The sequence below is a fragment of the Manacus candei genome, unplaced genomic scaffold (genome assembly GCF_025592945.1).
Source record: "Manacus candei isolate 608988 ecotype Guabito, Panama unplaced genomic scaffold, ASM2559294v1 h1tg000048l, whole genome shotgun sequence".
NCBI classification, from domain to species: domain Eukaryota; kingdom Metazoa; phylum Chordata; class Aves; order Passeriformes; family Pipridae; genus Manacus; species Manacus candei.
The window spans coordinates 8,614,835-8,759,013 of record NW_026138096.1 but is presented as its reverse complement, the minus strand read 5'-3'; the positions used below and the strand labels follow the sequence as shown (position 1 = coordinate 8,759,013).

Genomic DNA, 144,179 nt, shown 5'->3' with positions numbered 1-144,179 from the left:
GACAGGATTTAAACTAAGTTTATCAGGCTTGGGCTGCGGTAATTCAACAGCAGAAGAGGAGCAGTTGTACTTGCTTTTGTGAAATCACAACCTGCTGAAATGGATACTCATCTATCTCCAGACACTTCCATGGCCAGAGCTATGTACAGAATGAGCAGCGTTTCAGGTGTTGCTTCATCTTAACATGCTGAGATGTAGCTTAGGCAAGATCTTGTTTAATAATTTTTTACCAGAATGTTCCATTAGGTCCCTAAAATCAGTCTCAAATATCTCCCCATTTTTTATTATCTCTGTCTTGGCCGAGTTGCCCATCCATTGTTACCTGCCTTTTTTTTTTTTCATGCCATTGCCTCTTTTACTGGACCAGTGACACCAGTCACACCCACCTGACACTACTCACCTTAAAAGCTGCAGGGTTATCTCCACGCTGCCCTTCACTCATCTTTCCAGGAACCTGTTGCACTCTTGAAATCTTTGGTCACATAGGAAGTCACTCAGTCAAATGCATGTTGATGGGTAAGTGACCTCAGTTACTACCAACCTCAAGTGGACTTCACCAAAAGCCCACCCAAGAGTTCTAGATACAGCCTTAAAATTTAGGGAGAATAACAAATTAAAGTATACACCAGGTACTTCTTTTTCTCAGGCTCTCATCCTGCAAAATGACCTTCAAGACCCTCCAAGAGAGTGACTGCATGAAGATCAGCCTTGCTAAGTTCACTGCTACATTAGGCTACTTTTTTTTTGCCTTGTCTGGAGGAGATTTGAGGCTCACAACTCTTAGACCTTCTCTGGTTCAAGCCACAGCAGCTCAGACAGCTCCCCATTGTAATCCCCATGCCTATGGGAGATGATGCCTCACAGCAAGAGCAGTGAAAGGGCAGAGGATATTCATTTCTAAGGGCAAAGGTGGTGTCTCCCTATGTGTTTATGCAGAATTGAGCACTTCAGGGCTCTGGTCGCAGATGAGATTTCCAAGTTATGTTGTAATACAAACAAACAATAATAATAGAGAATGGGTAAGGGCAAGGGGAGGAGGGGGAAGTTATGATTAATTTTTATCAGACTTCCTTCTCCTTTCCACAGAGCAGTTCAATGTGAAGTCAAAGTTCATTGACACGTTCTCTGTAGTCGGTGGGATGATTGTTTTATATTAGCCATTGACTTGGCCTGCATTGATCCTTGAGAATGTATCGCACAAATCATTTTGCACTAAACTGCTGAATCGATGAAGAAATCTCCTGGAAAATTTATATTAAAAGTCGCTGTTTGCCTAAATGAGTTCCCTGTGCCCCATATTGAATATTTTGCTGATGAATTGAATGAGTTTAAATTTGAACATTGCAGACCCATTAAAGAATGAATTCTTAAATCAACTTCTGCCATTTATGATTGAAATGAGATTTTCCCTGCAATAGACTAGCTGTTATATAAATCAGCTGTGCATTTTATACTGTACCATAAACAAGATATAATTCTTTTAAATACACAACAGGTGCCTTAAATCTTTTGATGCATCTTGTATTTATCTGATCTTGATATTAGTATATTTACACCAGGTAACTAACATGGGTTTATAATAGAATATAGTTTCTGAAGGTTAAAGAAGCCATAATCTTTGTTCTTAAATGCAACTCAGTTTCCACGGGTTATACTCTACATCACTGCTCACAGCTGAGATCTAAATTTAATCTAAAATAAATAATTGTCCCTTGCACTATAAGAAAGCAAACCATCTTGAGTAAGATTATGATTAGGGAAATTTGACTTTTAGTGTGACATAGAGGAACATTTTTGCTGCTATCTAGTTTTTAATATTACAGTGAATAGTTGAATTTCTTTCCTTTCCACTCAGACTCTCTGCACCTTAGGTGACCTCTATTTACTAGCTCAGGTAAATGACTCAAGTTGCTATCAAAATTAGTTCATGCACTGTCCCAGTTTTAGAGTTAACCCAGACACAGAACTTCCACTGGCAGTTTGCTGGAGCAACTGGTGTCAGAGAGGTGGTTCTTCACTTTTCCCACAAATAACAGTTTTTTACATAGATCACGTTCAGCATGAGAGATGGTTGTTTATCCTCAAGCTCCATGAGGAAGCCAAATGAAAAATGCATGTTTTCACCATCTATTTCTTAACTGATGTTGCCTCAAATACACCCTACAAGACAGTTCAGGGCTCTGATACACAGGCAGAGATGGGGTCTCCAGTGAACCATCCTCCAAAGCTCTTTCTCTGCCCACAGCTAAACACACACTGGATTTGCCCCATGGGCTCACCCTGACACAGTGTCCCTGATGACAAGACAAAGTCAGACTTTAAGGTATACTGCAGCCACTTCTCCACAGTTTGCTCTTGACTCTCCCTACAAGAAAGGCCTTTCCTTAGCCAAGCGTGAAGGAGTGATACAAGGTACTGTGACTGTCCTTTGAAAAAGAAAACTTTCCTTTTTTTTTTTTTTGTCCCATTCTTGCCAGTAACAGGGTTTAGAAGCAGCTTCCAAAGTAAAGAGATCTTTAAATCACAGGTGTTGCAGAAGGGCTGGAATCGCTCACTTTAACCAGGTTGTAAAATCTCACTATTAAGGCTGTAGTACCTGCCTCATCGCATGGCTTCTAATGTTTTCATGGCTCTGTGGGACTCTCTCATCCAAGGACAAGCATCAAGGGTTTTATAACTATCAGTTGATCATTTCTGCTAAAGTAGGGGAGGTGGATTCTCAGCAAGATAACAAAGGTGTTATCTCTATCCAGGGAGGATATAAAGGATATTGGGAAGATAACATCTAATTGAAGATTCAATTTTCCAAGTGTCAAATTGTTTTGATGACTAATTGATTTACATAGACTGAATTCATTCACAGAGCAAGTATTCTTTAGATCTTGGTCCCAGTCTTCTTCTGTGGCAACAGATAGGAATTGCTGCTCCTTTTCTTAAAAGTAAAGGAGATTGGGATTGACATGGAAGATGTAACTGAGTTTTAGCTCTTTTGTCTCCTAGGCATAGACACAGTAGGTCACTAATGTCAGTAAAGGTGTGATTCAGGGATCCAAGCACAAAACTAGGAGACAGAAAAGGTCAGGATCTATTTGCTCTGCCTTGGAGCTGAGAGACTAAGAGAAGGAGCAAAACATGATGGCCTCAGGAAAAGCTGTTGCGCAAGATGTCTGGATCAGTTTAAAAGAGGGATCATGGTGTTTACTTGCTGTCCTCTGAAGGATATTGTGAGAATTAATTAGTTAATTCTGGCAAAGTGCTGTGAAGGTCAAAAATACTAGGTAGTGAGAATGTAGGATGAAGTGGTATGGAAGATTAATTGGGATACACCAAGAATAGCTTTAAAAGTGAGGTGTGACAAAGACATCAGTGAATCCTGCTGTAGTGAAGCTTTTTTGCACCTACCTCAAAAAGTTGTTCTGCTTTTAGTGACAGCACTTCTAAAACAGTTTCGGCAAAATCATTTTAACAAGAATTCACTTTCAAATCCCTCTGCTCATAACACCAGCCCGCTTTCCAAAGGCCTGGAAAGAGGCAGAGGCATTTCTTCTCTCTCCATTTCTCTCATCCTTATCTTTTAATTGCTGAGGGCCGATTGATAAAATGTTTTTCCAGAAGGACTTGTGTCTGACAGCATCACTGGCACTACCAGGGGTAAATTTGGATCCAGTGCCCTGCTCATTTTCCACCTTCCAAGAGAGTTCCCAATGTGCTAGAACATAGGTCCAGTTGGGTTGAACAGCGCAACCTGATTTCTTCTTGTTTCTTTCTTCGGCATAGGCTCAGAGGGAAGGATTTGGAGGGACCCTCTCTAAATCTGGTACCTGAAATGTTTCTCTGGGATGACTGAAACAGAGAAACTGAAAGAGAGAAACTGAAAGAGAGAAATATTCTCCATAATTAAATAAATTCTATAATTGTGGTATTGATGAAATTTCATGTTATAAGTCCAAATGTAATTTTAAAATGCTGATTTACTTTTCACTGCATGTGTTGGGACCATATTAATGGTCAGACAGGAAATTAAGTCTTCATGTATGTGCTTTAGCAGGCAGAACCAGAGTGTTTAGTTTTGCACATTTTAATTTTCATCTTCACTGTCTTGTTCTTGCTAAAATATTACCATGTCTGGGTATCACCTCTGTCAAAAGAATATTTCCATTGTCATCACTGTAGAGGAATTAATTAAAACCTCTGTGCTCTTTCACAAATTTCAACATATAATTTCATCCATTGATACCAGATCTTTAGCAATTCTGTCTCTTAGTTTTTTATTAGCATGTGCAAAATATTTAATTTCATAGGCTTAATTTATCTTCAAAAGAACACATTTCTTCAAAATAATGAAACAAGTATTTTTAAATTTTTATTAAAAATGTATAAAACCTTTTTTCCTTGAATTTGTCCAAAAAACATTAAATACAACCGCACACTTTAAAAAACGTTCTCATGAGAATTTTTATGTTAGGAAAAATAAAAATGATGCCTTTACTGGGAGCTAGACTTGATGTAATTGGACATTATGATGTCATATTTATGCTGCAATACCTTTCCCCCTAAACTATAACTTACTGCATACCTGATGTCGGTCAACAAATAATATCAAATTCACAGGCAGATAGTTTGGATGGAGATCAGCTGAGATTGGCTTGAGGCCACCACACTCATTTCATATGAAACCAAAGACCTTCTTCAGCTGCAGTTTTCTTTGGAGAAAGCTGAGCAAATCAAAATGCCTGTCCCACTGATGTTTGTAAATGGTTGCTTACACTTCAGCTCGTGTATTTTAGTCCAGATTATGCATTTTCTTTTTTACTTGCATTTTTCAGTGCTCTTTTATAGTGGATAAAATGCAGGGTAAGTGTAATAGTGTCTCAGTGTGACACTGTCCCCTGCCACATGAAACATAAGTTTGTAAGTATGAAGAAAATTTCCAGTCATATATTCACTTCCTGAGTGCTAAGGAAGAAAGAACAGGTCTTTCGAGAGGTGTGGCTGAGAGATAATTGCTTTCACAGAATAAACCCAGTATCTTTTCCTTTTTGCCGTCTAACATTTAAAATCATTTTACATATACAGAACATTTGAGTCTAATTGGATGAAGGATCTTAATTCCTATTACAAAAAAAAATACTGTTAAATTGATATTACTTCATTGATTTTAATAAAGCCTTTGAAGATCTGAGAACAAAGGGTCCTATTGGTTCTTTAATTAGTAAAGGATTTATTCAATAAGTTATCGGACAAGTTAATTTACAGGACTTAATTTTGCTATTGAAAGGTTTAGCCTCCTTCCCTCCAAAATTGGGACGATGGACCATTCCAATACTGTGAAGGTGATGACCTTGTGATAACCCGTGTGTTCATCAGTCAAATTACTGTCCCCAGTAATGATAATGCCAAAGCTCTGGAACACTGGGGCAGCTAATCTGTATTCAAATTACACTCAATGAAACAGCAAGCACAATTCGAGTAATAACTCACTAGCACTGAGAGGTGAAGGGAGATGTTCAGACCCCTTCATGCAGATTGGACATTATCATACATTTCTTAGGTGTTGGACAGGTCTGCATGAGAGGGTTGTTAATGAAAATATCAATCAAAAACTCTGCTGACTTAATGGTCAATTTAAATTAATTAATTGGAAAGGAAAAAGTTGAGAAGGACAGCATTGATTGTTTAGCTCAGAGCAGTTGGCAGGCTCGGAGAACAAGGTTGCCCAAATAAGACCACGTTTCCTGTGTCAGCTGATGCTGTGTGTAAAATTTAGAGTTTGAAAAGATGGGGAAAAATAGTAGGATGTTGTGATTTGAACAGTCTGAATTGTGGTTCACTGAGTTTGGGATGGGGTTGCTGAACATAAGGATATAATACCAGCCTTGGGAAGGAAATCTGTAGGAGAGGTGGAAATGAGTCCATGTGCACCAGCTGAGGATTCGACCCTCACTATACAGCCACATGTAGGAATCCTTTATTCATGGACTGTTTTTATCCTTACAGCTTGTAATTTCTGCCTCAGAATGTGTTTGTCAGTTGTACCTAAAAGGCTAACTCTCTGGAGGTCAGGGAGGATTCCTATTGATTTAGGGGAGTGAGAATTTCAGTCTGCATCTTCAGCGGGGCTCCTCACAAGTAAAATTGTGCATCAAGGAAACATTTAATGCCTAGAAGCATTTATAAGAATTTTCTCAATAATATGAAAGGTAAAGGATCTGATATTTTGTGAAACTGATGTAATGTCCTTGGGATGAATAAAATACTAAACACATATTTTTATTGTATATTTTGAAAATAAGTACTTTAAATGAAGATACTTGCTGTACCTATGTCTCTATTTATACCTATATGCATAATTAAATATCAACAAAATTTTTGAAGAAAAATATATCCAAGGTATTTTAAAATATATTTTGCCAATCACATAAGCAAATATTAAGTAATTTGCTGTGGGAACAGTCTAGGGCTTGAAATTAAATCGGGTTCTTATATTAGATTCCTGTGTTTTGAACCTAAAACTTAACATTGGTTTTGAGCTCAGTGCTAAGGAAATACAGGAAGATTTCATAAATTCATGATATTTTAGCTGTTTAAAACACAATCCAAACCTCCTACTACCTGTGTTGGGTTGTCATGTGGGTGCATTCTAAGATCTGAGGGTTCAAAATATTTTTGGAGATCCTATATAATTCTTACTCCAAAATATTTTAATCCAAACACTTTTTTTTCCTCCACCCAACTATTTGACTTTGGCTTGAATTTGTTTCAGTTTTAGTTTGTTTCCTAATTCTGCTCTTTCTGAATCACACATTGTCATTTTCATCAGAGCAGAATACAGACATCGACCCTGTGTATAATGCAGGGGGAAATAAATGTGAGATGTAAAATGAAATGCAGATGCAGCAGCTTTACTGTGAAAACATCTGACAGGCAGAAATAGGGATGGTTCTAATGTTGGTTTCATTACAATTCCTTTTATTATTAGAAAAAGGATGGGAACAGAAAATTGGCCTAATGAGACAGAAAGGAACCAAAATAAAATAATTAGTCCCTAACGATATTGTGGTGATTATATATTTAAGTAAAATGGCAAGAAGTGGAGAAGTACATGACACATTATTAGGCAAATGAAGACACTAAACTGACTTTCTGTTCCTTCTTTTCCTTCTCCACATATCCTTTCCCCAAAGCAGTATTAAAATGATAATAAGGAACTCGAATGTATTCTCAACTAAATGTAACTCAGTCCTTAGTAGACTTCAGGGGCAGGTCTCCAACCAGATTTCATACCTAGCTTCTAGAAGGTGCTTAGCAGAATGGATACACAGTAGATCAGGGCTGCACTGTTACTGAATATGCTGCAAAGAAAATTTACCAGGGCTCAAAATGACCAAACAAACCATGTCTGTGGTAGGAGGATCACAGTCCCCCAAAATTTCCCCAATGTCACAATGTAAATCTTGTTATTAACTTTAGAAGCACTGAGTTATATTTCAGTCCTTTCCAGGAGCTAGTGCTCACCTTTTCAGAGCTATCTCAGAGAATATTTCACCCATGTCCTAAGCGAAAGTAGGTGAAAACAGCTGTGACACAGGAAGGGCAAGCAGCACACCAAGCAAAGCCCACGGTGGCACGGCTTTTTTCAGCAGAGCAGCTCAGCACAGCCCAGACCTGATGATTCTGCAGTTCAAAGATGTGCCTGGCTGAACTGACTTCTTTCCTGCTGGACTGTGTTAGTATAATGGCTGTACAGCTCAGATGCAACCTCAATAAATGGTGTTTGCTGTTTGCAAACGCTCTGGCTTTGCTTTCTGATCTAATCTCCCACCAAAGCCATTCAGTGTGGCTTTGGCTGGTCACCATCCTGACAGCAGCTGAACCTCTCTGGGTACGGCTCTTCCACCCCGACGTTCAACCTGTACAACCCTCTCACACAGCTGTGGCTATATCCCCATGGGGTTATCTAGCAGCTCTTTGTCCAGAGGTATATCAAGGGCCTTCATGTGGTTGTAGCTAAGTTTACCCCTACATATACTATTCTGTTACACTGGTGTACTTGGAGGAGCAGTTTTATGTCGGGATGAACCCTATGTTGAGAAACATTAATGAAGAGTAGGGCAGAAAACATGGCTACTGGTGACTTCATCCCAGCCCTGCCCCAGTTTTCTCATTTAGGAGGTGAAGATAATAACCAGACAGCAGAAAGTTTTCATGTATAATCTCAACACTGATTCTTTCCGTAGTTTTGAACAAACTGCTTAGACAGACCATATCATTTGGTCAGCTCCATAAGGGAACTTGCAACATCCAATGTGTCCAATCTTTGTGGATGTCCAGACCTCTCCCCAGCACTAGCTTTCCTGTATGCAGTATCAGGATTGGACATATCTGCCCTCCACTACCTGAGTAGTGTCTTTCTTGGGGGAATGGATTCCCCAGCATGTCCCAGCAGCTTTAGGGTTGAATAAATTCAGACTGTCTGTGGGATCTAGTGATGGGTGCTGGATTTCCCTTTTGGTCCGAGGGTAATGCAAAAATGTGTATGAACTATTTTTAGCTTGGCTATAAAGAGAGAATTAAGCTATCAGAGGATAGAATTAGAACAGAACCACCATCCTAAATTTGGGGATTAGATTTATACCTTATAATTAATCAGGCTGAATGAAGTCATCCTGGAGTATAACTGCATGAACCATTTTATTCTTCTACTGGCTCAGGGTAACAATACTTGTGAAGGGCAAAATGGTGTTGTGGTTTTGGTAAGTCAGGAAATGGCCTTGGCCACTACTGGAGATGCTGAGGGTCCCAGCCCAGCAGGGACTTAGCCTTGTAACTCTAAGGTCAACCGTGACTCAGGCCTGTACCTCAGAGCACTATGATGGGGGTCTAACACAACCTTAGCACTTCTCAGCACAGAAAGCAAAGCAGGTACAAAAGTTGTTAAAAAAAGATGGCCTTTGCTATGTAAGTGTACCAGGACCTGGCCATGAGCAGAAAGTATTACTAATATTTTATTTTCTTATGAATAACAATAAAATATTACCCTGACTGCAAGCCTGATGTGAGAGCTAGTAATATTATTGCTCTTGCAGTATTTAGTTTGCTTGTATATTCACTTGACTCCCGATGGATTTTAATTTTGTGTATGGTAGCTACACAGTATGCACGTAAAAGCTTTAATAAATCTGCTTGTTCAAACTGAAATAGGCATTTTGTATTATGAGATTGTCTTGCTCCAAAACAAATCCACATGATTAGAGTAGTGGATTTAACTAATTGTCCTCCAAGTGGCTCCTATGGGAAAACAAAATGTTGTCTATGTTAACAGTACCTCAAACAAGGATCAGTCAGGATCAGCAAAAGCATGGTATCACATGCTTTAGTATTGTGTTGTTTACCAGATGGCAGGAGGATAATTAACATAAAATCATTATCACTTGCTTTAGTGTAAGTACCATCATAAAAGCTGGTATCTGAACTGAGTCCCAAATCCCAATATGTAACTAGTGTTGAATTTCTAGAGAAACACAGTTTGGCATTTGGATCCCAGAATCAAGATTTGGACTTCACTCTGGGTGAGATCCTGAAGTGTGAGGGATCTGTTTTCCAGCAAAACCCTTTAGTTGCTCATGTGCAGTACTAAATTGATAGATGCTTTTCAGAGACTTCTATTCTATTCTATTCTATTCTATTCTATTCTGTTCTGTTCTGTTCTGTTCTTTTTCTCTGGATGGTAGCAATAGCTAGTATTATTAGCAGTAATATTAATTAGATTATTATGATTTATAATAATACCTACATTGTGTTTATGAAAACGTGAGAACAAATATCAAAGCAGTTCAGATGAGCTGTGCTCTAGAAATGCCTCTCAGACTGCAAAGGGAGCCTGGAATGAGCAGAGGTGCAGATGTCCATATAGTTTCTATTTAAAGGCAGGTGGCATGAGTCCAGCCCTCAGTGCTTCAGTTTTCACTGTAACACTGTGTGAACTTTGACCTGGAAAGACCTGGATAGGAGAAAAGGCTGGGTCACTCCTTCTACCAGCTCAGTGCTTCTTTTTAGCAGGGAGAAGGTAGAAGCATAGCTGGAATGATTGCTCCAGGACTGCTGACTCTGGAAAAGGTTGTTTTATCTAGTTTAGAAATAGGCCAGCTCATAATATTCCTTTTTTGCATGACTGGCCCTTCTCATTGAGTGATGCAAAGAATTGTCAGGGCACTGGAAGGCTTTTTTTCATTTATGACATAATTATAGGCAAGGAGATCAATGGAGGCACTGATAATCAAGAAATTCTGTGACACCAGTGATAATTGCCTGACCAATGTTGCAGCTCTGTGATGAGGACACAGGTTGCACAGACACAGCACAGCTGCAAAATCCTGCAAAGAACCTCCAGACATGTTCTTTGGAGTGGCTGCAGAGATGATCAACACAGATGATTGCAGTTTGATCCTACTGCAGAACAGTGGGGTGTTGTTGCCTAAAACCTGTGGTCTCTACCCATGGGACCTGCTCACACAACTGCATGATCCTGCTCCTATGATGAAAAGGCTAAAGAAAGATATGGATAATATTGCCTGCTATGCTTAGTTTGTACATAATTTCAGGATATGAGTCTCCAGGTCTATTTAACTGACACCTCTCCGTGCATCAGGAAAGGTTTAATAAAGGATCCAATTACTTGAATTTCACTGAGATTTGTGAATGTCATGTTGTGATACTCCTTTGAAACTGCCTGCCTGTATTCACACTAAAACTGCAGGGAGAAGCCAAAGTACAAGCTTTTCATTCTATACTTTTTTACTGTAGACAACTGGCCACTTGTGGGCCACTTTACATATTCTGGAACAGAGCAGTCAAAGCCAGTGTGTAACACACTCTGGTGTTACATGCTCAAAGACCACTGAAGCAGATAGCAATTCTCTAGTAAAATTCTTCCAAATTAGCTTTTTTTTTTTTTTTTTTTTTTTTTTTTTATGTTATCACTGTCAGAAGGGGAAGAGCTGACCTTTTTTATTTTTCCCCTTAGTCAGTCATTACTTACATTTCTTCCCATTACGGCTTGTTCTGCCTTGCCTGTCTTCAATGTTATGTTCCTGTGTCATCATTTCTACAATTATCCATTGCCCTGCACTATCTAGTGGAAGAGCAGTCAGGGTGCTGCTGTGTCTGTACTGTATTTTTTGCTGTCAAACCAGTGGCTTCACTTAATATGTATCTGGTGCCATGAGTAAGTGAAAAGCAATGAATCAAATTCCTGGCAGCAGACATCTAACCAAAAAGTCCATGAAAGGTACTGGAGAGCATCTAAACCAAAGCAAAACCAGACAAACCTTCCTTTGCACCTGGAGTGAGATGGTAATTTTACAGTCTGGATAGCTAGATCTGAACTAGTCACTTTACACTCCATTTGTAGTCAGTGGAGAAAGAGATACAATGACAGCTGGCACTTGCACAGCCTAAGATGGACTTTCCTCTCCATTGACCAAAAACCTGGCAACCCTGGAGTATCCTGGAGAACCAGCAAAGCTATAGAACCCCAACTAGAAGCACCTCAAGTAGAGTAGCTGATTCCCTCCCAAAAGCACCCCAGTGACCTATTTGGGAATGCTCTGTGCATAGAGAAAAAGTTTGCCCCACCAGTTTTCATCACCGACAGTTACTGAGTGGGTCATTAATATGCTCTGTAATTCCAGCCTAACTATTCTAATGTGCATTGATTACATCTTATGTGGGAAAAAAAGGCTCATTGCTTATTATTGGTTGTAATATATCTCCATAGAAAAGGTAAAAGCTTTCTGCTGGCCTCATGCAAATGAAAGGGGAAGGATCACTTCCTTTCACCTACTATCAATATGTTTTCTTTTCCACTATCCAGTTGTGGGTCCAGGTATTGGGGTGTCACCAGTGGCAGAAACTGTCTCACTACTTTGCCATGGCTGGTGAAAAAAATCATCATGCAGCTGGAAAACACCTCTGGGATACAGATCGAGAGTGTCGTGTATGCAAAGACAACAGAAGAACACCACTTTGTTGCCCATGAGTATTTCCTTTCCACCCAATTACAGTGCCACCATTAGCTTTCTTGTGAAAAATTCTTTTTTTAATTTACTTTATATCAGCTGTTACTGTTGAGAAACTATTTCTAAGCCCTTCTCTGTGGAGCTTATTTGTGTATAAACAGACCTTCAGGTTTTTAAACAGATATTTCATATTCTTATTTAACACCTTATGTGGTCTTTGGGAGCTCACTGAATCTTGGCAAGGGTGGAAAAAAGTCAGGACTGAGGGTCCTGTGAACTTTTCAGCCGCATTCAAAGACTATATGTGTGACTGTGAGCAGGTTACCTCCATCCACCACCCCATGCTCTGCCAGGCCAGGTGAGACCAGGCAACCTTCACAGGGATGCTCGTTGGATGGCGAGGTCAGTCCACATGTATGTGTGTGCAGCCTTTGTGGCTCAGCATCCACGTCTTGCTGCACTTCAGAAATGCTTAAAGAGGCTCCATGTCAACAACCTCTTTGAACATCCACAGAAAACCACAGAGAAATACAAAATACCAGTAATGTAGACAGATTATGTACTGTAAAGTAACCAGCACGGCCTTTGCAGGGTTTTTGACCTTGCAGGTCCTTCCATGAGCGTGGCCCACATAATTTCTCACCCCACATACAGTAGCTAGCATGCCTGCAAGGCTCTTCTTAGACTAATTCCTGCTAATGTCATGCATGGCTAGTTAACCTCCATTTGATCTGTCTTTTAGAGATTTATTCATCAATAAAGGCGTTATTACTCCTTTGATGATAGTTAGTATCATTTATATGAATTGTCTATTGATGGACACATTTAACAAAGGGTGTTTATGTGCTGAACAATCACATAGTTTATTTATCCAATAATCATATAATCGATTAGAAAAAAAATTCAAGTTGAAGGACTTCTTTGAGATTTAAAGATTTCACAGTTTCCATCTGTGTCCAAGATGTTTAATTTGTGTTAGTTATGTATTACATTTCACTAGTATTGTTCCTACAAGAAGGTCTTATAGATCAACCTCTGACAGCTCTCAGGTAAAGACTGAACCTGGCTAGCTTGTTTAAGATGATCGCTTAGGTATTTTTAATCACAAATGACAGTATAAAAAATAAGAAATACTGTGCAGTGAATGTCTTGAGGTACTCTCAAAGTTACTATTGATCACACTCACTTTTCAGTCAAAGTACTTTTTCTGCACTAGGACCATCATCCCTACAGTGGTTTCAAATACCTATTGATGACTGAAAGAGAGGGAGCCCATTTCTCTGATAGATTTCTCTGGCCAATGTCATTACATTTCCACAAGGCATAACTTTGCTCTTTTATACTCAGATAAAAACCTAAACTGAATCAGAAAACCTTTCTTGTCTAACAAGTCCTGTAGAGCTTCTACTGCTCTTAGATTGAGGCACTGCCAGCTCTTGTGCAGCAGGAGGACTACAGAGACCATCAGAGATGAAACTGGGCTGCACAGTGCAAGGCCCAGCAGGGACCTTGGCACCCAGGGACAAAAGCTTTGTGGATCAATTACTACACTACACAACTTATTCCTTACGATAAGGAGAAAGACTTTAAGAGTGCAGGAGAAAAATTCCAAGGATAAGGGCTGTGGGGTCATTTATAAAACTGGTTTTTCACCCTTTGTATCACAGCAAGAAGGAACTGAGTTCATGTTGGGACCTTAACAAGAGGCAGGCTCAGCTACTGTGATCAGAGCCCAGCTCCACAGAATCAGTCACAGTTATCACTTCTGGGATGTCTAGCTGTGACACAGATTCCCTGTTAAAATACCCTCATGAGCAGGGAGGTCTGAAGAGGATTGGTTTGCTATTATTAGTTACTGACCAAAAGCTTTTGCACTCTGGTTTGGAGGAATTTTTGATCTTTTGATTTTACAGGAGACTGGAATCGATAAGCCGGGTGATTTCAAGGGCTGCAGTTTCAATCAGACACCCCCTCCCTGCTGCCCACCCAGAAGGCTATGACCACAGGGAAGGACAAGTCCTGGGATTTGAAGGTTTAAGCTGAGGCCACCAAGTCCCATAGCTTGAGCACTACCAGTTTTGTAACAGCCTGAGCTAAGCTCTGGGAGCAGCAGCTTAGCTGGCTGATGTCCCTGTTAGATGCACTTGTAAGTGGCAGAGAATAAAACCCTGATCCTGTGAAATCTGGTGGGTGGAGGCAGAGGGCTTTCAGAGCTGAAGCAGTGTCAGTGGGGTGGTGAACTTGCTGCACCCCAAAAGGGTTAGCATGTCCTTCTTTTCTGAAAATAAATGCTAGAGAAAACTTTCCTTGTGAGAGGTGGTATAGGGGGACTGATAAAGAAAGACAAATTCAGATATTACACTCTGTATGTCCTTCCCTGCCCTCTTTGCATGGCCATTCCTCTGACATCCCTTTCTTGAAGGTGACATAGAGCTGGGTGCTGATCTCAGACCTCTCAATCTGAAGTGCTTTTACCCTGAAGTCACTGTGGTGCAACTGAAATCTGCTGTATTCCATACTTTTAACTAGTTAAGAGTATTTTTTTAATTATTTGTACGTTATTTTTGTTAACTAACTCTCCCTTCTGAGTGAAAAGTAAGACACGTTGACACTTTCTTTAAACTTTGTACTTTAGAAGCAGCACTCTCTTGTCTTTGTTCAGGGACTCTGGTAAAGTCTTCAAATAATCCAAATGTCAGTAGCAGCAGCAGAGATGAAGTTGCTGAGACCCAAACCTGCAGCAGTCACAAACCCATCAGAGCTGAGACCCAGCAGATAGAGCTGCTATTCATGTTCCCTTCCCTGGAAACATGGAAAAACCTCACACCTTCTTAGCATGCAGCCCGGCTGGACATGCAGGGCACTTCTGCCACTACAGACAAAGCCACCATTGCATTTTATCTATATACATATGAATTTGTGTACATGAGTGTACCATGTGTATATACTAGAACGTACATTTCTGTATGTGTGTGTATAAACATGTACACACGTGGGGCTGAATAGCCAGGTACAGATGTGCTTAAGCATGTGCACATGACCAGCACTGTGTGATGTTTCTGCAATACTCATCAATGCCTTCACAAGAAAACACTTTGTACTCAGAACCCTGTAGTAAAAGCCTTACTAAATGTATGTGTCTTTGTAGTAGAAAACAAAAATACGAAACAGCCTGTTGGTGTGATAATGATGTAATAGAGGAAGACAGAGAGCTCCTGGAAATAGCATTAATCCTCACCTTTACACCTGTTTTCTTGGCCCTGGATTTACTTCAGCAGTGGTGCCAACTTGCTTTGTGTGTCCTACTCTGATCACTCAAGCTGTAGGGGAAGAACAAATTCCTTAGGCTTATCACTCTTTAAAATGTATTTGTTCAAGGCTATGATGTGAGGCTCCTACCACAAACCCTGTGCATGGGACAGTGGGTATCTGTACTGCCTAGGGAGAGGGCAAGAAGGAAACACCTCTGAACTTCAGACTTTGTGGTCCCTTCCCTCTTGCTTATGAGAAGAGCTGTAGGTGTGTCACCCTGCCAAACAGGAGCAGCCAAACAGGAGACATGGAATCATCCCTGCCCATGGAAGGGTGCTTGCTGGCATAAGGAGCTGAAGCATAAGTGAGAGAAATGTTGATTAATCTGGCTTTTCAGAAGTCTGGTACCACCACTGGGCCAACACAGTGACCGAGGCACACTTGCAGCTCATCTTTGTACCTGTGCTCCCCACGTAACTAATGTTGTCTGAGCTTTAGACCCCGGATGGCTACATCTGTATCACTTGGTGCTCAGAAGTAGAGTTGCTCCTTTTCTTCCTCTCCCCAAAAGATAAATCATCAGCACAAACCATCTGATAGCATCTCCAGCTCCCTGGTACCCTCCATGGTGGAGAGGTGAGAGTGGTAGATACTGCAGGTCTAATTTGTAATTGAGTTTCAGGACTAAACTGCACCTGTGTTGCATGTCTGCCCAGGTAAGTGATAGCTGAGGAGTGACACCCAGTGCTTCACACAGAGGACCATGGGGAAAACTGGAAGCTTTTTAACAGTTCAGAAATCCCATTGCCTAATTTGGAGAAATGCTTTGTGAATTAATTCAACAATGACTTAGCACAAGCTGAGTCCTAGAAAAAAGCTGACAGAGGCCATTCGTGTTGCTCTGCCGTGGACCTGATGCTGAGATATTTAAATCACTCCCCGGTGTCCTCTGGTGCTGGAAGGATGCTGGAGGTGACTGACCATGGGGGTAGGATTCCATCATTCTGAAGTGATGCTCTTCTTCCCCAAACCCACTTTACAGCCCAAGACTTTTCCACGGGCTTTGGTGCCATCCAGTGGCAGCAGTGCTGAAAGGAGTGTCACATTCCAAAATCCTTGCTCCCTCGGCGGTCCCTGGGCACACATCAGGAGCAAAAAAGATTAAAGTTTTTCCCCCCAAGTTTGAGACTGTGAGACAGTGAAAGTGCAGTGGCCAAAGAGAAACTTTTAGCGGTGTTTGAACCAGGCAGAAGATTCAGCTTTTTAAAATTAAAAATATGTTAAGAAAAAAAGGGCAGAAGCTTGGGTTTGAGAAATGATTGATGAAGCTGGCTTAAAGACTGTGTCTGAAAATCACATCAATATTCTACAGACTTTCAAGTGTTCTGAGATTTGAGACAAACAAAATAGCTGGTTCTTCAGCTTGGGTAAACTACTGAGACACAAAATCATTGGAGCCAGTTTGATTCCACCAGAAATTAGGCTGATATGAAATATGTACGGTCTAGGGTTTAATTTTTTTTTCTTCTTTTTTAATGTATTTCAACATCATATCACTGAATTGATAGCAAAAGGGATTCATGGAGTTCATGTTGTCCACATCAAGTGCCTCAAATTCTCTGTACTGAGAACAGTGTCTGCCTGAATCAAGATTAGCATGGTCTTGGCTAAAACACATCTCACAGCATGTGTACAGCTGAAATTTTAAGGAAATTAAGATTAGCTTATTCCCATGGGCAGTTGTCTGAACTCTTAGAGATGGAAGGCATCTTCCTAATTCAAATTTTCCTGTCTAATCCTCCAGACACTGGATCTTGTTACAGCTTTGACAGTGGACCTCTGGTACATTTGCACTGTAACATCTGTTTGCTTTGTGTTTGTAGATGAGGAAGGCTAAAAATAAGAATATACATCAATCTCAGGAATTCTCTTTTTGAGTCTAGTAAGAGAAGGAAATGCAATGACTTTTTCTTCCTCTCCCTCAATGAATGTAGCTAGTTAAGAAAAAACACCTTGGAATAACATAAATGATTAGCATTTGTGGTTTTTTGTTTAGGTTTATGATTATTATTTTTATTATTGGTTTTGTTTTGTGGGTTTTTTTAAGAGACATTTTGCCTGTATAACTATTTAAGTACAAACTTAAGAACTTGGATTATTTTTTAGCAAAGAGTATAGTAGGACTGTTAGAAACACACATAATTCAAATCCTCAGCACTTGTCATTGAGACCAGGGTAGAAAATACATCAGCTGCTTTCCAAATGTGCTGATTTTAATCTAACTAAACATTGAATGAAAAAGCAAAAATACCCAATAACACTTAGGCTAAGTTCTCTGAAAAATTACCCAGCATGTTAGCATAACCCTGATAACCCAGGCCTGATTTCAAAGCTAATGGCCAAAACTTTGACTTCTGTGATTCACTACTGCATAAAGTAACAGGAATGAAATAATATTATACTGAATGTTTTGCCTTGGATTTATTTAGGGTTAAGCAGTGCAGGTTACAGGAGGAACAGTTCATCCATCCTGCCCTCACACAGCATATGTTTCTGTGTAACTTTAAGTCTCCTGGGATCATGAAGATACATTAGACACCTTTTTTTCAATCCTGTGATTTTTTTAATTGGTCACTTGGCAGTAGAGAATCAGGCCTAACTTAGACAGACTTGTGAGCTAAATAATACAGAAAAATAATCCCCTGGCACTATGGAGAAAGAGACTCACTTATCTGAAACATCCTTCTGCAGCACAGCTGTGACTGCTGCACATATGGATCCCATACTGATGTCCAGCCCTGCTCCTAGGGAAACTCTCAGCTTCTCCCCTTGCTCCCATTCTGGCTGCAGCATCCTCCTCCCAGAATAACAGGCAGTTACTACACCTAATTGGTAGGTATAACTTTGTCCTACCATTGTGGTTATCTGCTCTTTCTCAGCATGTCTTAGCAGCTTATGTTTATCAAAGTTGACAATAACAGCCAAATTTATGTAACCAAAATAACTATATTTTGGCTGTGAGTGAGAGGCAAGACCCCTGGCCTGATTAGAGTTATGTCAACAGTGACTCATGGAATGCATATGCCCAGATATTTTACCACTTTTGAATATTTTCCCCCGAAGTTCAAGGCACCCCTGTCAAGGATTGCGTGTCAGGACAAACACCCCCATGCTGGTGTTGCATTACACCATTTCTATCATGCTGTAGCTCTGTGGAGTTGTTGCCTTCCTGAAATGATGTCATTCCTCACTGCCTTCCCTTCCCTAGAAGTACAGACAGGGCAATAGAATCCCAGGGGCTCTTTGTTCTGGCTCCCCACGTGTGCTAATGCCTGCTCCCTGCTTTCACTGCCGCTGCTGGTGGGTTATGCTGTTGCATTTTACAGTCACACCTGTGTGATCCAGCAGGGAGCATGTTCAGTGACCTCCCAGGGCCAAAAGTGCTGCTTTCTTATTCTCCCCTGTTGCCTCCAGGCTTTCTGGCCTGCGTGCTAGCATGTTGCCTTTCAAATACTGCCTCTCCATACTTTTGCTTGTTAAAAGATTATTTCATCCTTAATATTCTACCACTGAAGTTGGTAAAAGTTAGCAGGGGATTTTTGTCAGAAAACAGCTTTTTGTAAAATTGAGCTGGCAAGTTGACTATCTCAATTATCAACTGCCTACATACCAAAAGCCCTTTAGACCTCCACGATTGTCTCATCAAAGGCAAATCCGTTTAAGATGTCCCTCGGCATTTGCCTCCCCTCTCTACAAGCTGAATATTTGTGTTGCTTTAACTTGATAAATCATCAGAAACACAGCAAAGGCTGAAGCTTTTCCGGAGGTGGCTTTGGGAGCAGCAGGCACACAACAGCCAGGCAGATCACTCTCTGAATCCCTTCATCTCGCATCGCAGCTCCTTCCCAAATGTACTGCACAAAGCAGAAATGCAAACACTAAGGGGCCGTTTACCTGAGCAGCAGTTTCAGTGCCGAGACCCTTTCCAAGAGCACCGCTGACACTTGGTGGTACGAGGGGGAACTGCACAGCCCTGCTCCAGATGTGCGAGACGCCTTTTCCCATTGCTGCCTCTTCGCACACTCAGGCTCGTTTACCTTCTTTTCAAGATGACAAATCAGAGCACTGGAGCCAGCTTGCACTGGAGACCACTGGGACTCTGCCTGCTTCCATTTGTTCCCAGTGTCCTTGGTGTGAAGGGCCCTGCTAAATCATTACATGCAAGTTATTTACCAAAGAATAAAGAACCTTGAACCGACTTTCTAGAAGTTGGCCAGGATGTTCTTCTGCCTCACTGGTCTCTAAGGTTTGAAAAATAAAGAACATTCGTAATTCAGGGAATGCAGTATCTTAATCTCTTTCTACCACTGAAGGGATCTAGGTCAGTTTAAAGGACAATCCACCCCACTGGAGACCCACAGGCTCTTATAGAGGTGTGTATTGATAAAGTCACAGAATGGTTTGGGTTGGAAGGAACCTCAGAGATCATCTAGTTCCAATCCCCTTGTCATGCAGGGTTGTACGTAGCACGCACCAACAGCAAGTAGACATCTAAATTTGGTTCCTTAGTTAGATGCCTTGGGCAAGGTGGGATGACTGCATGCACAGTGGGTTAGACTCCTCTCTGAGTTTGTATATAGATGTGTGTGTAAAAGTAAAAAAATTAGTTTGAATCCTCCACGTGTGCAGAGTAGTAAGAGTTTCTTTAGGTACGCACTCAGAATTGCAAGCAATGGACTGTGGCAACCACAGTGACAAAAACAAAGCCAGAGTGGAGTCCCATAACCACCAACAATTAGGTAAACACTACTGCAAAAGCAATAGCATCTCTGAGATTAAAGGAGGAAGAAGGTTGCCCAGCTGTTGCCACAATGCAGGGGTCACCCTCTGGGTTGCATGGAAAGATCTGCCCAGATGAAGCTGAGCTTCCTCAGCAGGTGTCTGTGTCATGGACCCTGCCATGCTTATTATTTTCTGCTCTTTTCACACTGCCACAGGCTTTCAGCAATTATCATTGGCCAAAGTCTGCAGGGGAAGTAAAGGATTGCTTGTCCCTGCCTGTCCCCAGGCCTGGGGAGCCTCTGGGGAGATGTGTCAGTGTCAAAGTCATTATTGGGCAAGGGGCAGCAGTGTGAAAGTGCACAGGAGGTCAGAGCAGATGCTTGGTTCTCTCTCAAAATCATTGAATCTCTGTGGATTATTTGAGTGGGATCATGTAAATCTTGACTAATGATGAGAAATATTAAAATTTCAGAGGATTTATGGGCTGTCCATAGTTTGTCCACTCCACATAGCTGGTGATTTCCCCATGCAGGCCCAAAACAACTGTATGTTTTTGTAATTATTAAATATTAAATTGTGGGTCCCCAATATCAAATGCAACTAAAATTCCCCCTATGCCTGCCTGATGGAGGGCTCAGAAGAGAGAAGCACAGTCATCACGAGGATAGAAGTGTGCAACAGTCATTGGTTATGGCTTCGAACTACAAGTCAGCAGTGATCTAAATTTTTCTTAACTTGCAGGTTGTATCCTTAACAATACATTAAATCTGTGTTTCCACTACTCAGCTGCAAAATGCAATGCAGGTTTTCTTTCCTTTTTTTTTTTTTCTTGCCTATTTTTCCCATTTGCAGCACATCCTCTGCATAAGCATGCCTTTCTTTCATGAGGTACAAAAGGCCCTTCAGCTGGAGTCTTTCAACATGACAAAAGATAGTGTCTTTTGACTACCCATATAGCATCTGTCCAGTTTGCTGGAGACCTGACTCTCTGCAGGAACAGTTTAACATCTTTCAGAAGATCTGGCCGAACTCATTTCCCTTCTAAAACAAACACAAAACGCCACCTAAGTCTGTTATATTTCTGCTCATGTGACAGTTTCGTGTAGAGTTCACAGTGAGATCTCAAAAAGATCAGTGTTGCCTCTGTGAAAGCCTTGTGCTTTCTGCATTGGTTGTTTGTGCCTTATAAGCAGCAACTTTGCTCTCTAACCTGGATTTGCAGCAGAAAACAGATATGCTAGCTGGTATGATTTGTATCAAAATGTCAGGGAGGGTCCACTGCTCTTGCTACAGTCACAAATTTTTGCTGTCATGGCTAGGGAGTGAGAAGACAAAATTAACGTATTATCATTTTGGGGGAAACTTCAGTGCAAATCCTGAGTATTACCAGTGCATGGGATTCTGGGTGCAAATTCCCAAAAGAAGGTGCTGAAGCCAATACAACCCTTCTCAGTGTCTACAGCTGAGAGAAAGAAAAGTGCTCTCCAGCACTGAAGTGGTGGGATTTTCAGCTGCTCACGCTGCAGTTGGATGCAAAGAGCTCTTCTGGCAGCTGCCAACGAAGTGTGGAGTGAGCTTAGTGGTCACATATCTGTTAAACATAAATTTGAACTTCAAGTTTACGAAGGAGTGATAAATGATTCAACCACTCCAATACCATGAATCCTCCTGAGCAGCACCTTTAACCTTGCTCAGGAAAACACTACTGGTTAACAACATTGCAGAAACAGGCCACGCTCAGAAGTGTTTCAGTCTGTATGAAGAAGAAAAGAAAATTATTTTTCCCTCAGCCTGAAGCTGTCTGGACAATGCTTTTTCCTTTGGAAATACCCACAGAAAATAGCATATGCTATTGTGTCATAGTAAAATAGTGTCTCATGCCTTGTACGTTCATTTGTTTTCTACCTATCTAGCTATCTAAAATGGAAAAAAAAATAAAAAGAAGAAAACCTACCCCAGGTGCATATCAGATATCTAGGATGAGAAATTACTTTTACTATTGAACTGATAAGGATTTTAAAGGTGTACTTAGCCCTATAATTAAGGTCCTGGTTTGAAACTAAGTAGATCTGGGTCCAAATCCTGTCCCTTGCAATAGATTTCTTGCTATGCTTGATCAAATATTTGTAATAGTATTTCTGAAGTGCTCAGCAGTGACCTAACATTATTCACTTTGAAGCCCAGAGGAATTTTTCCATTTACATCAGTGAGAGTAGAATTTAGGAAAAAAAACCAAACCAAAACCAAAATAAAAACAACAACAACAGAAAACCCAACCAAACAAAAAACCAAACCAAACCAAAAAAAACCACCAAAAATTAGATCTTTTGAAAACAGTGTGAGATTATCCATATTTTGATCATTTTTGGAGGGTCTGTCCTTCCTCCACTGTTTATTTGTTTTGTGTTTTTATGGTCATTCCTCAGTGTACTTTCTGTTCTCTTGTATGTTTATACAGTATTGGTTGTGGTGAGCTTTGACACTGGTTCATGCTCAGGAGATCCAAAACCAAAAAAAACCCCAACAATAATAATAAATGTCCATGGTCAGGGATATTGCCTGTGATTTGAGAGTCTTCCTATTATCTTCTATGCACATTGAGAGCTGCTTTTGTATCAAAGTGTCTTCTTACATGAAGAAAAACAAAGCTAGAAGTTAGCCAAGCCCTGCCTGGGAAGCTGCCTGCAGAGTGCCCTGTGGCAGCTAGTCATGGAATGAATGGGATGTCCCAGAACGGAACGATGCCGAGCAGATAGACCTGGTCTGTGGATGACTGGGAAAACAGCAGGAAATTCTCCAGTTGTGCAAGGCAAAGAGCAGCTCCACCTCTTTGTGCTCCAGGCCCAGGGCTATGCCTGACTGCACATGGAAGGAATTTGCATTGCCAACAGGAGCTGATCAATAGGAGCTGTCTGGGAAAGCCGCTTGTTACTTTTAGACGAGCAAGGGGTGGCAATGAGAAGCGGGTGGCACGTGGTCTGGGTTCGGAGGGAACTGTAATGGGCTGCTTTGTTTTGACATAACTGTAATGGTCTTTCATGTGCAGCTGTATGTAGATAAGACAATGCCAGGATAATGCTGGACATTCAGATGCAAATGAATTGTATATGTGACTGTACACTGCGTTATTTTTTTTCTTACAAGGTGTTTTGGAAGATTTTTTTTCCCTGAGAACTACACTACCTCCTGGACATGTAACCTAGTCTGCCACTAAACTTTTCCAAAAGAATGTTCTTATTTTCAGATTCTCTAATTCTGATAACCAAATATAGAGTGTTAGCAATGAGTCTTTATCACTTCCAGCTCTCCTTCCCCTTTGTTAGAAGCAAAGACTCTGGCTCATGGGGAAAGGAGAGTGTTCTGTATGGTGGAGGTGGGTTTTCGTATTCACACAATGCAAATAATTTTTTTGCTTCACTGAGATGTTTGGGAGAAGGTATGGTGGGAAGGACAGGGAGCAAGAGTGCTGGACTGGTGTCTATAAAGATATAGTAAAGTTTCATATTTGGGGCAATAAAGCCATAGGCACTGTAAGAGGATGAATAGAAGAGAACAGGATTAAGATTAGCATAGGAGATGTAATCAAAATTATGCCACAGTAGCAGGAAAAAACACAAAAGCTTTTTAACTTGTTATCTCTGGCTTTGTATATGTCTAATGATGACTTCCATCAGTTAACCTTGCTTGCTGCAACACTTAACATAATAGATGACAGGGCTAATGCATCTTAAAATTACAGTTTTGTAAAGGTGGAAATAAGCGAGAGTCCCTCCTTTCTGTTTTCCCATAAATCCATAGATGCATGTCCTGACAATCTCAGGAATGAATCATAAGATTTAGTTAATAAAAAATGACTGGAAAATACTAAGCAAACTCAGTCCTCACCTGTGGCTGATTAAATGCACAACACTATAAAGGAGTAATTCAGAGATTGGCTGGTGTTGCTCTGAACTATCAGAAGAGTGAGTAATGCCTTAAAATTAGGTCTGTAAGATAAATAAGTGTTGAGGACTGTAGAAACTTCAAGGGTGTGAAGTGAAACACTCAGAAGTCACGGAAGCTTCTTTTGCTCTTTTCCCTTGTGTCCTTGATGCTTGACACAACCCCATAACTTTGCCAAGGCTTCCTTGCCACAGTTGAGACAAGATGCAAAGCCAAAGTATCTCCAGAAACTGTGTTGTCTCTTCTCATTGCTGCAGTCCCATGAGAGCACTACCGGGCTCCACCTGGGAGTGCATTCTTCCTGAAGGAGCGTTGTCAAGGCATTATTTTAAAACCAGGGAATAAAAAGATATTTTTACTAGAGCAAGGCTATCCATGACTTCCTAGGCTGCATTTTACACTTAACTACCTGTGTTGCTGAAGGTATCCAAGACCTTGATTCAAACCCAATGACAACCATTCCTTTTGTTTCAAGGTCAACGCTGATCTGGTCAACATCTCAACTATGTGCAACCCTGAATGACATCTAAATCTGACCTTTTGTTTCAGCTGTTTTATAGAGCTTTAGGCCTTCTCTCCCATATCTCAACAGGGCTTGAAGAAGGTGGTGGGAGGCTCAACATGATTCCTGTTAATTCCTTTACTGTTCCCAATTTTTTACTCTTTTGTTCTGTTTGTTCTGATCTGATTTCACTTCAGACTTTATTTTCCTCTCACGAGTAGTGATTCAAAGCAGGAATAATTGGTCTGACGTCATCTAACAGATTTTTTCTTTCATTTACGCTGGTTTTACTCTAATTGTTTTTGTGAGGCTTGGAGTCTGTCCTTTTAATGTTTAACTCCTAAATACCATGGTGATGTCCTTTATATAAATATTACTAATGAACAATCTGGAGCACATTTTTACATGGAAAATGTAACATGGAAAATTCAAAACAAACTTCTCCTTGGAGTTCCACTTTTTAAATTCCAAGCAATCATGAGTGCAGTTGACAGCAACAGAGTTCTTCAGAAACTGAATCATGATTACAACCCTACTAAGCTCTGAGTCAGCTTTCCTGATGTAGTTGGGCAAAATACAAGATGGAGATACAAAGCCCTACTTTGCACTACGGTTCATATCCTGAGATGGTGCCCAGAAGGTTAAAAGTAGTAAGGGGCTTTCATAACATGGAAACAGATCTTTATTCAGGTAGTGACAGCACCTGAGCCTAAATGGAGAGTGAACAAGCATTGCTTGAGTAGTGTTGTAGGGTCATGGTAGTTTCATCTATATATTCTGCGAGCTGGCAAAAGGAATCTCATGCAAGCTGTAAGAAATAGCATGTTATTCTTCAATGAGACCATCCTAGCACAGAGCTTAGACTTACTTGAAGGTACCTCCTACAGCAAAGGGTCATTTTAGCCACAGAACACATTGAGAGCAAAGAACAGCTTCTTCCTCTTTGGGCAAAATAGCCAGAGCTCACCTTCTTCTTCACAGCACCCGGGGACAGTCAGGTGGAGCTGCCTGTCTCTATAGGAATAAATCACATAACCATAGAACATGCTGAGCTGGAAGGGACCCACAAGGGTTATTTAGTCCAGCTCTTAGTCCTACACAGGGCCATCCACAAGAGTCACACCATATGCCTGAGAGTATCATCCAAACACTTGAACTCTTGGCAGGCTTGGTGCTGTGAAACAGGCTAGAGCCTGCTCTGGCCCTGAAAAGAACTGGCAGCACACAGCTCATATCTGCATGCCTGAGGACATCCAAAATATGATGTCCTCATCTAGAGAACTCATTGGGAACAGGCTGTTTGGGAGCAGTCTCGTTCACATCTCCTAAACTGTACTGAGGCATGTCTGGGAAAGCATCATTTGGGTTAAACAACAATTAAAAAATGTGGGTGATTTTAAGGCACTCCTCAGGCCCATGAATTGATCCTGTATAGTTCAGTGGTATATACTATAGCTGCTGTGACCTAGCTAGTGTTAAAAGTATATAAAACTGATCTCAGAGTTCAACACATTACCTGTGTAATAAAAACCATGCCAATCTCGATTATTTCTCTTGAACAAGAATCAGCACTGACATGGATCCTTCACTGTTCCTCTTTGAAGTAACCTGCCACGTGTCAAAAGTAACCCACAGACAGGCTCTAACTGTGAATAGAGTCCACATCCCCACCAACAGCGTGTTGAGTGGCTGGCTGCCAAAACCAGGCTAATGTAATTAACAGAAAATTGCCTCTCTGTGGGTTTTCACTTCCTTGGTCATAGCAGGTGCCTGTACTGGGTGGTAAAATGCATCTGCAGCTGCTACAGCTGTTGCTCTGGCACCAAAGCAAAAGTCCAGTTAAAACCCAGGAAGGGTATACTATGTTCAGCTTTTAAACCTTAGACAGCAGCCTGCTATCATTTCATTCCAGGGCATTTATTGAAATTAGCATGTGGTGGCTGGAGGATTTGCTGGGGTTTGTGCAAGCTTTTCTTTTTTTTTTTGAAGGGTAGAAGGGGATTGTTTTGAGGTTTCTCTTTTAAGCCCCTCTCTGAGGAAATTATCCAGGCCAAAGATGCTGCCAACCACTTTCCCTATAGAGATGGCTCTCGGTGCAGGGTGAGGTAATGAATGACACATGTGAAGAGCACCCGCTTAGCAAATACTGGGCCCACTGACAACAGCCAGGCATTTGGTGTAATTAGAAACCAGCTTGCTGAGCTAAACGGATCGTCTGAGTCACCTTTAGAGAGCCGAGTGCCAAAGCACTGTCTGCAGTGCAATTTGCTGGTCAATATCTTTTACAAAAGGCTCCCTCTCTGTGCTGCCTCCAGTGCCTTTGTTCGCTGATTATAAACTGCTTGCAAGGTGCAGTAGCCTGGCAGCTTCTTTGGCATCCAGTGATTTGCTTTGAGACACTTCTAAATCCACAGCAAAGCTCCTGGTTTTCTTTCAAGTTGTCATTCACTGGGGTGATGAGGGGCAGAAACAGAGCTCTAAAGAAAGAAGCTTCTAAAGACCTTTAATGTTGTAAGTAACTGAGACTGCATAGAAAGAGGGAGAAGGAGAGAGACCTGGTCTATCGACAGTGCTGGAATAAAGCCAGTTTGAAAACATAATTTCCCTTTGAATAAAGAAGCTTTTGCCCTCTACACCCTGCACTTCCACAGTCATTGAATCAACAATTGCTATTATAAGGCAGCAGGTTTTTTCCTCCATAATCAATGCAGAGATAGAGTTTTATACCTAACATTAGAATAGTGTCTCACCTGTGTCATTCTGATGTGTTAGTTCAGCTTGCCTGTGAGGTACAGCCTGGGAGATGGAAATAAGTGGAATAAAAAGATAGCAGCCAGGTCTTTGGCTATGACAGCTTAGTTTCTGTGCAAAAAAAAACAACCTGGAGTGTAGGAAGAGCAGTGAGGAGAACAGCAACAGTAAATGGGGACTTTGCTGACCTCCATTCTGCTCTTGCACAGAAGAGCTGAAATGTCCTTCCCATCAAAATAACAAAAGAGAGCAATGTTGTGCATGAGTAAAGCCAGGGAATAGAGGAGCCTTCAGCAGTTGCAACAGCTGTGTCCATCAGGAGCTGGCTTCAGTGACAGGTCCTTGTTTGTAATTATATGTGAAAGATAACTGTCTTTGAGTTGGGAAGAAGATAATAAAACTGTTCCACTGGGAATAAGAAGCTCAGATGTTGTTACTGTGGGCAGAACACCAACTTCATTGTAGGGGTGGTCTTCAGTGAAGGAGTAGATTCTTTCCTCTGTAGAGCACTCTCAGAGATTTTTACCCTACCTGTGTTCATCAGAACAGCTCTTTTTATTGTAGGGGCTGACACTGAAATCTCACACCCTTTCTATGGCTGTGTCCTTCTACATGCCTCCTGCAGGGACAAAGTCCCAGATTTTGCTTTGTTCCCTCCAGAGAGTTTCTGGAGAGCCATGTTTGCCACTCCAGTAAGGGATTTAGAGTCGAGCCTTTGCCTTCTTCATACTTTCTCTTGAGACTGAAAAATGAACACAACCCCTCTCCTAATTTTTGAGCCCTTATCAAAACATGACATCGTGAGGAATCCTCCAGCAAGTAACTGTCCCACAGTGTGCAAGAGCCTCATATACACCTGGTGAAAAATAGACATACAAAACTGGATTCCAGTGTCACAATTCAACAGTATCTCAGGGCAAGGAAACCGTGTGAAAATACACTCTGATTATACCCATGCCACAGACACTGTGGGCTCACCCTAGGTGCTGAAACATATATGTCTTGTGCCACCTGAAACCTCCAAGTGCATCCAAGACTGCAGTTTAGGTTTGACCCAGGACTTCTGGTAGAAGCAGGCATGTAGAGCGGCATCTGGAGGTCAGACAGGACCTTCAGGAGATCTTCAATGGTTGTAAGTGCCTCATGTTTATACAACCTTTTACTGACCCCAACATTTTAGCTTAAAACACAGAAGTTAGGGAAAAAAGATTAAAAAAGAAACAAGAGACTAACGTGATATCAATACCTGAGGTCTCAATTGGTGTTGCATGTTTGAATATTGGCTTCTTGGACTGCTATTTCTCTGGACAGTTTGGGCAAAATACTGTACCAATTGAATTTTGAAAATGGTTTCTGAAGAATTATGCTGCTGAATGGCTGTTTTTACTGTTGAGACCCACATTCTCAAAGCTAAATCTCTAGATGTTATGTTGGTTTAAGTCTTCATCTTTGTAAGCATTTACCCTTTCTTGAAAGCCATTAGGGTAGTGCAAGTAGATCTTAGGGACTGCAGAAGGGAGTGTTGTTTGCTTAATTTTGGTTTTTAGTTGTCTCAGAAACTCTGGCTTTGTGAAGAAGAAAATCCTGTAATTTTTGCTGTTGTACTGGCAAAGACTAATTTAGACTTACAGACTGTTTACACACTGCTTGTAGTTTGTGCATGTGCACTGTGTGCTGAGCAAAACCTGCAAAAGGTCTAATCTGACAGCACAAGAGACCAAGTAAAAATCTTCAGGCAAAACAGCCAAACCTAGAAATTGATGCTGAACTTTCTTGACTTACAACACTATCAGGAAAACCTGAAAACAACCAAAAACTTCTCAAACGTTTGTTTTTGACATGTTGCAAATGAAACTTTGATGTTTTTTTAAAACAACTTTTCACATTGACATCTACTTGTATTTATATTTTTAAAGTTAAAAATGCTTTCCAAACAAGATTGAGTGCTTGATTGCAGATCATCTTTTTCCTTATATGCCATTTTTCCAGTGTTTAAGTTCAGCAAGAAAACAAAGAAATTGCCTGTTCGTTCACTTATGTAATTGTTGCCTAGCCTTCAAAACCTTAAATATGAACATTTTCAGGCTTTTCATGGCAAAATGAGAGGTGTTTTCTGGGCCCTTGTGAATTTTTATTTCCATTGCTTGGGACAAATGAGTGATAAATATAAAAGGTGATCTGATTTTTCCCATTTTTTAAAAAAAAAATCAAACCCAAACCTCTATGTGCACATGAAGTAAAGATTCAAAGCTTGCACAGATAAGTTACTTGAAGCATTTTTTCCTAAAAGCTTTGCTGACACACAACCTGCATTATAAAACACTAAATACACTGATCCAGAACTTCAGCTAACACAGATCACCGTAGCACAGGGACATTAATTGAGCTAATTCAGTTTGCCCCCTCTGGAAATTTTCTGGCTCATTCTTAGTTCTTGGTCCAAGTAACTTCGTGAATATATCCCTTAAATATTTCAGAAGTGGTCTATAAAGTTTTGGTTTATGTATTCAGAATCAGCATTGCATAGCTAATTTGCAACTTCTCCAAATAAAACAAAGTTTCTCTTTCAGGTTTTCCCAAACCTACTCAAAGGAAGCATTTTCCTCTTCCTATATGCTAGTAGCAATGGGACTTACCTGGTATCAACTGGATTTTCATCCTTGAGGAGCTAGGTTTTGGGCTTTGGGGTGTAATATAAGGTAATGTTATGTAATATTATGTATGTTTTATGTGATATGATGTTATTTTTGCAGTAAAACACCCCATATTGTTGATTTTTATAATCTTTAAAAATGACATATGGATCTTTGATATGAATATACCACATATTTCATTGGAAAATATAAAAATATTTTTCTTCATCAACCACAAACAAAGATTTCATTTGGTGAGTGAAGGAAAGCTCTCCAAAATATCTCTCTAAAAACCGTCTCAATAAACTGTTTCTAAAACAGTTAATTGAAATTTCCTTTCTTGTAATTTTTTGTTTTGGATTAACCATAGCAGTTGTTTTTCTGATATTTTCCAGCCAATTGTTGTAATCATCATGGTCTTGTTAGGTTATTTCCTTGAGAGAACGGCTGCTCCTTTTTTTCCCTGTAGAATTCTTAGAATGAAAACATCATTTTACTGTCAGCAATGTGATGTGTTTCAGGGGAAGAAACTAATGACAGGTCATGACTCTCTTCAAGCAGGAAAAACAAGCCTTCTCCAAAGTACAAAAAGGCAAGTTGATTGCCTGTTCAGTGTCTGGGGATATTTTCTAAAGTCAAAGGATACATGGTGTGATTGTCATATTCTTGCAGTCATGGAAACGCAGAGTGTCTTAAAAACAGTGACCTTTGGCTCTTCAGCTCCCTCTGAAACATCCTATAAAAGGGAACCAAACTGAAGTAAATCAGTGTAGAATTCTACGTGCCTGATCACTCTCTGCATTACTTTAAAGTTGCTCTACATTTCAACGATCAAATCTTTCAGATACCACGCTGTATTTTCTTGGTCTATTGCTAACCTTGCTTTCCAAGCACAATATTTGCAGTAGCTCCTCTCCTCTATACACACACACACACACACAAAACAAACTAAGATTAGCTGGTGGTAATGTTGCATGTCCAACACATGTTGCATGATTTGCCATCAGAATCCATGTACACTTTCAAAAATTCTGCAGCACCTGTGGGGGAAAATAACCGTACAAGGAAATGACAGGCTTGGGCTGATACATGTCTACATCTGGCAGAAATACTGATCCAAGGCCATTTCCTGGTCAGTGTAAAGTAGACCACTACAGTACAGGACTCTCACCTCGGTGAGGTTTTGAGTCCCCAGGATGAGACACAGACGAATTCTTATCTCATAAATACCTGTACATGAGTAACAGAAGTTGTTGTGGGAGGACATGGTGTGTCTTCTTCATCCCCACCTACTCCCTCACCCATGGCTGGGTGCACACTAAGCAAGCTCATGGTGCTGCCATTCCCAAATCATTTGTGTTGCCATGGTTCCTTCTTAGGGCCTCCAACCTAGCAGGAAGGAACTTGCTGGGTCCTGGTGGAGCAAAAATGGCAATTGTTCTTATAAAAGGTATCCTACAGATTTGGATCCAGGAGGTGATTATGGCTCTTACGAAAAAGTTGCTACATTTTATGAGTCTTTCTGTTGTTCTTGGTCCATTTTCAGAAGGTCAGAACGGCATTTGTGTTTAACTGTTGGGTTTTATAATTTGATGAGAATATTAACTGGTTCCTACTCGCTGAAGTAAATAACTGTGTGTCCTGAACTGTTACCACAAAAAGAGAGGGAAAACACAGAGCACAGATGCCTCTATTCCATTGTCTCACTGGCAGGATAAAGGTAAAATCTGATCGTAACTAAGGGGGGTGGAGGCAGCTCTCTGCCAGCACGAGGTGGTGTTGCCTTTCATCATGTCCAGCTTGGTGCTATCTACGTGGCCAAGAACCCAAGAAGGCTGGAGAAAGCCCTTGCACTCCTCCAGTTCTCACCTGCCTTCCCCAAGGGACCTCCAGCCACCAACACACATTGTGGCAGCCCTGTGCCAGGCTCTGCAGGGGCTGTCGTGGTGAGCAGCCTGCAGCATGCAGGAAACTGCATCCCTTCCTAAAAAAATCTGCAGAACTGGAGCCAGAGCTAAGAGCACCATCCTTGTTGGCATTGTGCTGAGCGTAGCAATTCCTTTCTCACAGAGAAGCGCACAGAGATGGGAACGCTGCCGACAGCTGTTCAAAAACTTGTTCGTGCTGCTCAGTTTTCCCAGTTTTTCCACTGTGTAGTACAAAGACGTGGTGTTTCTTTCTGCCCAAGTGAACTTTTTGTCTTTTTTTTTTTTTCTTATTTCTAGAAGTCCTGATCCCTAGTACCTAATGTCACGTAGTAGGAAATACTTCATGCCATTTATTCATTAACTTCTCTTGTTTAATATGTATTTGGGCTGGGTTCTTCCATTTTCAGCTGTTGCTAATTTTTTTACTGGAGGAGTGATCTATATTTTTTTTCGTGGCAAAAAAGCAGTGTGGCAAAAATAATTAACCCCCTCCTCCATGAATAAAGCTCTGTGAGACCAAGGAAGAATAGTCATGTGTCGCGATATACTGGTAAACTTTAGGTCCTGATCTAATGTCCATTATCTTAATACCCAACAGCAAATAAAGTTCAAAGGAGCAGAATATTCAGCTCAGATGTTTTTCTGAACCTTCCAGACTATGCAATTTTCTTACACTCTGTCTTTCCATTCTATCTGAGCCTCGGACTTCAGTTGATCCTAATCTGTTAATAATGACAGATTATGTGCTGGTTGAGTAATACGTAATAGAAAAGTAAAACATTTCTGCTTGCTACCTTTGATCTGAACTCAGGTTTCTAGAGGGCATGAATTAGACTGGAGCTGGTCACCTGTTCCCTGAGTTATTCTTTTACTAATATATTTACATATAATGCATAATTCTTTATCCAGAGTTTTTTGGCAAGGGTAGTCTTGAGAGAAAGAAAACACTCCATTGTCTAAAAAGCCTTTTTTTTTTTTTTTTTTTACAAACTTTATTTCTTCTGAGTAATTCACTTGAAGTCCCTTCTGGTGAGGAAAATCATGTGCATATGCTTATGACTTTTGCAAGAGTAATTTCTTCAGACTGGTCAGACTGACTGACAAGAAGCCCTGTCCAAAGCTAAGCATTCCCTGTCTCACAGTTGCATAGAACAGGGAGATGTGTTGAACTGCCAGACTTGCTTTGTTGCAGGCACTGCTATGAACATGAAATTCGAACTACTCTTTCTGAATCATGGAATCACAGAATGGTTTGGATTGGAAAAGACCATAAAGATCACCTAGTTCCAATTTCCCATACATGGGCAGGGACACTTTCCACCAGACCAGGTTACTCAAAGAGCCATCTAGCCTGGCCTTTAACACTTGCAGCTATGAGGCATCCACAGGGAACTTGTTCCAGTGCCTCATCATCCTCACAGTACAGAATTTCTTCCTAATTTAAATCTACCTTCTTTTGGTTTAAAGTCACTCCCCCTTGTCCTATCCCTATATGCCCTTGAAGTACTGGCAAAGTAGACAACTTTTTTTTTTTTTTTGAAACTAACCCGTTTTGAGTAACCTAGGGTCAGTGAATTGGGAAATTTGAGGTTATGTGTCATCCTGAGTAACACTGAGCAGTTTCTTCTGAGGCGGAATTGAAGGGTCAAATCCTAATTAATTTAAGTGCAAACTCCTACCCCACATTCAAACAATTCATTATTTAACTCTACCAAACACGAAGCACTCAGACACACACATGGCAAAATGTCACGACACGAGTGTCCCAGATGCCCTTTGGATATGCCCCATGCTCCAGCTGTCTGTCAAGCTGAAGGTTTGCCTGGATGATTTACTCAGGACAGAGATAACAAAAATATTTCAACTCAGTTTATTGCAACGTCACTCAGATTCCGTGCATATCCATAAGCTTGGTGCACTTTGTTTGAACAAATGTTTCCGTCCAGAGAATTTGTAATAAGCTACATAATAAATTTTAATAAGCTATAGCAAGCAGACATGTTTAAACACGTTAGCAGTATGTCTAAGTGAAGTGTTTATATTTCTGTATGTCCTGTACTGCTGTTCCAAATAAAATTCTATAAAGAAAAAATAGGTTAAAAAAATTACCAAATACATGCCTGATATTATTCTTCTATCTAGAGGAATTACTTTGAAAATATGTTTCATGTTTTATGACATCAGGCTTATATTGTGCATTACAGTTTTCTGTGCCTGTCCAACAAATGCTTAACTCTCAAGCACTTCTACAGAAGTTGTGTGGATTTCTTTCTTGGTTTTGACAGGATTTCTGGTAATTTGTCTTTTATACTATATTCAACATAAAGGAAAACATAAGCTTCAAAAATATGGAAATGCTTCCAAATCCATTGAGGATCATGGCTTTTTTCTAATAATTAAGTATTTTCTCAGTCAAAGCTAATTGTGAAATTTTAAGAGAAGAGTAAACGTGCCCCAACATTTGAGTGGTTTTGTTCCTGCTTTCTTTCCCATTCCCTTTATTTTGTATGACTGTCTCTTTAGGGCATACTCTGGTTTTTTTTTCAGCATCTTTTTATATAAATTCTTGGTAGTATGCAAAATAACAATAATTATTGTATTGGTCCTTTTTCACAAATCACCACCAGTCTCCACAGAAAAAAACCCCAGCCCTAAATTACATTTAGAAGTGAATAGTTTAGTTTGGAGAACAACGTGGATCTTCATCTTCCAACATTTATTCCAAACAGAATTTCTCTTTGCTGTTCCTGTAAGAGGGGATCTTATTGATTCATACAAATTTCTTAAAGGTGGGTGCAGTAGCAGCAGCCTAAATGAGTCGTGTAGGTTTACTTCACTGGTGGCCTTACATGGATATCAAAGGAGACATCCCTGTCACCTTGATCTTGTGACGGGTGTTGTAGGAATGATGTCCAGTCCTATAGAGAAAATCAGTCCATGACTGACCTCATCCAGCTACAAAATAGAAGGAGTGTCCAGCTTTGTGTAAAGACTGGTGAATCACCCAAAAACTTTGGCCAAGCTAAAGGAAATCAAAGCTTCTCTCATTGGCAGCTTGACCTGTCCAGCTCAGTGAAAGCTTATATTTAGTGTCAAATAATAGATAACAATCTATTCTGCTGAGGTTTGGATACCACACTGAAAGAAATTCTAGATAGAAAAATCTCATTTAAAGCAGCTTCAAATTGTTGGCAGAAAACTTTGCATTATTGATATTAAACATATTTTTGTTTTCTGATTTACAGCATGTTTTATTCCTCATGAAAGTTAAAAGCCCAACTAAGCAGACACACTGAAAAACAAATGTTGCTAAAATGATTAAGCAGCCCACAGATGGCTTATATGTTCCTGTGTCAAAGAGACAGCTTTGTAAATGAAGCATGTGTGATAACCATTTATGTTTCATTAAAAAAATGCTGAGCATTTTTTAAAGCAAACATGCTTTCAAAGAAAAACATTGACCAACTTGATGAGGAGATTTAACAGTCAAAAAAGCTGTCTGGCCCAGATGCTCGGTAGCAGCTGTAACCTTGTGAAAATTGACCTATAACATAGCCACGGGGTTCTTGATTCCAAGAAGAATCTTCTCTTTAAGAAAATTGATTTGCTTTACAAACCTTGACCTCTCACTATTTTTCATCCTCCATCAACCCCTGGGGCCCACTGACCTCACTGCAAGAAGTCATACGCGCGAGACACCCCCCCTTCAAATGACTGGAAAGATTTCCATGTAGGGTTTGTTGGTCCAAGGTTCATAGCAACAAATCTTTCCTTGTTCTGCTGCAAGATTAAGTCAAGATGACTGACATAATTGGCCAAACAGTTTTCTAACTGGCTTTTTACTTTTGAGATGACCTCTGTTTCTCCCATTCGTCTGCTGATTACAGGTCAATAATACTGTCAAAGAGAGATAAAATAATTTTGTCACTTAGAAATATTGTAATGGGATAAAACCCCTGGCTTGTCATATTACTAAATTTGAAAAGATAATTGAGCTGTCAATTTAAATATCAAGTGAATGCCTCCATGCAAGCAGTGTTAATAACAGCCAAGAGGAAGGTAGATATGAGCTCAGCTGGCAGGTGTGTGGGGGGTGAATTTTGTTGTCTGAGAGCCTAGTGGATGGGATAATTCTCTAAACTTATTATGAATTAATCTGAGCTTCTTTTGTCTACAAGACTACACTGGTTGCATTTGTTTTACTAATATTTTTTTCATGCAATCCTTGAACCAGCCACAAGTGGGAGATGATCTTTATTAGGAATGTCATTTCAGCCTGTCACCTTCTGCAGCTATCAGAAGGTATGGAGACATGAAAAAATCAGTTTATTGCCAACTTCTTTTTACCTCTTTCTAGTGAATATTCCTTTCAAAGGTCACTTGCTTATTTGTATGTCTTCAAGACAGTTGCCAACTTTTATTCCTTGCTGGCATGAAAACATTGATAGAAGTCAAAGTTTGCTCCGATACCTAAGGCAGTAATTACTATTAATGGGCTAAAGTGATTGACTGAACATTAAGGCTTGAGGGAAAATGTTTGCACTGTGTTTCAGTTACTATTTGCTATATGTGCTCTGCTGACTGTACTTGCCAGGTTTTTGCATTTTTTAACTGAGTTCTGTGATGTGCTGGGCCCTTCATTTTGCTTTTGAATCGCCCTCAGTTCTCCCTGGCAGATCCTGAGTGTCCTGAGTGTTACACCTATATAAACAAGAAGCAACAAACTTGACTGAGAACATCAAACTGCATTGAGCTTACACAGGGAATTCTCAGCTCTTTTTGGATTCAAATGTCCAATCTCAACTGGGAAGATGTGCTGTTATCCTCAACCATGACCAATACAATCCAAAACCAGGATCTGTGGAGTGAGAACCAGGTTGGTATATTTAAAGGATTTTGTGGCTGGCTCCAAAAGTTTCATAGAGAATAGGGTTGACCACAGTGGTAGTAAAGTGGACTAGGAAATAGAAGCCAATGTTTTTGCCTATGAACAGCACTGGGAGAAGAGGAACAAATTTGTATCATGGGACAGCCAATATTTATTAAGCCAGCAACCAAACTGTGGCTCCTATGAATGAATTATAGCCCATCTGAAGAACAACATCATTGTGTAGAGGCATGAATGAAAAGGCTTTTTCTTTGTGGAAAGAGAAAAAGTGCATATGGGGGTTTACAACCATGAAAGAGAATATGAAGTCTGCAGCATTTATTTGGGGCTGATGACATAGATATGAGGAAACCCTGTTAATTTCCATGGTACAAGATAACTGCAACTCAGAGGTATACCTGATCAGTCCCTAATCAAAGGCAAGTTCCCAGGAGACTTCACATTTGTGAAAATAATCCAATTGGACCCTTTAACTATAAATGTATCTTCTTCACTTTCATATTCAGCTTTCGCTGTGGGGGCAGATTTTAATCAGTGCTTTTACGGCTCTTTGGGACATAGAGACTTTTGTATCAGCTCATGGGTTTTCTTACACAAAGTTTTCTTTGTACATTGGAAGGCTGGAGAATTGGCTCCATGTGAGCCTGTAGAGTTTATAAAACCTGCAAGCACTAACCTCTGTTGGCTTCTCCTGCGAAAATAAATGTGAGCCTGGAAACCCATGATTCTGACTTGAAACACAACCCACACATATATAAAATGGTCTGAAAGAGGACTGCCTCATCCAGTAGTGGTAAATACCAAGTATTCAGAAGTCTTAAATCGGCCTCCAAAACCTTGAAATCCTTGGTAGAGTCATGTTCTGCTAAATAAGTAAAGAAATCAATTTTGGGTTTATTTGACTACTTTCTGTTTCTGGGCCATTTATGACAACACTTTCAAATTCTTCTCTTCAATGAAGACATCTAGAAACATTCTCTTTTTTTCTTTTTAAGTAATAGCTGTGTATTTTATAATCTGGTGACTCAAAGAACTGAAGTTTTGAAAACCATGACATGCCAACCTTGACGCTCTTTCAGATTCATTTATAAAAGGTACTCAGTGTGCAGGACAGAGAAAAAGCAGATTCTGACCTGCTCAGTGATGTAAATAACTGTCTCTTCCTCTCTGGAAGTAAGAGCTAGTTAAATTGGAGAACAAGAAACCCTGGGGTACTGAACAGCTTTTGGCCCTGAAACGGTTATTGTTGTAACATGTGAAACTGCATCAGCTTCTCAGTACATCAGAAAGGAAACCAGAGTTCAAACATTTCTGAATACAGCCACAGCTGAGGGAAGAAATTTACTAGACTGAAAAGATTTTGCTTTTCTGTTGCTCTTCTGTGTACCTGTATTTTAAGACTGAGGACTGTGTGTAGATGGGCACTTTATTCCTTCTGATTGACTGTAAAGAGGAGAAATGCAGCTCTCCAGCCCTGTTTGTGTGTGTGTGTGCATGGGGAAGGGGGGTGAGTGTGTGCAGTTGCATTGCACCAGATCCCTAAATCTTTGTACAAATCCACATCTGGACCATTGCCTTTGCATTTATACATTCTTCTCTCTGTTTTTAAATACAGATATTTTTGTAAGCAGGTTTATATGCTTTGTCCCTCAAAGAGGAAAGAGAGAAGAGGTGAGAAACCACTCTAGCCAAAGGAGCAATCTGGTAGCTATCTGTGAGCTCACAGTGCCCTGATTCAGTTCTGGGCCCCTCACTTTAAAAAGGACTTTGAGGTGCTGGAGGGCAACAAGGCTTGAGAAAGGACTAGAGAACATGTCTTGTGTGGAATGGCTGAGAGAATGGCTTTGTTTAGTCTCGAGAAGAGGAGGCTCAGGGGGAACTTCCTGGGAGGAGGTTGTGGTGAGTTGGGGGCTGATCTCTTCTAATGTGCCTGCAGTGAGAGGACCAGAGGAAATGGCCTTAAGACGAGAGAGAGAAGACACAGATTAGATGTTAAAAATATTGTTTTTCACTGGTCAAACACTGGAATAGGTTGCCCAGGGAGGTGGTGAAGTCTCAGTGTTTCAGAGGCATCTGGATCTGCCACTGGGTGCTGTAGTTTAGTGTTTTTGGGGTTACAGTGGTTGTGCTGGACTTGATGATCTTAAACATCTTTACCAACCTTCAGGATTCTATGAGTCTATGATCTCTCTTTTTCTTTTAAAACAAGGGGAAATTTGTGGTGAGGGAGGGCAGCCTTTATGGTGGCTGGTGGCAGTGGGGTTGGGCTGTGGCCTGCCACCTTCTCCACAATGGTAAGGACCAAACAAGGCTGTTCCCTACCCCAACCTCCACTGGGCAGGCACAAGGTCTGCTGCAGTCATGGTACTTTCCTGCCCCAAACCCAACCCTTTATGCTGCTCTATGTCAGTGACTTTTCTCCAGCCCCAACTGCCTTTTCAACATTTCTGGCTTACTGGAATTTATTTGAGCGTTTGAAGCTACCAGTTGCAATCCAAATGCCCTGGTGAAAGTGTTTTGGTGGTGGCCATTTTGGACAACATGCTGGTGTCCCTGCCCATGGCAGAGGTGTTGGAACTAGAAGATCTTTAATGTGTCTTCATGTCCCTTCAGACTCAAACCATTCCATGATCCCACAACTCTAAGATTCTGTGAAATATCAGTTTTTGTGGTTTGCGCAACGGCAGCTCCCAGAAACCCCACCGGTAAAAGACTGACTAAAATAATAATGCTTGATTTTTTTATTAAATAAACATATACCTACACCTAGCATCCCCTCTCACTGGGTTGTGTATTTCCAGTCATCTTCAGATGCTCCTGATTTCAAAAAGTTTTATGTGCTGCCAACACAAGTGGAAGTTTGGTCCCAGCATAGATGGTAACCTGGTTTCAAACCCTTGGGTTCCATCTCATTGTTTCTTTAATGTAACAGTTGCCTTACCTTAGAAGAGGAGCCTTTTCCCAAGCAAACCACAGAGAAAATAATTAAATCTCAGTGAAGTCCCACCCTCTTTTTTCCTTTAAGCCCACTCACATCTGAAAGCTGCACAGGGAAGGAATTAAAAGTTATAGGAGTTGTAGCTTCTTAAATTAAGATTTATTGTATCAAATACAGCAGGAATAACCATTAATAAGGTATTAGCTTGCTCTGGAAGAGCCATGGGAACTAGCAACCCCTAAATAATTAGCTTGGTTCTAATACTGATGTACTTTGCAGCTGCAGAAAAATGACTTACCTTTTGTGCCTTAATTTTCTCCTCTGTATTATGAATGTTGCATATTCAGTACTGTGATGATGGAGTTGCATTTTCTTGCCTGCTGGAAGACAACAGGTTTCAGTGTCTTGGAAAAAGTGAAATGATGGTCTGGGAAATAATGAAAAATATTATTCTTCTAGTGCCAGTTGCCTTTTTTGTGTGGGAAGCTCTTCTGTCACCCCTTCTTTTCAGTGTTATTTGTTTTCCATATAAGATCATAAGCTGGTCACACTGAGCCTGGATTCACTTCACTTAACTTTAACTAACTAAAAACGAACTCTCCATCTTACACAGATCTCCCAGGCTCTCTTTAATGAAAGAAAGAGATAGACTGCTTATTTTAAACATGTCTGGGTGAACTATCTTCTGGAGACTTCTGTATCTCTTCGTTGGTTTTAGGGGAGGTAGAACAAACATTTGGGTTCGAGGTGGCCAAAGACAAGTTCCAATTCTGAGAGTCTAATTTGGAGTTTTCTTGAGGTCTCTAAGCACTGAGCAGCATATGATGTTTTCTTAAAGATGCTAGTCTGTGATCAGAGGTCCCTAGATTCTTTTCTGGGAAAAAATAGCATTAACTCTTCCTCCCAAAAGATTGTTCAGAGCTCCCCACTATTTGTGGCAATGCAAAGACTGTGCTTAGGTTTCTGCACAGCAATGAGTTTCTTTCACCATGAAATTCAAGTCGAGAATTGTTCACGTGCCTACATACACATGCACAAACTATACTAAAAATGGACATTGGATATATAACAATGCAACCACATTTACCTTTCCAGTGGTCAAAATAAAGGAGGACTCAGGGAAAGACTGGAGAAGCTGGTAGTGACCCACAACTGCATATCTCCAAGTCAGCACTTAGATCACACAGCAAGGCTGACAGTAAAAAACTCCCACCATCTGACAGCTGCTTGGCAGCTTTTGAGAACTGAGTCATCACACCCTGACCCAATTTCTAGCAGACAGGTGTCCCAGCCACAAAAACCACCATCACAGGTGTCACTATCGTATGCAAGGTCAGCAGAGGGACCACTAACTGATTTGTTAGCAATCGAAAAGGTCAAGGGGCTTATCTTTTCTACCAGGCACTTCTCTTGGCTGAGTTTGCTATGGCTGAGTCTGACGATTTACATATTTTTACTGGCATTAAACCTGTCTAGCTACATCTTCATTTGATAAAAGGTTTTCACTAAATCTTCGTTGTGAATATCCTACAAGTAAAATTTAGACCAAGAGAGAGAGCCCTTAAGTCTCAGAATATAGTCCTCTCTATGGAAAGACAGAGTTACATACAGCTCCAGGATTTGATGTCAGGCAGTGTTGTGATACAAACTGAAATGAACAGTTTCCCATTATAAGATTAATATATTTGCCTGGATATTGAGAATTAAATGACATTTACTCCTAATGCATCTGAAAATTTTGGTTAATGAAAAAGAGTTTATCATCACATATTTCTCTTCCTTTAGATGATCCAGTTTCAGTTGCTGTGCAAGTCAGCACAGTCCCATTGAAGTCAGTATCCCTAGCGTGGCCACAAGTGTGACCCCAGAGTTTTAATACATGGTAGGAATCCAACCCGGCTGCCTGAACTGCCTGGGACTTCACACGCAATCTGCACATAAACCACCTTTTCAAAGACAGGCTTTCTAATAAAACAGCCACTGTTGACACAAATAATCCCACATTTCTGTTTTGCATAACCTCTAGAAAGCTGGATAGCAGAGGAAATAAGCAATAATAGCAGTGTAAATGGCTGTAAGTGAAAGCATATCAGTTATCATGTGCCAGTTCAGTCTATGAAGCTCAGTTTACACTGGTGGCAAAAATAAGAGGAGACATTATGTCTTCATGAAAGCTTGACCTCGAGTGCTTCAGAAGACAGAAGAGACTACATTCAAGGCAAAACAGACTTTCTGTGCACAGTTATTCTTTAAGGGGCTTTGCTAGGGTTCACGTACACACACCCTTTGCCTGTGAAATGGGAGAGGAAAGGAGCACCAAACAAGTGAATGTGTGTAGCTCAGCAGCCCCAGCTGGCCCAGTTCCCACTATATTTTCCTCGATAAACAGCTAATCCCCGAGTATAGTGTGGCTTACATTCCTCCAAACTTATCATTAATCATGGAAAACCCCAAATTTGTCCTTGCACTGTGTGAGTGCCTATGAACAGCTCCTTTGATAAGAGTGTTTTTACATGCCTGGAGGGATTTAGGGTTTTGGACCTCTGTCCTATAGGTAGTAGGCAGACCTTCCTTTGCATGTGAGTCTGCTTTCATTGCTGGTTTCAAGTCACAGAGAATTAGCAGGGATGTTTGAAATGAGAAGTTGTACCATGCTTGTGTTCCTCCACTGTATTTGTGCTGTTTCACAGCACTTGTGGTATGGCATAGACTTATAATTATGCATTGTCAGCAGCCAGAAAGAAGACGAGGGAGAGAAGAAGGAAATTTCTAAGTGGAAGAAGGGCAAAATGCTATCTTTTAGGTGGCAAAATATTTAGTCACACAATTTTGTTTCTTTTTAATATGGAAGATGAATAAAGTAATAAATTATTTACTACCTTATCTTATACCTGACCAAGAAATGGGAAGAACAGGCAACTGTAGGTCTTTTCCCCAAGTAAGGAACAGATAAATTGCCTTTACAAAAGGCAGCTGTTGGACATAGACATAAATTATATTGTGAGTTTTTTCCTAATGAGAGTAGTTAACAGCAAACTTGTCCATTGTTCATAGTCTGAACTATGAGCCAGACTGGCTTATTTCAGCCACCTGGTCTGTCCTTGTACATGGGAAAAACAAAACCCTGCCTATATGATGGAAGACTAGTAACTTCCAGCTGACAAAATGTCTCATGTCTTTTACAAAAACCAGTCAGGCCTCATTTGAAATGGGCAAATCTTCACACCCTCAACTATGATTTTTATTAAGAAAAAAAAGACATGAAACGCATTCCTGTTTTGGATTGTTCTAACCTCAGTTTTTGGTCTGTGATGCCTATCCACCACTGAGATAAACCAGCTTTTTACCAAAACATATTTTTACTTTCTGCAAGTATCTACACTCTTTAACTCCCTTAATGTTAAACACTGCTGTTCAGAGGATAACTTAAACCGTACGACTTCAATAGGCATTTGTAGACCTGAAGAAAGGATTCTAAGAAGATAGTCAAGTTTAAAAGGGTTTAAAGTTTAAAAGTTTAATATGAGCAGACTTCATTTTAAAGCTACACTGTCGGCGTGAGAAATAGTCATGCTGATCACTGAACCTTCTTCTGCATTGATGAACCTTCAATCAAGGAAATTTAGGAAGGTGGCATCTCAGAAAAAAAGAGCTCATGGCACGTTCCCTGTGAACAGCCACCCCTCTCCCTGCCCTTGCACACACACAGACATGTGCCCTTGCATGGGCTGCTCAGTTTATGAGCCACAGAGAGAAGAGAAAGCAACTGCACATCCCCAGCTCCCTTCCCACAGAAAGCAAGGAACAGGAGTAGAGCCCTATAAAGTGAACATCCGGTGTGACTTTCCCTTCTTGGAGACCATGTGAAGCAAATATGATACAGGAATTCTCCGAAGTTCCAAGACCTGGAGCAGTTTCTGAGCATTATGAATACAAGGTGGCCTCTTCACGTAGTCATTCTTCAATTGCACCAGAGATTTGGCTGCAAAGAGACTGTTTAAATAAGAAATCAGGTCCGCTGATTTTCATCTTTTATAATAAAAGCAGATGTAAAATGAAAGCGAGGGAATAGACAGTAAGCAGGGAAAATTTACAGAGTAAAGGCAGCATTTTTTATTTCTCCGTTGTTCATTTTCATATCTATATATATATAAATATTTCAGGATATGTTTCTTAGTGAATTTTTGCAAGGAAATGAACACTGACTTGATGTTTCCTACATTCACAGATACCATCTGCTTAGATTTGCTTCCTTTTAAACTATTTTTAATATATTTTAATTTGAGAGAAGGATGTGTAGGGTATTTGGTAAGGTGGTATGTGAAGAGGCCTGAAAAATACCGTTTTAGTGAAGCCAGAATTAAAACTATCTTTTTGAGATGGAACACTAAAAGCAAAACAGATTTTCAGTGCATAATTTTGTGTACCGATGTAATGGTTTTAGTCATTACAAGTGCAAAAAACCCAGTTACTGGGAGGCAAAAGGTCTCCCAAGGCTCCTGTGGCAGATCCAGATCTCTGAAAGCAAGAGTAGGGTGGTGAGGCACTGGAACAGGTTTCTCAGAGAAGTTGTGGTTGCCCCATCCCTGGAAGTGTTCAAGGCCAGGTTGGACAGGGCTTGGAGCAATCTGACCAAGTGTAAGATGTCCCTGCCCATGGCAGGGAGGTTGGAACTAGATGGTCTTTAAGGTCCCTTCCAACCCAAACAATTCCATGGTTCTGTGATAAGGGAATGCAGAACTACACACTCCTTTGTTGCACCACACAGTAGCTTAATTACCCCTTATAATAGCAATTTAACTCATAGAGCCACACCTTTTGCCACAAGAGCCATATGACTGGCATAAGAGAAATAATTTGGAAAAAAATTCTCAACTGGGATAAAAGGACACTTTGTGCAGAAAAACAAGTATATGCGGGCTTATCCCTGCTCTAAGTTTTTTTCATTTTTGGGCAGCATTTTCCAGCCTTTTGGAATGGAGCTGACCAGAATATATATTAATGTCTGGATATCTTGGAAGAAAATAAAGGCGATCTCAGTTGCATCCATTTCCTCTGGATTAACTCCTGGAGCGTGGTAGATTCCTGTCAGCCAGTTCCAGGCTGGAATAGTCATTTAACTTTCTTTTTAAATTTAGAGAGTTCTAGAATTTGGGAGTTGGAGAAAACCAAATCTTTAATTTGATGTCCAACAGGACAACCACGCAAGTAGATGAACTTTTTTGGCACTAGATACTTCACAGCCCAATGAAGATGGATCTTGTTTTGTTTATGCTACTGATATGTCTAGGAAATGAAAGCAAATCCCCACTGCTCACAATCCCCAAACTCTTGTGACAGACCAAGAATGACAAATAAGAGCATGGAACAGGAACTGGCAAATACACCTCCAGTGTCAGCCTCAAATTTGCTGCCAGTGAGCAACTGTCAAAAAGTCATTATAAAATACCATAACTCTTTACCTCAGGGCTCCTCAGGAGAGAGAAAATATAGCATTTCCAGAAGCAGAGAGATGTCCTTGGGGAGTATAAAGGTCTCAAGTCATTAGAGTCTATTGACATAAGATATCTTTCCAAAGATATCCAAAAAAGTTTGGATGTGGATTAATTGGCATGAGTAAAAATGCTTTTCTCAGGGTTTTATCAAAGTGAGTTTTTTCAGTGTATTACCACAGGGACATGTTAAATTATACATATTTATTTCATATGTGTGTACACACGTGTTTGCATGTACACATACAGTGCATTAGTTTATATACACTGCACCCGTGTGCATGAACATGTTTTCAGTATGGCTTTTTTCTTAAATAAAACCCATTACAAAGATGGTAACAGAGATAGGCCATAGCTAAACAAAATTAAATTAATGTAAGTGATCTAATTAGAAGAATAAAAGCAAGCATGACAAATTCTGACCAGAGTGTAAATCCAGATTCTAGTTATATTTGTGTGAGCACTAAATTAGTCCTCATATTTCTGAACAGAAGCATAAGGAAAACTAATCAAAGGGAACAGCTAAGAAATTACTCCTTTAAAATTAATTTAATTTCAGAATCATATAAAAAAAAATTTAAATTAGCAGAATATATAGAAGTTTTCCAGAATTTCACATGAAAAGGACATAGATAATAATTATATTAGAATCAGTCCCATAGTGGATCACCTAATGGATATCCATATTCCAGACACTCTGGTAAATTCAGAATCTTACTATCTGTCCTCAATATTCAGACTACCTTCTGTGCAACAGTACATATGGAACTGTGGGGCTCATTGCCACAGGGTGCAGCAGGAATCAAATAGTCTCCAAAAAAGGATTAAACAACCATATAAACTCAATGGACTGGATAGTCCTCAGTTGAGGTGTCCTAAACTGTCACTGACAGAAAATTGCCATCCTAAGGGGATATTTGTGGACATTCAGAGTTAAGGTGCTTTTAGATACATAGTCCTTTTTGAGTGTACTCCAGATAGCTTTTGCATTTGCACCTTTTTTCTTTCACTACTAAATCAAATGGTTCTTTGTAGCATATTTTAGCCTTGGCCCCTTATAGCTGTTGGATACTGTAATGTCCCATGTTTACATCTTGTGCCCTACATGTGTCTAAACTCATGATACGTTTTTCATAAATGAATAGTTGAGATTGGAAGAAGAAGAAAAAAAAAAGGTGTCTAAATTTAGGCTTCTAAACCTGAATGTTGGCACCCAAATAACTGGCCAGCTTTCCAAAAGCCAAGCCCCTGGAAATTTCCAGTAAGCACAGTTGCCATACCAACGGCTGTCAGCACTCTTGCAAAAGCAGGTCATGTATTTAGGTGCCAAAATGTAGCAAGAGGGGTCTAATTTCAGGCTTTTTTTTTTTTTTTTTTTTTTTTAGATCTGGCCAAGAGCACTGATGATAATTGAGAACAGTTTCACCTCTGCTGCCACACTCCAGCTTCTCCAACCGGAGTCACAAGACTGCTGTGGTCTTGCAAAAGGGAAGATATCCGGAGAGGTGAAGCATGAGGTGTTAGCAGTCGCTGCCCGGTTCCACCCTGGGGTGCAGGCTTTGAGCTAACACAGAGATACCCCACAAACTGATTTTGGGGCAAACAGCCAAAGAAGTGCGGGGCTGGGTGGAGGCTAATTTGTCTGGGCTAGAAGCAGGGTATGGCTCAAACCCACAGGCAGAGGGGATGTTTGGTTTGTTGTATTGCAGCACTAAGCTTTGTGGGCCTTCCATGCAAGCAGGCATGTGGCCAGGTGCTCACTCACCCCAAACTTCATCCAGTGATGGCCACTTCCCCCTTGGAATCCTGCACTGCCCTGCTGCCAACTCACAGTCCCTCTTCCTGGGCATCAGCCAAGGCATTTTTGAAGGTGAGGACAACTGCATCCCACTTGGTCCCCCCAGCCCCTTGGGGGCTTTGGGCACAGCCTCTGTCCTGCCTCCGCCTCCAAATACCTGCCTGACTTGAGGCAAGTCACTTAACCTCTCTGTCTTGAGGCAAAACAAAGATAACACCACTTCCTTCTCTCTGCATTTTATGTGTCTTCTTCAACTCAGGTGTAAGTTCCTAAGGGCAAGGTTTGTCTTCTCAGAGTGCTCACTGCCTATCAAAACAGAGCCTTGATCTCAGCTGGGGCCTTGAGGCATGACTGCAGTGCTGTTATTATCATTAATAATAATAATAACGAATGCAATTAGATCAAAGACACTGACTGTATGAGTCATTTTTTGGGGTAAAGTTAGCAATTCCAAAGAGCAATAGGTATATGTAAACTTTAGACGCTGCCAAGGTTTCTCTTTTTTCCCACCATTTAAAAATTCACCCCTGGGAGAATGGGAGAGCAACATGATCTGGAAGGGTTCAGCCCTGCCAGTGTTTCCATGTGGATGGGCACTTGTGCTCACATGCCGACATTGCAAGGTTAATGGTGTAACTTTGTTCTCTATAATTCGGCTACATAAAAACCCTGTGTGGGTTTTCTGGATCATAGGTGAAACTCCTTTCCATATTGAGCCTTCTCTGGATGGAATTCAATCTCTGTCTTCGCCCTCAGTGGCATCTGTGTGAAAACCAGACAATAGAACTACATGCCAAAAATTTATTTTTTCTTGTTAAATGTTGCACGTTTTAGTTGTTCGGTGGGGGTTTTTTTCTGTTCTTTTCATCAGTTGAATGAATGACAACAAAGGTGTCTTGAAGGGGAAAAAAGAAATTACATGAATGAATTACTTAGTAAAAACTTTAAAATGAGATTTTTCACCTGAAAGAAAGGGCTGGCAGCCAATTGGTTTACACAGGTGCAAAATAAGACACAAGAGGGAGCTCACATAATAAATAATAGTGATAAACAACATTTTGAAAACAGTTCAATCCTATGGAGGAAAGAAAAATAATAAAGCTTACAGTTCCTGTTTGCTGTTGGTGTTCTCATCCCTGCAGTTATTGTCAGAGGCTACAGGAACATGTTCACAGACAAGGACCTCAGTACACCAGACCTTGCTACAGAGCACAGAGGCACAACCCAGTCACAAGAGCTTCTGATCTGGGGATAGCATGGAAGAGGGCAACTGAGCCAGGAGACTACAGGGAGATACTGTTCTGGCAGACAGAAAGGGACCTGAGCTCAGAACTCCTCCAGGAACTATTGTCAGATATTCAATGCATATTGTCATTTTAAAATACATTTAAATATCTTGTGTGCATTTATGTTGCTTGAGAATGTTGGTTCATATTTAGGAGACAACCACATATACAGAAAACCAGAGGACTTAAAAGCTGAGTCTGCAACTCAACTGTTACAGTTTGTACGTGGAATCAGGAGTTTCATTTCTATGCCTGAAACTTTAGGTCACTCCAGCAACCACATTTCTCAGAACTTAAAGAAACAGTGCCCTTTTAACAAATGCATTTGACGAACTCTTCCTTTTTAAGTGTTAATTTGACCAGTCAAAACTTTTCAATTCTTAAAGTTCTTATGAAAATAAGGCAATATCTGTCAATAACTACAATGGCCTTGATCTGTTGGCAGAGATCCACCCTCCCTGCAGCTGGACACATGTTTCATGGTGCTGGACCCTGGGTCTTTCTATCTTTCTGAAGCTATACCTGCATGTACCAGCACACATATGTCTCAACTCCTCTCCAAAAAAACAGACAGAAAAATAGAACACCCAGAGGGCTGCCCTTTAAAGCAAGGCCTCCACATTCTAACAGCTCTGGGCATGTGTCATAATTACCTCCTGAAAGGATGTTAGATAGTCATCAAAGGGGCACTAGTTTTGGGGGGGACCCACACACAGGTCTAGTAGATGGGCATTACCTTCTGTTATCCTTCACCTCTGAACAAGTAAAAATATGTTGGACATCATAAGGGTTGGAAATCAATCACTGGGGTTGGAAAGGCACTAGATCATATGCTGGTGTCGGTGGCCATCGCAGATATCTCAAACATGTCTCTCCACAAGCGCCAGGAACAGAAAGATGATGTGTATTTCTTTAGAATCTCTTAGCAGAGAACCACAATTAATGCAATTGCAGGAGTGTATATTCTCTCATATGCCAAGACCTCTCTTGTCTTGAGCATCTGTACAACAGTCACAAGCCTTGGAGAGCTGCTGAGTTCCCTTCAGCCCAGGGGGAGCCAATTCTTACTCTGTGACATGAGTCCATGGTATGAATGTATCCACCCACATCAGCAGTGGCTCCATTTCTTTTCTCTGCTCCTGTAGCGCAAATGGCCTTTTCCAATCAATAGTGCCACTCACAGGGAGTTCAGAAATATGTTCAGTCCTGACAGATGTTTGTCAAATGGCTCATTGAGCAGCTCAAGACCAACTGGTGTTCCTTGTGAGATTGTATTAGCCATATGAGCATGGGCTATTTTTCACTTTACAGTGTGGTGTCCGTCAGAGATCATCCACATACTTATATCAGGAACTCCATAGACCGGAGAGAACCTAAGGAGAATGTGCAGGATCACTCCACACAAATGAAGTGTAGCCCTTAATGTGTAGTTTGCTGGAAGGGACATGGTCACCATGAGCATCTAATGCTACATAGACAGGTCATGTACACTAGGGAAGGCAGTAAGAACTTCAGCAACTGCAATAATTGAAGACATCTAAACCTTGAGATCCTTCTTCATTACAAGACTCCAACATACAAAGTTTAGTCTGTGCAGTCACCTTAATGCTGGAAACCCTGGATCTCAACACTGGGAATTACTCTTTCCATTCCTTTGAGAGAAGTTGATGAATTCTTCAGTAGAGAGGGTATTTTGTAGCCAGATTCCACAGCTGTGGAATTACAGAAAGCTAGGCAGTGGATCCTGAGCTGGCAGAGACCATCCTCACACTGGTTGATGCATTTGATCTCTGGAGAGGATGGAGTACATACCCGACGTGGCACTCTGGCCAGCTGGCTTGGGAGAAGCAATGCTGGCTTTGACTGTGCAAGCAGGTGCTCACTTCCCCTCCCCATCAGATGGGGAGAGTGAAAGAACAGCTGTAACTAGAACAAGGTTTAAAAAAATTGGAGAAATGGAGATTAAAAAAACCCCAAAACACAAACTTGCATCGGAATCCAGTCGTGTTTTTAATCTAAATTAAATTTGTGCTAGTATTATGTAGTAAAACAATTGCCTACTACCGGAGCCACACATTTTTGAGAAGTGAGAATGAGCCATATGTCTTCCATAAAAACATACTGATACACTTCAGCCTGTTCTTTATGCTTTCTGGTAAATCATATTTTTTTACTGGCCATGGTTAAAGTGAGCAATCTTTTGTTTGCCAGGAAGTATTTACATTACTGTATTATCCTTCATCTCCACCAGTTTTCATTTGTTACTATTGACACATGGTAAAACAGTTTTAATTATCTCCAGCCTCAAGTACAAGGATTTTTTATAAATCATTTGGGTCTATTTAATTTCCAGTATCTAAGCTACCATAATGAAAATGTTACTCAAGGTTTCTTCTTCAACTCCCTCCTCTTTAGATCATAATAAAGACAACTCACTTGAGCAAATAGTTCCTTTGAAATGTTAATCCTCCTCAGATGTGTTTTTTGTTAGATCAGCTGCACTGTTAAAATACTTTCTATTTTCCCATTAATTGGAATGCAGAATAACACTTATTAGCCATATGGACACAAAGTAGCTCATTGATGAAGACAACTGAATTAAAGCATCATGTTAAACAATGAATTAACTGTGATATGGGGTGCAAAAACCACAGTTACATAAAACCGGGTTGTCTATCCCTCTTTTATCCAACACAATCCCTCCTTAAAAAAGAAATATATTTCAGACACAGCCCCCAGTGCAACCTAAAGTCCATACAAAAGCATAGAAGGGAGGGAGAATGTAAAAACCTACAGCAAAGGGACTTATTGAAGTATTTGTTGAATTTCTCAGTTTATATTAGTCTTTATTTGGCACTTAGAGAATGAAATCCCAACGAGCTAAACCTTTCCTTCAGAAATGCATGTGGAGGTGTGTGTTTGCTGCAGAGCTGGCTCTGTGGTTGCTCCCTGGCTTGAGACCCTGGCTTGGCTCAGGTGTGATCAGGCACAGCATGAGATCACACGCTTGGTGCTGTTCCTCCCTCCCTCCCTGCCACGTCCGGAGCCCGACAGACTGCTGCGCTCCAATAAACCCAGCAGCTCCGTGATTGCTTTTTAATGAATTGGGGGGGAACGTGTATGGTTTCCCTGGGGTGTGAAAGGAATTTCAGGTGGGTTATCTGCATTCAAATATTAAATTACTTGGGCAGGTTGTGTAAGGTTAGCAGCCAAGGAAGTGGGGATGGGACTCTAACCCAAACCTCTGTGTAAATCAGTGGGCACAGAAGAAAAGCTCTGCTTTGATTCAGGTGAGAAGAATATGTCTAGGAGGACATTACAAAAAACACCAGATAAGAACCTTGGCTTGTGTGCAGTGAAAGCATGCTTAAGCTTCAGTAGACTTCAGTAAGTATAGTTTTGTTTGAAAACTCTACCTATAATTTCGAAATAGGAGACATCTGAGTCCATGAGAATTTCAAGTCCCAGTCTGTACTTCAGTGAGAGATCAGTCTTTCTTGGAAATATATCCATTTTATTGTTCCTTGACTTACACACTTTGTGCGAGTCTGAACATGGACGTACAACAATTAAGCAGCAGGAGCTGGGGCACATGAAGCATCGGCTTCCAGAGGGGCAGGAAGTTGGTGTTATTTACTTAACCAGGAACAATAGATCACTTGCTATTCAGTTGGCATTTCCATTGCTGGCATGGATGGGCGCATCTGTCTGCTCACACCCTCAGCTGCTGCACCCCTACCTGCTCCCTCCACTGCCTCTGGCACTTGGTGATGCCTCCAGCAGCAATCAGACAGATTTCCAGATTCTAGCAATTGACAGAGAGCAAATTTGCAAATGTGCACTGTGCTAACATGATTAGGCCTGTGAACATGCAAATCCTTGGAATGAATTTTGGTTTTATGCAACTGACGTAAATAAAAAGGATCCTGTTTACGTACTGCCTAAACAGCCACTGTACTAACTGGACTGCCAGAGATGATTTCATTCATCTTTTTAGTGAAATACACAGAGAACCACAGTGCAATTACCTCCAGGGTATAATTTTCATGATAATCAAAACACAGACACGCTATACAATGGTTTACAACCAGAACTGCAGGCAGGTATTTAATTCTGGGGAAGGAGTGAAATTTTTGTGTGTCCAGAACATTAACACATGTCCTGATGCTCACAGATCCCCACAGCTACTCTGCCTGATATCACAGGATTTTGGGGGGCAATAAATGATCCTTGTCAGGTAGACCAAATAGGCAGCATTTCTAACAGCACCAAGGCTGTGACTGACTCACACATTGTTCTTGATCTTGTGTTTTAGCTGGGATCAAAGACTGGAAATTCTATCTGTGTATCCTTGCTGTTTGACTGATGAGTTGTCCCACAGAATTTTCCTTCAGCATGCCAGCATGTCTCTGATTTGAGTGGACACAGTCCTGAGCAGAGTGGTCCTTAGACTAACTTTTCCCTGAGATCACCCCACATGTTACGTTGCTTTGCAGCTTGGTGGAGTGGAAATTAACCAGAGCTTCATTCAAAAAACCTCACACAGAGATCAATCAGGTTACTCTGGTTAATCCTGACTCTCTCACTTGGCAGTGGATTATAACCTCCCTCATAAGGTAATTTCTAATTCCTCACGGAGAAAGTAAGGTGGATTCCAGCCCCACTTTTGGCATTTGCAACAGCAGGCAGGGAACAATCTGAGTTTTCTGCTGAAAGGCTGAAATGTTGTGTTGAGGGTATGCTAGGTTATCATCAATAATGTGGAGTTGTGATCATTTTACCTGGGGAAAAAGAGTGAGAAAGAGGTGATCTTTAAGTGGATGGAGTCTATCAATACTTTCCTTAGGGCTGAAGCCTTCACTAGCCCTGTTTGTGAATCCCTTGACTATAAGACCTTTTCCAACCTTAATGATTCTAAGACAGAGTATTCAAAGAAATCCTTGGGTCAGGGAACATAGAGTGTTCTCTCATTGCTGATAGTATAGCAAAATATCATCTGCTTCCCAGAGACAGCTGATAATTTAAGCCACTTTTTCATCAGAAAAAAACCCTCAAACTTTTATTTGAAAAACCCTATTTCATTAAAATTGTGAGAGACTTGAACCACCAGATTTTCCCAACAAAACTTGAACCCCCTGATATTCTTATGGCTTACTCTTTCCCAACTTCTTTTTATTTTTCCCCATTTTTTTGCAGTGGTAAAATGAGAAGAAAGGAGAAAAGACTGAGATAGGGCTGAAAAAAGTAACATTTAGAATTTTCAGGTAAAGACATGAAGATGGGCCAGCTGACTTCTTTTAAAATATTTCTACTTCCCTGTGTGACTGTTGTGAAGCTCAGGAAGAAGCTATGGGTTAATGGTAGTTGGTTGCATTGATATATACAGGCAAGCACTGCTGAGATTGGAAGGGACTTCTGGAAATTGTCTTGTCCAAGTTCCCTGTTCACAGTAGAGTCAACACAAACAGGTTATTCAGACTATTTTAGAGTGCTTCTTCAGCTCCTTCTGCAAATCCAATCTCTCTGGGTGTTTATTCTTCCTTTGCTGGATCCTGCACATCTCTTGGCCACAAATAACTGATGACTCCTACAGGTGAGGGATATATACACCAGCCTTTTTCATCCTGTTTTACAGTACATGTCCTTTCCCTTTCATCATTGCTGTGATAATGCTCTTATTACTCTCCAAAAAGCAAGGTCACTGATTGACAAGAAAGCTTTTAAATTGGTGAAAGAGGAAAACTTAAAAATACTCACTGTCCGATGCGTAGAAAGTTATCTATCACCAGCACTTTTCCTAGAACAAAGCCAGGAAATTCACAGACAAAATAACCAGGATACACTCTCAGCTGTTCATAACAATCCATTAATTAATGTTAAAAAGCAGTTTGCTTTAGAACAAACCTTTTGGTGCCCAACACCCCGTATACTTTAGAAACTGGTGCTGAGTGTCATCTGTGCTATCCCAAAGCCACCATCACCTGACACCAGGAGCCCAGGCAGTGACCCAAGGGTTCACACACGGCTCCACCACTGGGCTGTACCTCAGATTTTTGGTGAAATCTCAGCCAATTACTTTGTTTGGTTTCCAAAGTGTCCAAAGTGGGAGATGACTGTCAGTGTAGGTCTGTTCAGCACAGAGCTCAACAAGCACCATCTTTTTCCTGGAACTACCATAGTATATATAAAATCATGAGATTTAGTCATACTGTGAAGGAGGCTGCACCATCACAGCTGACCTCTTTGCATTTAAATCACTTTGGTTTTCATGGCCCCCCATTGTACAATTGTTATACAAGTGGTGCAGCCTACTTCTAAATGTAGGAGTTTTTCTCTTGCCTTTTTAATCTGCAGAACAAAATACAATCTTAAAAGATATCGAAATGTTCATTAAAATCTAACACATTTTCTCTCTTGGGAGACTTCACCCATTTCCAAAACCAAACTTCAGTTCTAAGCTATTTTAACTGTTCTGGTCTTTTGTAAGTGCCAATGGATTATTTTGAAATTTCCCTAATTTATATTTTAATGTACTTTCTAGGCATACTGGTCATTCTTTCAATGGAGCATAAAGTGGTTATTGTTAATACATACATACTGGGTAGCAGCAAATGTTTCTGGAGTACTGGGCTTTCTGTAATGACATTAAATAAAGAAAAAAAAGGAGATGAAGTAATACTGATCTCTATGACAGGCTCTGTTTGCAGGACAAGGATTTAATTCAGAATTAAGCCACATTAGTGTTAAAGAAGCCATTACTCACTTGCAAATTCTTCTCCCCCAAAACCCATTTCATTGCTCAGTGTAATAAGCTGGTACATTTATCCACAAACATTTGATGACTGATGCTTTATTTTGCCTTTGAATGTTTCTTTAATGAAATCTGTGTGCTTAAAAATATCCAGTAACATAGTTAACCATTTTGCTTTGATATTAACAGAGCAGTTATTCTGTAGCCATTTGTCATTGACGTAGCTTTGATATGTGACCCCTTTAAAAAGAAAAACAAAATCAGGTATCAATACAGATATAAATAATTTAAAGAATTTTACTAGATATAAATAAATGTGTCTCTTTGTCTGGCTTTTTCTTCTTTGTTAACAGGCATAGATTTACTTATGTTTTGCATTAGCTGTGGAAAACTTCCCTTGAGTTTTATCAAGCTGTCTTGTTCTGAGAATGCATAAAACATCTCTCTTCCAAGTTTAGGATATGCTTTGTTGTCTTTTAAAAGTTATGGTGTAGATTGCTGAGGGACATTTAGTCCAGCAATACTGAGAGTCCAGCAAAACTATTTCTAGGCTGAATGGTACTTCTGGTCTCTAAGGAGCTTCTACAGCCGCCAAAAATCCCTGGGACATGTGCACAACCCCTTTTCCCAGGCTGGGCTGTGTTTGAGACCAGAAATGTGGGCATGTGTTGATAAAAGAGAAGATTAATGTTATACTCTCTGAAAATTGTCTGACACTAGCTGAATCTCTCCCACTCTTGGCTGTGCTGGATGTTACTGTAAGGTGAAGACACTAGAAAAAGAACTTGGACTTAGGCACCAAGTTGACTCAGCCAGCTCTTTCTAAGTTAAAAAAGGGGGGAATTTTGGATTCTGAGCTACTTCCTTTTACCTGCCCCCAGAGTGGGGTCACACCTGTCTATCAGGGAAAAATCTGAAAAGAAGAAAGCTGGAAGAGAAGAAAGGTGCAAGAGAAGAAAGCTGCAGGGCTTTTCCCAGAGGAGCCAACCAGGCTGAGGGAGGGTGGCTGCTGCCCTCAGCTCACCTCCTCATGGCTGAGAGCTCCTGCATGGGTGCATTTTGCTATCGTCATCCTTGTTCTGCTATTTCATTCAGTCATAGGCCCTGATTATTTAAACAACTGAAACCAGAAGACTTTGTTTCCTTGACTCTGTATTCCCCTGAGTAACATCAGCCAACAAGATGTTTCTAAGAAAAAGGTTGATACTATCTTTTAAAATGTACTTCCAACTGATTGCTATCTTTCTTCAAGCTGGGCCTTCTGCCATCCCTGCTCCCTCTTCTGCTGGCAGCATCCAGTAGTTTAAATCTCACCAAAAAGACAGAAAGTTTCAGCCCTGCCCTGGGCTTACAGCAGGTATCTGGCCTCTAAAGAATGACAGAATCTGAGATCTCTTGAGATCTTTGTATGTTTTGCACTTAAAAATGGTCTCCAAGTGCTTTTGAGAGTCTGGTTATCTATATGGGTGTGTGAGAAATGCCATAGGATGGGCAAGATGAGTCACACCCAGGATCCTGTTTTTCTCAGAACAAGCCCTGGTGGAACTGCCACTTTAACCCTTACTTTTTCATTTCTTGAAATTTGTTCCCTTCCTCAAAGTTTGTTCCCGCCGCTGGCCTTAAGAGGATCTTTTGTCCCGTCCTTTCCATAGGTACCATTGACTTCTTTGATTCATGCTGCTCACCTCTCAGAGATTCTCTCTGCTTTTTTAAGGGTTATTTGCCCTTTTGCAGCAAGGCACTGTGCTCTCTCTGTTGACGTGAGCCCTGCAGAGAATTATCGCTTGGACATGCACATTGGTGCCAAGTGGAGATAATGCCTCCTTTTCAGACTGAAGCCTGCCCGTAGGAGTGTTCCCAGTATGATTTTCACAGTCATAACTGCAGTTAATCTTAAACTTGGCATACCCTTCCTTTCTCTGTAATGTTTTTAATGACTCTTTCAGGGTGGGAGAATCCTCGGGGTTTTGCAGTGTTGCATTCACCTACTGATTCATTCTTGCCAGGTTGGTGTTGCTAACCAAGGTCCAGCTTAATAAGCAACTCTACCACTTATATTACAGTGCAGGAAGTTATCTGTCTTTTCCAGCTAAACAACACTGAGAGGAGGAAGCATTTTTTTCTGAGCAAGCAGGAGGTGCCGTGCAGCACAATGGTCAGTAAATATGTAGCAGCAATTTACAGGGTTTATTTTTAATCCAGGGCCTATGTTGAGAGAATGGCATGAACTGGGTAAATCAATCAGGCTGTTGCAAAGCAAGCCTGAAATGAAAGGGCAGTCAAGGAGGAAGTGGTAAATAACACACAGGACCGATTGCTCCTGGGCACAGCTAAGGCCTTGGGTTTAAGGAGTAATTACCTGATCACACCTAAACCCTCACTGGTGTGCAATGTGTAGACTGCAGACTCCAATAAAGAGACTACTCTTGCCTTTGCCAGCAACAAGTTCCTTGGCAAGAGCCATTTGTTCCTGATTTCTTGAAGGAGCTGGAAAGTGTGCAAGACCCCATGTTTAGTCACTTGTGAACTTTGGTCTCAGCACTAGCACAGAGCCCATCTGCTTCAAATGAGGTGGGGAGAGAAGGGAAGAGAAGCAGGAGAGGTGACATTTCTGCTCTGTCACAAAGTCAGGCTGCAGGACTGTGCCCCATATATAATTTGTGCCAACCTGGCAGCTGGCTAGAGCCAGCATAAAAAATTCTCCTTACATTTAGGGGTGGTGGCCATGCGACCCCAGCAGGGGCAAGCCAAATGCCACATTTGCAAACATTGAACACATTTGTGTTCAATGCTACCCCCACTAAGAAAAAAAAATTGCCAAAGTTCAAAGAGATCCAAACAAGCTGTATCTGCCCATTGCACTCATGTGAGAAGACTGTTGCTCATCTCCCTTGGACATTTCTGGGTAAATGTAGGGTGAGTTTCACTGAGTTTGTCCTTATTAAAAGCCTGTTGCAGACAGATAGGACAGAGCCTTTTCTGCAGCAGACAGACATAGACACCTCTGATCTGTTGGGGCAAAAGGAGATCTGAAACTGGATGCAGTAACTGCATGCCTGCTTGCTTCCTTGGCTCCCTGCTAAACCTGAGCATAGCTGGGAGATCAATGTGCTTTGAATAACAGCATGTCTTGAGAGAGAGGGCTTCAGAAGGGAGCCAGGACAGCTGTGTTCTGCTTATGCCTTTCCTGTGGATTTTCCATGTTTTGTGAAGCAAATTGGTAGTCTAAAACTCTCAAATGCTGTTCCACTGGGAATTTCTCTTTTTAAGTTTGTGAGTTTTCTGGGCAAAACAGCATTTCCACTGGGCAATAGACACCAAAAGCTGTCTCTGTCTCATACCATCCATAATGCAGACTGCCCAGCTACAACTCTTCTCTTTTTCTTTTCCCTGTATCCTCATTGTCTATAGATGTTGAGACGAATGTGCAGCCTAAAAGTGGATGCTGCCAGGTCAGCTTGGGAGTATTACCCTCCAGAACACAGTAGGTTCTTTTCTTTCCTAATTTTGCTCTCCTTGATCTGATGAACCCTGCCCTCCACGAGCACTACTTAGCTTGTTACTCCTCCATCCTACATTGCACTTCTGTTCCTGCAGTGTGATGCTTCTCAAAGGGAGCCACTTGTGTTGAGTCACTTGCACAGGCAAAAGGAATTATGTCTCCACCACTACTTCATTTTTATGTGGAAGATGGTCCTGACTTTTTCACTGGATGTGGGGCCAAGAGGGGTCTTTCAGCTGTGTGAGCAGCCAATGTAACTCAGATACCTGTTTCCTATCTCCTTCTCTACATGAAAAAGGACAGACTGACGTGCATGTCTCCTGGACCATTGTTTGGACCATCTTCTGGGATGAAAGGCATATCATGGCCACGACTGATCTCCTGTCTCCAATAGTTCTTCTGGTGTGTTGTATTTCCCAACTGATAATGAGGAAAAATAAAGGCAAAATTAGGCTGCCACTGGTCACCTATCTACATCCAGCTTTCTGCCAGGAGACAGGTAGTGGATGATGAAACACTTCCTCAATTGTGTTTCAAAGGGAAAAAAAAATCAAACCCAAATTATATTTAGGAAGGCAATATCATTTGAGGGTGAAGGAGAACCATGAAATAACATAACTTCGTGTGAAATAGTCTAGATGTGTGTACAGAGTGCTCCGGGTATCACACCCAGATCTTTGGGATTTACCATTGGACCTAGACCTCCCAAAACTGTCATGCAGGTTGTCCTAAGCCTGAATTTGGGCTGTGTATCAACTAGCATGCAGAATCAGTGTTGGAGACACAGAGAGTAAATGGTAATTCCATGTCATTCACATGTATGAATGTCACATGGGTCCCATTCACGCGGACTCCAACCAAACTGACTCCTGGGACTTGCATTTGTATTAGGGATCTCTCCTCTGGGATATGAATCAGTTTTCCTCTGGTGGTAATGTCAGGTACCTGGTAAATGGACTGCAAATGACCTGCACTCCAATTACCCTGCATCAGCATGATCCTACCATATAGAACTTGACTTATGCCAACTGAGCAAAAGACAAAGTATACATATTTTCTTAATAAATTCTCAAACTTTTCTTGAACCTGAGCTAAACCTTCTTATCTAATATCAAGTAATTTAAGCATTTTTAACATTCTAAAGACAAGTTAATCCTTTTATAGAGAAAAGTCAGAAAATGGGCTTAGAATGACATTTTAATGTCTATGGTATGTTAAGCTGATGAAAAATTTTAACAGCAGTTTTAAGAACTTTTGGCTAAAATGTTACTGTGATCTTAAAGCATTATAAAACATAAGTATCATGCCAAATTTCTAGCTGTTTGTCAATAATGTAAAATTTTACACACTCTGCCAACACAAACTGGTTTTTTTCCCAGTAACTTCAGTTCTCAGATGTTGTTTTAGTGACATGACACATCTGAGTCTTAATTTGACTTAGCCTTAGACTTACATCTACTTGTCTCTTCTGGGCTCCCTACTTTTCCCAGGTAAGTTTTGCTGCCAAGTAGCACTTGATTTTCATTTGTTTTCAGGGGCTTCCTTTCCATAATTGTTCTGTTTTTATCAATATGGCCATTTCAATGCATGCTAAAGATGATGAACAGGCAATCCTAAACTCCTCTGTTGGTTCACAAGAACTAATATTAGAAGTTGAAATATTGATCTGTCCAACACATTCTGCATCAGTTAGAAAACCTACCTTAGAGTTTTACTTTCATTAAGGTTTTTTTTTTCTCTGTTGGAGGTAGTAATAAAACATCAGGAAAGTTTCCTCATTTTCTATTACTGTTCTTTCTCAGTGTCTAAAGGAGTTCAGAGTTTAATAAAGTACCTCTTCAAAGACTGGCAAACTGATCTGCAGAGCCACCACAGAGACCACCACATATCACGTAGTTTAAGAGCAAAGCAGTTCTGACCACTAGTAAACCCACTGAATGATCAAACTTTTAAGCATATCTGCTAATTAAACATCCACCAGGTTGCATCTATTCCCTAAGCCTGGGAACCACTGCAGTGTTATCAGAGAGTTGATCCTATCCCTGAAAGCCCTCAAGCACCCACTTGCTCATTACCCACACCCTGAATGACTCTCCCAAGAACTCACGCCCCAGAGCTCCCTACCAGAGCTTAGTTCTTGGTTTGTTTGCTTTTTCCAAGCCCAGTTTGCTTTTTAGCCTTTCAATGAAGGGAGTGCCCTCATGGAGGAATGCAGGTGTATGCTTGGCTCCTGTTCAGCCTAAAGACAATCCAAGACACCTTTAGGTGCTTGGTGCCTGGAATAGGGCTGATAGGAGACCTGTGCCCTCCTGGGACAGCCCAGAGCATTTCACATGGCTCTGGGGGACTGCCTAGAGGAGGTCTCTGGAGCTCGTCTTGCAACTGAAACCAGTGCGAGCTGGGTGTTTTGCAGTGGATGGAAATGGAAAATGGGGCTCATTCAGGTTTGGGAACAAGCAGCCAGTAGTCAGCAGGCCTCAAACACAGTCCATGATGCTGTTTGGGAGCTGACCTGATGTAGTCCTCAAAAGCACCGTCCCTGACTCCATGTCGTGGCAGCCTGTGAGTGTGGCCTCAGCAAAGCTCAAGAACCTGCTTTGGCACACGGTGAAATCCTAATGAGCACGACTGAGGTCTTTGTACCTTATTAATGCTTTAGCACATCATCCTCCTGCCCAAAGACAGGAAGATCAAAAGAAAGGTTAAATTTGGAGCCACATGTTACAGTCACAAAGCCGAAGTCCCGCCTCTATTCCCAGCTCAGCCAAACTCTTCCTCCAAGAGCTGCAGTAAAATTGCATTTATTCCACTTTCTGTCTGTCAAAAGTATAACTCACACTTTACAGTCCTGTGAGAGAGCTGTGGAGAAAATATCCTTTCAGGATAGAGTGGGGTCAGGTGCTGTGTGGAAGAGGTTAAATAATTTGGGGAAAAAAATAGGAGACTTGTTCTCAGATCTGTGTCTCTTCCAGAGATACCACCTTGGACTCCCATTCCTGAGATACACAACCAGCACATTCTGGTTTGTGGCATCATATTTCTCTTATTTTAAATTAATCAGATAGGATATTCCTGGTTCACAGATGTAGAAGGGTCAACTACATGTCTTTTAACACCTTCTACATCACCCACAGGAAAAAGGCAAGAAAACAACATACAGCCACCCTTCTGCCCAGTGCTGAAACAGCCTGTGGCAATATACAGAGAAGAGAAATATCTTTACTTAGTTTCCTATTATAAACTGCCTTTGGTTTATAAATGATCCCATATTTACCTTGAAGCATACTGGGAAATTTTAAAACTTTAAAAAATTAGATTTACCTTGTAATGATCAAAATTTCAAAGGAGGGACAGAAAATTGCAGTTATCTGCAGCAACCTTTGGTGATTGGCAATGAAAAGGGTTTGATCTTCACCTGACAGCAGCAGAACAGAAGTCATCCCTAGCCTGAGCCACTTGAAAAAGGAGGAACTGCAGAGTTTTAATTCCCCTATGGTTCTCTTCAAGATTAGCAGCAAACAGCAATTTCTGTTTGTTTTTACAATAATATCCTGTTTTGTAATCCACAGGAAAAGGAGTATGAAAGTAGCAACCTTGGCAGGGATTGGGGGCCAAGGGACTGTTTTCTGAAATCTCAAAGCTCAGGAACACAAAGACTTGGAGGAATTTCCAAGTGCAGTGAATGCCAAATGGTAAAGAAAATGACATGACAATGAGAGAGAGAAATGATTTATTCACCCTCTTAATAAATTCTTCTTCTAGGGTCGCTTTTTTCTTCTTCAGTGAACAATTGACAGGCAGTTACTTCCAAATGCTTTTAAGTAAGCACCTACTACAATTTTAAGGGTTGTTAATGTTTTGGGGTTTTTTTTCCAAAGATGTAACAACTGAATATAATAATAATAAAAATTGTGAGTGTAATTTAACACCAAATAAATGAACAGCTGAAAAATACACAGATGGTTATGAAAATAATGGTATTATTAAAGGGGCTATATAACATTTCTGCTCAGCTCTTACCTGCAAACCCAGCTTTTATTGGTAATGTTTTTCTCCATGGAAGATAATAGCTGGTGTACCCATCCATTCAAAGACTGGAAAGAAAAGTGTGTTAGGACTAGAGAAGAAGTTAAAAATAAGCCTGTGCCTACTGGAGCACTGTTTCAAAGGGCCATAAGCTAGAATAAATATTGACATAGTAAGGAAAAAATATGCAACAATAGCAATTGTTCAAAATGGGCATGATTTGGGAGCTAACAGATCCACACTGAGCTAAACAAACCTGGACAGGGACCAAGGCCCCACATTTAAAGTTACTTCTGGAATTTAACTTTCACTGATTTCAGTAAGAATTAGACACAGAAATATCTTCATGTGTCTGGGTCTGATTCACTACCTGACATTGTTTTCAGCCATTCCCCAACCTCAACCCCTTCCAGCAAGGAGAAGCAGAACATTATGAAAGAGGTGAACCTTGGGACAGAAGATGTCACAGAATTCCTCTTTCTCTGCCACAAGGCTGTTCTGGGCCTTCTTTCAGTTCTTCATTCTGCATTTACTTTAAGTTAATTTCTCCTAAATATGGCTTTTATGCTATTATGAATAGTGTCTAACAGATCTTCCTCTGTCTGACTATGTTTTCTATTTCATTCTCTTCTCTTCTCTTCTCTTCTCTTCTCTTCTCTTCTCTTCTCTTCTCTTCTCTTCTCTTCTCTTCTCTTCTCTTCTCTTCTCTTCTCTTCTCTTCTCTTCTCTTCTCTTCTCTTCTCTTCTCTTCTCTTCTCTTCTCTTCTCTTCTCTTCTCTTCTCTTCTCTTCTCTTCTCTTCTCTTCTCTTCTCTTCTCTTTTCTCTTTTCTCTTTTCTCTTTTCTCTTTTCTCTTTTCTCTTTTCTCTTTTCTCTTTTCTCTTTTCTCTTTTTTTCTCTCTCTTACCTGGTCCCTGCATCAGTTAGCTGCATGGAGCACACTGTCAGAGCACATCACTGGTTTCAGTCTCTGGTAATGCACCACAGATGTTTTTACAGACATGTTTTTACCCCTTAAAAATATGATCTTATATTATGCGGGCAAAAATATTCAGCAAAGATTAGTTTTTATTGCCAAATTCCCAATGTTTTTTCCCCAAATCTTGTCTCTAGATATTTTAATTTTCATTTTAATCAGTTCAATAACCTACTTAATTATTCATTGGAAATTATTTCAGCCACCTTGTTTTGGAATTAAGGTTTCTGAAAGGAAATACAAGGCAAAAAAAATGATAGTTAATTTCTGTATTCTTTCTTCATTCATGCAAACTCCAGTGGAAATCAATAGGTTTGAATCTCTTCTTACACCAGTATTCCACTGATGTATTTTTAATGGACTTCATTGGAGCTATTTCTGATTTACATAGCCATCTTCAACAGAAAGATATGGTGAATTTGCCTTGGAAGCAACCCAGCAAAACCCACAAAATTTGATTAGTTGCTGCTAACATCAGGAGATAAGGATTTATAAAGTTAAAAAAATTGCTTAATTTAATCCACAACAATATTTAGACAATCTGGGCCTAAAGTACAGGTAAATCAGTGGACTTCCAAAACCATGCTCAATTTTAAAGTAAGAGTATAATGGAAGAGTGTATTTAAACATTGCTTTATTCTTCTAATATCGTGAAGTGGTTTACTGAGCTGAAACTGTATATTCTTATTAAAAAGTTCAAAACTGTATGGCAGGTTTTGCATTCTGCAGATAATATGTGTCATCATAGTTTCTGATCAACATCTATTGGCCACAGCAGTCCAGGTATTCATGAATGTCTTCCCTGAGTGGTGAGGTCATTTTAATTGTGCTGATTTAATTAGAGAGAGGGAGAAAGAGTTTAAAAACACCTTGCTACTTTTACTGCAAAGCCAAGATGCAAACGTGGACTTGCAAGATCCTTGAATAGCTGCTAAAAGAGAAGATTTAAGAGTGCTGGTATCACAAAAATGCTTCTTTTCCTTTTTTTTTTTTTTTGTCAGATAGGCAGTTCCATGTGTATTGATATGTCCATATTCTTGTAAAAAGCTACTCTTCAAAGTGAAGCTTCCAGTATCAAGAAACATTTTGTCTTCTTTTTCTATTTTTCTGCTGATTAACTTTTTAAAGTGAACTTCTTGAAGTACACCCTAAGTCTCACTTTCACACATGATAAGGACACTTTAGTGTGTGTTAAGGCCTATCTACACATTAACATTGTGCAACTAGATAAACCAGTATACACCCAATTTTGCATGCAGTTATAGTGCTGCCAGCTCAGTTTTACTAGAAACTAGCTGAAGTTGGCATTTTCAGATTAGTATAAATTTGTTTCTTCTGTAGCATGGACTTTGCTGACTAGAAAACAAAATTAATGTTTCCCAGAATTGATACCACTGTAACAAACCTTTGCATGGTGCAGACATCGAGCCCACTGAAAATGTTTCTTGAAAATGTTCCTCAGGAGCAAGTTTTGGGTGCCTAATGATGCACATGGGATGTACAGATGGGATTCCCCGAAGTGCTTTAGCACATATGCAGTAGTGACTCACTAAATGAAAAGTGTTCACCAAAAAAAAAAAAAAAAAAAAAGCAGATCTGAACAACTCCCTCTGTCACAGTGGATAAAGATGCTCAGTTTTTCAGTTTTCCTCTGGAATGTGCCCATCATGCTCTGAGCTAGCCATGGTGTATATGAGGGAGTTGAGGTGAGAAAAACACCCAGCTGCCAGCAGCAGTGACATTGGAACAAAGCAGCATTGTTATGGCTAGGAAGGGTGGCTTCTTATCTTTCACATACTACATTCCTGGTTCAAACAAGGAGGTACACACATTGAAATTAAGGTTCCTGCTAGTCCTCCTCCCTGCCTTCCCTAACTGGTTTATTCACTTACCTCTTCTACCTGCTTACAGGGATAGAAAAGGTAAGATCCACCGAAGCCAAACCCTGGAAACAAAACTGTATGTAACTTTTGATCAAGGAAACTTAAAATTTCTTAGCAACATGCAAAGGGGTGTGCAAAAAAACGTTCAAAGGACAAGCAAGGGAAGAGAGATAAAAAAACTTTATGTATTTACTGAAACAACACATAGAGAAGCAGAGGTGCAAATGGATACATTGGCATACAATGGGAAACCCTATGGTTTTGGGCTCTGTTGTAGCCCTGTCCACAAACATAACACCTGGGCAACATGGTCGAGTTATGTTATTTTTCTGTGACTGTGTGGCACCAGGACTGTATTCTCCAGGGCAGAGCTGGAGCTGTAGGGATGTTTTCCCCAACATACCACCCAGCACAGGCCAACACTCTGGCTCTGCAACATGAATATTCCCATGGGAGTGTGGCAGACACCACCCTGCCATGGGGGTTTGGAAGAGGATGGCAGCTGGATGGTCTTGAGATCCGAGCAATAGTCTTTACAAGTGTTCAGGTCCCATAGAATTTTGCAAGTTGTCCTGCCACCCTCTGCTCTGGGAGTAGATGCTTGAACTGTGAGGAAAACTACACCACCTAAGAGGAACAGTTATAAGGAATTTAAAAAGCTGCAAAAGTTCAGCCGAGACTGGTGTCAATGCCGGGCTTTGTACAAACTGAGTAACCTGAGTAACTAGTGATGATCAGTTTACTAAGCATTTGGGGTTGTGACAATTATTTCACTGTGGATACACTTCAACATTTCTTGAAAACTCGTATTTATTTTAATATCAAAATATTAATTTAGGTACTTCCTCTTAGGTTCTCTTATTGAAGGTGTAGGCCTAGCTATTCACAAGAATTCACAAGGAAAGCTCTATGTGGAAAAGAAATAGGCCCAGGGATCACATGTTTCATGGTGGAATACAGTCTGAAAAGAAAAACCCTTCCAACTTCAAATATTATTGTTTTCCTAAATTAACTCTGGGAGATTTTAATCTAGATCTTGGGTCTCTGCCAGGGAACACACACCGCTCCCCACATCCCTGAGAACATTGTGGAGTCCTGTACAGTCAGCTGGCATAATAATGAAATAGCAGCCAGTTAACTCTCTCACTTCTCCATAAAGTCGTCTTCTCTAATGCTGTTCTTCCTTTAACTCATTGGAGTTCCCAATTAGCACCCTGTGTGAGGGGACACAAATCCTTTGTCATCTTTTGAGGGGTTTTCAGGGAGGTCACAGGACTATTTAGTAAAACTAAAAGGAGGACTTAATACACCAGATTACTTCCTGCAGTTCAAAGGGATAACTCTTCAATAATACTGATTAACAGGTCAGGCTGGATCAGGGAAGGGTAGTTAGGAAGTCTCGAGATGGTGCCTGAGAGGGAGTCTCACTGAGAAGGGAGGTAGGGATTTATGGTGACTGGAAAGCTCTGAGAGCACATTGTTTGGGCCTGAATTCAAGGGGCCACAGTGAAAGTAGGCTGGTCAAACACAAAGCAAGTGGAGTGCAAACAGGACCCTCTTCAGGGTATACCCTTGTGCTGCATGAAGTGCATCCTTGAGCAAGCTTTTTGTCCTACCTAATTAAAGCAAATGGTGATGCTGCTCATTGCTTATAGATCACTGTTTTCAATCCCTGTCAGGGAAAATTCTCCTGATGAACCCCATGGGATACAACCTGAATAGAGGAGGGAAGGTGGAGCATGGAGTTTTGCCAGTGCATGGAGAAGCTGCGTCTGGGTTCGTTTCCAATGAATCAGCGCAGCCATCTGGGGGAAGGGGGAGGAATTCCCTCACTTCTTAATCAACCTATCTGGGTTTTAACAGGGAAATATTTTTCAGTAAGATGTGCTGTGCATATCTGGCACTTGGCCTCTTGTTACTGCCAGCTGTCACTCCGATAATGTGTTATAAATGATGGCACACCAAGCAGACAGGGCTGCAAGCCCATGTGATTGTATTGCATTATCAAAGTGACAACCAGAAAGAACAAGAGCTCTGGCTGCTGAATTGGTCCATAAGTAGATTTTGTGTTGTTGATATTACTATTTATATACAAAAATGGAGTTTAAACATTTTTAATATTTTCCCAGCAGGAGTCAGGACATTGTTAGGACTTCAGTGCAGATAGATGGGGTAAGGCATAAAATAAAACTTGTTTAAAATTCTGTTTTCATAGACTAAAGCAGGCAAAACAATAATTATTGATGAAATTAATTCAAGTGTACACTTCTAATTTCACATCTGTAAGTACAGGAATCTTAAGTGACTTAAACTGGCATCATTCCCTCAATAACTCCGTGCCTACATTATCAAATGCCATGGAGATACCTTCTGTGATCTACACATCTGACAAAACCATGGATGTAAGGTATTGGATGGAGATTCAGCAGAAGCAATGCAGGTATATCCAGAGGTTTCCAAGGGTGGAACAAGTTGGTAAAACCTACTGCAGAATCTGAGCTGGGGCCCTTGGGTCAGTATTGTTGTGAGGAAAGTCTTTCTGCCAGTACCCAGGAGATATTGTCACCTTCCAGTGCCATAGTCAGGCCTGTGACTCCACTCTTTAACAAGGGTTTGGTGGCCCAAGAGAAAGTTCTCTCTATGTCTGGATGGGGAGGAGGACCTTCTCAAGCATAAAGTGACACAGCATGAGCAGAAGACAACTCAATCCTATAACTCAATTCCTCAACTCTGGAAACCTCTTCTGGGACTTCTCTTTCCCAGAAAGCCAAAGGAAGACTCCAGAAGTTAAAAGGAGTTTGACATAATTGCATGCTCTCTAGTTCTTGGTTCCATCTACTTTTGGAAAATACAGTAATAAAATGCTAAAGGAAAGGCTATTCTTGGGATTTATATGTTTGGTGTCCGATGATCTTTTATGGAATATAAGTTTTCTGTTCTTCTGTACAAAGTCTAAAAGTTGTTACGCTGAACTTGGCAACTTTTTCTATTTCTGAGTGTTTCACAAGATGATGCAGTCATAGTTTCTTCTGGGAGATATCTACAAGCACCAAAAATATGTGGCTTATACACAGGGCACAGTAACTCCTTCCACACCAAGCATTACTGGGTAAAGTTCAAAAGCCTCAGAGACAAAGTCAGAGGTCTTTGTTGTGTTGGTCCATAAATCCTATGATATATACAGAGTTTGCCCTTTTGAGAGGTGGCAGAAGGGGACAAGTAATAAACAAAAAATGTAGGAGGGAGCAGTGCTCTAATCCCACCCAGAAGTGGACAAATGAACTGTTGAAGTCTCTTATGGGAATGATCAGATCCTACTACAGAACTAAACCTTCTAAAGGGTGCAATGGGGAAAAAAAGAGAAAAATTAGCCATGCACTTGCAACAGATTAATGCCATGAATCTATTCAACACAGCCTTTCCATGAAATTTCTACAAGATGAAATGGTAAATATTCGTCAATTAACACCACTCTTGTCATTCTAGGTAATCACTCTAAACACAGTTGGAAACAATGTTTCAAAACAAATTAATGATAAGGTTATTAAATGTTGTAAATATGTCAAGAGATATAGACATGTCATTTCATGTAATTATACCAAAAGGGACATTTCTACTGTGCAAAAGCTAAGGAAATGGTCACCTATCAGTAAGAAAATGTCACAGAAGTAAAGTGATTCAGTGAAGAAATACTCTCTGCTCTGTATCTCTACATGGCAGTGTTGCTATCAGGCAGTACCCTCACATTTTACTGTATAAAATACTTTGCTCTTATGGACTTGCATAGGAATGCAGTGCAGTCATTGAATTCAAATGTATTTAGAAATCTTTGGGGTCAGAAGGGAAGGTGATGATTATCTTGTGTTATGTAGGAACCACAAAAATTTATCTAGTTATTTTCAGAGTGAGAAGACTGATGTTTTCCTGTGTGATGTGTGTGAATTCTGCTTAGACCACAGTCAAGGAGAGGAGATTGGATGGAGGGAGAGTTGGTGCTGATTCATGATAACAGCCGTGGGTTGTGTCTGGCACTGATAGAAGTGTAGCCAGAAGACTCCAGAAATTTTTATGTCTAACTGTCACTGATGTTCTTTAGAAATCTTGCATCTGTTTTAGAGCACCATGATGGGTCAACTACACAGGGTGTGAAAAGCTTCATGCGTTCCAGAGGAATTTCTGATGGAGCAATGTGCAAATAACTTCGTGGCTCAGCAGAAATAAGGATAGTATCTTTGATGTGGAGTCAACAGATACCATTTAATTTTTGGCTGGAGTGGGTGAGTTAGACCAGGAGGTTATGTTTAAGTCTAGGCTTGAAGCAGACCTCTCAGTTCTGCATTCTGAGAATTCAGGTCCAAAAGGTCTATTTGTTACAGAGTCTTGGTAGCTACTCCAGCTACTCTAGAAAGTGTATTGTGACTCAGCAATACAGTGACTCAGCAACCAGTATTTAAGTCCCCTTCCTCTAAGCTGAACCTTCCCATCCGCTCACATATCAGCTATACCTATATAGATAGAGGTAAAACATTAAAATATGGGCTATACATATGCATCCCAAGTAAGAAAATTGTCTAACTTTCTCCTGATTCCTACACCTTTACCCTTCTGGCGAGCAAAACACATGACAAAGCTGATACTCTAAATTTGTAATAAACTATTTGGCAGTTACTTTTAATAGAATCATTTAATGTAGGCGATTTTTGCCCTGCCTCCCACCCTCTCTTTAAGACCAGAAGACCCTGCAGCTATTTTCTCCATGTCTGGAGCTGCCCTTCCTACACAGCACCTCATGGCAGTGTCTGGGTCCATCTTTGGCAGTGATGTCATCTTTCCCATTTCTAGCAGTTAATGAAACACCCACATTGTAGAGGTTAATTGGCTGCTACAACTCTCCCAGCTAAAGAAAGGCAGATGCAGGTTAGCAGTGTGGGTTGTTAGGGACTTCTCTTCCTCTGCTCTTGCCCTCCCCACCTCAACCTCCTCTCTTCTGGGGGAGCCATTTGTTGTCCATTCAAAAGTATTGTGATTAGTTTCTAACCTTAAAGCTGGAAACACTCTGGTGGAAAGGGGGAAAACAGAAGAAAAACACTCAGGGGGAGCTGGCAGGGGATCCTGTATTCTAGCAGGTTTTTACATGATCTTGAACAAGTCTTTGATCGTGACTGAGAGCTTTGGTTACTGCTGTAGTACAAGTGATAACAATATACATTAACTGGCTTATGCTGTAACCATGTATGTGTTTCCGTGCTGGAAAAAGAGGGAAATTAAAAGTTTAGTAAATATCCCTGGAAGCTTTTGTCAAGACATTTTTTCTCTAGCCAACCTATTCCTCAAAGCAAAGTGACAAACATATACCTGTACATAAATATAGTATAATTAAAACAAGCTGGATTTTTTTCACCCTTACAGTACCCAAGATATGTATCAGGGCCTATGAATAAAGCTATTAAGCTTGGTTCAGAGTGATTCTGCATCTTAAAACCCATGTTAAGGTTTGGTTTCATTGCTGTAATATATTGATATTTCTCCTATTCCCAGTTCTTGCTGAGAGGTGGTTTTGGTTTGGTGGTTTTTTTGTTGTTTTTTGTTTGTTTTTTTTTTTAAACTTAATATTCAGGAAGTCCAGACTCAGCACTTAACTTGAACTTAAAAATCCAAAGTTCAGTCAGCATGGACTTTGCATCCAGCAAAGGCTTCTACTACAATGCTAATATAACTGTTCTTAATTCACTCAACAAAGCAGCCTTTCATTCCATCAGACATTTTCTTCCTGGATCATTTCACTATAACACATACAGTATCCCATCCCATCTGGTCATCACAGCTGACAAAATGGCTCTGAGGGTGGTGATCAGAGGACACAGAAAGAGGTGCAAAGTGCCCCATTGTGTTTTGATGACACATTTAGTTACAAAGGGTACATCATTTACAGGTCACCTTTTTCTGATCATCATTACACCTGCTGTTCAATTCCTGAGGCAGGTGTGCATCAGCGTTACACAGCGAGGTCAGCACCTGTAAATCCCACTTGTTTTTACAAAATGCTAATACCGGGAAAGGATGGATACTTGGGATAGGATGGATTAAAAAAAAGCTCCATATAAAGGTGTTTAAAATGGGAATCTGAATGAGGATACAAAATCCATCTGACACATAATCATCTTCAACAAAAACAAAACCTACAGGTTAGGAAATAAAGACATATCAGTAAAAATAAATGCACCTTGCTTCAGTGCTGTATCCAACAGATATCTGAAAGCACCATGTCCTTCATCTTCTTCACGCTCATGTTCTAATGCATGGCCTGAACAGTGACTCCTATGCCTTTGTGTCCTTAGATCAGCATATCTGACTCTCAAACACATCATTATTCTGGAATTTACTCTGCCTTAGCCTGACGAGATTTTGTATTAGACTGTAAATTGGAGTAAGCTGAGGAATATGTATAAACAATTCACCTCAAGTGAGCTTGCAGAACAACTGCAAACAGCTGAGTCCTTCTCCCTGCCTAATCCCTCTGCCAGGAGCAGGCAAGCCCACACCTTGTGTGGCTCAACAGCACTGCCTTGTGCTGTGCAGACAAGCCAGCTCTGTGCAAGGAGCTCCAGGAGGGGCTGGGGAACAGCACGAGGAGTTTGTGCGCCTTTGCTGCATTTGCAATCTCCAACCCCTGTTTCAGCTTCTGGGAGTACCTTCTCGTGCTATAACAGCTTTGGGTTTCCACCCTTCTTCTATTGCCCTTACAGCCATGTTTATTATGAAATTATTGTCACAGTAAATCCACTTTCTGACTTCTGGGACAAGATGTAAGTACCAGATAAGGTGGGAGTGTGTAAATCTATTACTCAAGAGATTTCTTTGTGATACAGGAGGCACCATTCCTAGTGGCTGGCATGGAATCAAAAGTAGAGTCAAACCAATAATACTTGAGACAATTCCCATATTTCTTGGGAACTGGTGTCTAACTGGGAGGAGCTTGTATGGCCAGAGGCAAAGTCAAAGTTATTAACCTCTGTCTGTTACTCAGGAAACATCCTCTCCTGAAGGTGTTATCACAATGTTATATAAGATGGAAAAAACCATATAATTATATAGTGGAGTTTGTTTTTCATTAGCAATGCATTGACAGTTAGTATATTCATGACACTTTTAGAGGATTAATGCCCAAAATATAGCCAACACAGAGGCAAAATTATTGCTTCAAATTTAATTTGTTCCATAATAATTTCCCATTGAGGAAACATAATGATGCCACAGACACAGGCCAGAATATATTAAGGAACAGTTTGCAGAAGCACTAAAAAGTTTTAGGTCCTTTGGGCAGCAACATCATTAAACCTGTGTGATCACATCAATGTGCCTCTTTAGCAGCTGCAAGCATGACATGCTCTGCCTTCTTCCCACCATTCACCCATGTAACTGCTCTTGAATGGATGGTGGAGAGTGTGCAACTTGTTAATAGACTGTCCTTCTGATTTGCTGCCCTTGGGGACTTCGTGGCTCCTTGGCTTATGCCTTCTGATCCAAATTTGATACACAGCCTCCCTTCAGTAAACAAATACATAGAATTCAGATAAATTGTTAGGCCCTTGATTTAGTTAGTTTTTAATTTTTCCTTCTAGAAATCTAGTTTTGGATAACCAGGTTTGAAAATACCAGCCTTAACTTTAACCTACATCTCCAATGGCTCATTTTTTTTACACAAAGGTGATTTTTTTTCCTCCAGAAAGTACACAGGTGTCATGAGGAAATAATTCTGACTCCCTAAAAAGTCTTTCTGTCTCTGAAAATAATTTCTCTTGAAAGTTTCCTGACAAGATAATAATTTCTATGAGTTAATAAAGAATGGAAGATATGTTTCACCACCATTATATGGACAGAGTCAAGCTACTTAAATTCTCTTAGTTTTCTAGTTTATGTCACAGTGCATACTCTTTGATACATAATACCTTTAATAACTTCCTTGATAAACAAGAGAACGGTGCTTTCATTTTTATTGAGTACATTGATTTTTTTCCTCCAGATTACCAACCACGAACCTAACCTGATTTTTTTTTCCTACTGTCTGGTGAAAATTAATTGTTGCATTTATTAATCAATCAGTTTGCTGCCTGTGGTGAGAGACTGCAAACAGCAAGTAAGAAGGGAAATACTGAAGCCTGTTAGGTCAAACTGAACTTTGAATACCCACAATACCCGAGGCGATATCTGTGGATCCCGTGGGTCATGCAAGGTATGGTGCTGCATGAAACACAGGTTAAGGCTTTATGCAGAAAATGTTTACTCTGTGAGGCAGGATGTCAGGCCAGGTAACTGTAACAGCCTTTCTTGGCCTCAAAGGCTGTGACTACAAGTGAATGAAGCAGGGGTATGGTGCTTGTTGCCTTGTGCTTGGCACAGTGCTGGCAGGCAATGGAGGAGGAACAAGGAATTCAGGCTAATTTTTCACTCCCTGGTTTGTGGACCTTCCAGTTCCCCAGCCACTGTGTATGATTTATTAGATTTAAAGCACCCAGGCTTTCTTCTCCACCAGCTGCAGCTGCTCCTCTCCCTGCACTGACTCACTCGTGCCGAGGATCCCTCGAGTGCCTGAGTCACCTGCTCCACAGCTCCTTCACATGGGAACAGAGGCTTAGTGGGGGGACTCCAGCCCCTTGGAGTTTTCTTGGATTCAGACATGCACTTGGGCAGGACACAGTCCTCAGTTATCTGGGAGAGCTTTGGGGAATATCACTGTGCCTTGCAGTCAGGGGTTATGGATGCCATGGAGCAACATCCACTGTAGCAGAGGCAAGTTGTGGTCCCCATGCAGTATTGAATGGGAGGAGATCTTGGTGCCTCAGCAAAGGACTCTACTGTTCAGCTTGCTCATGGCATGGCCAGGGGAATTGCCTATTTGGCATTTGGTTTGAGGAGGTCACCAGACGGTGTCCCCAGTGGGAAAGGACGAATGCTGGGTCTGCATGCTGGGGAACGAGTGGATGCCAGGGCACCACCTCCTTGGCTAAAACTGGGTGTCTGCTGCTCCACTCTGATGTGGTTTGTACTTTACCAGAAATGCTGCAGCTGCTGGGCCTAAAGTAGTTGTTTGGGAAAGAAGGAAATTTAACCCAGACCATGAGGATTTGCAATAGCTTCTCTCCATTTTTGCCTATTCTTAAGCATTGTTGAGCACCTAGGGTCCATTCTGGAAACCACTGGTGGTTCAGAGGCATGCAGGAATCTCCTGCATTTTGGGTGAATAACCTGTGCTCCAGGGCAGGGGCATCTACATGCCATTCCAACACACCATACTGATGGCAGCAGGCAAACTACCTCATGCTTATTTACGAAAATTTAATCTGTGTTTTGATGGTGGTCGCTGTGCAGGTGGTTTTCTGATACTTGGCATCAGGCTTCCCAGTTTGGATACACCTGCAAAGGAGATCTAGGTGTTTGGAAAGCTAGAATGAAGAGACAATTTGGGATTTGTTACGTAAATAGAAACAACTGGAATGGAAAACATCTTGAGTCACTAAATTCAATATCATAGTAATATAATCTGATTTGGGTTAAAATCTAAGGCCTAGAAATATTAAAGTTCCCCTCAGGACTTGGACTGCTGATAGCAAGATGAGGAGCACTCAGCAAAAATGAAAGAGAGGAGAAACACTAGGTAAGAATAGCAATGAGCTTTATGAATAGCAATAAACCACATCTAGACCCACAATGATTCAGACATGTTCACTGAATTCACATGCTTTGTCTGGGAAATGTTACTCTTTTCTCCAGCTCAAGCCTCTGACGGAAGCACATGTAAACTGCACATTTGCTTTGAAGAAAAATGTGGTTCTTGCACAAGGGTCAGAGTATGGTGCTGTGAACTGTCATGCAACGGGGGGGAGACTCTGCCTGCCCAGACTACTTTTGCCAAGAGATTATAGGTTCATAGTAACAGCCAGTGCCTTTACAGTTTTCCCGGAGCTTAGTGGGGCAAGGCTAGAACCGCATTAAAAATTAATGGAAAGAGCAGTTGTAACTTGTAGGCAAACACAATGAATGAGCAATAATGGGCTGGCCAAGTCTTTGAGGACATAAATCTTTCCATCTGAGGCAGCCGAAGGACTTTGTAACGTATGATTAGTGCCTGTGTTTTGGTTGGATTGGAATGCAGCTAAGGATGTTGTGGGTTCATGTCCATTTGCTTCAGGTGGTAAAAACCAGAATGAGCAGGATTCTATGCAGCTCAGGAGCTGTTCTATAACCATGGACAAAACAACTACCAGGGCTCCTGTGCCAGAGAGGAGAAACAAAGAGAGATATGGATTATGGTTGCAACTCGGGATTAAAGTGGAATGTCACTTTTAAACATATTTTTGATGCAAGATTCCCCGATTCTTGTGCTTTCTCTCTCTCACACACGCAGAATTGGTTTGTCATGGACATTTCTGTAATTTCAGCAGCAGCTGAAGCCATCCCACCAGCCAGCTCAGGTCCAGCCCAGCTGTGATCCACGTGGGAGGTCAGAGGCTGAGGAAAGCAGAACTGGTTGAAATCCGGTTTGCTTGCCATGGCCTCAGGACAACTCTGAACAACAGTAGCAGTCATTTTAATAAGATCATTGCTAAGGCCTGAAGTGGTGTATGAGAAAACGGTGAAGGTTGTTCTCCAAGGAGAATTGTACCAGTTCTTCTTCCCTTTCTCCTTTATTGGCAAAGTGACTTATCACAATGGCCAAAGATGAATGATAGAGAGTTTTCTTACCCTTCTAAGACACACGCTCGGTTTGTTTCATTTTTATAGTCCTTAAAGATCTGGAAAACTCTCTACATAAACATGGACAGATTGAGGCCATTTACTCATCAGTGCTCCCGGGACTATATTTTTTAATGAAGTAAAATATTGTGTACTATCAATAGTGACTTCTAATCAGCTGAAAGAAGGCTGTAAATGTTCAGAAAGTACATAAACTTATAAAATTAATATTCTGATCAATAATGACTGGCTGATACTTGACAGGTCATAGCTGTCTTCAGAGACAAATATGCTAGCATGTATTTTTTCTAGATTATTTATTACTCTTTCCAGAAATTACTGTAACTAATCAGTGGGAAAATACTCTCTCTGCATACATATGTCATCCACTAAAACCACAGTCAGAAGATCTGGTAGGAAGTCAGTAGGGAGCCAGGGTGATAGCAAAAGTGGTGAAGCCCATTTTAACTAGAAGTTTCTTTCTTACTTACTTTCCCTGATTGCTCCTGGGCATTAGATAATTTGGGGTGCCAAAACTGTATGTGTTCTGGCTCATTTTGAGACTGCAGATGTTTCTTTGCCCAAAGCTTGTCTCAAGTCAATGTGGTAAGATCTGCAGTGCTAAAGGTGCATGGGTTTCATAGCCTGCAGCTCAGAAAAAGCTGGTATCACCCTTGACTGCCTATCAGTCACCCTTGATCTTCCTATCTTTAAGGAGAATATGCCTATTTACACCTGGATCAACTGGATTGACCTTCAGCATGAATCCAAACTGAGGTTCAAATTCATCTGTCACACAGTTTAGACACAGGACTAGTGGAAATCTTTATTTCTTTGCAGGAAATTGAAATGTTTGAAGACAACATAATCAACTGCTTTACCCCAGTCTAAGACAGGAAAATATTTTTCCATCAGCTTCCACCAGAAATATTGTATGTTTTTCACTCTTTACTGCAAGAGGAAAGGTACAAGTGTGGAGAGATGGGAATTTTATTTCCTCAAAAGCAAGATGTCATAAGACAAAAAGCTCTTTATCCGATCATACCATCATGATCTGTCTGCCCCATCTGCCACCCTCAAATCTCAACACCTCTCCCCACAAGTATCTCTGTCAAGACTTTGATGTTCAGTTCTTCTGAACAAAAAGACATCATAAATGTCCTAAAGTCTGCTAATGCTGAAAATCTGTCCCATCCTATTTTACAGTTGCACAAGCAACAAGAACTGTACATCATTACTGGAGTTTGATATTGACTATACAGCACTCAGACAATGGTAAAAACCAGCCACATTTTCTTCTGAGCATCAATGGCCTGACCTCTGTCACTGGCCTTTATAATTCAGTTATTTTTAGGGCTGGTTTTTCCTCTTTGGCTAGGAGCTAATACAGTCTCTCCTGTGATCTTTGAATCTCTTCCAGAAAGTGTCCTAACTTTACATTAGGAAGCACCTACTTTCCCTGGAGCCATGGGCTCACATCTCAGCACAGCCAACTCATGTTTTCTGTGCCTGGTTTGACCTCCATGTGGTCTGAGAGAGCTCAGGGCTTGACAGCAAAGGGGGACCCAGACTTACCCCATGGACTGTCTCCGAGCATGTCATTCCCTGTGCCTCTTGCACTGCTGCTGGCACACCCTGGTCAGCACAGTGTGGGGCTGTGAGCTTACCTTCCCCCATCCCACCTCTCCATCACCTTGCTTCAGGAGGTGATAAGGGAGCAGAGAGCCATGAGTACTTCCTGGGTGTGGGGAGATTTGTTGGGCTTGGTCTTTTCCTGCGGGTGCTGGAGGGGAGATTCTTGTCTTCTTTGGAGCACAGAGTTAGCTGCAGGCACAAACCAACCACTTGTGTGGGGAAGAGTGGGGGATGATCTTTCACACAGGTCCTTCAGATGGGATGTCCTCTCGCTGTGCAAACATGTTAGAAATCAGTTGTGAGTAGGGGTTTTCCCTGTGCCCTAACATTTCCCCCACTCCTTTCAGCTTTGCATGCCTGCTGACATTCTGCCTTTTATCCTCCAGGTAGCTGGATCCCAGTGATGCACTCTGAGATGAGAGAATAAGATACTGAGATTGACACCAAAACTCACTGCTTTTAGGGAGTCAGTCCAGGTCCAGGCTGCTGTGTGTGACAGCAGAGTGAGCTAATGGTGATGAAAAGGTAGGGTAGCGAACACCGAGTTCTTGCAGCCTTCTTGGGCAAAAGAATTTTGCAAAAAGAGAAATTTGAAGTTATTATCCTCACTGGCATCCTCCTGTTTCTTTCTTTATAAGGTACCTGTCAAAAATTATTTCTGATAGGCTGCTGTAACGTGCCAAATTTCTTCATATCTGATGCTTTAAGTTTAACTATATTTATCTTGTTTATGAAAGCTGACAAGTGATACGGCCATAATAATGCTAGCAGAAATTGCACAGCAATTTTACTTGGGTTCTTTTCAAGCCAGTGGAACTGTTAAATGAGATTAGTGCAGTAGAAGGGTTTATGGCAGCCGTGAGAAACCAGATAGACACATATCGCAGAGAACCAGCGATAGACTAAGAGGATCACATACAGGGACATTGTGCCAAGGAGGGCTTGGCAGCATAACACAAGTGCATCTTTTAGCTCTGTGGAGCTCTGTGGAGATCTGTCTTACTGTATTTCTGGTAAGTTCTCCACTTATCCCAACAGCTGTCTCTTCCTTTCCTTCTCCAACCCTTCATGTATCTTTCAGTGCCTTATTCTGATACTGGTCATGCTTGTAGCTTGATGAGGTTTGTTAGGAGTAGTGGGGAACTGGAAACAATGGTGCCTATTATTCTCCTTGCAACCCTTAGCATAGTCCAAGAAAATCTGTGTGTTGGTGGCTACTGCTTTCTTTTGTTAGCCCTGTTTTCTCTGTTTAAAGAAAGTGCCTTAGTAAGACTGTAACTCACCGCTGAGGTAGTTATCTTTGTAGAGAAAGAAATCTATGCTTTCCCTTATATATGTGAAGTGTAGTTATGCACATTATGTTACAACATGTTTTATATATATATATATATATATATATATATATATATACATATATATGTGTTGTTATATATGCAAGTCCATGCTGACCCTTCCTCAGCCTGGAAGCTTCTGAAATGAAGAGTACCTTATGTGTACTTTGAATCTTAGCAAGAGACCGCTGTCTAAGTTCCCATTCCCTCTGGAGTAGACGTAACTAACAACAGCTCACATAAGGACTCATTGAGATGTTGCTCTGAGGTTTCAGCTGGGATGCAGTCCTTTTCTCCCTAGCTGAGTAGAAGCCCAGCTCATGCTCAGCTCATTTCCTAAAACCCACTTCCTACATGCCATGAAAAGCTATTCACATTTCAGCCCCAGTGACAGGCAAAGGGCGAAGCTGGAAGCATGTCCAGCTACCAGGTGGAGCAGGCAGATAATTTAGCTCCAGCAGAGATACAGACCAATAGACACAATGAAGATGTAGGGAAAGGAGGAGCAGCTGGGCAGTAGACAGGCCTGTGAGCCTTCCAGCTCTCTGGGACATGGTTTGAATTTGTTCCAGCCATTCAAAATGATCTTTCACTTCTTGGCAGAAGCTCATGAAGTTTCTTAGCTAAGCAAAGAGAGCACAAGTCTTCATTGTGCATGGACAGAGACAGACACTGGTCATTTGATTATTGTTGTTGAGAACATAAATGAGTGCAATGTTGCAAATGCCACTGGAGGAAGTGAGAGGCTCCCTCATGAAGAGGCCTTGGATGTTATTTGTATCCAGAAGCATCCTGAGATGAAATCATAATTCTCTGGCTGAGTGACCATCCCCATGCTCTGACATGTTTCTTTTTAACTGCACTCAGGAGGCTACTGCTGAAAGCAAAGTATTTATTTATCTCCCTACTAATATATTTTCCTTCTGTACAATCAAGTTTTCCTCGTGGATACAGATGCTTTGCAATGACGCTTATAGACTTTCCTTTGAAGACCTTAGGAAAGGTCTGTACCGACACCTAATAAGTTGCTTTCCATACCCCAAATAGCTAAAATCTGAACAGGAGAAGGATTATTCTCCAGACTTTACAGATGGTGAACAGAGGCACAGATAAACTGCACAACTTCCTTGTGGTTATTCTGGAAATCTGTAACAGAGCCAGGCCTTGAACCGAAATTTCTGGTCTCCCTGTGCCAGACTGCAACCACAGTCTGGCCTTTCTCTCTGAAGGTACATATTTGTAGAGTTTTAAGGACAGAGGAATGATCACCTTATCTAGTCTGACCTCCTCTGTGTCAAGTCCAAAAATTTCTTCAATCAAAGCATGTTTTACAGAAGAGAATACAGTTGTGATTTGAGAGACCAGGACACAGGGAATGATCTTACAGCTTCCCTCTGTATTGTTCCAATGGTTAATCATCTTTGCTTCTGACTTATTTTTCATATGAATGAATCTGGCTTTAATCTGGTCCTGGGATGCTTCTTTTCTGCTAGACTAAAAGGACCTTCTCTATCTGTGTTTTCTTCCTCTCCTTTTCACAGACAATTTTTTCTTGTGTCTAGAAAGCAGTCAAGTTGACAAGTTACTTGCTACTGAATCCTGGGGATGTGCTTCTTTCACCTTGTGCCTCTCTTCAGTATTTTCCCTTCTCTTTTACAAAGCAATAATTCAAAAGCTTTAAAAAAACTGAGAAGGGGAGAATAAAGGAAGTCAGTAAGCCATATTCTTTACTTCCAAGTGCAGTGAGGAGCAGGTAACCAAAGGAAGAGAACTGATAGCACTGATGCCAAATTCTGCTCTCATTCATATTTCTAGCGACAACATATTAAGTGGAACTACCAGATGAATACCTACTACCAGATACTGATTATGTGGGATTCCCATTCTAGTTTGACAAGTTTTGCAATGAGGCCTCTCATTCTGGGGCACAGAATATATTGTGGACTATTTCTGGCAAGTAGAATGTCCCAGAACTTCCTTTCCCCTTTTACTGTAGACCATATACCACTGATGTTACACGACAGTGTTTTCTAGTGGGCATTGGAATGATATGAAGCATATAGTTGGGAAAATTCTTGGGAAGATCCATGAAGGTGAAAGGATGTAGGAACTGAATTGTAAGCCATATTGCTGTTTATAAAACACATGTGTAAGTGACTAGGGCATTAAAAAGATCCATCTTCCCACAGGGATTTTATCTATGTTGAGGAAATAGTCTGTGGTTTGTGTCTGTAGAGTTTAAGATCTCTTACTCTGTCCAGAAAATAGATATATAACTCCCTAGAAAATCCTCTGCTTTACTAGTGACTCAGAGCCCTTTATTCTGTGTGTGGGTATATAGACCACTAACACATGTAAAGTGTGAAAGCAGGACATAGTGGTGAGAAAGGAGTCAGGACAGATTGTTCAAAACAAAGATGTCGTCAAAGCTTTGGAGAAAAATCCAGAAACATCAGAAGATATAGAACCTTAATTAGGCAAAGAGAAAAAAGGGGAAGAAGCAGAAGCTGATGAGGATCAATGTTTAACCTGTCTCAAGAAGCAAAAGGACAAGTGACTGACAGCTGCCTGTCCAGCAAAGGGAACTGGGGAAAAGCACTGCAACAGCACGTGGTAAATGCTATTAATGTTTAACCTTCTAGAAAGTTAGACCAAATCTATTGCTGCATGTTTTGGCAATAAGTAGTGATTTTATGATTGTAAGCTGTATAGTTCTATTAAGCCCAATGAAAGGTAGTCAAATAATAGACAGAAAAATTTGAGGGTTCTTAATAGCCCCAGTGAAGTGAAATAGGGTAAATGCCCCTATTTTCTTCAGCCAGTTCTCAAGAGACATTTTTCATAAGGCTCATGTTTTCCACTTCGTTAAAGGAGCAGAAATATCAGTTATCAGTAGTCTTTGCTAACAGCACATCTCCAGCTTGCACATCCCATCCCATGAGCACAACTTTTCCCAGCCTCCATCAGCTCACTGACCCCAACAATTCAGCTCCAATTTGTTGAGTGTGTGATTCAGCCCAACATATATCAACTGGGATCAAACCAAAGGACAGCGTAGCAGCTGTCCACCAGCAACTACAGGCACAAAGTCCACAGAGAGAATAGAACGAAATGTAGAGGTGAAATTTCCTTGTTTTCACTCATTTCCTTGATTTAGCATCTCAATTGTTCGTGGTAGAGTCTGTTATTTTCACTGTCAACAGCCATTATAGTTCAAGGTGACATGAGTGGTGAGTCTACAACTTTGTTCCGGGCATGAGAACAAGATAAGCTTATTTTTGCAGCTACTCAGGGCTTCAGTGTGCTTTGTTTTCATCCTGCTGCAGTTTCTGATCTCTTTGCTGTTGGTGGGTTGTGGCAAAGGCCTGTATTCACAGCAGTTTTGAGCCTGGGACAAAGTTCAGACAGCAGGGCAGGTTTCTCAGAAGCTTCATAAACTGTGTTACAGGTGCCAGTGCAAAAAGTGAGTTCCAGAGAAATCCATCTGGAAAGCAAAACTTGTTTCCTCAGGGCAGCAGAACAAGTAGTGGCTGTAGCTGTGTGGCTTTTCATACCTTTGTGATTTCAAATTGAAAGTATCAGTACTTTATGAAACACAATCTATTAAAATTCTCAAATCAGCGGGCTTAGGAACTGATAAACCTATACCGCATTGCACAGGAAGAGCTTCTCCATTGTGTATGATTGCTACAAAACTTGTCACTGCTCAGTCTATGTTCTAAAATGCCAAATTCACTTCTTTCAGGCTTAGGTTAGGTTTTTCTTCTTTCCATGCTGTGTACTTATATAGAAAGGACATTTAGAATTCAGGCTTCCCAAATGGTACACGGCATGTATTTAAAGCAACAAAACACAAAGTCCTCCACAGAGCATGTGTTCCTGGAAAACCATTCCAAGCATTAGGAGATATTATTAATGGGTGGTTTTTTTCCCCTTTTCTTTCCAAGAACATTTTTAATCTAAATCAAATTTGGGTAAAGATGAGATAAATGAATGACACTTGAAAAATAATAGGAAACTATGGAAGCATCCATACGTCCAGAATGATCCCAAAGCCCTTAGTATATTGTATTCTCTACTAATGTTATAACCAACATGATTTTTATTGGCTGAAAATTGGGAAATAATGTTAGGAAAGTCACTATACTGACTTCAGAAAACACAAAACAAAATTTAAAGGATACAGGAAACAATTCCCTTTCAAAGTGCATATCTAATCCAATTTCTGCCTCTGTGGTTATCTTGTTATCAGACAGATGAGACCTATCATCTGCAAAAATTTTATATTCTTCAAGGGAGAAGCAGTTCTCTCCTGATCTGTGATTTTCAGACAGCAGGTGGATTATATGGCAGATGCTTGCTGTCCTGAACAGGAAAACCAGAGTTGGAACTGAGGAGGTGTTTCCAGTGTGTAGTACAGTACACAGGAGGCAAAGGCACTGGAGACTTAGGCTTAAATTCGACACGATGCTTTGTATGCTTCAAAATGGACAAAGACATAAAGCCAGGAGCTAGGCTTGTGCAAACCCCGAATTTCATTTTGAAAAACTGATGTAAAAAAATACACAAGAAATGAGTGAAGTCATTCAGTGAAAGTTATGAGTAGATTTTGCCTACTTGATGCAATTGGCTTTGGGTAAATCTTCTTAAAATTACCTCTGATTTTAGGTATCTCACTACTGTGGGTTTATTTTCATGGTTTGAAATCCAGCAGCCAAAAGCAGAGGGGCTCCGTAGGATTTCGGGGTAACAAATGATTGCAACATGCTCTGGAGCAGCAGATGTAGCTGCTGTTGGAAACAGGATTTTAAGGTCCAATAATCTCCATTTCTGTAGCAACCTGTGATCTTATATGTATTTCAGGGTGTCTTTCAAGAGTCCAAAAGTCTTTTGTAAATGGGTTTCAGTGCTTCTTTTGAGGAGAAAGAAAAGAAACACCTATTCCCATGACTTCACAAATTACAAATAGATTTAAATGGTAGCACTAGGCCAAGCTCAGGACCTGACATCTAAGATGTAATTGAGACTTTTGCTGATACTGACAGAGGGTCTGTCTTCGGGGATTTCTTTTGTGTGACACCAATTCCTTTTTCCATAAAAGAATAGCAGGGAAAGAAGGGAATGCTTCACTGTAACTTATACAAGAGAAAACAGAGAAAAGATATGTGAGTACCATTCCAGTACAGGGGTGAATGAAATGAATATACACTTAAAATTTACCTCTTTGTGGAATTCACAAAATTTCCTCCCTTGGATAGGGAGGAAATCTAAACTATCATAATGCCACCTTCTGTCATGGCTTCACTTTCCATTAAGATAGTGCTGCCTTACTGGGTAAAAGGAGATCAGAATTCACCCTCTATTAATCAAAACCATTTTAGAACGTGACCCAATATCTGCACAGGTGAAACCAACAGTAATAGCCTGTGCTACTTAGGCATCTTCTCTTATTAATTGTGGCAGGTTTGCTGGAGAGCACAGAATCATATCACAGAATCCTCTGGGTAACAAAGCCTTGCAGCTCTGTCTGAAGCAGGAAAGATGAGGAGGTTACAGGAGGACACAGTGAAGCCAAAGGAGGTCACTGGATGAGTCATTTGCACTCAGGTATTCGCAGCTACCATTTCCTGGTTCCCATCACCAGACAACACTTGTCTTAGCACATTATTCCCAGGTCTCTAAGATCTTATTTTAAAAGCCAGAGTGCAGACTTTGGATGACTGGCAATCGTGCTCTCTGAGACAAAGATTCACACAACCCAGTGAACTCCTGCAGGACATTCTCCTCCTGCATCACCTTTCCTTGATATCCATGTCAGTCTGACATGGCATGATGTTAAATGAGATCAGGATAACAACAGCCATGGGAGGTCAAGAAATTTGTAGGATGTATAATCAAATATGTGCCTCCAACAGGTAGATTCTCGCTTTATGAGGTCGTGGGAGTTAACTTTCATTTAGGCGAAATAAGTATTCAGTCAACTGAGGCCCTTCTCTTTTACATACAGATAGGCTCCTCTGTTCATCTGCATTCTATAAAGGCTTGTTATTCTTCTGTGTTTATCAGATCTGCGATATCGAGGAGAACAGAAAACGTGTGTGATATCCGCCAGCTGGATTCCATCTGTCTTTTCTCTGCAGAGATGGAGTTTCAAAGGCTACATCCTATCTGCTGCTGTCACACCCTCTCCCGACATGAGAAGCTAAGTGTAAAGTTTGGCCAAACTGATGGAAAAACAGTATCTCTTTTGTACATCACAACTATTTCCCTACCTACACAAAAGTGGCATTCTTCTTGTTCTGGCATGCAGGATGTATTGTTGCACTGTAACACAACATTTCTGTTAAATAAAAGGATCCTGGCCAAAATGATTTCAAAGAAAGTTGGTGGTGGTGTTTGGTGTTGTTTTTTTTTTTAATTGGACTCTGTGCATCTATGTGTGTGTTGATTTGTGTACTGGAGCAGGGTCAGGGGAATTGTTACTGGAAAATACAAGTGCTGTTTGATTGCAGTGGAGGATATGGCCTCATCGCATTTCTGGGAGGGGAAAAAACACCTACCTGAATAAAATCCCAATTTTGTTGCTCTTGAACTGATTGCGTCTTTGCCATTCACTTCACCACAAGCCCCGAGGGACTGAGAAATTTAAGTTTCTCAGGATAACACCCAGGATGGAGCAGCATTATTGCAAATCAGCAAGACTCAGTGATGTTTTCTTGCCGTAATGTCTAGAGCTCTCTGTTCTTTGGGTTGGGCAGCTGCAGCATTTCTGGTAAACTGCAAAACCACATCAGAGAGGAGAATGAGAAACTCCAGGTTTAGCCAAGGAGCTGGGAGGTGTTGGTCCATCCATTCATTTCCCAGCAAGCAGCACAGAGCAGCCATCCTTTCCCATCCTAGCCACTCCACTTCTGAAGCCACAGAGTACTGAGATGTGTGAAAGGCTGGGGCTGGTGCCCAACAGTCCTTCAGGAGCCTCCTTTCTCCCTGGCCGAGGCAGATCTTTGTGCCTCGCAGAACAGGGAGAAAGAAGGAAGGGTCAGCACAGACATCTGGCTTCAGACCTCCCTGGCAACTCATCTTTCACCACACTGGACAATTTTCCATGTATCTTTGCAAACCTGCCTATTATCTAATACATTTTAAGTGTGTATTCTTTTATATACTTCATGATTGAAGGTACTTGTTTCACAGATCAGAGGCACAGAAAGGGTACTTTGACTTTGGCCAGCACATCCATCTTATTTTAGTGGAAGTATGATTTCTTTGGGTTATTTTCAGGGGCACATACTTTCTTTGATGGATAACCAGGTTAATATCAGGTACATGCCCAGACATATCATCCAACAGACAGACTAGTGGACCACATACAAGCAAAAAGGCCTTTGATATCTGTACATTAGTTATACATCTATGGGTATTGCTTACTCTACCTGGTCCATGGTCACAGGAAGTAACATCTACCCCAAAAGTGTAATGAATTAAGACTGCCAGCAACTTGCACTGACCTCTCCACTGAACAACCTATGATATTTCAGGTTCCTATTGAAATACTACCTCTGGTTGCTGGTGTGAGTACACACACACAGATATATTCTTTATTTTGAAAGTGCAGATAAGTGAAAATGAGCTTTGATGGGTAGTAGTTGTGAATTCCTACGCATTTATAGGGTTTTTTGACTCACAGGCACTCTCATAAGAATACATAAGCTTCATTTTCACAGTCTGCCTTCCATAGTTAGGATGGGACTGAACTTATTTCAGTCATGGGCAAATAAACACCCGAGAGAGGTGTTTGGTCTCCCCACAGGGCTAGAAGAGAATTATAGCAGTACCATCACTCCATCCTGTTACCCATCTCTGAGGTATCCACCTCTGTAAACTACTTGGTAAGATGAGATGTCTTTCAGATAATGGGTGCTGAGTTAATTAACTGGCTAAGGTCAAGCTGACACCTGTAACTGACTGATGGTATAACTGGAGAATTGGTTAAGCTTTCTCAAAGTGCTCCTCTCATTTCTGCCCTCAAACCTCACTATAGTACAATGATCTGAACTGTAGAACCATAGAATCATAAGAAGGTTTTGGTTGGAAGAGACCTTAGAGACCATCTAGTTCCAGCCTTATGCCATGGGCAGGGATGCCACCCCCTAGACTGAGTTGTTTGGGGCTCCATCAAACCTGGACTTGAATCCATCTTCAGAGGTGCTGGGAATCTAGAAAACTCAGGCGAAGTCCCATGAAAGCATAAGGTGTTGATTCATGTATTTATGGTGGAGGATCAAATGACCTCTTCTGAGAAGGGGTTATGTGCTGGAAGTACAAGAGGTCAAGGCAGAGAGTTTGGGAAGGATTCCCACGGGACCTAGTCTCAGAGGCATAAAAATGCAAACAATCCTTGAAATAAAGTATGAGTCAAACAAGGATGGAAATCAAGCTGAGGAGCCCAGATAGCTCATGAGTAGTTTAAGCACATGCCAGGCCCAGAGGCAACTCCTAGGTTGCCAGCACCGTTGCCTGCAAATTTTGCAATGGATCCTACATTTCAGGGTAGCTAGAACCCTACCTTGGATTTAGATCCTGTGAGAACTGCTGCAGAAGAAGAATAGGTTACAGCAGCCTGAGGCACAGAAATGGCACCCAGTCTCTATCAGAATTTGTTCTTAAGCAGATAAGTCCTGGCTTGCCAGCCCTAGAGCATGGTACACAATCTTTTGTGATCAGGTAGAGTGTAGGCATTAGCAAGGCAAGCTCCTCTACAACCCCCACATCTTGCCTTAGGGCAGCACTTCTCAGCATGATGAGTTTAGTCTTCCAGCCTGTTCCAGCCCTGGTGCTTCTTCTCTCTGCTCGACAAAGACTCTGCTTCTGGCCATCATGTATGTGAGCTACTCCAACACACCTGCCCCCAAAAGCTCCTCACCTGACAATGGCTTTGTGATACACAAACACCTGTCCTTTCTGGTTTTGGTAACCAGAATGATGTTTCAATAGCAATGGTTACCAACTAAACCTTTGAACATCAATCAAATAAAGTTCAGCCATTACAGACCTGGACTGAATCTTTCATGGTGAACGAACTGAAGGCTGCAGATCTCAGCAGGTGGGAATTGATGAAATTTAACCCACTCAGGTCACAAAGTATCTTCAAATTAATCTCAACATTATGGCACTTAAATCTACAAGGGGATTTGGCATCCATAAATGCTAACATCTTAAATATGGTGTTTGCGGGTTTTTTTGGCATACATACCTTCAAAAAATAACCCCAAAAGGCTGACTGTGGCCACATAAGGAATTTGCAGTAGGACCCTGAGTGGAGACCTGTTCTTACAAGGCTTGTGAGAAGATTTAATCATAGGATTAACCAACCTGTCTTGATCCTTTTGTATTTCAGATCAAGACCATTCTCAAACCCTGACACAGCAACTTTCATAATGCAGCCTGGAGCTCAGCTGAATCCTTAGTTTTATCTCTAATATAAATAATAATGATTTAAATTTCTAGTCTAGCCACTTGAAATAATAAAAAGTTGATGGACTAAAGACCTGGGGAAATAAAATGTGTTACGTATTCTGTTGTTTTCTTCAAACCACTTTTATAAACAGTCATAAAATATACAATAAACAATTGCCTTTACATCCATAGCCAAATGTTGCATCTTGTAACTCAAACACCTAGGTAATACAAACAGGCTCTTACAAATTCATAATGCTCTCATTTGACATGAAGGACACTTCACCCTCTGTTCATGTGGCATTTTTGAGCCCCTGGAGCAGCATGTGTTGTCCTCAACACCCTACTTCAATTTTGCATAAATTTTGTTTCAAATATATTGAGAAAAGGTCATATCTGTTTTACACATCCCTATCACCTTCTTCTGGCTCTTAGACCATGATAAGTGGCAGTTACTGTAATTAGTGCCACTTTCAACACATCCCAGGAGAGGGTGTCCCCACAAAGATACTGTGTAATGTTAGTGATAGAACAAGCCCCTCTGGTTAAAAACATGAAGAAACAACATCTTCAGTGATATTTGGCCCTATTTGGAATAAATTCATACAAAGAACTGATAACAGCCATCTTTCTCTTGCTTTTTGAACATTGCAGGAGTTAATATTTACAGAGGGTTTTTTGTTTTCCATTTCTCATTTCCTTACTGCTTTCATTTAATGACACAGATCCAGCGTAGATCCATGTGAAGTCACGTCCATAAAGGCACTGAGTACAATGGTCCATTCACACTGGCCATTTTTCTGGTATTCTCATACTGTAAATTGGTAAGCCCTCTCTAAATGGCCTGCAGACAGAAAGGATGTTGAGCCAGGTCCCAAAGTTAGGTTACACTCTTCGTGTAAGGACAATAAGGGCAAATGCGAAGAAATCAGCCGTGAAGGAAAAATACCTGTATATTAAAAGGAAGGTGTGACCAGCGTATGCAAGCACCTGGTTGCTTGTCTAACCTTAGGAGATTGGGTCATCCTGCCTTTCCCAACAAGACACAACCCTATCTCTCTGGGAGGGCCCAGGATCCTTGACCTCTTTGCTACTGCATTCCTACTCACAGCCTTTCCTCCCTGCTTCTTGTGACTGACCCTTCTCTTCAGGAAATATGAAAACAAACCTACTATAGAGGCTGGCTTAGTAGTGTGGTTGTTATCATCAGTTAATGCCTCTCTAGTAGCATTTTCATTACTGGTCCTAACCTGCACAAGCTAAACTGAACCAGGAGCAACACGTTCACCTGCCTCTTGCTGTGCTGGCACTTGCCTCAGAATCTTTCCAGTCTTAAACCACTAGAGTCCTCTTCTTCCAGACAGTAATAACGGAAAGGAATATTAGCAGAGTTTGGACTGGAGTTTAATTCAGGATAAAGATGCAATGTTGGAGCAGCAGGGCAGGCGGCCAAGTGCTCTTTCATAACTGGGTGGGTACAGCAATATATGTGGGAAGAATGGCATGCCTCAGATGTACTGCAGCACAGAGCACATCCAGCACAATGTTGGCTCAGCTCTCGCTGGCACCATCCTGTTGCTGCTGTTGTTTGAGGCTCTTGGGTTGGAGGCAGCCTGGGCAAATGTCTTGCACTCCCCAGCCCCAAAGACTGGAGGAATTCTGCATGCAAATATGCTCAGCTTGGTTGGCTGCACGTTGGGGTTGTTGGTTGGTTGCCCTTTGAGGTGAAAGTCCAAGCAGGTGACCACAATGGCTCCTGGCCACAGTCCTTGCTTCCTTCCTGCCCACGAATATCTTCCATGACAAAAGCTTTCCATGTGCTGCAAGCCAGGATAGGAGAGGAAGAGGGAGAAGGTGTTTGGAGAGACACAGAGATGTTTGTGAGTCCCCTCTCCATGGCCCCGGTTGTGACTTCACCTCCCATTCAACTGTGAATTGCACATTTAGAAAGTACCACGTAAGGGTGGTGAAACTTGAACAGCAGCAAGAACAAAGTTTTGGGAAAAAACCCGCTTGTATAAGATCAGTGGAAAACTAGAGGGCTGTGGCATTTGTATGAAGAAGTGATCTTATAGACAGCACAGTGCATGATCATCCCTGATAGACTTAGGATTTATGTTCATTTTTCCATTAATTTCTTGCTCCTGTAAGGAAGAACTTGTACACATTGCACCTTGATCCTTTGAGTAAACCCTCATCAGGAGAAGTGACTTTAGTTTCTGCACATCCATCTCAGAGTGAGCTTTAAAGGCATGATTTCAGAAGGTCCAATTCTCTCTTGCAATTACATTAAGTTAGAGGGATCAAACAGGTGTGAAGTTAATGTAAGGAGAAAAAATGTTCTTAAACAGCCAGAAGGAACCATTATGGCTGTTTAGTATGGCTTTCTTCATAAGCTATAGAATTTTACCTGGCAATTTGTGAGGCCAGGAAACACTTTGATAATAAAGATCAGACTGTTCCCAAGCCTCTCAGCACTGGGTGCCAAATGAGCAATAGACACACCTCTTCCATAAACCTTTGTCCCAGCAATAGAGACAATAAAACAAGAATAATGCCATCCTGTGACAAAAAGTACATCCTTTCACCACTGTACAGCCCTGTTTGTGGCACAAATGGAAAGCTGGAAGGTAGCTTTGAATATAACTCTTACATCTAAAGGTTGCTCCAGCTCGAAGAAGCCATAAGCATGGCTCAGGGCTACCCAGAGGGTAGCTGTGAGTGCATGGGGAGTGCATGCATTAGGGAAAATGCTGTTTTCACCCAGCCAAAGCAGCTTTTCTACAGAGACTAAGATTCTGTGGCTTAATCTGGGATTCAATTCATTCATTCTTAACCATCTAGCCAGAAGCAGTTACCCAGTCTACCTATAGTCCATGGGGAAAGGCAAGTAGCAGCTTAGATGTTTCTCTTGGGATTGGATGATTTGCCATCTGGAGGTGTCTGTCCTTACTGGCCACAGCAGGACCATATATGACTAGGTTAGGTTGAAGGGCAAATATTTTGGTGAATAAAGGCCAGTGAAATAATTTCCAACCTGAGGCTGTACCAGTATAGCTTCATGCCAGGATCCATCAGGGCACTGCATGATTTTTGACAAGGTTTCAAGCAAGCTAGAAGCTGACACAAAACTTCATCCCAAAATGGGGCCCTTAATGTCACAGGTTTTCCTCACAACCTTGGGAAAGTTACTTTACTGTGATTTTTAGGAAGACATCAAATAGGCTTCCAATCAGACAGGCTCAACTTCAGCCACCTTGCAGTACAGAGTTACCGTCAGTGAGCTGAAGAGTACTCACACACTCCTCAAGGGTGCAGTGATCCCCCTGCTCCTAACAGAACCTGTCTCTGTCATTTCCAGAGGAGTAATATTGTGTTTTCACTTGGGAAAACAGGTTATGGAAGTCCTTGGTTCAATTCCCAGTTCTGCTTGAGGTGGCTCAGACCTCCCACTGTTGGAAACCTGTAGGCACAGCTGCTTTTCAGACCCACCATGCCTCCCACTGACCTTGTGCTTATGTCCAACAAGGGGCCACAAAATTCATGTGGCTGAAGAGATCCTGTAGCAGAGGGGTTGGGGTATTACTGGAGGAAGAGGATAAAGAACATGTGTCCAAGGGGCCACCTACATATTTTGCATTTAAGTCCTGGGAGCAGGGGTGAGAGGGATCCTCACAGCGTACCAGACAGATCCTCTTGGAGCTAAACCTCACTATCTTGATTAACAGCAGGGAATGAAAGCTGGATTTCTGGCAGACCCATCTGGAACACCCATCACAAACCCCATAGTTTCATTCCTCAGACTAATGTTGCTGAAGAAGGTCCTGCTGGCTGTTGCTGAGGAAGGCTCCACAAGCTGCATCAGAGGGGTCTGCATCAGAAAACTCAGTTATCTTACAGCCTGGCTCAGCACCTTTATGCAGGATTTTACTGGCTTCTTTCCTACACAAACAGTGTTTTAATGAGTATTTGGCTTTTGTGATATTTATTTAGAAAGAAAGATTTCCTCTGTCCTTAAACTATTTAAACCTGACTTCCCATTCAGACAACTAGTCTGATATTGAGCAGTGCATGGAATTTCATCCAATGCCAAAGAACTGAGCACAAAACAAGGAATCTCTGAACTGCAAAGCTGGGCAGTGTGGGTACAGAGAAATCTGCTTGGGCCCTTGAGCTCACACAGGCTAAGGCAGTTTTACTCTGCGAGTCTGCCTACAAAACTCCACCATACAGCATCTGTATTTCATCTTTAATGAGGGAGTCCTGGTATTTCAGTCCTGATTTCTTTATGCTTGGTTTCTACAAGTAAAACAATGTCTCTTTGCTTGCACTGTTTGAAATACATGAAAAAAATGTTCAGTGGGAAATGGAACTAAACTTGCAGAATTAACCTCACATGTGCTGTAACTCTTTATGCTGTGGGAAGAGCAGCCTGAATCAAACAGCAGCACTAATGCTTGGGTTAGGGCATGACAAAGACATTGAAGCTGATTCTGATGAAAGATGCTATTGATTATTTCCCTTTTTTATTATTATTCTCACCAAAAATATTGATGTTTTGTGTATGGTTTATGTATGGCAAAAGAAGTTAACCTCCTCCCTTGCAATCTAAGTGGATTTGACACTTGAGGAGTGGTCTTCTGGCACTTTTTCCACTCTCATTCTCCCTTGATTATAAATTAAAGATAATGCTTCTTCCCTCTTGCCTCTTTTCCTTGAAAGTCCCATACACTTCTCTTTTACCAACTCTGATTTTTTTTTGTCATTTGGTGGCTTGCTGTGTTGTCAGTAATGTTCCAGTCCACATAAATTTAAACAGGTCTAATAATACTGGAGAGTGCCTATGGCTGCTTTCGAATGCTTTTTTCTCCTCTCTAAAGGCCCCATTGCTGTGATTACCTTCTGCTCAGCAGTGTGGGAGTGTGACAGTCTTGAGACATTTCCACAGCACCCAGGGACAGTAAATTAAGGTTGACATGACCCACCAAGCACATGGCAGCTCCATTGTCGGAGCTCGTCTAACAGGAGAGATTGAATTTCAAACTACGTTTGATATTCAATCTCTCCCAAGCACAGGCTGACTTGGCTGGGTAGAAAAGATATTCAAGGATCAGCAGTGAGGGCCTTGGCATGGGAAGGTGTTAAATACTCTCTGCCCTCATTTGAAGCATTACCTTTCAGCCAATTCCACCATATTCCTGATCTTGCTCCCACCCCCCCTCACTGCAGACTGCATGCTCACTGTCTCTCCCCTCAGGATACTCCCAGCAGCACCACCCCATCTCTGATCTCCTGTGTCCCCCCACCTTCTCCAATGTCCCAGTATTGTCTTACTTGCTGCTGAGCCAGGAGAAGCACATGCTGCTCTGCTGGCCACCCCAGACTGACCAGCTGGCCAGAAGATGGATCCTGCTTGAAAGCAGTGAGAGGTCACCTTTGACTTGAGCCCTACATCTAAAATAAATAAGTTGCTCAAATCCTTCACTGATGACACAGGAAAAGCTCTTTGCAATAGGGAGACTGTCTTCTTTTAAGCTGGTAAAATGCAGTGCTCAGAACATTACATGCAAATTATTTTGAGACTGAAATGGAAAACGAGACTGAAACAGTCCAGTCAGGAAGCAGACAGATGGAAAATCAGAGAATCAGAGAATCATTTAGGTTGGGAAAGACATCTAAGATCATCTAGTCAAGCCACAGAATTATAGAATCATTTAGGAAAATGAATATATATATATATTAATTTTCCATTGCAGTCTCCCTGCAGCCTTCATGAAGGCTACTACCCCTTACATCTCCTCCCAGTCCCATGAAATCTAGAAACTGATTAATGGGCTGCCCTAATTACATTTGATTAGTAGTGTCTTGATTAGTAGTTTACACTGCATATTGCTAGTGATTACTCTGGGGATTTGAGGAACAGGGAGACCTAGAATGCATCAGATGGGTAAGTGAAGAGTTTCTAGTTTCACTGCAATTGGTGTGCTCTGGAAAGCCAGACACCAAATCAGCATTTCATAGATATCTGTTTGTGCCTGAAGATGTGTCCTTGGATTCCTTCACAGTCTTTGTCGCACATCTAGTTGATGCAATTCGGGAAAACTTGTTAGCACAAAATATTCAGAGAGTTTAAATAGCTCAATCTGAAATAGCCCAATTTTGCTCATAGGGTTTTAAAGAAAAAAAAAAAGGGGTTTTGAATCAATTTGCATAACTTTTCTAATAGGAAACTGCATTTCTCCCAGTTACCTGATATTGTGATAAGATTTTTCATTTCTATAATACTAGAGTATTTTTACCTCCCCTAGAAAGACCATCAATCTTGATATGAAGACAATATGAGATGAAGAAATGGCTGTTTCCCTTGCTACCTTTTGTTTCAAATGTTAACTATCTCCACTGTTAAAACTCACATTACATTGTCAGCTTGAAAAGGTTTGGCTTCAGCACTTAGACGATCACTATAATGTTCTTCACAAGCTGAAAGGACACTTCAGGAGCTGGTACTTTCTTCACATGGGGGCAAGTAGATGTTGTAACAAATTCAACTACTTTGCCTCCTTTGGGCTGTCTCAACACAAAAGTCTAAAGGTCCCAAATGTTTTGCCTGTGAAGGCATTTTCTTTAATCCTCAAATCATTGTAATGGTATTTCTGCCAATTATAGACACTGAAACTGAGTAGAGTTTTTCATTGTTTGAGTTGAATTACCTCCATACTGAACTCACAGTGTTTTCTGGTCCCTACTAACCCCTTGGATAAACCATGACAGCAGAATTCAGTTTGATGAGTTTTTCCACGATGGCCTCTGGATAATTCTGAATTAATTTTTGCTCTCTTCCATGTATCTACTGCATTTGGCTGTGTTACAATATATATTTCACAACATTTCTCCTTCTGGTTGACCATACAGTTCTCATTCCTGGCTACACTACCAACTTCAGAGTTTTCCCCAAATTTTATCGGCCATTTTTTTTTTTTCCAGTTCCACTCATAAAAAATTCTGACAAATACTCATATGGTTCCTATTGCTATGTCTCACTTCCAGAAACATCCCTGTTCAATAATCATTAATAATAGCTTTTGGGGAGCTGTCAGCATGAGATGGTTCTTCTACTCTATAAAGTGCACTGACTACTGCATTCCCATAACTCCCAGTGATCCCAGTGGAAGCTGGAATCCTCAGCCTGGTCCTCAAGACAATGTCAAAGAAATATATTAACAATTCTGTTGGATATTAAAAACACATTGCCCAACTCTGTGATCTGATCATAAAGACTGATTGGCTAAGCACGAACAAAACCCAAGGCTTTCAGGATTTTTAACATTCTTTTCACAGCAATTTTTGTTTATTTGTCAATACCCATTTCAAATATTTTTTAAATTCTTGCAAAATGTCATAGTGCATGCCATAACAGGGAGACCAGTACGATTCTACCAACTAATATATTCTGCATAGTCCTCCCTTTCTGTAAAGATTGCATTAATAATGGGTTACATTAAAGTAACTGTGCCTTTGTGCTCCTTTAGGCTGTCTGTGGTTGTTTTTTCACTCTCTGCGTGAGGGTTCTCCTCTAGGAAAACTGACAACATTAGCACCCATGCTGTCAGACTTCTATGAAGTCCCAAAAAAGCCTTACTGAGGAAGTAGTTCCAGAAATGTTCTGCTTCAACACAGCTTTTAGGACCCATTTTTCCTTGGGTACCAAAAGCAGCCTCTGGACTGTGACTCTTTACCCCAGGCCACTTGGCATGGCGCTGAGGAAATGAGGTTGCAGATGTTCCACAGTTCTTCACAATCTGAGACCTTCTGTCTGCTCAGGGAGCAAACCAGACTCATAGAAGGATAAATTTAGTTGTATACATGGCTGTGACTAAAATAACTGCACGTATGTATAATGAGAGAGAAAGACATATGCATGTCCATGTACACACATAGGTTGATTTCTTTCCTTGAGGCACTTTGTCAACTAATTAATTACCAAATAAAGTCTGTGCTATTTAGTGATTAATTTTTTTTTCACATTTGCAAGCCCTAATCTAGTCTGAGTCTCCCCAGGGGTCCTACACAAATACTGGATTACTCACATTTGCTCAGGCAGCAGGTACTCTTGTACTGTTCTGTGCACAAGGGAACAGAAACATCATGCTGAACTGAAGGGAGCAGTGAGGTTCTCAACAGCATCCACACCAGGAAGCCCAGCATGAACATATGATAAGTCGCATTTGCTTCCAGTTGGCAGAAGAAAGTACTTGCCATATCTTCAGCTGACAAAAATCTGTGCAGATTCTTTGACTTCTAATCAATTGACTTCAAATGAATTACGTTGATCCAGGTGATGTGATCTCACACAACGAGAAGTAAAAATGATCACACATCTGTATGCCACACCATTCCGAAACTTTGTCAGCAACTGCACAGCAGTGAAGCATTCCATAGTGCTACTCAGAAGAGAACAGTGGCAGCAGTGAGCTAGTAGACCACCCACCAGTGAAATACAGGTCACTGAGACCCATTTTTTGCCTCTAGATTTTCATTGTATCGTAGAATATTTGGGGTTGGAAGTAACATTTATAGGTCATCTAGTCCAACCTCTCTGCAAGGAGCCCAGACATCTCCAATTAGATCAGGTTGCTGAGAGCCCCTCCCAGCCTGACCTTGAATGTTTCCATGGGTGGGGGGTCTACCATCTCTCTGGGGAATCTGTTCCCATGTTTCACCACCCTGATTGTAAAAGACTTCTTCCTTATATGTAATCTAATTGACCCTCTTTTAGTTCAAAACCATTACCCCTTGCATGTAACTGTTTCTCAGTGGCCATTTGGTCATTTCCTCCACTTTCAAGCAGGGCTTTGTCTATAGTGCAACTCTGAGCAAAGATGGGCTAACTAAGATTATATAATTACTCACTTTCCAACCACACTCCAGTCCAGAGGTAGCCTAAACCCCCTATCAGCGCTGAAGAAGATCAGACAGATGAAGGCTGCTTTTAGTTTCACAGATTAACAGGTTCACAGTAAGACCCTTTGTAAAATCAGTGCTGTTTGCAGACAAACAACAACAACAAACAGTAATACTACCATTACCTGTACCAGTAATAACAATGGGAAAATATTTGATAGTAAATGTATGAGGAAGCTTTTGGCTATGTGACTTGATTAATTTAATTATCTTTTCTGAACAGTATCAAGGATACTATGGGAAATTTGGACAAAAAAGATTGAAAATCAAGTACATAATAAGGAGGGCATGTAACTGATCAGCAGAGACTAGCTTTACTTCTCCTCTGTAAGTTAATAAATGAGAAATAAACCCCATGTAACTCAGAAAGAGAAGAAAAAAGAAAGTAAGAAGAGTAAAAGAAAAAGAAACTTTTGAGCTAAGAAACCTGGGTCAAGAAATCCAACACAGCAAGAACAAAAAGTGCTTGGATCTGTGTTTTTGTTCAAGGCAAAGGTGATGTGCCAGGTCTAGACTGGGACTAGATTCAGATACAAGTTATGAGCAGTGCCAACATTCAGGAATGCTGGAATTGGCGGTCTGCTGAGATTTCATTCACAGCAGTGTGTATCAAAGCGAGTGCCCAGGCAGTGCACTGATGGAAACTGGTAAACCCAATGCAGTTTTTTCAGTCACAGAAGTGCACAGCAAAGTAAGCACTCCCACAGCATGCTGATGAAAATTAGTAGAGCTAATGCAGTTCATATGATGAGTCTGACTAAAAGAAACATTACTGGCACCACGGGGTGTCAGCTGGGGCTTTTAATTCCTAACTGGACTCATTCAGATGGGCAACTCTGTCTGGCTGGGCTCAATACAGGTGTTTTTCCACTTCTGGCTGTTATATTTCCCCAAGAGGACGAGGGCCAGACCTCCACCAGCCTCCCTGGGAGCAAGGTCAGTTTTGGGGGCACGTGGCCATGCAGGGGAAAACTTTTATACAGCCAAGCAACATCCTGGCCTCCAGCTCTTGAAAAAGCTTCCACTGTCTGCCAAGGCCTTCAAACTGCCCAAACACTTCGGAAATTACAGCATCTCATTTTGCTGCCAATTGGGAAATTTGTTTCACTGTCCTGACTGTCAGAAAACAGAACACACCTTTGGTGGAGGAAGAATAGTTTGTCTCATTATTATTGAAGTGCAGTGACAGAGTCAGACACTGAGCAAAGCTTTGTGGTGTTTCACTTAGCACTCCCCATGAGGGCCCTATATCCAAAGGCAGCACAGACACACTTCTACATTTTTGTCTAGGCTGAACACCTACACTTGTACCAACTATAGAGCTTGTGTCTCCCACCCACAGCTCACATTTCTCTTGGATTAGTGTTCTCCCATCAGTGCTATTAATGCAGTTGCATTGGGAGATTCAGTTGCTTTGTGGCCTGGAAGGCCCTTAACCATCCCCAAATTAAAGCCCTCTGTGCAATAAAATAGTTGGGCCCTAAGGATTTTCTTGGAAATGTGCTGTGAATGAGTAAACAGAAAATAAATTAATGGTATGTTGATCCTCTTGGCTCTAAGATCACCTTTTGTTTGGTTTACTAAGACCTAATACGAACGAATGGGAAGTAAAACCAGCTCTAAAAAGTCTTTGTCACATGAGGTCTCTTAATATACCCAGTTAATATTTCCAAGGCACGTGTCTCTGTGAACTCTGGAAGCCCCAGCAAATGTCCTAGAAAGGGGATGAACCATTTTAGAGATGCTTAAGACACAGTTTCCTCCCCCTCCAGGCTAGAAAAACCTGGGGTTAGGATTCCATTCCAAGGGAGCAAACTAACTTAAAACCATAGGTGCCACATGTTGGCCCCCTGGGCAGAACAGGAGACCAGCATAGGTATTTTAATTAAATTAATCAAACCTCCCCGCCGAGGATAGGCAGTGGCTGTATGGAGAGAAGCATAATATGTATAGTTTAATAAGTGAGGTAAGAAGACAAGAAGAACCAGCTTTCTAGCCTGGATTTATCTGGTCTTGGTTTAGGTGTAGGAAATACGTAGATGTCATCCTGGCTGTGCTCGTAAAAAGCAGTAGACTGAGCAAAGCAAAGCTTTCTTCTCCCTCCAGATATTAGTTCAGCTCACCGAGATCTGAGTCATAGATTTGTCCCTACCTCCATTTATTATGGAAAGAGCCGATGGCAAATTCATTCCTAACTCACACATGCTAGCAAGGTGTCTGTGTTTATACGGGCATATATATGAGGTGAAGCTATATTTGGATTTTAGCCATGAAGCAGCTAGGGACAGACCCTCTTATGTGGTCAGCCATACTCATCTAATATGTTACTGTTGTTCTTGCTCTGAATAAACATCCAGCAATGATGAAAGTCCTCATCACACCAAGGTGCTGCTTTCAAAGGGAATTGCAAAATCTTTTTCCTAACAGTCTCTAAACATACAGCCTTAACCTTCCTCTTGCTGAAATCAATTACAGAACTTACAGGTTACTTTCTTTAAGGCTACTGGAGGCCCATAAATTGCTATGCATGGAAGAGAGCTCCTTGAACACTGGTTTGGTTCAATGATTTCTCTTCCTTGGTTCACCCCCACCTCAAGGCCTGCTAAGCTCAGACTTTTTAACAAGCTGACACCTCTGAATGCACATTCCTGCTTACCTTCCCAGGCTGCTATTCCCTATCTTTTGGTCTTGTGAAGTTAATTTAAGAAATGTAATGAAACTAGCAGAGAGGGTTAAGTCCCTGAGGGCAACAATAGGTATTAATGTCCCTGCCCAGTTTCCCCTGAGACCCCCAAACACACCCTTTGCCCATGGCCCAGGACCCCATTTTGGCTCAGCCCAGGGCCAGCAGCATCAACTTCACTTGGTGATAGTCCTGTCTCCAGCCTCCTCTCCATTTCCTCCTGACTTGACCTTTGAGTGGACCTTGGACTTTGTCCCCCAGGGCCACCTCTTCCCATATGGAGAAGGTGCCTATTTGATTACAGGTGTGGGCAGGCATTGATCATTCAAGATGTTGAGTGTTTTCTGGGTTTATATGAGGTTGCCTAAAATACGAAACAAATTTTTCAGTTACATTTTTCATTGGTTTTGTTCTTTGGCCACTGCATTACTGAAGACAGAGCAGCAAGAAGTCTCTGTTCAGAAACCACCTTAAAGATGGATAATTCAGTGGCTTGAGGGAAGATAGGCAGGGGCTGGGCTCCATCATTTCCTGAAAGTTAGGAAAGACCTTGTGACTGATCCAATTCATGGGATTTAAATCAGCTGAATGGTTTTCATTCTGTTTGTTCATTTACATGTGTAGGAAGTATAATTTCTGGATCACACAGGTGAATAAGTTATAGAATATAACATTCTCTGGGAATGGTGATCCAGTTGCTCAGTCTGGCCCTGATCTGCACTCCCATATGCCTACATTATTTGCAGGGACAGGAGACAACATCCAAGTCAAAGCAGGAATTTGATTCCAGAAGGTGATGGGGACAAAGGGCTAAAATAAAATCCCTATCTTAAACCCCATGGTTCTGTTCTACGAATAATGCAAGGAATGATGTCCATGAACTCCTAACTGCACTGCTTAACCTCAAGAGATACCAACACCTCCCATTATACCATGACCACATAGAAATCATTTTTGCAATTTCTCAGCATGAGTAGTAAAATATCTACCCTATACCACCTGTGGTGATTAAATGTGCCTTATAAATGTCAAAACACCTTTCAGCATAAATCTTCAAAGGTCTGCAAGAAACCATGTTTAACACTGGCTCTCTCGCTTTTTACCTTCTGCACTAAGAAAGGGAAGTGGCAGCAGATGTTACTGAAATTCAGACATTTATTTCCACTAATGGTGGGTGGCAGAACTGAATTATGAGACCATATTGTGACATACCAAAGGCTATTTTCTGATCAGTTCATGCACATCTCTCTGTTACCAATGAGTAGTCTGGTAAAAATGTCCTTTGGCCCCTCTCTGCCTGGAAAATCCATCTTACATTTAAAGTCAATTGGAAGTTGTATCTGGAAATCCTAGGATAAATTACTCCTAGGGTAGTGTTTTCCGGCATAGAAATAAGCTGGTTGGGAAAATATTTTAATCTCCATAGGGTCATTCACTCCTGTGTACAAAATATAACTCATTCTTTTATGGGAACAATTGCCTCTAGAAATGTGAATCATTTATGGGTGGTGCCTACAGCTTCAGTCTTGAAAGCAGTTAGAAACGTGAGAAGGTCTTGGGCTGAAATGGGGCTTGTGTATAACTAAAATGAAGCACCTCAAGTGATGGTCACCGTGCCAGGCACACATTTGCCAGAGGACAGAAACCCAGACTGCCAGCACCACTTCATCCCAAGTGCCCCATAGCAGTTTGTATCCTCGCAGAAGAGGTGTGATCTGTTCACCCACTGAGCACAAGCAACTTGTGGCAACCTTCACCTGGATTAATCTGCTATGCTCCATAAAATTCCTCCACTTTCTCATTATTTCATGCCATACTGCCCATCTAGTCAAAAAAAAAAAATAAAAACAACCTAAATTCTGGGGACTTTTAAAGGTTTTTAAAAGGTGAATAATTTGGATTATTTGAAACCTATTTCAGAGTAGGCTGCAAGCAATTCTTCCCACTCCAACAAGGCTTTCCCAGACCAAAGACAAACATTTGGGACTGTTGGTTCATATGTGCTGTGGACCTTTGGTGCTGAGTTTGGACATGCTGTGGAAATGCACATGGGGTGGGAACAAACACTACAGGCTGAGTGGCACCTAAAGTGAGCTGCAAACCATTTCACTCTCCATGGAATGTAGACATAATGCAGAATGAGAGGGAAAATCCACACTGGGGAATGCTTCAACTTCCTTTAGCTGCAGTCTTGAACAGTGGGTGCTGAAGGGAAGTGACACAAGCAGCTCTAAGAAGGTCTGGAAGTAAGTGGTTTTCAGCTGCAGCCAAAATAGAGTGAATTAGTTTGTACTTTGTTGCTCTGTGCACGTGCAGAAATCACCATGGAGCCAATACAATAGACCAAAATTATGCATCAATTATACACCTGAGGATCCCAAGTAGGTGTCATTGAGACCAGGGAGCCACTTCCACCATCTTCTCCAGAAATTCCCCTCGGATAAGACAAAAACAGTTCAGTCTCCAGCAGTCTCAGTATTTACAATACATCCAACACCAAAAGACAATCACCTTAAACCTACAATTCCATGTTTCAGTAGGTTCATTTTGTAGATGTGCCTAAACAAAGACAATGTTCTTCCAGGAAGCTGCCCCATTGTCTCAGTCAAAGCATTTGGTGAGCCTGTACAAAAACCTGCTTTCTAGAATCAGAAACTATAAGGGAGCAAGTTCCACTTTATCTCTGTCTGCCTAAATATATAAATAATCCAAAATCTGAAGTGTGTTTTGGACAGCACCCTCGGGCTATCATTTTACACCCAGCTGTTATTCTCAGAGGATTCTCAGTAAATCCAGAAATAGACCCAGCCAGGAGTCGGGAACAGGCTCAGAGGAGAATGTCACCATATGGCAGCCCCTGACTGTTGCATAAATGTATTGATTAGCTGAACCAGTTTCAGGATGTCTCTATTAAGGACAGTAACCTCAAGAAGGGACATAAAATTATCGGAAAGGTGAAAGAGTATCTAAACTGACTGTTCTTTTCCATTTAACTCCATTCTTCTTGCCCAAAGTATGACACCAATCACTTGAGAAAATTGGTTAATTCAGTTTAAATCTGAAGCCTAAAGACAATTCCTAAATAAAACTTGAACAGAATAATAATATTTTATTGCTATGACAACAGAATAGCACATTAGCAACCCAAATGACAATATTCTTCCTCCCCTTACACTGACATTGGCAAGGAAAGAAATTATGTTGGAGTTTTTAACATATGTTTTCAAAAGGGAAAGGTGGTGGCACGTTAAAACCCACCATGAAAATAAAAATCCTCCAAGAGAGTTTTCTTTAGCTGTTTAAGCAGTTAGTGAGTGCATTTTGAACTATGTGCTTTAAAACTGATAGGAACGTGTCGTAAAACAAGTTCTCCCATTCACTTGTTGTGTGACCCAGAGAAAAGTACTTTACCACAGAGTCATAGAATCACAGAATAACAGAATGGTTTGTGTTGGAAAGGACTGGGGTGATAATGAAGCCAGAAGGAAAGACACTTCAATTTTAAAAATAGGTCAAATATCAGGCATTAGGCTGCACATTCCCTCACCCTCCACTAACAGAACAGCCTTTCTCAAAGGCAAAAAATGCCCTTTTTCTTGCTGCTGTTCCTGCCGCATTTGTGTGAGCCCTGAGGACATTGTGCAGATCTGTGTTAGTGCCCCAGCAGTCTGAGAATTTCTAGAGGCAAAGGTAAGGCACTCAGCAGGTCTACAGCCATGTAACAGAATCCATCCCTGGCACAAGCCAAACTCTACGGTAAATCCTTAGCATGGTGCCCAGGAATTTACTCGCATAACTTCACAACAACAGCAAAGGGATACACTTGTCTCCATTTTCATTGTGCCTGGATGGTTTATCATGGTGTTTCAGACCCTGAGGTAAGATTGGGTCTGGGTTGTGTTTGGGGATTACCTTGTGCTAGACTTTCACCTCTGTGAATGCAGAATGAGTGTCCCAGCATGGCATCAGGGAGCTCTGTGTCGTGGCCCATACCACACTCCAGATGAGAGGATAAACTCAGATTTTCAATTGCTTGGGACTGTAGTTGCTGTCTTTCACTTCTGGAAAACCTGGAGCTTCTCACTATGACACCAAGCCAATTCATAGCTGGGTGACCACTGAAGAAGTATGAAACAGCAAACAAACTCATCCTGAAAAGTTTTCTGTACTGCATTTTGGATTTAAAATGTCCACAGAAAAAGTTCTGTTAGTTTAGAGAGTTGTTGGCCGAAATGGATACATTTTCCAGGGAAGTCAGCCAGCTTTTAAAGGAGGCCAAATCTGTTTCCACATGGAAATTGGCTCATTTTTGAAGTTTAGATGAGTTTTGCATAAAAATATATTAAATTCCTTCCCCCACCCACAACCGTATACACTTTCTTGCATCTTGATGGGAGAACTGCTATTCCACCATCACAGGGAAATGCAATTTGAAAAAGTGCAATATTATGTAATTAAAATGCCAGTCATGTCAGTATGGAGGAGACAGAGAAAAGAGAGGAAAAAAACCTGGAAAACAAAAATTATCCAATTCAGTCAGCTCTTAGAAATGTTTTTTCAATCTATCTAAGCTCTTCCAGAAGCTGCACAGGGGTACAGATACCTTCAGCTTTCTTGTTCTTTCAAAAAGTAATCAAAGCCTCAGCAATAGAAAACAAATTTAGAAAAAAATCCTCAATCTATAACATAACTATTAATGACTGTCTGGTATATTGCCATTAATTAACTAAAGGCCAGTTATACAGCTTGTTCAGCTGTAATAGCCTTCATCCTGAGATTATTTGGACAGCAAGTTTGTTCCAAGAAGCACACCCTCCACAAATGAGGAATAGCATGGAAAAAAAAAGTTTTTTAATACATACTGTACCAAAGAACTGAAATGTGTCAAAAAACACATGAGGCATGTCCCAATACCTCTCTCCGAAGTGTCTGCCATTTGGAATATTGTCATTTAAATACTTTGCCTGTTCAGTCTATTTTGAATGGCTTCACTATAGAACTGGAGGGAAATTCTCCAGAGAAACTGGAAAAATATGTTTTGGAAAGTGTTTCAGAATCAGAATTCTCAAAATGCCCCATTTTAAACTTTACAATGAAAAAAAAAATCAGTGCATATTGACACACACATACATGTCCTATAATATGTATCTATAACATGCACAGTAAACTAATAGTAGCTTGACTCATAAATAAAAGGATTAGAAATTATCAAAGTTGAAGATTTCAGGTGGTCTGTATTAGATGCTAAAGGAGGAGTTCAAGTCAAAAAAATCAACATTTTGGCAATTTACATGGGATGAGAACCCAAGTCTTGCCCTCCTGTAATCTTACACATCCTGGATTGATTGCATTTTCAGCAAAGGAGATCCTAGTGCTGTCCATCACTGATCAACAGATGTGAAACCTTATTCCAGGTGAGCTTGACACTATACAGGGAACTGTAGTCGTGGCACTCATGACTATGCTGGGTATGAGGAAGAAAGCTGTGGCACAGATAGGAATCCCAGTTCATCCAACTCATCTCTTTTTGAGAAAGGTGATTGCTTCATTCAGGTATTAGCTAAATATAGGAAATGTTCAGGAAGCTGGGAACTTTGATCTTGAAATACTTGTAGGCTTGGCACTATGAAAGGATGAGGGAAACGTTTAAAAAAGATCAAGGGAAACAGATGTTTGGCTTCTTCCATCCACTGCCACTAAATCAGTCACTGGCCCAAACTAGTATTTTAGCACAGGTGATTTTCCACAAAGCTAATCCTGCTTTCATTCAGGGCATTCCTCTTCCAATAAAAGTCCATCTGCTTGCATAGCTTTAGACACTAGCATAAATTTTAGCTTGTCCAACTGGATCTTTCAAGGAGGTCTCTGCACCAAGGCTGAGAGAACCACATGCTGCTTAGTGAGAAATCGCAGAGATGTTCACAGCTTGAGCTGTCTGAGTCACCAGCTGATGAGAAACTTGACTTTTTGCTTGAATTTTCCTGCTCTTTTTAAAGGAAACTTTAAAAAACAAATAAACCCCACAGGCAAGAAAGTAAACTTTCTCATTTCGTAGGCACCTCCTCCCAGCCATGGTTAAACACACCACAAAATCCATTTTCTCATGGATTTTTTTCATTTATTTCCTGCTTGCCTCCTTTTGTTTTTCCACAGGCACTAGTGTCATTTTCTCCTGCTGCACACAGGCTGTGAGCATTTGGTTCATTCTCTCTGACTTTTACACAGCAAAGGGCTACCAACTTCTACATGCCCCAGCAGCTGCATCCAATTCCCCTTTGCAAACGAGAAGCCACACTGAGATGATTTTTGCTAAAGGAGGGTGATAGCAATAATTTTGGCTCCTGAAGCTGCAGAGTAAGGGCACAGCTGGAAGTCAAGTCAACCAGGTTCCCCCCTTGCAAACCCAGGCCTAATTTAAAGACAGAAGTCACTGAAACGCCCGGTGGTCAGCCCAGACTGTCTCCAGTTCACAGCTTTCAGCAGCTTCTCATCTCTCCCAGCTCATATTGCTCAGGGAGCAGTAGACCCAGATGCTTATGGACCAGTCAATAAACACAGATAATAGCTTAAAACGCTTAACTCCACACAACTGTCCAGACAATTATCTACTTATGTATTTACATCATTCTTATTATGTCTCATCAGCTCCCGTGCATTAATGGACTTTGTCCTCTGCAAGTGCCTACCACAATAGAACAAAAAACCCCATTTGTTCCTGTTTCTCTTATAAGTAAGTGCCAGGTTCTTCTGATCATCAAAATAGCTTTTTATCTTGAAAATGCTACAAAAATCGTACTGTCAACAAGAGTAAGTTTGTACTGGAAGCTTTACAAGTTCAACAAAAGTAACATTGCTGCTTAACAAAACTGTGATTGCAAAAGAACTCAAAACATTTATGCTGCCATGAGTGTAATTTAAGGATATTTAGCCTTTGCTCAACCTTTAGAGACAAAATGCTGTTTCATGCTGCCTATAATATCAACCTTTAGGTTGCAAAATCTAGTAAAGTACTAATGGTAAAACATTATAAATGTTAAAGTTAACATTACAAAACTGCAGCTTTACAAATAGATAAATGGTTTCATAGAAACAGCCTCTTGTGACTTTCGTTGAGTCACTTATCATTAAAAAATTAATTGTAAGACATAATTTGTTTAACTATGACACCAGCATATAGGGTAACTTTGTTTACACTGTGTAGTGTAGTTCCCTGTAAAGTTTTAGGAACGACAGGTATCAACCTGTCAGTATCTTACAGCAAATAAATCAATGATAAAAATCACTGGTCTTTCATCTCATAATTTTGGGTGAATCCAGAGTTTGTGTAGTAAAATATAGCAATTCTTGTAGTTTGGGGACCACTAAAGACTTCTGCACAGTCTTCTGCAAACTAAGTTCATCAAAACTTAGTCAGGATGAAAAACATGAGAAAAACATACTTCTCTCCAATTCTGAGAGAATTCTGGGCCAATACTTGGTAGAAACTCAAGTGTCCTCAGGGACAAGAAAATGTACTTGGTTCAGAGTACCACAGCTTTTCACATCCCCAATAAAAGAAAAGATCACACAGATCAATAAAATACCTATTTTCTTAAATTACTAAATAAAAATCAACATTGTGATACTGTGGTGGTGCAGATGCCACCCCCCTTTCTTTAAGTGACCTGAAAACATTCATTAGTGACAGATACATAACTTGAATCCACACATCTTTTCAGCTTTGGCTTTCCTTTGGGAAACTGTTATTTGTTCACCAGCAAAATCAACTCACGTTTTTATCTCTACCCTTAATACACCTTTGACCCACAAAGGGTAATACGTGCTGCTCTGTTCATGGCCTCATGGATTGAAATTGGAGGGGAAAGTTGTTTTGGGCTAAAGGAGTATATGGCTGATGTATTGCTTCCATTTATTATTTGATCTCATTCTATTGTGTGTTTCCTTATGGCACACTCAATAGGTCTGTAATCATGGGGAACAAGATAGAAAGGGTAGGGCAAGGATTGTATTTCCTGCCTTGGCTGGTGCATAATTTTATTAGAGCTTATTTTGAAACACAACTTTTAGATAAGAATCCATCATGCAGGATTAGAGATACAGTGTTCTGGGCTGAAAACTACAGTTATTTTTTTGGGTTTGTGTAAACAAAGTGAAGGGTTAATACACCATCCTCTTTTTTTATATAGCTGAAGAGTTTGAGCTTTTGTTTAAAAAAAAAAAAGGGAAATGATCGAGCAGTGTTTAAAAAAAATTGTTTTTCCAGCTCCTTTGGTACAACAATTGTTTGATATAAACTTTCATGACACTGTGAGCTTCCTCTCTGCTAATAGCCCAAATGTTCTTTTTCCAGCAGGAGGAAAGAGCCTGTGTCCAGGGATAGATCACACCAGCTGCCCCAGAACGAGGAGCCCCTCCGTGGTGCCAAGGTAGGGCTCGGGAAGGACACGGAGCCATGTGGAGTTTGGCACTTACAGAGGATGGAGGGAGGGACATGTGCATGTGGGGAAAGGGAGGGGAGTGTCTTTTTTAAAGGAAAAGCCATGTATAGTATGGCTTGTAAGGGAAAAGAGAACATGAAGTAGAAAATTATCTGCAGCTGTTTGCTTCTAAAGGAGAACGGGTAGTGTTGCACTGGCCCAAAGGCTGAAGTGAAGAGTTGGCAAGAGGCTCAGGCACCAACATCCCTGCTCCACTCTCAAGAAACATTGTTCCCTTTGCAGGGATGGACATCCTGAGGTGTGGATATCCCACCTCTGGCCCCGGGGCTGGGCAAGGCAGAGGGCAACATACTCTGGCAGCAGGTTCCCAGAGATCAGAGGGACAGAGCCATGCTTTGATCAATGTGTCTCTGATGACTTTTGGGAATTAAGTCTGAGGAAGTGAAAGAAAACTTGCAGTACACCCACATGACACATGAAATAATAAAAACTCCTTGAGAAGCTGCAGGTTAGGACAGGTGTAGTCAGAAGTTTTTAGTAAAATCTTCAACTGCTTCTTGAGTCAGCTTGTTGAAATGGAGACCTTGCCAGGCTGTTACTCATTAAAAAAAAGTTGAAAGATCCCCCAAAAAAGGTCTTTCCTAGAAAAGCAGGTTGCATAAACTCAGGTCATCCATCATCTTCATAACTTGAACTGCCTGATAGGAGTAGTCCATGACTGATTCCCAGCTTTACACACATAACTCTATATGTGAGCAGGAAAACTGAATAATGGACCCAGTCCCAAATAGACTCTGAGACTCTCCAAGCCCTTTGAGTGCAAGTGCAGATGAAAACGTTCATCCCTTGTGATGGACCTCCACAAGCAGCTCCTCCTTGCTCTCAAGGGGACACTGGCAATGGCCTGCAAGGTCCTTTTCCCCACCTCAGATGCCTCCTGTTAGCCTTGTAGCAAGACCAAGGTCCACAGTCCTGAGCTCCTTTGGGGTTCAATCCCTCCAGCTGGGGTCTGCAGAGACCCTCTTTGGCTTGGCCAGCACCCTCTGCCTCCCCAAGGAGCAGGAGCAGGCACATGAGCAGTTATCATGCTCAGCAAATGCCCTGCACCACCCTGACTTCCCTTTAGTTAACCACTCCCTGGATTTCTCACTGTAGGCACTATCCAAAACCACAGACATTTGATATCTGTACCTTGTCTCAGACCCTTTTGCTCCAGTCTTCCTCAGTGGGCCTGTCCAAGCAGTTGGGATGGTGTAGATATTGCAGCAGTAAAATGGAAGAAAGTGGTGAAGCTCTTCTGTGCCAGATGTGCAGCGGTTAATTTGGGATGGCAAGAAGCCCACAGTGGCCAGTTCCTGTGTCCTGTCCAAAAGGTGATGACAGTCTCTGATTGAAAACATGATCCTGTGCACTTCACAGACAATTTTAGTCACAGGCCTAACTGTCTAAATCTGCTTTCATAAAAGATAAAATCTTCCCTTGTATTTTTTCCATTACTCAATTAACTATTGTTTCGCTCAGCATGTTTTAATCATAAGTAAGTTCATTAATAGATGTGCTCTTTGGAGTCATGGGGGACTCTGTGATATAATGGCATTAATCTTTCTGAATAACATCATTAATATCCCTTGCCCCTTAAAGGCACCCACTATGTCCCCCAGGCAATTATAAAATTTTGTTCCATGGTACTGAATGAGCTCATCCAGCTAAAATGACTACAATGCCTGTCTGCATAATATCGCTGTTCGTTGCATCCTATTTATTTATACTACTCGTCAGACAGTATTAGAACTTCTTTGTGAGCATGTTGGCTCTTTTGCTGCAAAGCCACCAGCTCAGCTGACTGGTCTCCACCTGGGTCTCAGGAGAGCTGATCTACAGAAGGGTCATGAAAGAAGAAAGAAATTCCTAAACTGGGAGCCTTTTGACAGTTCTCTTCAAAATAACCTAGGAGTTGTTTTACCACTGAAGCTGGAAGGAAGGGACTCCCACTGAATTCAGCAGGCTTGGGGATGTTGCTAAGCCTGCTGTTGGCATTTCTACCAGCCTTACTAAAACAAAATTCCCAATTTCTGGGTGAAGAGGTACTTTTCTCCCCAGAGCTGGGAAAAGTGAAATTGCAGCACCTCCACACAGTGAGAGGCTGGCCCATGTCTATTAAAGATTTCCAGCACCTGTTAAAGGATATCCTTTAACATATTACTTTTTCCATCCAGACACTCACATCTTTCCATCCTGGAGTCAAGATTCAAACTCCTAAAGAATTTGGGTTTACATCTTATTCATCCTACTTTCTCATCAGTAAAACACAGACACTGTCCTTCCCTCCTTTATAAAGCAAGCTGGGAACTATAGATAAAAATTCCTATACAGAGGTGAGATATCTGAATTTTTTTATGAGCGTACTGGATAGCTCTTGTGTTCTCTGAGCAGAGCAGCAAAGTTTGTGGGTTTGCTGTGTTTATTCTGTCCATATTTGGATGGGAAGAGGCATAGGCAGTAGATGAAAGTAGTTCATATAATAAAACTGGGTTTGGATGAAGCTCAGCAGTATATTGCTGTTTCGTTTTAGCACTCCTGAAATAGTAAGACCTTGTCAAATTCAGTCCCAGAGGAGAAAACCAGACAGATTTCAGCTTCAACATGTGCCACATAGTTGCACTTTGCCATATTTGCTCACATTATGGCATATATGTGTGGAGGAAGAAGGGAAGAATTTCCCCATTTCTGAGTTGTAAAATGTCTTTCAACACTTCTCTTCTTTACTGCAGTAGCAATATGTCATTACTGGTCACAGAAAGAGGCTATTACAGGACTATAGCCACTCTATCTGCAAACAGAGCCATCCAAAATGTGGATCCAGCTCAAATTTAAGCAGGAGGAATGAATGTTTTATTCTTAAATTCCCACTTGTGTTTCAAAAAAAAAAAAAAAACAAAAACCCAAAGCAACCCAACTCTTCTTGCTACCTCTTTTATTTCCAGCTACACACAAATTCCTGAAAATGTGAGCACAGCCTTTTTCTGCAGGGCTTTTGACCACGGGTTTAACGCTTGCTCCCACAGTCAAGATGCACTTGGAGTTTGCATGTTATATGAAGAGAAGGAAAACAGAAGCATTTCACTGGCAAGGAACTTCACTGAACCTTGAGCACAAGGAGGAGTGGTCAGATGTTACTCAAAGGACAGTGTTTAAGGCCAGGTTGGACTTTGAGCAACCTGGTCTAGCGGAAGGTGCCCCTGCCCAAAGCAGGGGAGGGATGGAATTAGATGATCTTTAAAGTCCCTTCCAGCACAAACCATTCTATGATTCTATGATTCTGTTTGCAGCTCTGTTGTCAGACCTACCTGAGGGGGAGGTACGGGAGAGGACAGGGAAGCTGCCCTCAAAAATGGCAATGTTTGAAGTTACATAAAGTCTGAGACCAAGGAGGAGGCATTGATCAAAAACATCCTTTTGCCCATTTCTGGCTCATTCCAGTAAGAGCAAAAGACACAACCATCCTACCTCACGTGGATGCTGCTTCTCCTGGAGGCCAGAATCTGGATTTTAGCAGCAAGGGGGCTCCTGGGACCAGAGTGTCCCCACAACCCCTACAGTGTGAGAACATCTTCAGGTGTTTCTTCTGCCCAGTATAACTATGTGGGACCAAGGGATGCAGCAATCTCACTGAGACCAGCCCAGCATATGAAATTAGGGTGTCCTACTAACAGAAAAGGAGCATGCAGTGACCTGGGTGTTCTTCCCTGCCGTGCCACAACATCCTTTCTGACATCAGGAAAAACTCAGTGCCATAAGTGCTCCCTCTATGAAGTGGGAATAGCATTTCCTTTCTCCCACAGATGGACTGTCTGGGCTAGTCAGCCCTTTGGACAGGGATTCCATCTGGCTGCAGCTTTGCAGATAAGAGCGCACAGTGGGAGCCCTGATCCCAGCCAGAGCCTCCAGGCACAGCACTATGTGGATGATGGGCACTGGTGAGCAGGCAGGGCAGGCAGCAGCCTTGCCTCTTCTCCAGCTCACATCGTGCTCATCAGGGCTCACAAACATCTCTGTGAGTGATATTTACAGAGCAGCTGGAGCTGTGGATGCTGCTGACCCAACAAAAGGAGGGTGAGGCAGGTTTTAGTCATGTCTCCTAGCTTCCATATGGGCCTGCAAGTTTAGGAATATTGGAGAAATAATTCATCAGCTGCATTTGAGGCACAGGCAAGGGCTGACTCTGCTGACTGCAGACCTGTTGCAGTGGAAGCTGCCTCCCGGCTCTAAAACATCATATCTGGTTTAAACCTACTTCCAGTGCCTCTGTCCAAATGTTCCTGCCAAAGTTCATATCTCTCTGAATATCCCACTCCTCTGCCTGTTCCTGCCTCCCGCTCCCTCTCCCTCCATCTTCCTTCCCACAGCCGTGGGAACAGACTTCATCACTTGAGAAAAATGCCCTGCTCATACCCCCCGCTGTTGCTTGAAGCAGACAAAAAAAAATTAAAGTCTTTTGAGCAGAGAATCCCTGTCAGGACAAGAAATAATACTGACCTCAGTGAGGATGGCATGTACCGCCAGAGAGGTGGTTCAGGCTGCGTGTGCTGCAACCAGCTGTCTGCCTGACTACAATACAGTGTGGAGTATATGGAATATAATTTCCCTCTCCTTTTACATTTAATACAATGCCTTTGGACCACACATTATTAAGAAATAAACCATGAAGTCTAGGCACTTGGCTTTCACTAATGGCTTGTTACTCCTCTAACACTGTCTCTTCAGTGTAGAGTGACAGAGTGATTTGTGTCTCTCCCAAAGACTTCCTTAGCCTTCTTCCCTACCCTATCTGAAATTTCCTACTTTTAAAAAATAACACCTCTGTATAACAGTGGGAGGACAGGACTCACATGGGTGGTCTCTTATAATGAAGATAGAGTATCTGGGAACAATATTTTAATGTGTTTTTCTTCTAATTGAGTTTTTCCAGCCTTTGGGATAATTATTTCTACCAATTAGCCTCGTGGTATTGTTAGCTGGAGGCAACCAGTCCTTCTTCAGGCCTCTGACAGAGGTTTACAGTATGCACAATGGTGCATAGTCCAGTTTATGAGAAAAAAATTGCCCCTCTGCTCCCAAAAGTATGGGAAGCGACTCCATTGTGAGACAAATGTTTCCCATGGAAATTGTCCTGAGAAGCTTCAGAAGGGTCCACATTTCAGATAAAAGCAAGTGGGTGGAGATTTTTAAACTAAAGCTCAGGAAAGAGGGGGTTATGCCTGAAAGGGAGAGTGGCACAGGAGAGGGAAGGCAGCGGTCAGACTCCCCGAGGCATGGGACAGCTTTGTCCCTCGTTCCCTGCAGTTTCCCAGAGGAGATGCTACCTACCCCTACCACTGCGACGAAACCTATCCATAACAATGAAAGAACAGGGCAAGAATTCACAACAGTAAACTAACTCAGAGTAAATTTCAAGCCCTTCTTTGCAAACATAAGAGCTACACACTTGTTTGTCCTGATAAATGGGAGTTGAAAAATGATGCAATCGCGTAAGTGGCCGAGTGGTGGCCTTGGGCACAAGCCTGGAGTGGCCTTCCTTTACCTCAGCCCTGAGCAGGACACTTTTTAGGAGTCTGCAGAAGGAAATTGTTAATGCTGAGGAGAAAGGGCTGGCAAGAACTCAGTGTAAAGACCCTGCAGCAAAAATATATAATTGTTATAAAGGCAAAGACTAGTGAGGGATAATGTATGAGCTGGTAGAAAATAGGCTCAACACTTAGAGAATTTTAAGGCAGGTCTTACAGGACCAAAAATATCTGCTTGGGCAAAATTCAGTTAGTGAAAGCAGAGGAATTTTTCAAGTCAAAGATTAATGAGGCCTTTACATAGCCCAAAATGCAAATGACCTGGTGATGATGGCCATGTAAATATGAATTCTTACCTACATTAAAAAAAAATTCTCTCCAAGTTTTTAAAGAAAGTAGGGGAAGAAATGCTCCCCTGTAAATTTCTCAGTGAAATCATTTTCACTAGAAAATGCTCATTCCTGGAAAAGGAAGTCGTTTATGGAAGCAGAAGAGCTTCAGAAGAGACATCTCCAAATTCAGGACGGAGCTCATGGGCTGTTCCATTGTGGCAAAACCACAATTTACCCTGGGACATCTATGTTTTAGGTACACTTTTTCATTGCCTTTCCATATGAACCTTAAAACCATACTATATGTGTACAAAGCACAGCGTGGTCTCAGCAAGGGATGGAGACATGACAGTGCTCGGAGGTCAACCATGGGCACCACAGGAGCTTCCTGATGGGTACCAAGGCTTTGCCAATTTAGGATCTGCCTCCAAGCATGTAACTACAATCAAATAAAACTTGCAGCAGCTGCTGTTACTAGTGTAGGAAAAGTATGAGAGCAACCTGAGCAAAGCTTGTTGAGAAGTCAAGCCATAGGGGAGATTTCTGTGTGTGGGGAGTAAACAATACTTCTACAGCAGGAAAGTAAGCACAGTATAGTGGAATGGGATTTTAAAGAGAAATCCTGTAAAGATAACTCTTTTTATGAGCTCTTAGATGTGTGTTTGTTGCTATCTTCCTCACTTTCCTTCCCTGCCCAATAAATTCTTCCTGTACCAGGATAGTCTCTGAATTACTGTTGGCAATTTCAGTGCTTTAGCAAAGAAACAGAGAATTTATTACTAAGATAAAAGTCCTGAACAACCATGTCAGCATGTGCTAGATGTCTTGGCAGTGAGTCCTTCACACAACAAACATCTCCATACAAAGCCATGAAGACTGAAACTTCAATGGAGTCACTCACATGATGACCAGGGAGGTATGGCACAGACATTTGGACTGATTTCCCCATAAATTACAGAGGCACTAAGGAAAATATTAGAAATACAAGTCATTCACTCCCATTGCCATGATACTTCTTTATTTATTAAACATTTTGTAATACATATAAATAAATATATTTAAGGAATGTACCTCTATTTGACATTGTTTTTCCTCGGAAGCAATGGAACCACTTTTTCCAAGGATTGAAAGTCCTATGAGTGGAAACCAAATAGTCCATCTGCCTAGGCCTGGCTGTCTGTCCCAATGGCTGGCTGTCTCTCTGAGCTGTTCTGCTAAATCTGCAGTGATAGAGACTTTACAATACCTTTTGTTAATCTTCAGTTCATCTGAAATGTGAGAAAATAAGGGTGAGCATCTTAAAGACAGAACTAGATATAAAGTAGGTTTCGTAACATAAAAAATATTTTTTGATCTTTCTTTCATATTGTCAGTTATTCTATACATTTTAAGTTAGCAGTATCTAGTGTTTGGATCTCAGTTTTAACTATCTCAGACCAGTTTGTACTGGCTTTTACAAAAGATGAACAAAGTCTATTATAGCTCCAGGTAGGAAAGGGTTTTTTACTGAGATCATAATAAATTTCCTGGTGTCTGTTCTAGCAGAATTTTAGTAGCCTTAAAAGACTAAAAAAAAAAAATCCTAACTACAAAATCTTGAAGCAATTCCTTAAAAAGAGAGGTCTGTCTCAGATTGTAAGAAAGTCCAAGTGTGGTTTTCCACAAGCTCCTACAGTGGGGCTTAAAATAGTGGATCGGTTAGTAGTCAACAGGGACACCCTGGATCAGACCTAATGCACATCCATGCAAGACATTTTTTAACATGTAAGCCAGAATCAGATGCTTTAGAGAAAATTTGTGCAGCTGTGGGATAATCTGCCTGCCAGGACAATTTCATCCTAAATCTTTATACTGAAACACTTAAACCCTGAAGAATGAGGGCTGATAATATTTCCAAGCCTGTAGTTTTGTTAGCTTTAGAGTTATAGTTCTCTCTGCACTTGCTATCAATATAAAATGTCCAATTCCTACTTGAACCTTGCTAAATCCTTAGCTTCAAAGAGGCTCGATTTCAACACTCTACCTAGACTTTGTCAGTAAAGGTTAGTTGAAAGAAAAAACTTTGCAAGTGCCTTAGATATCAGAACCGGTTCCAAGAGAATATAACATAGAGGAAGATAAAGAAGGAGCATAACTTCAAAAGGTCAGAGAGCAAATGTCTGAAACAACTGAAGAAAAGCCATCCCTCACCCCAGAGGTTTAAGATAACTGGCAGAAGAAGAAAATAATTTTGAAGGATACCTGCTTCCACCATGAAAAAGAAGGTTTTCACTGGTAAATATGCTAACCTGAAGCTGTTTAATATCAGTTCTGCAACAGATGTTGGCTACATTTGCACATAGGAAATGGTTGAGGTGGATGCAAAGGTACTTGGAAATACTTTATAAAGCTCTGTAGCTTTCCTGCAGGCAGTGGAACTCTGCCAGTTGCACAAGATGAAGATCTGGCCTACTCATTAAAGGTTTCAGATCTTCAACAAAAGAGGTAGGCATGTGTTCAGAGTTGAGCTCCCTGACCTAAAAACCCAAGGAGAAAAAGTAGCAGAATGGAGCAGCATATCTGAAAATCCCCTGGATAACTATAGGCTGTGACTCAGAGATGCACTGACAGTCATACAGAGTTCTTTCAGAGAAGAAATTTGGTCATATTTCTAGAGGGTATAATGGAGCAGAGATCTTAATTTTGCATGTCGTTTTAGAAGGCAAAGAAGGGCACTGCTAATGAGGTATGGGAGCCCTGCTTCTGCTTAAGGTGTGAAATCAGTCCTGAATGTCTGGGTAAAGCAGAAGCTAGTCTAAGGTAGTTAAAATCAGGACATTATAATTTTAGATTAAAATACATACAATTATTCATTCTACACAGACATGGGAAAAAAGTGGAATAATATCAAAAGAGACCACCTCAAGTCAGGGCAATGCCCCACCTAGCCCTATCAGTGCCTTAGGGAAAGTAAACATGACACATGTAGGTCAAGTATTTCCATGATGCACCCTCCCAAAGTGAAGTCATTCAGGGATTTACCAAGCTGGGAGAACATTGTGTTTAATATCTGTGCTTGGACTCTTCCTCCTTGAAAATGCTTCTTTGGACTCATTTATAATTTTGGCCTCCACATCATCCCCAGCAATGATTTCCACAATTCCACTGGGTGAAAAATTAGTGCTTTGGTATAATTTATTTTTAAACCTGATAGTTTGACTGCATGCCCTTGACTTTTTGGGTTGTATTCACCTTCTCCACACTGCTCAGGATTTTATGTGTCTTCATTGTACTGCCTTCAGCCACCTCACTCCTAAGCTGATGGGTCACAGCCTACACATGAAAGTTGCTCCATTCTTCTCTATCCTTTTTGTCTTTCTTTGTACCAGTTCTCCCATACCTTTCTAAATATAAGGATGATTAGAATTACACTTTATATCCAAAACAGAAAAGGACCCATTATTGTATATATGTTCTCTCTTTTCCCCAGAAAAGTGCATTTTAAAAGAATACAAGATTTGCCAAGATCTCTGTAAAGCCTCATTGATTTTATTGTTTCTTCTCAGGCACTCTCCACACTAAACCAGTTTTGCAGCACTATTTCCTTAGATCCTGTAGTCTTGGCTCTTTTTCCAATAAACCTCAAAACTAAGTTTTTACTTACTTTAGCAGACACTTTGCTTTTGCACTTGAGTTGTATGATTGTTAATCCAATGCATCCTGCCTCAATGATGCCAAGCACTTTAAAATTAAAATACACCAAAACTTAGTTATTAAGAAAGTTATTTAAAAAGTCATTATTAAGGAAGTTATATGAGCCATCCCAAAAATAGTTGGCCTGCCATTTTCCACCTGATATGATTTATTGTTGTGGTGACTATTTGGTGTGTCTCTGGATAATCCCTTGCTCTAGTGAAAGATATTGCACAGAGGCACAGATTTCACAATTCTTCACTCACCACAGCTGAAGATCATGTTGACTGATTCAGTTCATTCATAGCCCACCCTGTTTCTCCTTGTGTTGTTTCTTGTGGTTTGGGGGTGTGAAGTTTCACACTCTGTGTGTGACCCGTGTCCTCGCTGCCTTGGGCTGATCCACCTGCCCTTCCTCCCTGCCTGCACCCTGCTGGGACTCACGTGGGTTGTTCTGGGCAGACAACTATTTTGTTTTTTCGGGAGGCACTGAGGAAGGACCCAGCCACCTCCCCAGGAGGTGTTCTGAAAGTGTGGACACAACAATGTCCTTTGCCCAAGATCTTAGAGCTGGTGCAGAGTGGTGAAGATGATTCACACAACAGAAGGTTTGAAGTGCCAACTGTTCACATGGCAGAAAGAAAGGACTACAATTGTTCTGGTTCCCTTTATGTACCCAGTCCCAGGGGCTGTAGGGTGAATCCTGGGAGAAATTTAGAAGGACCTCACTATTCAGAATAGTAATTAAGAATTAATGACTGGATATTTACCACCAAGCAGAGTTGCCATGTCCAACACACTTGGCAAAAGGCAACCTCCAATTCATACAGGATCAGACCTGTTTAATCCATTAATCCTCGCAACATGTTGAAGCAGCTGGGGTTTATCATCCTTATTTTGCAAAAGGGAAGAGCTCAGGCATCAAAGTTGGGTGGCTTGTCTTTCACCAGGGAGGTTTTCTCCTTTAGATCCTTTTAATGGTGCCGAAAATCCCACCTTGTCTAGAATAAAGGACCTAATTGGAAGTCAACTGAAAGAAGGGCTGCCTTTGGATAATCCAGGTTCAGGAAAGGGTGATTTAAACTACAGGCTGCCCTGGAATGACTCTTGCTGCACCTCTCACATGACAGTTGGTTCTCACGCTCACACCCTTGTTTCATGTCTTTCAGGCAGCAGAATCAACTCTCCCCAAATAATTCCTGGATTAAAAGTGCAGGCTCATGCTCATCCAGTGCTAAACCTCTCCTGCTTCTGATGCAGGAGGAATGAAGCTCAATAAACTGCATAACATGCCCAGCTCAATAAACTGAGTAACAATTCAGCATTACCCAAAAACCGGCCAGGTGTGAAGAGAACCAGCATTCCCTGAAGCTAAACTGCAAGTAGGTGCGACGGAACACCTTTCTCTATAACATCCAGTGCTGCAGGGGCTCTTTTTTAAAAAAGAAAACTTTTATTCTCATAAAATGATAGATCAAGGTCAATAACAGCATTGAACATGGATCACAGTAACAAGAAACCAGTGGAAATTTATGGCCACTCAATCCACTTAACTCTGCCAAAGCAATAAACCACCACTGGGGCTATAAATTGTTGAGCTGAGTCTGCAGTTTTAAAATGTTATCCAAAATCAATTGCCCCCCCCCCCCCCCCGATTAGATCTTTAGTTGTCAACAACTTATTTAGATAATAAGCCAGTGGTTCACATCTGCTTGGGAGCAGAGTCAGGCTTGAGCTGTTTCCCTGGCTACTTGAGCTGAATTCACGTCTGTTATCATTAACGTGAATGTGGGTAGGAAAGCAAAAAGCTATGCTGGAAACGAAATCAACTTCTCCTCCCACTGCCTGAAGCACATAAATCTTCTAAGTTAATGGTGCCACAGAATAGGTCTGATTGACTGCAGCAGGGGTCAGGGATGCACGAGGAATGTGGGGTCAAGCCCCGCGTACCACTGACCTCTCTGAGGAGGTGTGTGCCATTGCAGCCTCCCCCAAATCTGCTGCTCAGTGCCCATCTGAAGTCATTAGTATCAATCTACACACAGCGCTGACAGCCCCTGCAGACCCTATGCTTTGCTCTGTTGCTATGTGAGCAGCAGTGGGAGGAGCTGTGCTGCTCAGAAGGCCCAGAAGTATGAGAAACTCAGTTGGGGTCAGTGGTCACAGGTCATCAGTGGGGAGATGGCTCCTATCTGAGGTCATGTCCATCCTTTCTCTCCATGGACAGAGATAAAGACACCAAATGTAAGGGCAAAGATGAGACTGATGAGACTTGTGAAATATGGCCCAGCAGAAGAGGAAGAGAGTATCTGGGGCACACCAACCCTGGGACAGGGGGCCACTACCAAGTGTGGCTCACACCAGAGTGTGCCTGGTGTCCCAGAACCCTCCCTGATGTGCCAATGTGCTACACGGTTTGGGCACAGCTTGGCACTACACTTGGTAGTGTAGTGGTGGTGGTGTATTGGCCACTGCTATGGATGGACAATGCAATAGCCTGATGTCAACCAACTTCATCTTGTTTCTTCCAGTGGGACCATCAGGAGTCAAGATCTTAGCACAGGTCACACTTTAAAAATTGAAACTAATAATAAGTACAACCAGCGAGACTGACAGAACTTATTTTCTTCTCACATCAGTTTTATGCAGTTGGCTCCCCAGGGACGTCAGTGACATATTTCCTGGGTCTACAACGACATCTGCAACTACATTAAGCATTTTGCACACACTATCTCTCACATTTGACAGCACCGTTGCTCCAGACAGAGACCATGGACCTGCTTCCTTTGTGATTTCCATTCCTGTAGCTGAGTACAAGGTGGTAGATGATCAGGTTGATGTTTTCAGATACACAAAAAGCCCAGCTATGTTATTCACATAGCAGTGGTACACCTAGGCAGTAAGTAATTAGGCTGGGAACAGAAACACTGAAATCAAGAAAATTAATTTAAATCCATTCTCAACTACAGTCTTTTCAAGTTTATTTTGGCTCCTAGGAGCTTTTCCATTGGTATCCAGACAGATAACTCTGCCATGCTGGAGTCACTTTTTTTGGTAAACATGTTCAAGAGCACCATGAAAGCAGCTACTGTGCAAAGAAACTTTGGAAGAGCTGAATTTGATAACTAGAACACAGTGTCACATGAGTATTTTTATCTGGTTTTTAGCACCATTCTCTACCTTTTCAAGACAGGACAAAGTCTGTCAGTGCCACAGCATAGCTACCTTACCCAGAGATGGCAAAGCAGGGACCAGCAGATCTCCCAACAGTTTTTTACTTGCTCTCACCACCATGTTACATGTGTAAAACTCAAGTGGCATAAGAGCATCATACTAACATTATCCAAAGCCCAGCTCTACCCTCACACTGCTTTTTCCTCTGAAGCAAATCCTGTTCTCCTGTGTGCAGTTATTTATATTTCTTCTTGCTGATCTTTCTGGCAGGCTGTTCTACTTAACACCCCCCAAGCAGAGAATTCCCAGCAGGACCTCTCTGCAGCAACACTGCTTTTAACCTATCATTATAATGACCATAATTTAGTGCCATTGTATTTCTACCCCCCTTCAATGTTAAACATTAACCTTGGGCCCACTATTGACTGATGGAAGGCATCTGCTGCAATCATATGGGAAATAGTGGGCATTATTTGGCACTTCAGGAGATGAAGGCATACAGAGGTCCATGCTGTGTTGTTTAGTGGAAGAGCAGAAAATGTCTGTGCAGAGCCAGTTTTAAAATCAGCCTTTAAATTGTGATTTCATAACTTATGCTTCCAAAGTTTGGCTCAGAAAAGCACTAAATCTTTTCCACAACCCTAGGATTCAGAAAGCACAGAAGTTTCCTTGATGATCAACCTTGTTAGCTCCAAGGACCTATTCTTTCAGAGTCCTCACTGTGTGATAACAAGAAAGAAAAAATGAGTTCTTGGAAGTAAAGACCCTCCTTCTGTTCAGGTTTGAATAAAGAAAGGGTCACTGCCCCTGAAGGCTTGCCTCTCTCTTTTCCTTTCCCTAGACCACATAAATAGAAGAGCAACACCAGCCCATAGGCTGAATACATCAGGTTCTGATCATACACCAAAGCTTTTGCAACACGTGAAACTCATACATGCTGTCACGTGCACAGGGTGTCATGTACACTTTAATCCTACCTGGGATTGGATGTGCAGATTCTTGTCCTTCTGTGATGTGTATCTCCCCTTGCATAATCCCTGAACAATACTCAGCCTTTGGAATGAAAATCCGAGAACGGTTTTGAACTTTTTTTAACCTGCAAATAGAAGGCTAGTGGTGGGATCGACAGGTACTGATGGAAGAGGTACTAGGAAGCAGGAATACTGAAAAACACTTCCTTTTCCTTTGTCATCAAAGGCCTTGACAGGCCTCCCTCTCCCTTCTTTCATCTTACCCAAACTTACCAGCAAAATCCTTGCACCAAGTCACCCACGACTTCCAAACTTCTTTTACTTTTTCAGTGTTTCAAAACACTGAAAACATTGCATAAAGGCAATGATGAACTGATGAACTCTAACCCTCTCCTCCCCCATACAGCTCACAGGAGCAGGCTGGGAGCATCCCACAACAAGGTCCTTCATGTGAACGCTTCCAGTAACTTGCATGAGGGGACTCCCGTCCCTATCAATCGCACTTGGGGGCATCCAAATATCCTGTGATGGTCCTGTTTGCAGACCCAAACTGTTTACCATCAAAACAGACAAAATCTCATTGTTTCCCCCATATAATATGGGGTGATAATTATTCCACTTTTCTGACAAAGAGCAATATGGTTGTTGTGTTTATACAAAGCCGAGTGAGAAGCTGTGACAGAGCCACTGGATAAGCTCAGGTGCCCTCGATTCCTGCCTAGATCTACTTCAGCCAAGCATTTCTCAGTACTGGCATAGACTCAAAAGCCATACTACATCCAGACCTGTACACACTGAGATGTACAGCTGCATTACCTACCTCTCAGAGCCACTAACCCTCTCACAGACAAATACAAGATCAGTGGGACAACATTTGCTGTTCTGCAAATCCCACTGGTTGCATCCACTGACACCCCCAACTCCTTCTCTCCAGGGTTGTTCTCAATCCATTCTCTGCCCCATTTGTATTTTTGTTTGTAATTGCCCCAATCCAGGTGCAGGACCTTGCACTTGGCCTTGTTGAACTTTATGAAGTTTGCATGAGCTCAGCTCTCAAGCCTGCCCAGGTCCCTCTGGATGGCATCTCATCCCTCCAGCATGTCAACCCCACCACACAGCTGGGTGTCATTGGTAAAACTTGCTGAGGGTGCATCAACCCCCCTGTTCATGTCACCAACAGAGATGTTAAACAGCACCAGTCCCAATACCAACCCCTGAGGAACACCACTTCTCACTTGTCTCTTCCTTTTGTACCCTCTGGTGAATATATTCAGTTTAATCACAGTGTATCCTGCCTGTTATTTTCCTTTGCTGTCTTGTGTCTTGCCAGCTTTTCATCACAATGAAGCGCTTTTTTTTTTTCTGGAGAAAACTGAAGGAAAAAGACATTAAATATATTGGCCTTCACTAGGTCATCTGTGCTGCGCCTGTTCGTCATTAGGTAATGGGCTTATGCCTGCTGCTGTCTTTCTCTTACTTTACTGTATTTATAGCACCTTTCTCCTTGTTTCCTAACACTCCTCAGTGGTTGTAATTCATTTAGCACGGCAACCTTTCTGCCCTACATGCTTATTTTATTCCTTGATCTCATCCTCAGTAATGTGACCTCATTCTCCTTTTTAAAATTATTCTTCTGGGACTCTCCTATTCTTACCCTACCCTCTGGCTATCCACAGTGAGTAGAGGTGGATCTTTTAACGTGAGCAGTGTCCCCTGGCTTAGTTGCTTTCTGCCCATGAGGGCAGCTCCTCACCTCTGGCTGCGCTGAGAAAACCTGTCAAGATGTGGGACCTCACTCAAATGGCAAGGCTTTATTCACAACACAGCATTTAAGTTATTCCCAGTCCTTCCATTATTACTTGGCACTGGTGAAACTACACCCCAAATCCTGTGTTCAGTTTTGGGCCCCTCTCTGCAAGAAGGACATTGAGGTGCTGGAGCATGTTCAGAGAAGGGCAACAGAGATGGGGAAGGGTCTGAAACACAAGTCTTGTGAGGAGTGGCTGAGGGGTTTTAGGCCTGGAGAAAAGGAGACTCATCAGGAACTTATCATTCTCTACAACTACCTGAAAAGAGCTTATAGTGAGGTGGGGGGTCAGTCTCTTCTCCCAGGTAACAAGTGACAGGACTAAAGCAAATGGCCTCAAGTTTCACCAGGGGAAGTTTAGATTGAATATTAGGAAAATTTTCTTCACTGAAAGGGTGGTAAGGCATTAGAATAGGTTGCCCAAGGAGTGGTGAAATCACCATCCCTGGAAGTGTTCAAAAGGTGTGTGGATGTGGCACTTAGGGATGCTTAGGTTTAGTGGTGAACACAGCTGGGTTAACAGTTGGACTTGATGATCTTAAAGTCTTTTTCAACCTTAATGTTTCTATGAACCTCTATGAGGGATATGCCAGATGAAATCAGCAACATCCGTGTCCCATGTTGCTGACATGCTGTGATAGAAAAGGATGGGAAGTGGTAGGCCTCAATCCCATGTCCATGTGCACCAGCAAAGGACAAGGGAACACCCACGGAGAGGAGAACAAGGTGTTACAGAAATGTCTCTGCCCCCTATCATTGAGTGAAAGCCACAGTAATTTTCCCTCTAGTTTTCAAGTCTGCTGGATACCTCAGCATCAGCTAAAGACTTACTTGGTTTTCTTCTGCAGGAGGAATGAGCATTTGCTTGTGCAGATCCACTGTTAAAAGGATGCAGGTCTGCCTTCCTCTGTTCCTCCTTCGTGCTGACACAGGAACCAACACTTCCCAAAGCCACCTCTGTAAAATCTGCAGTGAGTTAACATGACACTGGCAAAAGTAAAGCTGTAATAAAAAATGTTTAAAACTTCAAAATATGTATCTCCTCTGGCAAAATCATCTGACACAGAAAGCAAAAGCAACCACTGCCCCACAGTAAGGATAACTCAAACAGAAATACTGGAAGCTTTGTATGTGTTCAGTTTGCCATGCAGGTCCTGGTGTGTCCTGTAGAAGGGGGATGTTGGAGCAAGAGAGGTTCACCCATGTTTGACTTCCTAAAGACATAAAGGGATTGGAGCCTTACCTGTTCCCTCCATGATCTCAGCAATGCAGCCTCCACACTGAAATCCCAGCCATGCCCAGCAGCAGCTGAAATGCCTAAGGCCCCTTTCATGCAACCTCAGCAGGGGTGGCCCTTGGAAACACTGGTAAGGGAGCAATTAAAAAAAAAATACAGAAAAGCAGATAAATTGCTGATCACAGCCCCAGTCCAGGCAAGACACCAAAGAAAGCTGATTGCAACCCTCCAGGTAGGACACCAAAGGCTTTCTCTGCCCAGTTTATTAGAGTGATTCTGCTAAGACTTGACTTGGTCTCACCAAGTAGTTTTCCTTCTCAGTACAAGATGTTAAATAATTTGCAAATGCTTGCAATTGCATTGATACATGCTGGCTGTACTGGCCAAGTGCTCTTTTTGGGAAGTGTCTTAATCCCAGCATGTCCCTCCTCAAAACTTTTCCTGTCTGAGATTGCAAACACTTGGCACTCAGAAGCTGAGGGAAGGGAAAGCCGTTGTGATTTTTGAACCAGGGTGTTTTATTTCAGGGCACCTGGAGACAAACAGCTCCAGAGAGCATTGCCTCTGTCAATAGGGACCACAGTTACTGCAGGGCTGAGAACAGAAATCAAAACCACTCCTAGACCCCTCTTCCAACCTTCCTAGATGAAAACCTGATTTTAAAATATTTTAAAGATGCATTTTTATAACTCACTTATCACATATGTATCTGACTACTGTCATGTGTTGAAACATCAGTTTTAATATCATAGAAACACTCTCCTGCTGACATGCCCCTAGATAATCTCAAACCTCTCTTCATCCAGAAAAGATTGGGGTTTTATGCCTTAATTCCTTAAATTCAAATAAACTCTGAGGAGTTTCCCAAAGTCAACCTAGAGCCTGTGCAGGAGATCAGCAGGGCTGGTTATTTTTCATCCCACAGCTGATCCAGGCCCCGGTTGGTGCCTGTCTCACCCAGTGAGACCTTGGTTGAACCAGCCTGGCCCCACCAGCCGCCGTATCAGGTTGTGTGAATGCAATCTAAATTCAGCAAGCAGCCCTAATTAATGCTCCTTATGTTTATTTGACTCACCGAAGATACGCATCGACCTAAGTAGTAAATCCCATCGTTGCATAGGAACTACAGGGATCAGTTCCTTTCCAAAAGCGTCCTGGATGGAGACCAAGATATCTAATACTGTGGGGAAAACACATATTGAGTGTCAAATTAAAGCAGCAGCAGCTCTGCAACAAATGGCAGCTTCCTCCTGGAAGAGTCAAAGATGGCTCTGACTGCTGATGGTTTTAAATGTGCTTTCAGAGTATTAATAGAGGCAATTTAAAATAGTTCCTCTCGCTCTGGTTCCTGATTTAACTCATACCCAACTGCTAAACATACTGTGGCTGCTCCTGCTAATACACTCTCTGACAAATCACAGCCATGCATAGGTTTCCTTTCAGTATTTCCAATTTACTCTTTAATGGGAGACAAATGTGTCTTATTTGCTGACTGCTTAATGAGTTTGAAAGAATTTCCAGGCATGCAATGGGATGGTGCTTATTAGAGCTGTCTACAAGGTGCTTTATTTGCTTAAATCTGTGCCCATTGGATATTCACTGGCACCTGGATGTTGCACTGGCCGATGCAATGGTAACATGTAAATCAGTATATTATGTAAAAAAAAGAGGAACTTCGATGGGAATGTTCCCATTCATACTTGACAAGAGTCAGGAACCAATATATCGAACTGACAAGATGTACATGTAAACAGTTGCTTTACTCCTGTAGTTGTAGGATAGTAATTGCTATCTGGCTTCCCACTGTACAAATACACTGAGTAGGTGATCCTGGCAACTTCTGGTCCTTTGAATTTCATGCTCCTGGGGTTTACTATTGATTATTCAGAGGGAGTCTTTGTTTTGGTGGCCATGCAAAGGAAATATGCCTCTGTGGATTTGTACATGCATTTTGTGATTGGATTTTTTTATTATTTTCTTTTTAGTCTGACAACTCCACCAGGAAACAAGTGCAGACTTGTTGACATAAATATTTATACTGTCACCTGCCTTTCCACCTGCTCCCAGCCACTGGGTCAGAGGTGGGAAGCATGGATTAAAGTCTGGGGACAAGAGGAAATGCAGCAGTGAAAGAAGCTGAGAGGGGAGCCTGAGGCAAGGGTACTTGGGGCGTGAGAATGGTTGGTGGAGTTGAGGGAGGGTAAGGGATGGAGTCACAGGCAGGGGCGGGGGATTTGTGAAAATATTACATAAAACATATAATTTTGGTCAGGATGGGAGAGTCTTTCACTGGCAAATCTGGTGTCCATCACTCTTCCTCCACAAAGGAAGGGCAGTTTGTGGGTGCTGGGTTTTGTGCGAGCTGTGGGTACGTGGCTGCAGACACTGCAAAGCCCCTTCGGCAACAAAGAACCAGATGCGGTGACTTTGATTGGAGTCAGATGGGGTTTGGGGGAATAAAACACCCCAAAATAGGTGGTCATTGGAATAGAAACAAAAAGAGAAATTGTACATTGACCCTGAACTCATGTGACCAAAAAAGGAATAAATCCCTCATTTTTCCAGCATAAAAAAACCTATGCAGTTTTCTAGAGACTAAAAGGCCTTAGATCTTACTGCTTTGTCTTTCTTACTGCTAGTAGGGCATTCAGCCTTAAGAAAACCATTAATAACATGCTTTCTCAGAGTATATGAGGCTTTTTACTATTCAATAACCGGGGGAAAAAAATGAATTAATATTATTCTGTTGGTTTCACAAACTGAGAGGACTTTGGGGTTTTCTTCTCTTAGAAAAGTTTTACTTTTCAGCTCTCAACTATACCAAAATTAGGCACATTTACTGTAGAAAAGCCTTGTTAGTGTTCAGCATGTATTTGAAATATACAGGCACGCCAGATGAAAACCAGCAGTGTGAAATTAGTGCACCAAGAGAAAAAGGCAAGGATCAGACCGGGCCCTCTGGGGCTGGCTGCTGGCAAGCCTGCAGCGTGTGTGTGCTCTCCCCTCTACTCCCAGTGCCCTTGATTTCTCAGGCTGCTTTGAAAGACAAAAAGAAAGTTGGTAATCATACACCGACAGATGGTTCCTTGGTTAGTTACTCTTTATTTAGATGGAAGCAACTGCGATTTATCAGCTTTTTCTTTCTTTTTTTTTTTTTTTCATAGCTACATCATGGTGAACTTTCAACTCCTAATCTATTTCTAAGAAGTATTTTGTGGCAAGTGTCTATTAATAACAAACCTTGGGCTGACTGGAAATTTCCTTTTTTATATTCATATTCCAGTCTTTGAGATGTTTTCACCCAATTTTATTTCACTTTTCAATGACAGACAAATCTTGAAAGTTTTTCAGTGAATGTCATATTAAATTTGTGGCTTTCATGCCTATAATTAGAACTGGATGTTTTGTTCTTACTTTTGGACTTCCTTTCTTTACCTTAATTGTGAACTGATAGCTAATGAGCTTCTTGCTTTTTATTTTGATCCTGAACAATTTTGATTGATTATTTTGGGGAAATATGTTTGTAGCACCTTCCTACACATATCAGAGTTAAGCTGTATCTGTGAATAGTCCTTTTGAATGCTGTTTTACAGAACTCTATATGCATTTAAAGTTAAGAATGTCTCTAAATAACTTTGCTAGATGGAAAACTGAAATAAAGGAATGTGGAAGAATTGGCTTAAAGTTGAAGAGTGGCTCTCTACAATAAATAGAGAAAGCCTGTGTTATAGCCCAGATCATGGCCAGGGGTTCATTTTCCTTTTCATCCTTTTGGGTAGATGCAGGATTTCATCGCACATCTTAGATCCAAGTGAACAGCAATTTCTCCAAGATTCACTAATTAAAATAAAAATTAAAAAAACCCCAAACAACGAGATGCTCTTTGGGGGCTTTTGTTTCATGTTTCCTACCAGACATCATTACAGGGCTGCAACAGAATTACTGAGTGCAAACAAACTTGCAAATGAAGTAGCGTCCAAGTTTTCTTTTACAGACACAGGGGAAACTTACACTGAAACTTTTTTTCCATCAGCACAAACTCAAAATATCAGAATTACTCACTTTTCCAGGTATTGAAGTGGGCTGAAGAAAAAAAGGTCACTACCTTGAAATTTTAAAAATACATTAAAATAGATTTGAAGAACAGAAGAGGACCATCTCTATACTTAGTTACCATAAATCACTAAATGCAGCTGTGCTTATTCATTTTTTATGGAATTAGTCTGGATTTTGCAAGGAAAAATCTCAGGGAACTCAAATAGTCAATATCTTTAGTTCTAAAAGAATCTGATCCAAGACTGCTCTAAATAATTTTATATTTGGACCTGATCTGCCTCAAAACCAGTCCACAGTTGTAGGAATCAAAAACAAATTCAATGCCAATTTCAGGTCACTCAGTAGTATGCAGGTACAACTTTTTTGAAAATCCTTCACTTTTTCACATGCCATTAACAGTATCAAACATCTGCCTCAAGGTTTGTTCTGTAACAGGCAAAATGAGAGGAAGAGTCCCTTTTTCACAGGGGTTTTATGGATACACCCCACTGTTGGCCTTCTAGACAAGAAATACATTAATTTCCCATGAGGAATGGCATGCTGTCAGAAGATGGGATCACTGACATGAACAACTCACTTCCTTGCAAACTGTGGTCTTCCTCATCTCCCTTTGGCGAAAAGATCTTTCCTTATTGATAAACCTCAGTAGGCAACTGGGCATTTCTTCTGTTGTTTTATCCTCAGTTCACCTCTCTGGATTTGAGCTTGCCCAAGTGCTGCTCAAAGGCATTAGGATGATGCCATGTTTTTGCATGGAGAAAGAAGATGCCACAAGAAGATGCAAAGGGAGGTCTCCAGGCAAACCTATCCAAGGGCCTGGACCAACTGTTTCAGGGATTTATTTTGGGTACGTTCTCCTTGCAGGAGAGCTCCTTCTCCAGCTCCTCAGCAGGAGAAATGGTCACATCCCCAGAACACAACTCAGCCAAATTGCCCTGCAGGCACCTCCCTCCCCCTGAATCCATGGATCCTCCAGCTGCCCTCCTTCTCCTCCTCTTCCCCTCTTTGGCACTGATCTGCAACCCCCACGGGTCACACAGTGGGCAATGAGATTAAGACTGGGATTTGTAAAGATGATGCCTTTTTAGACAGCTTAATAGGCCAGATGCTCAGCTGAGGATCAGGCCATCTGTCCATTCAAGCCCTACCTGTACCAAACAGGTTATTTCTAGCAGAACTGTTAAGAGAGAGAGGGAAACAACCAGGGACTGCAAATCCAAAACCCAGGTACACAGGGACATGGGAGGACCTCCTGACACAAAGAACATGAAAGAGAAAATGAGACATGATGTTCATGGCCGATATAGGCACTAGTGAGAGGGAGGCAATCCCAACTGCATGCATGGTAAAGAACTTTTTTGCTCTTTCAGCAGATATTAAGGAGCCCAGGAGTTAGCAAAACCAATAATTATACTCACTTTAAAACCCTTTGCACCATCAGAGTAGAGTGAAGTGAGCCCCCCCAAGAAATGGGAGGTAGGCCCAGTCCCCAAAGCCAGCTGCTGCTTTAGTGCAGTGATCTGTCTCCATACTCCCTGATAAGCAGTCTATGCCCTGTGACTTATAATAAAAGGGAATGATGGTCCCTGAACAAACCCAGAAAAGAGGTATTGATTTGCAAATAGTTTAAAAGAATATTCAAGGGTCATGAGCTGACCCTTTTTCAGCTCTGACATTTTATATCAGGGGGGATCCCATTGAGATGGGAATTCATATCCTAGACATTGTTTTGTCCTGTTTCATAAATAAGTTGAATAGCTTAATTGATTGACACCCACTGCACTTTCCCAGCTTCCTCAGGCTCAAAAGTACACTGCTGTTTTCTGCCATAAATAAGATGAACTTTCAATCAGCCGCCAGGCACAAAAAGGAACTGAAAATTCTCCATACAATAGCTGCAATCTGGCATACGAGGCACTGCAGGGATATTTGATATCACCAGGTATTCATTTTCCTCTTGTGGCAGCAACAGCATCTCCTTACCCAAATAACCTAAACCCTAAAGAAGAAACACCCAGGGGCCCCTGAAAGGAGGAAGATCAGTTTGTCCCAGAGTTTACGTGTGTCCGGGGGTTAAGAAACTGGTTTGTAATACTGTGAACACAACATGGTGAAGGACATGCTGGACTACCAACTCCAGTCCCTTGGAAGTGCTGATACAGCATCCCTCCATCCCTCCTCATTTCTAATCCAAGTCCATCTCAACCTAAATAACATTATTTGTCCCCAAGCTCCCCATTTGTCCCCAGATCTCACTCCTCTGATCATTGCAAACCTCATCCTAATTTCCAATCCATGCTTATTTGTGTTTAATTGAGATCAATCCATTTTAACTGCAGGTTTATTCTTTTACTTAAGTAGCTCTTTCGCTCCCTGGATATTTAGTTCCCAGTGGATTTTGTGTTCATTTCTCCTCCTCAGTCTTGGTTTCACTAAGGGAAATAAATAAGCTACACACTTTGAATCTCTTACTGTAAAGACAATTTAATGGCTTTGTCAGCAACTCTGGTGACTTTTGGTGATCTCTTGGGTAAGATATATCCCACACTTCCAAAAAACAGATGCAAAAAAGAGTGTGAAAGTGTTGAGGACTTCCTTTCAGGGAAGAAAGGTGTGGATATAAGTGCTTACCTTCAGTTGCCCAAGTTGGAAAGCATTAGCTTTTGACCTTGCTATGCTTTAATTTCCTCATCTATAAAACAGAAAGGACAACACAAACCTCAAAGGGGACTCATTTTCATAAAATGCTCCAAGATCTTCAAGTAAAAAGTTCAGTTCTAAATGTGAAAGTCTTTTGTCTGTTGTTCTTTACTCGTTACTTCTTAAGCACTGCAAACCCTGGAGAGATGGCACTAAGCCAGACTAAAGCCAAGGCAAGTTTCTCCATTGATTACAGTGGGAAACCTTTATGCAAAAAGTTTCATAAAAGGTGACAGGCATTTGTTGCTAAGACAGAGCAATAAACACCAGGAGAGAAAGAATACTGACTGAAACTATTGTAAGGCCGAGTGCAAAGATCAGTAGTTTTTCTTTAGAAGTAGCAGCAAACAGTTAAATCTATTTTTCTTGCTCTGCTTCAGAAGAAATCTCTCCAAGGATGATCACCATACACAGCCTCATCTGTAATTAATAAATGTTTGGAAGGACACTTTCCCACTCAACATATGAAATTATAGATGATCCCTTAATTCCCCAGACATTTGCAAGCCTTGTCTTGTCAGAATTGAATTTACTACAGCTGATTACCCTGAGAATGCACTGACCTTCTTAGCTCCTGCTGTGGTCTTTATTTTTTCCATGGCAGATAATATGGGGACCAGAAACTGGGGACTTGGTAGTAGGGATTATGTGATACTAATGAGACAAAGCTTATTGTTGATGTTAACTGTTATTACCACTAAAAAAAGTACACAACTCCAGACAGATGGACTTCACTTTGTTATACCAGGAGGGAGCGAATGCATTTTGACAGTAGCAGCATCTATTTAAAATCTGGATCACATCTGGTGCCTCTCTGAAGCAGACCATATCTGATCAATCAGAATTATGGCTCTTCAGTCTCCAGACGAGTTAGAAGAAATTCATTGTCTGTTTTGAAGCCTGCTTCTCTTTCATCTATTAAAAAATGAATTGTCATTGGATCCATTTAGTTACTGAAAGAAAAAAAGAAAAAAAAAGGACAGTAATTAAACCAACTAGCAGGCTCCACATCTGAAGATATGATTAATTCTTTGAAACACCGTGCATGTAGGTACTTGGCTCGTGCTAGGCTTCAGTCAACAGTTTCTTAGCTGATGAAATAGATAGCCTAGGACTTATCTCCATTTCTGGTTAATTCATAAACTCTTGGAAATACCCACATGAATTTCTCCAAACTCTGTCAAAGGTCAATATTTGTCTTTCAGTCACATTTAGCCTCTGGGAATGGGGCTTGAGGGATACCACCTTGAGGACAGCAGTGTCTCCATGGGGCCTCCTGGTCCCAAGGATGTCACCCCTCTCCTGTGTGTCCCCTTTTGGACCAGCAGTCTTGAATGCTGAAAATTGACACTGAAAGGCTGTGAATTCTTCCTTGTGAGGTCTGCTGAGCCCAAAAAGATGGTGAAAGCCTGAGATTACAAATCACTAAAAGCAGAATGCAAAGGGATGTCTCCTGTTCTGGATTGCTTGAATTTCTTAATATGTTTTTTCTGATTACACAGAGTTTCTTCTTGCCTTTGCTGATGAGCACAATTGTCACACCAACTGGAACTGAGCCTCTGAAGGTCTTGTCATGACTTCCCTCTTTACCATGTGTTTTCTTTGAAGTCTCTAAGAGTATAGTTCAGAAAATAGCCTTTTGAAAGCAATGAACTTGTATTTCCCTCATTCACAACTTTTAAAAGAAAACTGAAATTAAAAGATAAAGCACTTTACAGGCATTATAACTAAAGTTGGTGAGAGAGCAAAATTATATTTTGAGGGTAGGGAAAGACAGGTTTTAGGTTCAAAAGTATAACCTAGAAAGAACAATTTAAAATGCTCATCAACATTTGTGAAACAGTTCTCAAAATTCATTGTCAAATTGTTATTTTTGATTCACGCTAATGAAACCCAGGGAAAATATCTACTTTTGTGAGTGAGGTGGAGGCAGTGACCATAACCTTTCAGAGGAGCATCAGGTGTGCAAATTTATTCTGTGGCACTGATGTCTCAGGAGCAAATGCTTTCCACTGCTTGTTGATCATGTCCAGATGGGTAAAGTACAAAATGAGGTTATAATGGCTGCCTGCCCCAATGTTAAACCACCCTCAAAATTAGGTGGGGCGGCTCCAAAGACATTTATCCACCATGGGTGCAGGATTGTCATGGGAAAATTGACTCTGGATGATATATATCAAAATCTCCTGCTAGCAGTACTAACTCCTCTGGAATTTCTACAAATCATGGATGACATCTTTCCAACCAAGAAGCAAAAGTTAACGGTTACTAAGGTGGAAGTGATTATGTTTGATCCCTGTCTGAGTCAGTTAAAAACACGTGGTATTTCAAGGCAGCCAGTTTCACAAAGTTGAAGCAAGTACCAGCCAGTTGTAAGGAAGGACTGAAGACTAAATGTGATGCCTGTAATGAGTAGTTTAAAATTATTTAGCTAGATGTAAAAAGAAACAAATGACAAAACCAAAGTAAAACTGTAAGTAAGGAAGCACAGTTCAAAAAATCTAGGATAGAAAACTAGGCAAAATAAGGAATAATAATGGATGGATGTTTAAAATACAGATGTTGTAAACACTGAAAATACATCCTGGAGCTATACAAAATTAATAAGAAAACAAAGGGATGCAAGGAAATACATAAGGGGAAAGAAAAAGATAGTAAGGAGCAGATGTTTGAGTCCCTTGGGACCAAGAGTAACCTTACCAATACTACAAGCCCATGAAGAGTAAGAGCAGCAGAGTAGTCAGTAATAATGCAGAAAATCAGAAGGCATTAACAAATACATCCGTTCCCTGACCAGGAGTAAACCAGACGGGTTCATATCATAAGGAAAGAATGAATATTTTCCGCTCCAACCGTAATTGAAAGGGAAGTAAAACAGTCACTACTCAAGTAACTTTTTAACAACCAGATACGTGGCACCAAGATCAATAAAAGTGCAGGTTAGGAAGTTCCCCTGCATGCTGCTTTTAGTAACTTAGGCTCAGAAGTGGCAGAAACTTGGGAGAAAGCAAATACTGTTGCAATGTTTGGACATGGTAAAGGAAATGATCAAATAAGTATAAATCTGGTAGCCTGACACTTTCTAAGGGTAGTAATAACAGAGAATTTTATACAAGACTTAACTACTAAAGAATTCAAGGAGGTACTCTAAATAATATTTTGCAAGAATTTATTAAAAACAGAGCTTCTAAAAGTTGCTAATATAATCACTGCCAAAGACAGAGACAGATAGGACCTGTTGGTTTCACTTGTTCTCATATTCAGAAAAGATGAAAAATATTCCCCTTATTTCCCAAGTAAGAAATATTTGGGGGTTAGAGAAATGTGACACATAATTCAGATTTATGTTCTTTGAAAAATTCTTGTTATCAAACTTAAAAGGATGAAGGAGGTCCTAATTAGGGCTGGTACAATTTGATCTGATTTTTAATTTAAAATTACCAGCCCTAACCTATAATTTTTTTAGTTAGTTGTGGTGATGAAGTAATCGCTTTTTGTTAATATTGTATTTTAACCATGGTATAAGGCTTTAAAGTAGAATCCAGAACAGTTGCAGACACCCATAGCTGACACAAAATACTCTTCTCCCCTCTATTTTCACATAGGGTTCAGTAATTAGCCTCCAATAAAGGGAAATAAAGATTTTGTGAAAGAATTGGAAGAGAGACAGTCAATTTCATCTGATTTCTATCCAAGTCAGGAATAGGCATGAAGCAGGGTCTCCATAAATAACTGAAACGATTTTTTTTTTCTTCATATCTGTCATTTTTTTGATGAAATAAGGCACATCAGTTCCTTGAGGTGAAAAGATGAATTCCCTTTCGGTCCTGAACTTTCTGAAATAATCACCACTCCCAGATGGAGCGTGCAATGGCAGGTTACCGAGTTCAGGGAATGACTGGGGTTCATGTTGCCAATTGCTTTTTGCAGTTATTTCTGCATTTTCCGACAGCCCTTTTGCCATATGGAGACAAAACTCACTTTCAATCTCTGAACCATCACACCTGCTTTAAAACTGTCTGTAACTTGAGGGGTGGGATTAAAATCCCAGATTAGGACATGGGAGCATAGAAAAGTGTCCCAGTTCCCACTGCGATCAGTGGGAACAAAATCAACGCAGCCTGTGAGATCTGGAGAGCTGTTTGCCTGAAGAAGACACCCACTTTGATCAGCAGGTTAAATTCCACACAAGTCCCTTTAACATCTAACTTTTCAGAGAAATGGATCCAATGCTTTGCAACAGGGAAACAGAGCTCTCTTTTCCAAGAAAACACTTCAATCTGTGTTTCTCTGTAATAAAATTTCTCCCCAGCACCATACAGAAGGCATTGCTCATTGCTTTAAAGCAAGTGTTCTCTCAAAGACCCCATTCCTCCTCAGGTTTATGGAAACCTCTCTTTTTCACAGCTCTGTCATCCCAAAGCCTGATGTCTGACGAGCGCTGCCACCCCCAGATTTTTGCAAGCGCAAAAATAAGTAAGAATAAGTAAAACCAAAGGCCTGTTTGCATTGATATATCTCTGTCTTTAGTTTTCTTTGAGGATTTATTCTTCCTTATTTCTAGCTGTGCCTGTTGGCTCTTTTGAAGGAAAGAAAAAGACAGCGTTCTCTCAAACGCTGTGTGTGCCCTCCCAGTTCCAGCTGGGAAATAACACTGCATTCTAGCCAGGCTTGCAGGGGTTGCACATCCCTTGTACCGAGACTGTCCTCCCCAGGCAGACAAACTGGAGCCACCTTTGTCTTGCAGCAGAGAGCTTAGGAAATGGCAAGTAGTTTTGCTCGGGTCACTCTGAGCCATAACCTTCGGTGTGAACTCCCCCACCTGCAGGAACAGGGTGGGAGGTGCACGATCTGAGAACGCCTGAGGTGAGAAGGCACATTTGCATCACATCTCTGATCACCAAGATATGCTGCCAAGGGACTGTTTATAGGTGCTCACTTATCGCATTATAATTCGCAATGTTCCAAAACACAATATTAAAAAAAAAAAAAAGACCCCAAACTGAGACAATACCCTGCAGCACCACCTCTGATGATAAAAACAGATTTTCCACACCTGCCGACTTCACACCCAAACCAACGTCTGTTTAATAAACAGTAGCAGGACAAAAAAAATACTAACTCTGGAGTTTCATCAACAGTTAGAGAAAACCTGTTAGTATGTCAACAATCAGGTCTGTCTGCTCGATGACTGTCACGCACATCCACTTGAGATGTTTCTGAGTTGTCCTTATTTGGGACAAGGGCATGACACAGGTGTATCTAATTTTAAAAAGCAATCAGATAGCCCAACATGGATTGCATTTAAAGGAGTCTCATGGTGGAACTCAGACACAAGATTATCTTGTTCATACATGTGGTATAAACACATTTTCATCCCTCTTCAAGTTTGGATTTTAGAGCTAATTACATTAAGTTAGACGAGATAAGGAGATTTTTAAGTGGTATTTTTGCTTTGCAAGCAATGCCAATTGCCAGTCATTAACACCTCACAATCTTCTGATCTTCATCTCTGACATTTCTCTTCAAAGTCTTGCATTTCAGATTCTTTAGGTATTCTACAGAGCCCTACCTAATCTTTCCATTTTAACATCGTTCACTCACCTTCAAAACACACCAGCAGTTACACTGCTTGTTGCCTTACTTAGCAATACAGCCTTGCAAGATCCCAAGACACTTGTCATCACAATGTTTAATAATGTAAATACTTCCTGGAAGAAAAAAAAAGAAAGTACTTTTGTTTGTTTGTTTGTTTCACTGAAATATTTAATTTTAATTTTTTTCTGAAAGAAAAAAAAAGAATTATTAATTTTAGCAGCTTTTATGGCTCTAATAGGAAGGAAACAGACCCCAAGCATGTTAAAGAAAGACACTGGGCCAAACACTGGACCAAGGGTGCATCAAAGCATTACAGTCCTAGTTCTAAAACCGATTAAAAATTTGGGATTGTGGCAGAAGTCAAGGTTCCTCCAGCTATTACTCCAGAATTCAGCAATCTGAGAACTCTAATAAACCTGGCCCAAACCCTTCAACTGTTAAATCAGCCTACAAAAGAGGAGTCCCTTCCCCTGGGTCCTCACTGGAGCACTGTCTGCCACCAGCTGAGGACGTGTCCCTCTCAGCCCCAGCACCACCGGGAGATGCTCCCCCTTCCAGAGCCAGCCAAGTCCATTTGCGTCACAGGCACTGCCTGCCCTTTCCTGTGCCTGTGCCCACTTGGCAACCCCCCCCAGCCCTTCCTCCAGCCCATGTTCCTATCACACACAGATTGCAGCCTGAGCACCACTTTGGCGCTGCAAACGCACAACACCTGTTTTGAAGGTTAACAGATAGTGACAACTATAATCACAGCTTCTGCTGGAGTTTTAGCCTGCCAGACAGCAAATTATGCTATTATTTTCAATATTTTCTTTTTCTCTCTAGGCACATACCCCACCACTTTTGCAAGGCAGCATCACAGGCAGCTGCTACGTGCTCCATGTCGGAAAGATGGTCACCTTCCCTTTGTCTCCCTCCTGGTGGCCAGCAGCTCTCAGTGCCATGCCCCACCATGACAAGGCACTGCACTGCGATGTTGCTCCTCGAAGATCATGGCATGAGGATGTTCCAGCAGCTTTGCCCACCTTATGTTCATTAGGGCCACACAAGGCAAAGTTACGTCTCACATTTCACCTGTATGGGCTCTGAGGTCCATGGCCAAGAGGAGTCACGAGCTGCCCCAGTAGTGGTTGCACGCTGCAGGACTGTGATTGGAGCTGGGGTCACTGCCAGGGCAGGAGGGGGAGGCTCGTGTATCTTTGTCTAAAGGTTCCCACGACCAGAAATTTCCTTGTAATCTCAGTGCTTTCATTTGTCAGTGAGTGTGCTTTGACAGAGGTCTTCTCCCTAGAAGTCTAGTCTCTCGTGTAGGGAGGAAGACAGGAAAAAGGGACTTCAGAATGGGAGTGTAGTAACATCCTCAGCTACCCTCAAACCCTACAATATGCAGTTTGCTGGTGTTCAGTCCTACTGCTTCAGTGGGGACACAGTTCCCAGCCATTGCAGTGTGCACAAAAACACTGTCCTGAACCTTCCCATTTTCAGCGTTAGGCTTCCAAAAACTACAAACCAGAAGCTCTTCTGAATTTTTTGGTGCAGCATTTTGGTTTCATCTTGGCACAGAGAGGAGAGACGAAGCTTTCTCCTTCCGTTCCTGGAAGAAGGTCTAAAGATACCTGCAGCACTAAGGGCATTCAAGGTCCATTTCAAGGTCCATTTCTCTTACAAACTCTGCTGACCTGAGCTGAGCAGCACGGAGGACACCAAGTGAGGGTTCTCTCTTCAGGGTGTTCAACACATTCTACAATTGAATCCCAGGGGCGGAAAACAATCACTGAGTCTGGTGGATGTAATATGGAAGGACAGGGGGTTAAAAACAGGTTGTTGCTTCACGAAACAGGGGCACACAACTTTTTGAAAAGACTTTTATTTTTCCAATTAAGCTGAAAAAAAGGCAGCTGTAAATACTCATTTGAGGGGTCATTAACTCTGTCACCTGAAATAAAGCAAACGTAGAAGCATGAAAAAGAGCCAGTCTGCAGCACTCCTCTCCAGTGAAATCCATTGCTTGTTTCCACTGGAGCCAACATGGGGTTTGTGTAGGACTACACAAAAGAGATAACCCTGTCCCCATCCCAGCAATGAGGACAACAGCCAAGTTCAGCAGGTTTGCAGCACCAGAAGGTGATGACGGGGATAGCACTGGCATTTTCCTTGTGAAAGTCAGAGGCTCAGGATGTAACTAGAAAGAAAATACATTACTGGTGTTTATGATGTACCAGCGGAAGAAAACTAAGAGGACTATTTCCTTTGAGTGGGAAGGATGGATAGGCAATAAGGTTTTTCTCTTTGCTGGCTTCCCAGCTACCTATCAGGACCTGTAGATGAGGATGGCATTCTCCTAGTTTTGGGGAAGGTAATATTTCCCCTGTAACTCACTGGCAAAATACCGGTTTGGGGGAATCAACAGTTTCCCTACAGACAGCAAGCTGAAGGCAGCACAGTTTCTAGTGAACCTCCCTTACTTGCTCTGAGTTAAGAAAGTTCACAGACCTACACAAAGCACGTAGTCATGGGGGACCTGGAATTTCCAGACACCAAAATCTCGTGCCAGCTTTCCCTGACCTAAGGTTGCACTAGAGCTGCTTGGAGGCATCACGACCCAGAAGACAAACAGAGGGTCTTGACATGGGCAGTGGTGCTGAGAAGATAAACAGCTGTCAACAACAAGCCCAGATCCTACCTGCCCTGTGCAGTGAGAGTGTTGGGAGACAGCAAGGAGAAGAGGAATGTGGGATCAGTTCCTGTGCATTGCAGAGTGGCCTCACTGGAACTACAGGCTTCAAGAGATGGCAGATCAGCCTGACCAGATGCATCTCCTACCTGGACCATGGGGTGGGAGAGGAGCTACGGCACATACCCACAAATGCAGGTGATGGTTGCCTGGCAGGGAGGTTCACAGCAGTTCATGGTCCCCCTGCTTCTGGTGTGGAACTCAGACCCCTCCATGTGCTAAAATACTGACACACAAAGGCTATTGCAGATGCTAAGAAACCAGAACGGCTCAGTAAAACAGATCACAGGAGGGAAGAGGTTATTTAAAGGGTGTTTGCCCAGGCAATGCTGTGTTTGGAGGCTGACAACCTTACTGGGGGGAGCAGTACGAGGTGAGGAGTTTAGTGCCAAGTTCTCATCAGCCTTTTGCAACCACAACACTGCTGCTAAATTTAACCAAAATCTGTTCCCGTCCATTCTGCAAGCCATGCTCTTCCCTGTCGCACACGAGGCGACCTGAATCTGATATACCCTCCAGGCACTTATTTATTTATTTTCAGCCCGTTCACCTGGCGACCACCCATCCCTCCAGAACATCCCATGACCTCCAGGGCAGCTGGGGTGCCAAGGGCACCCAACCACCACTGCATGGGAAAGGACAGAAAAATGCAACAAATTTTCTGGTAACTGCACCACCCACAGTCTCCAGGAAGTGTTAAGGACCTGTGTGTTGTCCAGCTCTTGGTGGCAACCATGGGGGGTACCTTCTCCACTAGAAGTAAGGGTGACATTCGAATCAAAGCTGTTCCCAAAGACAGGCTGTCTTCACAAATGAATACTGTTTCTTCTGAGTGCAGTTCACCCTGGCAAATGCTTTTCCTTTCACTGAGAAACAGAGGAAATATCTGCTCAGAGCTCCTGTGTCCTCGGCTGCACGACAGGTCAGTGAAGAGCAGTGCAACACCCCATCAATTGAGCCCGTGCTATTAAATTCAAACCAGTGATGCCACACAAGTTTTTCCCATATCATAAAATCAAATAAAACTGAAATCTCCATTCCTCTTCCATCCTGCACTAATGCCATTGGAATGGCGTGTAGGATAACAGCAGGAAAGTTACTGCTGCAAAGTAAGCACCTGGTATTTAGTTTGCATACTGCCTGGGTTGGGGGTTATCATCCATTTAATATATTTCTTTTGTCATGTATTAGAAGCAGAGCTTTTCAGAAACAATATGTTTTAATACTGCCTGTAACTAAAACTCCTAGTTAAAACACTGTGTGGTGTATTGCTAATAGGGCACCAGAAAAGCCCAAAACAGAACACCGTTACCAAAAACACAGGGCATGTCCTCAGCAGAAAGAAGAGGCAAAACACACCTATATTCCACACCGGAATCCAAAATTTTGCCATTTGGCAAAGCCAAAATATTGTCCTGATCACAGCACTTCTGAATGAAACCCAAGACAGGTTTTTTTTCTTCAAAAATTTCTACAAGGAAATAATAATTTACAAAACCTATCTCACTGGGATAGAAAGGAAAGAGGAATGAAAAGAAAAAGGAATGAAAAGAAAAAAAAAAAGGAGGGGAGCAGAGGAGAAGGAGAGGGAGAGGAAGGTACCAACAACAACCAATTCTAGCTACATGTGACCCTGCCAAAGCAGTTTTTGCAATTACAAATCCAGAAAGACCTGGGCTATGACTTGGGTTTCCCAGTGTTCAATTAATTAAAGTAATACAGAACAACATTAAAGAATTTGTCGGTAAACTGACCATTTGCTGTGGTCAGTTACGACCTGTAGGACCTGTGGCCAAACTACCAGGACTTTCTTGTGTCTGGTTCTGTGATGCTGGGATTTGGTTTTTATTAAGTAACTGTACAGTCTGCACATGCTCATAAACCAAGCCAATGCTGTGAGCACCCAATACCCCTGAGCATAATCCCCCTGATGTGCCCAAGAACTCCCAAACACACATCTGGCCCAATCCTTTCCCCATGAAATACTTCATCCCAGGACTCATCTGGTTTAGCTGGTTACATTTAAAAAGAAAAAGGAAATTTCCTTTTTCATAACTTTTCTTTAGAGTCTGCCTAGCCTCATAAACAACAAGGAGGGAGTCTCTGGGAGGATTTAAAAAAGTCTCTTCCTGCATAGTATTTAAGGTTTGAAAATCAGAAGGTGAGACTCTTTGGCATTACACAGGCAAGTGTGCAGAGAATCACTCTGATAGCTGAACCCAACCTCTTCTGCATTTCTGCTTAGCTGAAATTAATCAGCTAATAATTGCTGGTTAATGCTGAACCACTCTGTGTGAACCTGCAGATGATCTACAGCACCTACACAAGGCACATGACTGAAGCCTTCACCCCAGAATAATCTGGAAGAAGGCTCATATTTCTGATTCAGTATCTGTTTTTGCCACAGAGGTTAAATAATTTCTGCAATACAGACTTGGAGACAGCTCTGCTGATGATAACTTGTCAACAGGGTAGCAGAGAAAGGCAAGTGCATTAGCCTTTCAGTCCCTGTGTATGGAAATGTGGATGGATTTCTGGGCTGTTGCTCAAGCACGAATACCAGCTCAGCACCACATGTGTTTGGAGCACTAGATAAATTAAGCCACCTACACCACCTAACCAAAAATGGTGGACAACTGGGAGCACCTCCTTGGACCTTCAGGAGAGGGTCATAGCTGAGCTCAGAACAGAGACTCGTTCCCTGACGCGTGGCTGAGACCAATCCCACATCACTGAGTCATTCCCCATCACCAGGAAAGCTGGGTCTACCTCTGGTGGCCTCTCAGCAGACAAGATGACCCCAGCATGGGAGGCAGCAGAGGGAGAGCATCCACTTTCTTTACTCGTCCTAAGCAGCACTTTGCATCTGGAGCACCAAAGAGTGTGGGAGACACCAGCCTTTCACTGAAGTGGGGCATCTTCCCCAGCTCTCAGCCATGACTCTGCAGTTGGCTGTGCCAGGCCTGCCCACAGCCACCCACCACAAGGACATCACAGATACATCCACTTTAAATATAGAGAGGTGATCCACTCCCCTGCCACTGTGCAGCCAAATGATGCTTAGCCAATTAGACTGATCTGAGTACCCTAAGTGGGATATAGTCAGCATTTAAGTAGATCACTGACAAAAATAGAAAATCAGAAGGACCTGGGAGCTATTTTGGTCTAGCCTTTGACTGTAAATGGTGTGGCTGATAGCTGAGATGACTGGCTCCATTACAAGTAAAAGCCCCATCTAGAGTAAACAGATGAGCTGACTCAAATAGACCAGCTTCTGTTTTTACATTTTTATAAGCCTTTTCCTATGAGAAATACTCTTAACAAGGTCTCCATTGCCTTATCCCAAGGTCCCCTACAAGTGAAACAAGTAACTCCTATTTTCACCAAATACCTTCTCTCTTTCATGTGTATCCAATTATTGACGTACACAACTGTTTTCAGATGATGTCTTTTCATTCAGAACACCAATATCCATATAGGGAAACACAGCTCTTATCTTCTAGCAATATCAGAGGACTTGGCTTCCAGTAGATAATATTTCTGTACTAAACCATGCTTTGGAATGCAATATCTCTGATCTCTGACTGACATAATATTTGCTTCCCACTAATAGCATCTGAGAAATGTTAATGGTCTTTTTTTTTTAAACAGCCAACACCTGTGAGAGGGAGGGAAGTAGTATTATCTGTTTTACAGAGGATCCCTGCTAGCAGAAACAAGCTAAGGTCAAGGTTATCTGAAATGTCTACA

At 41.4% G+C, this 144,179-nt stretch overlaps 2 long non-coding RNA genes across 2 annotated transcripts; both read right to left on the bottom strand.

Moving 5' to 3' along the window:
* Positions 1 to 77,155: 77,155 nt before the first annotated feature.
* LOC127476147 (uncharacterized) lies at positions 77,156 to 125,266 on the bottom strand. The gene is made up of 3 exons (XR_007906483.1): positions 124,936 to 125,266; positions 122,304 to 122,422; positions 77,156 to 77,987 (listed from the first exon to the last, which is right to left on the bottom strand). It is a non-coding gene; the product is annotated as an uncharacterized LOC127476147 (long non-coding RNA).
* Positions 125,267 to 130,713: 5,447 nt separating this feature from the next.
* On the bottom strand, positions 130,714 to 138,814 carry LOC127476139 (uncharacterized). The gene is made up of 3 exons (XR_007906474.1): positions 138,529 to 138,814; positions 137,702 to 137,808; positions 130,714 to 133,050 (listed from the first exon to the last, which is right to left on the bottom strand). It is a non-coding gene; the product is annotated as an uncharacterized LOC127476139 (long non-coding RNA).
* Positions 138,815 to 144,179: the final 5,365 nt, after the last annotated feature.